The 144,179-nt window shown below is 42.1% G+C and overlaps 1 protein-coding gene across 1 annotated transcript; it reads left to right on the forward strand.

Annotated features, from left to right (window-relative positions):
* The first annotated feature begins 2,999 nt into the window (after nt 1-2,999).
* On the forward strand, nt 3,000-60,798 carry tbkbp1 (TBK1 binding protein 1). Its single transcript, XM_034194184.1, is given in 10 exon segments — nt 3,000-3,079; nt 3,081-3,234; nt 7,505-7,630; nt 20,472-20,576; nt 24,467-24,614; nt 31,987-32,189; nt 41,579-41,640; nt 57,282-57,397; nt 59,708-60,489; nt 60,593-60,798. Coding segments are annotated over 10 exon segments (1,905 nt in total). The 3' UTR covers nt 60,722-60,798.
* Nucleotides 60,799-144,179: the final 83,381 nt, after the last annotated feature.

Here is a 144,179-nt window from a genome sequence, read left to right on the forward strand (position 1 = left end):
TCTCGATTGTCTCCATAGGCATTTTGCGTCTGTGAACACTCCGCTGTTTTTCGACTGCATGTTAACAGACGTGTGTTTGTGGGTTGTGCATTTGGATTGCACCTGTGGACCAGCTCAGAATGGGAGCCTTAGTTTGACTGTGGCTTTATCCCCCTCTCCTTTGAAACACAAGAAAAATAGCACCGTGGAGGACGGGAGCAGATGAAAATAGCTCAGTTGGCAATAGCTGACTCACCAGGCGAGCTGGCAAGCCAGAAAGGCATCCATTCCTATGTACATCACTTCACCTAAGTGTGCAACTCCATCAGTATCCGTAAATCTTGCGGGTATTGTTATGCCGAGCCACGTCCAGTGTAAGTTCTCTGCATGCGTCCCCTTGGCGGCTGCATTAAAGGCCAGTGACATCATAGGTCCCATTTATCATTTGTGACAGAGTTGCCCAGAATCACTGGTGCGATCGAGGGAGGCCAAAGCCCCATAGTCAGCTAACTGCCAGCTCATTCATCACAACACTCAAGGACCATAAGCTGTCAGAGTTCATGTTTCTTTAAGTGCTGTCAAATGGGACATAAGAATGAACCAGGTTCATTTAAATGCATGTCAGTTTTGCATATGAGTGAGTGCGCATGCACTGAGCTCTCATGTGCCCCTAGGGCAAATTCATCAAAATATGTGAAGCTAATGTAACAGTATAAAGCTTTGAACTTGGAGAAAATGTGATTATTAAATCTTCATGTGACAGCAAGGGGTTACAGTGTGGCTCTCTGTGAATATTTTACAACATGGGCCAGACTCTGATGCTTTGCTGCTTGGAGTTTGCTTGTTTAGGGGTTTAAAGCTACAGTATGTGGGATTTAGGGGTGTTTATTGACAGAAAGGGAATATAGCGTATAGAGCCATCTGTTCATGAGCATATATCGCCTACAGCAAAGAAGCATTGTGTCTTCATGAGTTACAATGAGCTCTTCATATCTGCATGGGAGTGGGCCCTCCTCATGGAAGTCACCATGTTGCAACACCATGTTAATATAGTAGCCCAGAAGGAGCATACTTACTTTACCTTTTGCATTTTGCAGCACAGTCAGAAGACTGAAGAAAACAGAGGTGGAATCAGTGGTTGCTGGTACAGGCTAACAAGTTTGAGGACCCTGATTTTTGTATCATGGAGCATTACAACATTATTGCTTATCACTAGAAAAGGTGAGAGAGCATGAATCCTCATTTAGCGCAGCAGATAAGCAGAAAAATACTTCAGTTTGTTAAAGAATCATAAATTTGGTAGAATGCTCATTAAGACCCACTCTTTTGAAAAAGTTTGGATAGCCACACAAAATTTCAATATGGCCACCATTTTTCAAGATGGCCATCGATTGTACCAATTCAGTACAGTAACTAAATCTACCAACTACTTTCTACCAGCTAATTGATATGGGGCTATTAGACAGCATTTGGGGCACTAAAATAAGCTAAACTACACTAAAACTAGTACTATACTACCTATTGGAGTTAATAAAGTGAGAGTGAAACATTAATAAAGCAGGATTAGCTGACACTGAACCCCATTCTGAGTTTCACAGCAGTGAAGTCACCAGTGTGCCCTGGTTGTGCGCTGACATTCACTCCTTCAAAGTAAATATATCACTAAACACCACCATCTAAATTGTACATAGACATGAATTAGTAGCCACAAAGGTATGTGTTACAATGACTTACATAGAACATGCTCACATTTAACAAACTTTTATGAAAAAAGTATTTTTTGTTTTGACTGAAATATGAGAAACAACAAAGTATTTTGGCTGCCATATGGCTGCCATCTTTGTTATATATGCTAAATCAAATCTTTAGCAAAAATAAATAATACTCCTGTCCACTGACATTGCATAGGCTATATAAAACCAACAAAAATTCATAAACACATGAGCAGAAGCACATAACCTGTGTGATAAAAACTTGATTGGTCGCTTCTTGAAAAAGGCGGTCATCTTGAAATTTTGAGTGGCTATCCAGTAAATCTGTAGACGTAGCCTGAGGAGAAGATGTGCAAAGTATTTTCCTGATAAAATAGATTTATTTGCTGCAGTAATTGTCAAAGAGGAGGAAAATGTGAAGGGGAAACAATATCATGACTGGCAACAACATAATGCAATCTGTAACGTCACCACTAGATAGCAGCAGTGGTGGGCACAGTTCTACGAATCCGCTAACCACTAATTAGCGAATCTAACTCTTTTTTTTTTTTTAGCAGATTAGCTTTTCAGCTAACTTTAAAAACTATAAGCGGACCAATTAGCGTCCGCTAACTTTCAGTCTGCTAACATTTTCTTGCTAGTATAGTGAGTAAAGCTTAATGGTCAAAAACATTTTTAAACCCTAAAATCATACATGTTAGTTTCTGTCTGTCGCATGTTTTGCAACAGTCAGACACCTGTGAGGAGCTCAACCCTACCCCAGCAGAAAAAAGGGTCATTTACTTTCCACATGCAGTGACATAGATGTGTGGCAGGAGACATGAAAAACAAGGCACTTTTCACTCACGGTTTCATTTATAAACAAAACTAATTCTGGACAGTTTATCGACATTAGCCGCAACTCTGTCATTTTTATAAAGTGAAAATAGTGCACATATCTTTTAAAGTAATGAGCTAATTCTAAAGGTTTGAGCGTTAACAGACACACTTGCCAAAAGGAATTATGGGAAATGAGTCTCCTCTCAATCACTGGTTGGTTGGTTTATTTATTTGTAAAAACCAACACACAAGTTACTGTGTGTGTTGGTTTTTACAAATAAAGGTTATGGAAGCTAACTTTTTGGTGAGTTGTGCCCACCACTGGATGACAGTAAGTACATACTGTAGCTTTAAGCACTGTTGCATTTGTACTACTAACATTCTGAAATGTTAAATTTGGGTAGACATAGCTAATTTAATAGCAAATAAATAAATAAATAAATAAAATAATAGAGATGTGTCTTTGTCCTCAGGTTGAGCTTCATAGTGATGCAATCACTGTTTGGTGGTGGGGAGCTGGGGCTGCTCGGAGGTGACGCAGGGGGCCTGAAGGAAGAGGCTGTGGCAGCATGGCTGGCGCTCCTCGCCCCTGCCCCCTGATGATGTCTACTCAACCTCCCACTTTGCCCTTATCACCGCCTATCAGGACATCAAGACGAGGCTGGCCTGCCTCGAGAGAGAGAACACCAGTATCAAGAGGAAGCTCAAGATGTATGAGATCAAGGTAAAGGCTTTTCATAACCACTTTAACACTGATGTTCTCTTAAGTGTCAGGTCTCCAGTACCAACAAAGATTTGGGTGAGTCTTGTAAAGTACGACACTCGACGCAACTCAGAATCCAGTTTTCACACAGAAGATGTAAAGAATTACCCCAAAATACGAGGTCTGTCCAAAAAGTAACGGACGTTTTTATTTTTTTCAAAAACTATATGGATTTGAAACACGTGTGATTGCATCAGCCAAGCTTGAACCTTCTTGCGCATGCGTGAGTTTTTTCACGCCTGTCGGTTGTGTCATTCGCCTGTGGGCAGGCTTTGAGTGAGCACTGGTCCACCCCCCTCGTCGGATTTTCATTGTCAGGGAAATGGCTGAATGATTTGGAGCTTTGCTGCATCAAATTTTTCCAGAAACTGTGAGAGACAGCCAGGTGGACACCATTCGCTAAATTCAGATGGCTTTCAGGGACGATTTTATGGAGATCACACAGATTGAGGAGTGTTACAGCCGGTTTAAAGACCGCCCACAGTGGCTGAGAGTGCGCCGCGTTCCGAGCGGCGATCGACAGGCTCAAACGACCAGATCATTTCCAAACTGAACGCTGTGTTGATCTGGGATGTCGTCTGACTACCACAGAAATGGCAGAAGACGTGGACATCAAGACTTTTTCGGCACATTCCACTGTTACAGGAGTTTTTGTCATGAAAAGAGGAGCGGAAGAATGCGCCACCGTGCTGACTCCAACTTGGTCTGGAGTTTCATGGAGTTGTGTTGGTCCTGCTCTTGGAGCAGTTGGGAGTTCACCAAGTCCACTAAGGTCAAATCTGGTTGCATGCCCTGGTAGCACACATGTTGTACCCACCACACCACAGAACTGTCTTGGATCCTGAATGACAACCACCCAGGCAGGCAACCGGTCCATTTCCACCTCCAGAAATGAGCCCATCTGTCTTTTGCAGCCCGATGAATGGCGGGCATCACCTTGGCCTTTTTCACTTGCTGGAATCGTCGATTCTGAGGGACCTGTGTGCTGGATCGCGCCCAGAGAAATGCGCCACATGGCCAAAATGTCACAGCTGACATTCCCTCACAGGATAATGATCGCTGTACGCTTGCTGTTGGGAATCAATCATGCTTATTTGCAGTGGCTGACTCGCTGACGCAAAAAGCATCACCTAATAGCCCAAGAAAAAAACAGTATAAAAATAGAGCTATAGCTAATGGCTGGGAGTCAGAGAGTGTGAAAATGAGCTGTGGCAAAGTGAAGAGAATTGGGAAAAGAATGTAAAATTGGGCTTTAATAGGAAGAAGGCTGCAGTATAAGATGTAAAAATGGAGTCAAATTGAAGAATGATGCAAAGAAGGAGGGAGAAACACAAGCATGAGATTAAAAATGAGGGTCGGATTAGAGAGAAGGGGAGTTCATTTTATCTACTTTTACTTCAACAAGCTGTACTTTGACTAAAAGCGTACACAAGAGGCCAATGAAGACATTTTAGATGCAAGCTGTCACAGTGTTATGGTCTTAATAATGATACGCTTACCGGAGAAACTCTTTTGTTATAGAATGGAACGCCTACAAAAAAAAAAAAAAAAAAAGCTCTAGAAGCAAAATTCCTCTTTGATGCTGTGGGAATAACACCAAAATCTTCAAACATGTTTCCAATTAATGTTTCAGGGAAATAGAAATGTAGAAGCTGTTTTGTGGCATCCAGGTTTGCCTTTTGTCTCCTGACATGTGCCAGTCTTCCCCCGTTTTTGTTGCGAGCAGCTGTTTGTGACGGCTGCAGGCTGCTGCTGTGCCATCAGCTTCCTAGCGAGGAGCAGTTTGTTCAGAGCCCATTCCCAGAGTGACAGGTGTTGGTTTTGGCTGCACTAGTGCAGATGTTGGCTTTTCGAAACACGCCTGTGCTTACACAAATAAATACATCACAGACCCTTTTGTATGATTATCGAGCTATTCACACCGTTGCATCATTGAGTGCACAGTCTCATGAAGTGGAGGAACAAAATCATTAGATTATTCTTTATTTCTGACTTTAATATTCGTGCTGCTGCAGGCTGAAATGTCGGCGCCCAGCTGCTGCAAAGTCGCAGATGTTCCCTGCTGCTTTTGACTGCTTGCTGAACTGAGGTTGTTGCTGATGCTTGGCTTCGTGAGACTTTTTCGGGGCCCCCTAGAGGCGTCTACTAACATTTACTGTTAAACCGAGCAGAGAGAGGTGTTCGGCTAAATGGAAAAAGGTTGTTTTGTGTGGTATTGACTGGACCGAAAACCAAATGAAAGCCATTCTAAATGTAAATGTGTCCATTTAGGTTGGTTCTAATCAAGTTATATAACTGCTTTTGTGTGTGGCACATAATACAACATGCAAGCAATAACACTGCATCATTGTTATTCTGTTCTACTTTAGTCTCTATATAAAATAATGGTGTAATATAATAATATATAGGTGTGTGTGTGGGGGGGGGCAAGGGCTCTTGCACATATTAAACATGCAGTGCACTCGGAACATATTCACAGCACTTCACCTTTTTCACATTTTGTTATGTTACAGCCTTATTCCTCAAACTTCTACACACAATACCCCATAATGACAATGTGAAGGCTGGAACAAAGCAAAATGTGGAAAAAGTGAAGCACTGTGAATACTTTCTGGATGCACCATATCTCTTCTTTCAGTATTTCAAATCCAGTAACCATTTTTTGTGTTGTTTTTTTTTTTCTGTGTAGCTGGAGCTCTTGAAGGACTAAGTCCTTTGGACATTTTGATGATGCTGAGGTGTGCGTGAAGGGGAATATATTGTACATACAAGTATGACCCTAAATCAAAAAAACTTGGAATGGGAACTTGGAATCAGTAAAAAAAAAAAAAGTCCACATACATTGTGACCAGATTGGTCTTAAAACACAAAACATCCTTTTTTGAAAAGATAACATTGAACCAGTTTGAAGGTTATCTTGAATACATGTTGTGTGACATTGGATAATGTCAAGATTACATTCAAGGGACCCCTGGTCTATACCCACAAATTTAGAGTATGATTGTGCAGTGATGTGGAATGTAGGTACTGTTAGGTTCTTTTATCACGGTGAGATCTACAAAAGAATTGGACAGGAAACAGACTTCAAAGTTTAGATATGTATGTAAAGAGTTACAACCAATACAGAGTTGCATGCAACACCTGGAACAAAGAACCTCGACTTCCGCCTAAGCCACCCCCATATGGGCAGTCCTTAACCTGGCTTGAGTCAGTGTCTATGTGAGCTGGCTGCAAAGTGTAGTGAAAATGGCCGGATATCTGTTCGCGCTGCATTCATGGTTGTTATGTAAAATCTTATAGTGTGTTTATGTATGTAGTGTAATGTCACACAATAAAAACAGAGTGTTCCATCATGCTGTTTCTTTTTCCAAATATACGTGAATACTTTGGTTTTATCAATTAAACAATCAGATGGTTTTATCATTTAGACAGCTATAAACCTAATGGAGCGGTACCTCTGGAAGAAGGTACCGCTCCATTAGGTGTATGACGTCTCGTTATGCAAGGAGCTTTTTCCCACAAGCCTGATCAGCCTGAATAGTGCACTTTAAGCCTGACAGCGCCTTATTTAATTTAATTTAATTTATTTGATCTTAACTTTTTAACTTGATCTCTGTACCTTGTATTTCACAGTGTCAATGTGTCTTTATGTGATAATTTGTTCCATGTCTGTCTAATGTTGTTTTTTTGTGTGTGATGCACTGAGCTTTTTGCATAACCATTTCCTATGTGGTTTTTTAACTACAAATGGTAAATAAACTAATCTTGAATCTTGAATCTTGAAAAGGGTCTGATAGTTTTACCAAATACAAGGACATTTTGTGCGTCAGCCATTTTGAAAAGCAGTTAGGTTAAGATCAGATAGTTACAAAGACATTTTGGATGTGTGTCAGCCATTTTGTAATATGCATCATGGAACACTCTTACAGTTACCCCCCACCGCCCCAGTGTTTTTGCTAATGTTTAATTCATAGCAACTAAGGCTGTGTGACATCAGATAAAATCAATATTCCATCCAAAGGATCCTGTCATCTGGACAAACCAGTCCAGTCTATGGTGGTGCATAGGACAACAAACCATCTAGTATATACAACTTAAACGTGTTGGCCAAAATTAAGTAAAGAACTTGAAGCTCCCATGATGTTGCAAAAGGTGTCACGTCAAACCTTGAAGAAAACGTGTGATTTCATGTTTCTGATGTGTGTCGCTGAGCCTTTCTTTCTTCCTGCAGTTCCCCATGATCAGCGATTTTGGGGAGGACGGTAATTCTTACTGCTCCTTTGAGAGCAAGGAGACGGCACTGCTGCACTCGGAGAACGGCAGCCTGCACCAGAGAGTCAACGTCCTTACCCACGAGGTAAAAAGAAGGAGGGAACACGAGGAGGAGATGAAAGAAGGATGATGGGGGATTGGGAAAAAAGGGGCGTGCTGAGAAAAGGAGATTAATAGAAAATAGAAAGGTAAATAGATGGAAGTTGCATAAAAATGAAACTGAAGATAAAGAGAGAAATTAAAAAGCAGGTGAGCAAAGACTGGAATGAAGTTGGAATGCTGATGATTGCCGATTACCTTTATATATCATTTTTATCCCCCCCGATATGAAATACGAGGAGATATAGCGATATATGTTCACACATTTTTATTGCACATTTTGTTTTACTTGCACATTTTATTTGCACATTTTTACTGTGAATTATTCATTGTTTAGTGTATATTTATACATGCCCGTACATAGAGAGTGCAGCTCAAACCGAAGTCAAATTCCTTGTATTCTTGTAAATACTTGGCGAATAAAAGCTATTCTGATTCTGATCAGCATGTCCGCCCATCCATCCATCTGTCCGTTTTCAGTTGTTAGCACGATATCTTAAGAACCAGTTGACAAATTTAATTCATATTTAGCATAAGGGTGCATTTGGGTGACCCTCCAACACCAGTCTGTTATGGTGACTTTGACGTCAATTTCAAGGTCATAGAGAGATATTCAAGATATTATTAATGCCACCCTTGTTAGCACAATATCTCAAGAACCAATTGACCAATTTCATTCATAGTTAGCATAAGTGTGTATTTGGGTGACCCTCCAACACCAGTCGGTTATGGTGACTTTGACGTCAATTTTAAGGTCATAACGAGATATTCAAGATATTATTATTGCCACCCTTGTTCGCGTGACATTTCAAGAACCAATTGACCAATTTCATTCATAGTTAGCATAAGTATGTATTTTGGTGACCCTCCAACACCAGTCGGTTATGGTGACTTTGACGTCAATTCCAGTGTTATAGCGAGATATTCAAGATATTATTGCCACCCTTGTTTGCGTGACATCTCAAGAACCAGTTGACCAAATTCATTCATATTTAGCATGTGTGAATTTGGGTGACCCTCCAACACCAGTCGGTTATGGTGACTTGGAGGTCAATTTCAAGGTTTTAGAGAGATATTCAAGATATTATTAATGCCACCCTTGTTAGCATGATATCCCAAGAACCAGTTGACCAATTTCATTCCTATTTAGCATTAGTGTGTATTTGGGTGAGCCCCGACACTTTGTGGGAACTGGGGGGATGATTCATCTCCTGATGACTCTTCTTATTTCTTATCAGCAAGAGAGGACAATTTTTAATCACAGCGTTAAATTCTGTGTGAATTAATTAAATTTAATGTCCAATCCTGGCGAACAGACTGCACACTGAACGAGGTCCAGGTCTAATTAAAGCACAAACACTACATTCAGTGTGACTGGGCATTTTTATGAGACCGGAGTTTTTGGATGACCATGCTGCTGTTTATTTTTAGACAAACAGTAAAATCGTGACAAACCTGGCTAAGATGTTGTTAAATGTGCTTGCTTAAAAGAAAAACACTTCCATCACATTCTGCAGCATGTTCTTGGACAATGAATCATTAGACATATTAACACATATAATATGTTAATTAACAAGTGTAAAACAGTGACTTCAGTTTTTAATGTTTGGTCACTATGGTCTTAGTGTGCAGGACATTATGTCATCATATTTGTGTCAGTGTGTCTGTCTGTGAGTTCACAGTTTGATTTGTGAAAGTATCTAAAGTCCTTTGGAAGTGGATGAGGTGATTACATTTTGGGGACATTATGTGAACCAATTTACATAGTAATCACAGGAATATGATATTATAGAAGCCACTGTGGTAGAAAGGTCACATTTACAGCATGGGTACGTTATGTGGTGTACATGTTTCAACAAGAGTGCTGTTCTGACTTTTGCATAAATTTGCATATTATTGTGGGAACTTTAATTTTAGAGTCTTGGCTATATCTCAGTTAGCAGTGCAAAGTTCACATTCACATCATTGGTACCTCATGTGGAGTATATATTGCAGTGTGAGTGTTGCTATGATATTTGCCTTCTAGTGAGGGAACATTAAAAGGTTCTATGCAATAAATTAAAGTTTAAACATTTATATGGGAATCAACAACTGCTTCTTATGTAAACATTTAGTGGCAGAATGGTATTCTGTGTCTATTGGTATCTGAGCATTCTTTTCCCTCTTTTACACAGTGTGGGTCTTTAGAGCATGAGATTCCCGTTTGTGCACGTTTAGTGCATGTGAGTCCCACCTAATGAAACCAGTTCCACCCACCAACGTTTTAGTACTTGTTGCATTGCTTTTGCTTTCAAGATGGTGTACAGCAGCAGCTTTCCAGAAATTCCTACAAAAACCGCATTCAGAGGCTAAAAATGTCTAAAAATGACAAGAAAGAGGTCAGGCTAGAATCAGTGTATGGTTTTGTCCATGGAGTTGTCACCCTGGTAAAAGGCTACAACTGACATTCCTTCTACTTGGTGCAGAGTAGAGAGGGGGAGGGTTGGAAAAGAGTGGCCAAAATGGGAAGGCTTGTTTTGATCCTGTAAAAGTTTGAACTAGTGTGACATCTAGTGGCTAAAAAAGCATTTATGCTATCTTTATTTTATTATAAGCGGATGTGTCTGTCTCGCTCCCACAGGCTGTGGGGACATGTCATACAGAGTGACCACGGCTCAGTGGACATGTCTCAATGCAAAGACTAGTTCAGATTATGTTATTATGATATTGACATTTGCGGCAGCACGGTGGCTTAGTGGTTAGCACTGTTGCCTCACAGCAAGAAGGTCATGGGATCCATTCCCACCTGTGGCCTTTCTGTGTGGAGTTTTCATGTTCTCCCCATGTTTGCGTGGGTTCGACATGTTTGCGTGGGTGCGACCCTTAATTGGAGTAAGCGGTTGAAGAATTGGTGTTACTGTAATGTGATGCATTAATTTTGACCTTGTATATATCAAAGTTTTGTTTTTTTTCCTACAGTCGTGACATTTTGTGCACACCTGATTCTGTCAGCCCTCAGATGTTAAGCAGAATAAATTCTGATTAGTACTTAGCTGGGAGGACACAAGGACCACATTCATTCAAATTTATATATTGACATAGTTACGGTCAGATCTCAAATAGTCAAAGTTGAACCCCAAAATGCAGGCAGCTAACACACAGGAAATATGTGAATAAGACAAGGTGGTTTATTTCCACACAAAGTGTTATGTGGGCCGCTGAAGAGGAGGTACTGCTGGCCCACCACCACCAGAGGGCGCCCTGCTTGGAGTGCGGGCTCCAAGCACGAGAGGGCGCCAGACCCAGAAGAAGTGACAGCTGTCACTCATCGCACCAGCTGTCACTCATCTACACCACTATATAAGCCGGACTGCAACTCCACCTCCCCGCCGAGAAATCAACTACCGAAGAGGTAATTTCTCTGCTGTCTCAAACGTTGAGTAATAATCTGAACTTCTTTTGCAGGCGTTATCCTGTGGTGTTTGTCCTTATCTGTGGGATTGGCGTTTGGTGTGATCAGCGACGACTTCGCCTCACACCCCAAACCAGATAAGTGGTTAAGCAGGAGCTGCACGAGTGTGTGATTGGAGGTGGAGGTGCTCCCTCCTAACTGAGTGCAGACTGTGGATTACTGAGTGTGCGACTTCACACTCATCCATCCTGTCTTGTTTTCTGCCAGCAGTACCAGGGTCGACAGCCAAAGACAGAGGCCACCTGGGGACTCGGGACTTGGCGGCTCCGGTGTTCTTCAGACCGTTGGTGGTGGAAGCCGTGTGGGACGCGACTCATCTCTCGTCGGGGGTCTTCTATCTTCGAGCCTGCCCACACGTCACCTGGTGTTAATTGACTATATATATTTTGTGTGTTTAGTTGTGTGTTGTCACAACATTAAATTGTTACTTATTGGCTTATTCATTGTCCGTTCCTTTGCGCCCCCTGTTGTGGGTCCATGCTACGACACCTTCCCAACAGGATTTCTCGGCCATTCGTCATGGATTCCGAGGGGCATCAACCCGAGCTTGAATGGCCAATGGAAGAGCCAGGAGCGCAGGCGTCAGCAGGAGGCGTGTTGAGTGAGCTGCCGCAGATTTTAACCGCCTTCACGGCTCGGCTGGATTTGGTGACCGAGCAGAATGTTCTCCTTAACCGGAGGGTGGAGGCTCTCACCGCCAGGGTGGAAGCGCGCGATCAGGGCGCTGCTGCAGCCACTCCTCTTGCTGGTCCTGGGCCCGTAACAGACGTTCCACTGGTCGTTCAACGACCCCCCCACCGTCCCCTGAAGCATACATAAGCACTCCGGAACCGTACGGAGGCTGTGTTGAGACGTGCGCAGACTTCCTCATGCAGTGTTCGCTCGTCTTTTCACAGCGTCCTGTCATGTACGAGTCAGACGCCAGCCGGGTGGCTTATGTTATTAATCTGCTTCGAGGAGAGGCACGCGCCTGGGCTACGGCGCTTTGGGAGCAGAATTCACGACTCCTAACGTCTTATGCTGGGTTTGTACGGGAGTTCAAACAAGTTTTTGACCATCCCAACAGAGGCGAGACCACTTCGAGCGTACTGCTGTCAATGAGACAGGGGCGTCGCAGCGCAGCCGAGTATGCAGTCGACTTTCGCATCGCGGCAGCTCCGCGCTGCCTTCGTAAATGGACTGTCTCCGGTCCTGAAGGAGCACCTGCTGGCTAAGGAGGAACTGCGGGATTTTGACGGGCTTGTTGATTTGGTTATACGCTTAGACAACCATTTGAATGAGCATCGTCGGGAGCAGGCCGGGGGGCGTGACCGGGCACGAGCCGTCCCTCCCCCTTCCGGTTCCGAAAGGGTGACGTCGTCCCCACGCTTCACTGCCAGAGAGCTCCGTGTGGCTACAGCTCCCCCTGCTGAGGAGGCTATGGACACGAGCAGGGCCAAAGTAAAAACAAACGTCAGACAAAGGAGGCTGGCCCGCAGGGAGTGTTTTGTCTGCGGCTCTTGTGAGCATATGCAGAAGGACTGCCCCAAACGGTCAAAACTACAACGCCCGTCCTTAGAAACTGGGCTAAGGGTGGGTCATAACATGCACGCGGGGAAACCCCCCAAATCTGCACGAATCCCAGTAACGATCCTTTGTGGGGATCTAACCCTTCATGCCCCAGCACTGATAGACACGGGGTCGGAAGGGAATCTGCTGGATAGCAGATGGGCAAAGGAAGTAGGGCTCCCCCTGGTGGCTCTGCCGTCACCATTGCAGGTGCGAGCACTAGATGGCACTCTGCTTCCGTTAATCACACATCAGACACAGCCTGTGACCTTGGTTGTGTCTGGAAAGCACAGGGAGGAGATCATGTTCCATGTAACACCTTCTACCTCCCGAGTGATTTTGGGATTTCCATGGATGGTGAAGCACAATCCCCGGATAGATTGGCCGTCCAGGGTTGTGACGCAGTGGAGCGAAACCTGCCACCGGGAGTGTTTAGGATCCTCGGTTCCTCCCGGCATGACGACTAATGAGGAGGTTAAAGTCCCCCCCCAATCTATCGGCGGTGCCAAAGGAGTACCACGATCTCGCTGACGTCTTCAGCAAAGATCTGGCGCTCACTCTTCCCCCGCACCGACCGTACGATTGTGCCATCGATTTGGTCCCGGGCGCTGAGTACCCGTACAGTAGGTTGTACAACCTCTCACGTCCGGAACGCGAATCAATGGAGACCTACATCCGGGACTCTTTAGCTGCCGGGCTGATCCAGAACTCCACCTCCCCGATGGGTGCTGGTTTCTTTTTTGTGGGCAAAAAGGACGGCGGACTCCGTCCATGCATTGATTACAGAGGGCTGAACGAAATCACGGTTCGCAACCGATACCCGTTACCTCTGTTGGATTCAGTGTTCACGCCCCTGCATGGAGCCCAAATTTTCACAAAATTGGATCTTAGAAACGCGTACCACCTGGTTCGGATCCGGAAGGGAGACGAGTGGAAGACAGCATTTAACACCCCGTTAGGTCACTTTGAGTACCTGGTCATGCCGTTCGGCCTCACTAACGCCCCCGCGATGATCCAAGCTTTGGTAAATGACGTCTTGCGGGACTTCCTGCATCGGTTCGTCTTCGTATATCTGGACGATATACTCATCTTTTCCCCGGACCCTGAAACCCATGTCCAGCATGTACGTCAGGTCCTACAGCGGTTGTTGGAGAACCGGCTGTTTGTGATGGGCGAGAAGTGCGAGTTCCACCGCACTTCTTTGTCCTTCCTGGGGTTCATCATCTCCTCCAACTCCGTCGCCCCTGATCCGGCCAAGGTTGCGGTGGTGAGAGATTGGCCCCAACCAACAAGCCGCAGGAAACTACAGCAGTTCCTCGGCTTTGCAAATTTCTACAGGAGGTTCATTAAAGGCTACAGTCAGGTAGTTAGCCCCCTGACTGCCCTGACCTCCACCAAGGTCCCCTTCACCTGGTCGGATCGGTGCAAAGCCGCGTTCAAGGAATTGAAACGCCGGTTCTCGACTGCACCAATTCTGGTGCAGCCTGATCCTGATCGCCAGTACATAATGGAAGTGGACGCCTCTGACTCAGGGATAGGAGCCGTGCTGTCCCAGAGCATGGAGGCTGATAAGGTTCTCCATCCTTGTGCCTATTTTTCCCGCAGGTTGACCCCAGCTGAATGGAACTATGACGTCGGCAATCGGGAGCTCCTTGCGGTGAAGGAGGCTCTTGAAGAGTGGAGACACCTGCTGGAGGGGGCGTCATTGCCTTTCACGGTTTTCACGGACCATCGGAACCTGGAGTACATCCGGACCGCCAAGCGGCTGAACCCCAGGCAAGCCCGCTGGTCTCTGTTCTTCAGGCGCTTTGACTTCCAGATCACGTACCGCCCCGGGACCAAAAACCAAAAATCGGATGCGTTGTCCTGGGTGCACGAAGAAGAAGCCAAGGCGGGGCTGTCGAACCCCACCGAGAACATCATCCCCAAGTCCACTGTCGTGGCCTTCCTCACCTGGGACGTGGAGAAGACCGTCCGGGAGGCCCTGGCAAGGAGCCCGGACCCGGGGACAGGCCCCAAGAACAGAATGTACGTCCCACCAGAGGCCAGAGCTGCCCTATTGGACGTCTGTCACGGATCCAAGCTCTCCTGTCATCCCGGAGTGCGTAGGACCGTGGCAGTGGTCCAGCAGCGCTTCTGGTGGGCGTCACTGGAAACCGACGTTCGGGACTACGTCCAGGCCTGTACCATCTGCGCCAGGGGCAAGGCAGACCATAGGAAGACCTCGGGACTCCTCCAACCCCTGCCGGTGCCTCACCGCCCCTGGTCTCACATCGGCCTGGACTTCATCACGGGCCTCCCGCCGTCCCAGGGCAACACCATCATTCTCACGATAGTGGACCGGTTCTCCAAGGCGGCCCACTTCGTGGCCCTCCCGAAGCTCCCGACGGCCCAGGAGACGGCAGACCTCCTGGTCCACCACGTCATGCGGCTGCATGGGATACCATCGGACATCGTATCAGATCGTGGTCCCCAGTTCTCTTCGCAAGTTTGGAGGAGTTTCTGTAAGGAACTGGGGGCCACTGTGAGCCTCTTGTCCAGGTACCACCCCCAGACAAACGGCCAGGCAGAGCGGGCTAACCAGGAGTTGGAGCAGGCCCTTCGCTGCGTCACCTCCGCGCGCCCGGCGGACTGGAGTCACCATCTGGCCTGGATCGAGTATGCCCATAACAGCCAAGTCTCGTCTGCTACCGGCCTCTCCCCTTTTGAGGCATGTTTTTGGTACCAGCCCCCATTGTTCCCGCTGGTGGAGGGAGAGGTCGGTGTGCCCTTGGTCCAGGCCCACCTCAGGAGGTGCCGCCGGGTGTGGCGGACCGCCCGCTCTGCCCTGTTAAAGGCCCGGACGAGGGCCAAGACCCATGCGGACCGCCGGCATTTCCCGGCCCCCACATACCAGCCCGGGCAGGAGGTGTGGCTTTCGACAAAGGACATCCCTCTCTGTGTGAACTCCCCCAAGTTGAAAGACCGATACATTGGACCATTCAAAATCGTCAAAATCATCAACCCGGCCGCAGTGAAGCTCCAACTCCCAGCTTCACTGCGGATCCACCCTGTGTTCCATGTGTCCCACCTCAAGCCACACCACACCTCGCCCCTCTGTGCACCTGGACCTACGCCGCTTCCTGCCCGGCTCATCGACGGGGAGCCTGCCTGGACAGTCCGCAGGCTCCTGGACGTCCGTCGTAAGGGCCGGGGGTTCCAATATCTGGTGGACTGGGAGGGGTATGGACCTGAAGAACGCTCCTGGGTGAAGAGGAGCTTCATCCTGGACCCGGCCCTCCTGGCCGATTTCTACAAGAGACACCCGGACAAGCCAGGTCGGGCGCCAGGAGGCGCCCGTTGAGGGGGGGGTCCTGTTATGTGGGCCGCTGAAGAGGAGGTACTGCTGGCCCACCACCACCAGAGGGCGCCCTGCTTGGAGTGCGGGCTCCAAGCACGAGAGGGCGCCAGACCCAGAAGAAGTGACAGCTGTCACTCATCGCACCAGCTGTCACTCATCTACACCACTATATAAGCCGGACTGCAACTCCACCTCCCCGCCGAGAAATCAACTACCGAAGAGGTAATTTCTCTGCTGTCTCAAAACGTTGAGTAATAATCTGAACTTCTTTTGCAGGCGTTATCCTGTGGTGTTTGTCCTTATCTGTGGGATTGGCGTTTGGTGTGATCAGCGACGACTTCGCCTCACACCCCAAACCAGATAAGTGGTTAAGCAGGAGCTGCACGAGTGTGTGATTGGAGGTGGAGGTGCTCCCTCCTAACTGAGTGCAGACTGTGGATTACTGAGTGTGCGACTTCACACTCATCCATCCTGTCTTGTTTTCTGCCAGCAGTACCAGGGTCGACAGCCAAAGACAGAGGCCACCTGGGGACTCGGGACTTGGCGGCTCCGGTGTTCTTCAGACCGTTGGTGGTGGAAGCCGTGTGGGACGCGACTCATCTCTCGTCGGGGGTCTTCTATCTTCGAGCCTGCCCACACGTCACCTGGTGTTAATTGACTATATATATTTTGTGTGTTTAGTTGTGTGTTGTCACAACATTAAATTGTTACTTACTGGCTTATTCATTGTCCGTTCCTTTGCGCCCCCTGTTGTGGGTCCATGCTACGACACCTTCCCAACACAAAGAATCCAAAAGTGACAAAAACCACACAGTGAAAAAAATGGGGTGAAAGGAACAGAGTCCAAAAACAGAGTGATACGAAAAGAAAACCACAGACTGATTAAACAGGGGAGTAGGTAAACTGTCAGTCACAAGATACTCACAGAAAAACATACGCAGAAGCCACAATGATCACAGTGAATCAATCGGCAATAGAAACACAAACAAGTGAGGGTTTAAATACAAACGAACTAATCAGTGACAGGTGCGAACAACTCAGAAAAAGGATGAAGGATGAACACACGTGAATCTAACTGAACCTAAGGTGTCTGAAAACAAAACCTGAACTCCAGTGTTAAAACACAACGGTAGCAAAATACTGCAGAGGAAGCAACAAAAACAAACATTTAAATCCAAGTGCAAAACTACAAAAACTAACATGGACTTCAACCTGTGTAAAAGTGAAACCGAGACAGGACTAACAAGGACTAATTCAGGAAAGGATACTCACAGATAATACAACAGAAAAACAAAACAAAAACTGAAAACTAATTCCGGGAACATAAGTACGTAATCACGTAGAACAAAAGTGGGCACAGTGCTAACATGGGGAAAATAAAACATGATCACTACGGCAACACCACATAGGAACACTCGGACATGGAGGACTCAGGACAGGGAACGTACAGACCAGCACACACCAGGAGGCCACACACAGCTGGTAGACAGAGACATGGGGACATGACAATGAACCTTAGACAGAGGAAGGGTGACAGAGACAACGACATGAACTGAGACAAGCAGGAGAACGGACACAAACCACAAGACACAGCCATAGAACCATTACTGGGAGTGCACAAACACACACGCATAAACACATAAACAAACCTACACATACAAACACACACCCAACAGACATCTATCTGATTAATGATTTCCTATACGTTACAGCTCGACATAGCATTTAAAAAACTCATGGAAATCTGTGGCTGTGCTGAAGTTACACGCTGATGTGCATGTTTTAGCTCTTTGCAGCTGTCTGTCACCACGTACACACATCTGCAGTTGACATAAAATATCACAATGCTTTGGGACATATTTTTCATGGCACTTATTTCCGCCTTAAATTGAAAATGACTTTATAGTGACATAAATCCATGGAAACAGTGACCAGCAGTCATGTTGTGCTTGCACAAATCTGTTCTGTTGTGCATTCTGTTTATTTGTGTGCTCAAGAAATTGTGTTTTCAGTCCTTCACCGATACTGACAACAAACATCACTCTTACACATTTTACATTGCCAGCAATACACATATAAAGTACAGCATCTACTGTGGGAATCTGTATTTTGACAGTAGGCCACATGATATCCCGGTGCTAGGAAATTATTGATTTATTTATTATATCCAAAAAGGACATCATAAAATCATCAGTATTTATTAATAAATTTATTTGTCTGGCTGGCTGGCTGGCTGTTAGCAAGATTACGTCGAACCTACTGCACGGATATTGACAAACTTTTCACCACAGATAGATATTAGACCGAGGAACACTTCAATAAATTTTGGAGGTGATCTGGATCTGGATCAAGTTTCACTTTACATAGGCTTTGAAGGGTTACTGTTAGAAGGGTTATATTAAAATTACTACACGGATTTTGACAAAACTTTTAACACACATACATATTAGGCCATGAAAGACTGCATTAAATTGTGGAGGTGATCCGGCTCCGGATCCAGGTCCTTCTGGATCAAGTTTCACTTTGTATAGGCCTTGAAGGATTACGCCAAAACTACTTCACGGATTCTCACCACGGACTTATATTAGGCCATGAAAGACTCCATTAAATTGTGGAGGTGATCTGGCTCCGGATCCAGATCCTTCTGGATCAAGTTTCACTTTGTATAGGCCTTGAAGGATTACGCCAAAACTACTTCACGGATTCTCACCACGGACTTATATTAGGCCATGGAATACTCTAGTAAATTTTGGAAGTGATCCAGATCTGGATCCAGTTTCTGGATCAAGATTTCACTTTATATACGGTTTGAAGGATTACGTCAAAACTACTTCATGGATTCTCACCACATTTGCACCACAGATATATATTAGGGTATGGAAGACTGCACTGAATTTTGCAGGTTATCTGGATCTGGATCCAGATTCAGATTCTGGATCAAGATTTTCCATCATAAAGGCTTTGAAGGATTACTTCAAAACGACTTCACGGATTCTCACCAAATTTGCGCCACAGATAGATATTATGGCATGGAGAGTCCACTGAATTTTGGAGGTGATTGGGATCCAAATTCTGGATCAAGATTTCACTTATATGTTTTGAAAGATTACGTCAAAACTCCTTCATGGATTCTCACCAAATTTGCACCACAGATAGATATTAGGGCATGGAAGACTCCACTGAACCTTGGAGGTGATTGGGATCTGGATTCTGGATCAAGATTTCATTTATAGGTTTTAATGGATTATGTCAAAACTACTTCACGGATTCTCACCAAATTTGCACCACAGATAGATATTAGGGCATGGAAGACTCCACTGAATTTTAGAGGTGATTGGGATCTGGATTCTGGATTAAGATTTCACTTATTGGTTTTGATGGATTACGTCAAAACTACTTCATGGATTCTCACCAAATTTGTACCACAGATAGATATTAGGGCATGAAAGACTCCACTGAACTTTAGAGGTGATCTGGATCCAGATTGGTGGACATTAGAAATCTCTGATTGCTCTTCTTTAAATTGCAACCTTTGGTGGTTATGTAACCACACAAGGCCATATCAGGATTTCAATTGATATTCGATTAATTAAACAGGCCAAGCTTGGATGTGGATATAAGTCACAGAAGTTTAAAAGAAGGAACTTCATGCCTCAATTTTACTTAGAAGCAGTCAAATTTGCAAGATGGTTGTAAATCACTTTTGTACAGTATGAACCTGTTAAGTGTTTGCTGCATGGAGAAGGCCAGCACATTGATATTAAGCACTTACATATTAAAAATTAAAAACTAATTGGAGAAAGAAGAAGAAGAAAAAAGCAGGCTGCTTTTTAGACTCATGAATTTCACACAAATTCAAAGCAGTGAGAGAACTCCAGGTTCTGATAAATTTTTCTGTCCTCGGTAGTCACAATGTTGTTGACACGCTGTGCTCACGTTGGTTCGATTTCCAGCAACATATGTTACCATAGACACAGCTAACTTGCCTCCTCGCATCCAGGCACAACACTGATACCACTTTTTTTTTCTATTTTGGCTCCCACTTTTTTTTAACGCTCTCGCTCTCATTCTTTGCCATCTAAATGATCATATCCTTCACTCAGACCTCATTCTAAAGTCTGCATCGTCTCTACTTTGAAAACCTCCATTTATAAAGTTGCTGTGCTTCATTGCGCTCTGACAGCACGTGATTATAAAGTCCTATTATACCACGATGTGAGGACAGGCGACGACAGTCAGCATTATCATCATAGTGCTGAATATTGCTTTTAAAATTGTGCATTTATCACATTTGAGATACGCTGTTGTAGAGATGCTGATGTCCTATATTTGGGAGGTTATATAACACCATTATAAGAAACACATTTAATGACTCTCACATGTACATTTTTGTTGAGGCTTTTTTTTCTCCCTCTCTTTTTGTTGAAGCTTCAAAGACATCAAAAACTCATTATATACCTATGTTGCACCCCTCCCCTCTCATTTCAGCTCCAGAAGAGGAAGGAGAGGGAAGAGCAGATGGAAGATGTGATTCAAGCCTATGAGAAGATTCACATGGAGAAGAGTAACCTCCAGAGGGATCTGGACAAGATGGTCAGAGTCGTTATTCAGCTCGTTGCGCTCTACATTCTTTATTTTAAGGTAGTTTTACATTGGCCCAGAGATTCGCGAGCCATATGGCCCTTGATTAAATCTTATATGATCGGACAGTGCTGATGGGGGCCAAATATAGAATGTCAACCTGACACGGTTGGGCTCCTGCATAAACAGTGAATACAAAGAGTGCTCACCAATTATCCAGTCACTTGTTGTAGTCCATGAACTGAGCAGGTTTTTAGTACCACCTAAAGCGACTGAATATCATTTACAATTCAACCTCGGTATAGTAGAGTATACTCAAAAATATTTAATAGCTGTCCCAGAATGCCCAGACAGCAAATGGAGCTAGGCGGATGTAGTCCAACATCTGGTACCATTCCTGAAAACGTATCCGGTCCAGACAATTTTTGCACCCTGGCCCAGATCCGGCACGGCTCCACTTTACAGTTCTGGAACAGATCCGGACCAGATCTGAACTGGATCCACAAAAGACCAACCGTTTACAGCCCATATCTGGCATGGATCTGGGACAGATGTGGTCCGCATCACGGCACCGTGGCAGGAACATGAGGTGAGCATAACAATAAGCAATTTTATCTGCACTCAGCAGAAACTATTCATTAGTGGTAATAAACTCAAGCCTGTGAAAACTCAGCGAATCCGTGGGATGCGCGGATTTCATCATGGGGGGAGTGTTAGTGTGTTACTGAGGTTTTTTTTAAAAGCTTATCGCAAAGCAGTTTTTTTTCTTTATGACAAGCAAGCTTTACGAGGGTAAGTTCCGTGGATCTGAGGAAACTAATTTGTAACTGTAACACACAGATCAGTGTCCATGGACAAAAAAAAACGCTTTGCGATATGAGTTCATAACTGCTAATGGATAGTTTCTGCCAAGTGCAGGTAAAATGTCTTATCGTTTTGCTAACCCCATGTTCCTGCCACAGTACCGTGATGAGAACATCTGTCCCAGTTCCGTGTCAGATATGGGCTGTAAACGGTTGGTCTTTTCCAGAACTGTAAATTGGAGCCGTGCTGGATCTGGGCCAGGGTGCAAAAATTGTCTGGACCAGCTCCGTTTTCAGGAACGGTACCAGATGTTGGACTACATCAGGCCTGGATCCATTTGCTGTCTGGGATGGTATCTGGAGCCAGGTTGGGGTCAATGATGGATTACAAAGTTTGGACTGTATATTGTTTAATGTTATGGAATTACAGGGTAAAAAACAAAAATGGTGACAAAAGCCAACCTGTACCACTGTACACAGGTCAAAAAATTTAAGTTGCTCAAATTTTGGGAAAAAAGTGATGCAAAGTATTGGTTGAGATTCTATGACTTAAAAAAGGAATAGATTACCCTTTTTGTTATGCTAATTATCATGTTACATGGTAACATATGCCTATGTTAAAATGGACGTTGAACTGGTTTGCTTGTTACTTTGTAAACCAAAAATTCAGAACAGCCAAAATGATTAAATTTTTAGTCCTATTGCCTCAGCCAATAATTTGCATCACCTTTTACCAAAACAGGAGAAATTTATTTTTGACCCCTGTACAAACTGAAACATGCCTGTGTCTCCATTTTTTCACCCCATAACTCCATAATGGTTGGTCCAAGACCATCCAGTCGAAACTTTTTTTGTTATCTGTCTCAGAAAATTAAGATGGTATACTTTTCAACATAAATTATGACCCCTGCTTGGGTATTGCTATCATTTATTTGTGTGTTGCCATGGTATACCAAGGTTGTATTGTAAGTGCTGTGTAGTCTAGTTGATACAGATGCACTCACAATTGGTAATTGGATCATTAGTGAGCATACATTTCCTCACACATAGAGGATTTCAACATTACAACCTCTGGCAAAAATTATGTAATCACCGGCCGGAGGATGTTCATTCAGTTGTTTAATTTTGTAGAAAAAAAGCAGATCACAGACATGACACAAAACTAAAGTAATTTCAAATGGCAACTTTCTGGCTTTAAGAAACACTATAAGAAATCAAGAAAAAAAATTGTGGCAGTCAGTAACGGTTACTTTTTTTAGACCAAGCAGAGGGAAAAAAATATGGACTCACTCAATTCTGAGGAATAAATTATGGAATCACCCTGTAAATTTTCATCCCCAAAACTAACACCTGCATAAAATCAGATCTGCTCGTTAGTCTGCATCAAAAAGGACTGATCACACCTTGGAGAGCTGTTGCACCAAGTGGACTGACATGAATCATGGCTCCAACACGAGAGATGTCAGTTGAAACAAAGGAGAGGATTATCAAACTCTTAAAAGAGGGTAAATCATCACGCACTGTTGCAAAAGATGTTGGTTGTTCACAGTCAGCTGTGTCTAAACTCTGGACCAAATACAAACAACATGGGAAGGTTGTTAAAGGCAAACATACTGGTAGACCAAGGAAGACATCAAAGCGTCAAGACAGAAAACTTAAAGCAATATGTCTCAAAAATTGAAAATGCACAACAAAACAAATGAGGAACGAATGGGAGGAAACTGGAGTCAACGTCTGTGTCAACTGTCAACTGTAAGAAAATGCCTAAAGGAAATGGGATTTACATACAGAAAAGCTAAACGAAAGCCATCATTAACACCTAAACAGAAAAAAACAAGGTTACAATGGGCTAAGGAAAAGCAATCGTGGACTGTGGATGACTGGATGAAAGTCATATTCAGTGATGAATCTCGAATCTGCATTGGGCAAGGTGATGATGCTGGAACTTTTGTTTGGTGCCGTTCCAATGAGATTTATAAAGATGACTGCCTGAAGAGAACATGTAAATTTCCACAGTCATTGATGATATGGGGCTGCATGTCAGGTAAAGGCACTGGGGAGATGGCTGTCATTACATCATCAATAAATGCACAAGTTTACGTTGATATTTTGGACACTTTTCTTATCCCATCAATTGAAAGGATGTTTGGGGATGATGAAATTATTTTTCAAGATGATCATGCATCTTGCCATAGAGCAAAAACTGTGAAAACATTCCTTGCAAAAAGACACATAGGGTCAATGTCATGGCCTGCAAATAATCCGGATCTTAATCCAATTGAAAATCTTTGGTGGAAGTTGAAGAAAATGGTCCATGACAAGGCTCCAACCTGCAAAGCTGATCTGGCAACAGCAATCAGAGAAAATTGGAGCCAGATTGATGAAGAGTACTGTTTGTCACTCATTAAGTCCATGCCTCAGAGACTGCAAGCTGTTATAAAAGCCAGAGGTGGTGCAACAAAATACTAGTGATGTGTTGGAGCGTTCTTTTGTTTTTCATGATTCCATAATTTTTTCCTCAGAATTGAGTGATTCCATATTTTTTTCCCTCTGCTTAGTCTAAAAAAGTAACCGTTACTGACTGCCACAATTATTTTTCCTGATTTCTTATAGTGTTTCTTAAAGCCAGAAAGTTGCCATTTGAAATGACTTTAGTTTTGTGTCATGTCTGTGATCTGCTTTTTTTCTACAAAATTAAACAACTGAATGAACATCCTCCGAGGCCGGTGATTCCATAATTTTTGCCAGGGGTTGTACAAATACAAAGCTATCCCTATCCCTCTGTGACAGTAAACCATCTCGTCCTTCAAATGGATCTTGTGGAGCAGCCTTAGCGGCTTTGTATGGTCAGAGTGATTCATGGATGAGGCGCGCCAAAGACATTGGAAGTGCCACCTGCCAAGAACTAACACAGTATCAATGTCACCTCCAGTTATAGCTGTGATTGTTAATACAGTACAATCCACCAACTGTGCCTCGAGTGACCTTTGCCCTCTTCTTCTGGCACTTTCTATAATTATCTGCAGGGCGTGCCAAAACAAGCAGGACTGTGTTATTCTTTGTCTTTTCATGAGATCATCTGTTTGGGTTTGATTTCAGACGAGCCTGGTGGAGAAGCATGTCGAGCGCATCCTGAGCTTGGAGTCTGCTCTGAGGCAGCGGGACAGCTCTTTGCAGAAACTCAACATACAGCTGCACAGCAAAGACATGCAGTATCTGCAGCTCCACGCCGGGCCAGAATCACACAGTAAGTGACACTATCCTAAAAACCTAGTATGATTATAAGGTAAAACGAGAGCAATCCTAGATGCCCGCCAAGGGTTGACGAGGACTCAAAATAAAAGATATGTGATTCACACCGTGACCCGGACTTTACCTGGATCCGGATTCCACAACACATTGCAATAATTGCATACTGATCCAGACGGGTCTGACTGACCAAGATGTTGCAATCTGATATTTCATTCACAAGCTGAAACAAAATAGTGTCTTCCTGATCTTGGTTTTATATTGTGATGTCATATCCGTGAAGTAGTTTTGACGTAATCCTTAAAAGTGTACAAAGTAAAATCCTGATCCAGAATCCGAATCCAGATCACCTCCAAAATTTAATAGTCTTCCAAGGCCTAACACCAATGTTAGGTGAAAATTTGATCAAAATCCATAAGTAGTTTTGATGTAATCCTCAAAATCAGACAAAGTGAAGCGTACAAATTGAAATCCTGATCCAGAATCTGGATCCGGATCACGTTCAAAATTCAGTAGAGTCTTCCATGCCCTAGTATGTATGTGTGGTGCAAATTTGGTGAGAATCCATGAAATATTTTTTTAACGTAATACTTCAAGGCCTATACGAGTATAATGATAAATGGACTGCATTTATATAGCGCTTTTCCATCTGCATCAGACGCTCAAAGCGCTTTACAGTAATGCCTCACATTCACCCCGATGTGAGGCTGCTGCCATGTAAGGCGCTCACTACACACTGGGAGCAACTAGGGGATTAAGGACCTTGCCCAAGGGCCCCAACGCTTAACCACTAGACCATCACCTATATAAAGTTCATCCCTGATACAGAATCCAGATCACCTCCAAAATTTTATGGTCTTCCATGGGCTAATAAAATTTCATCAAAATCCATGCAGTAGTTTGGACATAATCTTGCTAACAGGCAGACAAACAGTCAGTCACATAAACACCGATGATTTTATTTCATCCTTGGCAGACATAATAAAAGCTTTTTTGTGTAGGTTAGTTGACTTTGATTCCATACCAAAAAGGTGATGACCAAGTGTTCAAATAATAAAAAAAAATTAAAAAAAATCAGCTCTCACACCTGGCCAAGTTCTGTGCAGAGTTTTCCCAAGCAGTGCCTCAGCACAGCTCATGTCTGTCCTTGGAGAATGACAGCATGCTGCTGCATGCAGGCAGTTTTGAAAGTTCTGATAAACTCATACAGGATTTAAACATATTCAGATTTTCGGGTGCTCACCAGGACTCTTGGGATGTGTCGGCCCCCTCGTGCTTGAGTGACACAGAGCAGGCTTGATGCAGCTTGTCCAATTTGCACAGCAAACATGGAACAAACTACTGTAAAAATATCAATCAATCAGGACAGAGGGAACACCAAGTTTGCCCAGAGTTGCACTGAGTTTTGCTGTGCCTGGCCCGATGTTGCACACTATCTCAGCGACAGATATCTGAAGCTTTAGTACAACAGTCATTTCAACATAAATTCAGCAAATCATAAAAAAACAGCAGAAGCGAGGTTTTACCTTCATCATCTGATGGTTAATAGTCCCATTAATCCATTTGATTGCTTTGGGTGAAGAGACTCCGTCTCAGATGTGCTGCTGTGGTCCGAAATGACGCATGCATAGTTGCAAAAGTCCGACCGATTTTTAGGGGCTGACCGTTTGGTCTGCGACACGGGTCTTCCTGAGCCAAATGTAAGCAGGGCCATGGTAGCTGAGTCCACCAAGCTGTGAAAACCAAAAAAAGCCGAATTGTGTGCCTGGTCATGAGAACTTGGCACCAAATGCTGCCAGGCAAGAGTTCAGTCAGTTGTGTGCTTTATCATTTGTCTAAACAATGTAGTGATTCATCCCAGTAATAGGGCAGCGCAGTCTCACTTGAACCCTGTGCGATATCGCGAGATTTGACCACTTATGGGGACAGCCACTCGCGTTATGCAATATGTACACAGCATGACCTCACACGGGAAAATGGTGTACTGTTTTGTTTTTTCGGCTGCAGTCACCAAAGCAGTTGCAAAAAGTGCAGTTTTTTCGGTTCCCAGTGAAGAAGGAAAGACGAGACAAATGTGAGACATTGTGTCGACAATTGTTAGCCTACACGGCTAACCAGAGTAGCTGTGTTCTTTCGCCTGTACAACCACCACGACACGTTTGAGCTCTGGGTCATAAACAAACCACAACACATGTTCACTTTCCACCACATTGTCACTTTTTCTTTGCATTTTCACTTTGTTTTGCGTTTTTGCCGTGTTTCTGTCCACGGAAGTAGAAAAATTCTGTCATAAGTACCTACATCTTATGTAGTTATCTTCATTAGAAAACATTCTGTACATGTCAAATGCAGAATGTAAAAATAATTTATTAAGTGGCTAGATTCTGTCATGTAATTGAAAAAAAGAAGAAGCCAAGTGTTATAGTCATAGGACAGACAAAAAAGGTTCAGTCTTTAGTCAAGATTTGTCAGTGTTTTTCTAAGTGATGCATGATTGTTGTAAAATTACCAAACTTGTGCTGTGCCTGAATAGTGTTAAAATATTTATTAGGAGTTTACATTTTATTTTTTTTTATTTTGTGGTTTCACGTTCTGTATTGTATTGACTTAGAATAACTAATGCCATGATTCTACACACTCCAATACAGTAGGTGGCGGCATGTACCTCTAAAGCTATTTTGCGATCTGCCAATCACCACAAATAATAATAATGTCTTATTTTTATTTATTGTAAAATTTTTAAGTGTCTTTTCAGACTGTGGCTGAAAACCTGATCAAGATGCACACAGAAAGCCACTATGCTGAGAGTGTCACCTTCACTGCAGACACTGTCATACACACATGCATGTAAGGCATTTATATTATTGTTATAAAAAAAGTAAGTGCCTTTGACTTCTCTCTTTTTCATTTGCAAATCCGATATGGATCTGTTTGTTTATTTGGCACAGGTTTTACGCTAGATGGCTTTCCTGACGCAATTCCACATGATCTGGAGAGTGGGCAGGGGTGGCCTTGAACAAAACAATGGCTACAAGTGCACTCTATACACAATAATAACATGATTATTATTATTAGATTATTATTGAAAGACTGTTCTAAGCTTGATTGCTGTAAAACTGCATACAGAGAGTTCTCCTAAATTCCAAAATTTTAATAAAATCTGACAAAAAAAAAAAAATCTACAATCTGTGTGGATGTTGAAATTAACACTTCATGATTAACATTAAAAAACATTTCCAGCTTGTACATTTTAATATTTGTCTGTAATATTTGTCTGTCTTTAATATTAGTCTTTTTCACCCTATTGCTCCCATCTGTAGTGCTGAATGAGCCCTATTGTCATTATGTATCACCAAATGCTGATAAACCCGTGAGCTCATCTGACACATTCCAAGCAAATGTATTCCCCTGATGTAAACGTGGGGATTCAAAGATGTCCACCTTTAAGAAAGGAAAGCATTGACAGCACTTCACTTTCTTGAAGTGTCCTTGGGGAGACTTTGCTCAGACTCTTAAATCTCAGGACACATGACCCGTACATGAACGTGAGAAAAAGGTGAGAGAGAAGTTTCACGAGGACAATTGTTTCTTATAATTTGCTGCCTATGTGACTGGCAAATGGCTTTTTCAGACTTGACCCAACCTTTTTGGAAACTTTTGCAAAAATGTGTTTGTACATACAATGACATATCCTGCCAGTACTTTTCAGAGTCCTGGCTCCACCTCTTTATTTAGATCCGCCCAAAATATTTCACTGGTTTTATTCAATGACAGCATAATTATATGACAACTAGTTGTGTTGATATGATGTGCAGTGCCAGAAAACATGTTCAACCCCTTGTAATTTAAATTTTTTTTGTGACATAAAAAAAAAAAATCAACATTGCTTAGTCAAAATTTAAATGATATCTTTAGTCTGAAGTGAACATAATACCCTACACGATTATCTGAATTTGAATTTAATTGAATTTGAATTTATTAGACACTCATGCATACAGTGGTGGGCACAGATAACCAAAAAATTAACTTCGATAACAGATAATAAGATAACTGAAAAGTTATCTTTGATAAAGATAAACCGATAAACCACCCAAAAATGTATCAGAAGTTACAGATAATCGATAACCGATAAATTCCGGTGTTGTCTATGGAACATTTGCAGTTACTAAAGAACTGAAATTGATTTTTAACACGATCGCTTTTGAAAGCATCAAAAGTGGTAAAAGACCTAAAGAATAAGCAAAAATGTTTGACCATGCTGCCCTTTGCAGGAAACAGCACAGACAAATCCTGAGAGCACCCACAAAATCAACTCTTTACTAATCATAATCAACATTCTGCTTCTGCTAGAAGCTCTTATTTACAATAACACTCCCACCACAGAAGCACACCAAGAACAGCCATAAAGCCAACTCCCTATCAATTTCAACACTCCGGTCAGGCGGAGGTCTTGAAAAATCATCAAAAGTCATACTAACTTATGGTTTTTTGAAAATACTGATAGAATAACTCCATTAATGTCAATTCTGTCATTTGTACAAAGTTAAAATATAACATATATCTTTTAATGTTGAATAAGGCACTAATTTTGAGGTTTTGTAACAAACACAGACCGCAAAGCATTCTGGGTAAAAGTGCTAAACAGTGATTGGTTCAGTAATCCATTATGTAAACCAACACGTTAATGTGATGTGTGTTGTGTGTTGGTTTAAAGATAAATGTGCTTTTGTAAACTATTCCATTTTTATTTGTAAAAACAGGCATTTTTACGGAGCCCTGGAAGTGTCATCGCAATTGCATGTTTTAAAACTTTTATGATGTTGTAAAACGTGCACTCAATATTAGTAAGTAAGTAAATTTATTTATATAGTGCCTTTCACAGACATAAGGCCATGTACACACGTTGTCGGGTATTTGTAAAACCGAATATCTTACCCTTTCAGTTTGGGGAAAAAACTTCATCCACACTACGTTGTTTAAAAAAAAATCCATCCACATCGAACCGTATAAATGTGTTGTAATTAGTCTGCCAAACCTTTGGGTGGCGGTACTGATTAAAATTCTATCCAATCAGGAGGCTTATTCTCTTGTCGTCACTTCCACAAAAACTAAAAACATGGCGCCAACCTCATTCATGTAGACCGATAAGGAGTCGGAATTACTTCTAACCGTAGTTTTAGAAACAAAGTTAACAAATATATGCACACAAAAAGCGCCTGGACAATGGACAATACCAACACTTTGAGAGCAGCCATGTACCCAGACATTTAATACTGCCATGAACACTCCTGGCCAGTAGATGGCAGTAGCGTCCTTGAAAAAATGTCAAACAAAATTCCAGATAATCCGTGTCTGCTACATTTAAGATGCGTGGAATTTAACAAACGCAAATACACTAACGTCTATAAACCCAGAGAATATATTCACGAGAGTTTTAGGCACTAGAGGTTAATGCTGTTATCTGTGGACCCTGAACAGAGTGTCTGACAGACGATAGAGTGGTTTCTGTTTGCAGAGGGTAGAACAACATGTCTATTAGGAAACTTTTAACAGGTAGGTCTGAACAGCTTTAACAGTTTTAAAAATGTTTTTCACTGTTCAACTTAGTTTAGTACGTTATCGGTCTAAAAGTTATCAGACGGTAACTCATCGGAAGATAATTAGTCCGCTGATGGTTTTTAAATTTATCTAAAAAGATAATCCGATAATGAAACATTATCTTCGATAATTATCTGTTATCGGATTATCCAAAGTGTGCCCACCACTGCATGCATAACAGAAATTTGCTCGTATACAAACAACCAAACTCATAACATTATAGTCAAAGGTGAAACGAAATATAAGAATATCTGCATTAAATAAAAATGTGAAGTTTTTATTTTTAATCACATTTTCCTGAAAATGTCAAACTGTCAAATACAAGTTCAGACCTGAAATGCCCCCCTTCATTTTTATGTATTTATTGGATGATGAATCATGAACTAGGTCTCTCCTCTGCACATGGTTTGAACATGTGCAGAGGAGGGACTCAGAGTATATAGGGAGAAGGATGCTGAGGATGGAGCCACCAGGCAGGAGGAGACGAGGGAGGCCAAAGAGGAGGTTTATGGATGTGCTGAGGGAGGACATGCAGGTGGTTGGTGTAACAGAGGATGATACAAAGGATAGGGTGAGATGGAAACAACTGATCTGCTGTGGCGACCCTAGAAGATTGGATGATGAACCAGCCAGCCAACAAACAGCCAAGAGAGAACATCAATGTCACACCCACATTTCATTTTATTTGCCATTTAAAGAAAACGTTACATATATGGGCTTTTAATCAACCATGTGACAATAAAATATCTACACTCCTTTTCACAAAATTAGCCATTTTCCTGTGTATTGACATGAGGACAGACAGTTTACCTCAACCTCGGAACTTGATCGTTGACAGATCACAACCAAACTCGAATCATTTCCTCCCAATGTACATGCACTAAACAAGTTAGGTGTTCTTCAGCTAACTTGTTAACGTTCTTGCAGACAATATTACAGAGAGATCAAGGTGATCATAAGAGCGCAGACGTCCGGCTTACAAGCAGCAGATGCAGGCAAAAACACAACCACACTATCGGAGGCAGTAGGTTGCTTCAGGATTTTCATTGCAGTGTGTAGCCTGGAAAAGAGTGTTGAATAAAATTACAGACAAGCCCTGTTGGTTTATAAAACCATGCCACCAAATCAGGAAATTACTCCATTTGGAGGCTGCACCGCCGCTCTTAATCTCTGTTACAGCCAGCAGATAACCTTTGACCTCTCCTAGGATGGGTTTCGGTTGGAAAACTCATTCTAAGAAATGCGACATCACCACCTCGGGGGCGGGGTAGAGGTTTGCAAAGGCAACAAAGTCTTTAAAAATTGAATGCGTCAACTGAATTCAATTCATTGTTGAGTAATCCAATTGAATACGTCAGCAATGTATTGTGAATTTGTGAATCAGAGCGAAGTCAACATACCGATGTCCTGTGCTGATAAAAGGGAAAGAATGCACGTGAGTGTTCATGTGTGCAGATATGAGCATGTTGGTGAGGAGGCAGGAGCTTCTGGGATAAAGGCTTATACAGCTATGGTAATACAGAGCCTCTTGGCTCAAGGACTGAAGATATGTGAGCGGAGCTGAGTCACTTGCATGCCCACGCAGATCACATCACCAAGGTACAAAGTGAAAGATGCTGCCCTTGGAAATAACGTCGGCACTAATGCGCTTTCATCCATATCTGTTGAACAATAACCACGGAGAGAATACAGCAAAGACAAAACACCCATCAGGAGAACAGCAGTGAAAACGTCCGTTCACTCCTTTCTCCCCACGCGTTCTCTCCTCTTAGTGCTGGACTGTCCCGGTTTGACCCTCCAGACCTCCCGTAGTTTGGACGCCCTGTCAGATCTGAAGTTGCAGCAGCTGGAGGCGGAGCTAGAGGGGGCACGGCATGAGGTGCAGGGGGCATGCCAGCGTGAAGAGGAGCTGAAGGCTGAATGTGAAAGACTTAAAGAGGAGATGCGGGAGTTGCAGAACAGCCAAATGGAGAGGGTGAGTGACTTTAACCATGAGCATGACACATTATAGTTTGAGTCCATATCTGCACCATCTATAATATGTCAGGAACACTTAACCACAGGTGAGTCACAGTTCCAGTCATGCAGAAATAGACAACATTTTCCTCCTGGAAAAGGATCATGACTTATTAGTTACCTGTAAATCTACTTTGTGAAGGATTTATTGTCATCTAGTGGTGAGGTTGCAGATTGCATTATGTCGTTGCCAGTCACAATTTTGTTTCCCTTCAGGTCTTCACTTCATTGGCCACAGGGATTCATCCCTTGACTTCTCATGTGATCAGCAATACGTATGGTCCTCTATTTCACAAAAATGATAGTTCTCAACCTTGTTAGCCTGCATTAGCAAACAAACAGCTAATACACACTCTATCTTTAAAGTTGTGTAGATTAGACTAGATAGAACTTTACCGATCCCTTGGGAAGACTCCCCCAGGGAAACTGAAGTTCCAGCACCACACAGGGTAAGAAGCACACAGAGTATCAAAAGTGAAAGTAAAAAAGAAAAACAGTTTGCAAATATAAATCCACAATATAAATACCAGACATACTGATCAATACTGGTTTACTGGCTACTACTGTTCCTCTCATTCCCGTCCTCTGTCTTCCTGTTACTCCTCCTCCCCCTGAGTGAGGAGTTGTACAGGCTGATGCCCTGGGGGACAAAGAAGCTTTTCAGTCTGTTGGTCCTACACTTGGGAAGGAGCAGTCTATGGCTTAAGAGGCTCCTCTGGTTGCTGATGACGGTGTGCAGAGGGTGACTGGCATCGTCCATAATGTCAATAAGTGATGTGGTTGTTGTGACATTAAAATGGACAGAAGAACCATTCGGCAGCATGAATCAAAAAGCTGCATGATGGACCTGCTGTTGCACAAAGAGTGAATGTATAGGAGGTGGGAAAGTCGGGTCTGTAGGTTTAAGACAACCCAATATTTTTCAATCGTATTACCAAGAAGAAAACACTCCAATATTCAGGCTGTGCTCTTGCCAAGCACCACCATCAAGAACAATAAAATTAAAAATCTCTGAACTGATTTTCTGCATACAGTGGTACTTCCTGTCCAAAAGTTAGTTTTCATTTAAAAAGAGGGTCTGGATTGATTTTGTGACCTGAACTTTGGAGAGTGAATGACCGAGAGCTTGTATGTCATAACTGGGACCGGTTTGTCAAATAAATAGAGTGAATTTGGAGGAGGAAATTACTTAGTGTCTTGATAAAGCAACACTCCGCTACTGCCGTAGGGGCGCACTGTTTTTGCCTGAATTTTCTGGCTGACTAACACATTTCCAGCTCTGGCTCCTTTGTAACCAGTGGTATATTAAGAAAAAACAAAAAACAAAACATCAAATACATCTAAATAAGATGGGATAACCAGAAACAAAGTAGTAATAAATACATACCCTGAAACACAGCTGCATCCCTCTCATTGTACTTCTGTGTTAGCACTCAGCAGCCATATAGAGTATCGTTGTGCTGTCTGGCGCTGTTCTGTTTTCACATAGTTTCATATGTAAACAAAGTTGATATCTCCCTCAGTATTTCCAAGTTCTACAAGTTCCACAGTAATTTCAATTTATTTGATTTATACAGCATCAAATCACGACAAAGCTGCCTCCAGGCGCTTCACACAAGTAAGGTCTAACCTTACCAACCCCTAGAGCAAAGCACACAGGTGACAGTGGTAAGGAAACACTCCCTCTGATGATATTGAGGAAGAAACCTCAAGCAGACCAGACTCAAAGGGGTGACCCACAGCTTAGGCCATTCTAAGCATTCCGATGGCCATCATCACGTCTGATCGTCATGCTTGATTCCTTCATTTGTCCATCAACAGTCAATAAGCAGGTGCCATCGTTAACACGAATGGCCAGTAACTGTTTCAAGTCCCATGTCCACGTCACAGTTCTGCTGTTGAGAACGCAAACACATGCAGCATAGGGAGAGAGAGGACAGTTCCCAGCTGTTAGCCAAGGTCAGACTTAACTGAAGAAAAGGTCTGGGTGTCAGAGTGCACCGGTGGATTCTGTTGGCGAGAAGGCATCACAGAGAAAGAAGATTTTTTGCTGTCCTTGCTGTTGCAGCCGCGCTGAATGACAGCACAGTGAGAAGAACGTAGTGAGGAAATATGACGTCATGCTCCCGGAGCTAGCCTGATTCAAGCCACATTTGTGTTCAAACCTCAATGATTCCCGCTCAAATCCAGCTCCTCCCGAGCACGCATATATTTCTTGAAACCGAGAAAATCGTTCTGCTGCATGCAGCTGTTTGTGTTACCTGTGAAAATGTGACATCATGTGTCAATCAGAGCCCCAAATCCACCAGAGACTGACAGATTGAGTGATATTTACCACTGGACAAATTATTTCAATCTGTTACTAATCAGTTTACTCAGTCTGTCACAGTGTGACAACATCTTAATTCAGGTAGAAAGAAGAAAACCCTCTTTTTATTGGTGATATTCATGAAGGAAAATAGATGTGGGCATGTTTCCTCTCAAAAACTGTGAGGATTGTGACTCAGCTAAGCCCAGTACCTTCATGTGAGCCACTTCTATGAATTGTCCTGATGGATTTCAAAGCGATTAAGAAATCAGTAGGTGGATATTTGCAGTAGTGGTCATTACATAAGAGAATCTATAGCAAACGATGGAGTTTTATTCAGTGATTCACAGCACCACAGGGAGGAACAGAGTTTGAGAATGACTTTCCCCAGCGGGAAACAAACCTAACCCAGCTAGTTAATGTCAAGCTGGTAGCTTTCAGCTGCACAGCAAGGACAAGAAATGCCAGGATTGAAAAGACATGAAACAAAACGATACATTAAAGAGCCGATCAACATATCTTTTTGATTTGTCAAGCCATCTTTCTTAGTGACTTGAAAAACAACAGAAGAGTTCATTTGTAAAAAAGTTTTACAAATGATGATGGTAATGGTGGCTAAGAGAAAACTACATTTTAATGGAGAGGAGCTGACATACTTAATTCAGAACTGGATGAAATAATTAATCGACACGAAAAGAAGCTGTGAAAGATTTCTTTTCACTCTTAAAGTTTGACGTATTTTGAAGTATACCGATGCCTTTAAGGCAAAGACAGACTTCAGTTTCTCTTCAGTTTTTCCTGATGTGCACCTTTGTCGCTGTAGAGCTGCAAGGTAGAAATAATTTTGAAGAAAATTCAGTTTTTTGAATAGAGGAAGATTTTCTTAAAAAGATGATAAGAAACTTGAGCTGTAGTTTGTCAAATGGCACACGAAAGCCTAGATTTGATCTGTTTTCTTCTAACGGTCCTTTTCTTTTAAACTCCCCTGTGAAGTTGGTGGTATAATAAAAGTTGTGTTACGCAGCCTCTAAACTCAGAGCCAAATAAGCTTGTAACTCCTTCATGTTGTGTTGTTTGTCTTGGTGGCTTCCCTCACTAGTCTTCTTCACATGGTACCATACTGTTTGTACTTCTTAATAAGTGATGTAAATCAAGTCGAAGTTATACAACCCCTGGCAAAAATTATGGAATCACCGGCCTCAGAGGACGTTCATTCAGTTGTTTAATTTTGTAGAAAAAAAGCAGATCACAGACATGACACAAAACTAAAGTCATTTCAAATGGCAACTTTCTGGCTTTAAGAAACACTATAAGAAATCAGGAAAAAAATTGTGGCAGTCAGTAACGGTTACTTTTTTAGACCAAGCAGAGGGAAAAAAATATGGAATCACTCAATTCTGAGGAATAAATTATGGAATCATGAAAAACAAAAGAATGCTCCAACACATCACTTGTATTTTGTTGCACCACCTCTGGCTTTTATAACAGCTTGCAGTCTCTGAGGCATGGACTTAATGAGTGACAAACAGTACTCTTCATCAATCTGGCTCCAACTTTCTCTGATTGCTGTTGCCAGATCAGCTTTGCAGGTTGGAGCCTTGTCATGGACCATTTTCTTCAACTTCCACCAAAGATTTTCAATTGGATTAAGATCCGGACTATTTGCAGGCCATGACATTGACCCTATGTGTCTTTTTGCAAGGAATGTTTTCACAGTTTTTGCTCTATGGCAAGATGCATTATCATCTTGAAAAATGATTTCATCATCCCCAAACATTCTTTCAATTGATGGGATAAGAAAAGTGTCCAAAATATCAACGTAAACTTGTGCATTTATTGATGATGTAATGACAGCCATCTCCCCAGTGTCTTTACCTGACATGCAGCCCCATATCATCAATGACTGTGGAAATTTACATGTTCTCTTCAGGCAGTCATCTTTATAAATCTCATTGGAACGGCACCAAACAAAAGTTCCAGCATCATCACCTTGCCCAATGCAGATTTGAGATTCATCACTGAATATGACTTTCATCCAGTCATCCACAATCAATCAATCAATTTTTTTATATAGCGCCAAATCACAACAAACAGTTGCCCCAAGGCGCTTTATATTGTAAGGCAAGGTCATACAATAATTATGTAAAACCCCAACAGTCAAAAACGACCCCCTGTGAGCAAGCACTTGGCTACAGTGGGAAGGAAAAACTCCCTTTTAACAGGAAGAAACCTCCAGCAGAACCAGGCTCAGGGAGGGGCAGTCTTCTGCTGGGACTGGTTGGGGCTGAGGGAGAGAACCAGGAAAAAGACATGCTGTGGAGGGGAGCAGAGATCGATCACTAATGATTAAATGCAGAGTGGTGCATACAGAGCAAAAAGAGAAAGAAACAGTGCATTATGGGAACCCCCCAGCAGTCTACGTCTATAGCAGCATAACTAAGGGATGGTTCAGGGTCACCTGATCCAGCCCTAACTATAAGCTTTAGCAAAAAGGAAAGTTTTAAGCCTAATCTTAAAAGTAGAGAGGGTGTCTGTCTCCCTGATCTGAATTGGGAGCTGGTTCCACAGGAGAGGAGCCTGAAAGCTGAAGGCTCTGCCTCCCATTCTACTCTTACAAACCCTAGGAACTACAAGTAAGCCTGCAGTCTGAGAGCGAAGCGCTCTATTGGGGTGATATGGTACTACGAGGTCCCTAAGATAAGATGGGACCTGATTATTCAAAACCTTATAAGTAAGAAGAAGAATTTTAAATTCTATTCTAGAATTAACAGGAAGCCAATGAAGAGAGGCTGATATGGGTGAGATATGCTCTCTCCTTCTAGTCCCCGTCAGTACTCTAGCTGCAGCATTTTGAATTAACTGAAGGCTTTTTAGGGAACTTTTAGGACAACCTGATAATAATGAATTATTATTCCACGATTGCTTTTCCTTAGCCCATTGTAACCTTGTTTTTTTCTCTTTAGGTGTTAATGATGGCTTTCGTTTAGCTTTTCTGTATGTAAATCCCATTTCCTTTAGGCAGTTTCTTACAGTTCGGTCACAGACGTTGACTCCAGTTTCCTCCCATTCGTTCCTCATTTGTTTTGTTGTGCATTTTCGATTTTTGAGACATATTGCTTTAAGTTTTCTGTCTTGACTCTTTGATGTCTTCCTTGGTCTACCAGTATGTTTGCCTTTAACAACCTTCCCATGTTGTTTGTATTTGGTCCAGAGTTAATACACAGCTGACTGTGAACAACCAACATCTTTTGCAACATTGCGTGATGATTTACCCTCTTTTAAGAGTTTGATAATCCTCTCCTTTGTTTCAATTGACATGTCTCGTGTTGGAGCCATGATTCATGTCAGTCCATTTGGTGCAACAGCTCTCCAAGGTGTGATCAGTCCTTTTTAGATGCAGACTAACGAGCAGATCTGATTTGATGCAGGTGTTAGTTTTGGGGATGAAAATTTACAGGGTGATTCCATAATTTTTTCCTCAGAATTGAGTGATTCCATATTTTTTTCCCTCTGCTTGGTCTAAAAAAGTAACCGTTACTGACTGCCACAATTTTTTTTCTTGATTTCTTATAGTGTTTCTTAAAGCCAGAAAGTTGCCATTTGAAATGACTTTAGTTTTGTGTCATGTCTGTGATCTGCTTTTTTTCTACAAAATTAAACAACTGAATGAACATCCTCCGAGGCCGGTGATTCCATAATTTTTGCCAGGAGTTGTATTCAGTGACTTGGAAATGTTTGTGTGTCCATCCCCTGACTGATAGAGCACTGCTGTGAACGTGATTATTTAGCTGTGTTGTGCTCAAGGTTGCCATCACTTATACAGTAAGTTATTTTGGCTTTGATATTTTTATTATATCATGTTGTACAGATTTGTTTTCTGCGAGTTTAAAGTGAATAATTTTCAGAATTTTGATAAAGAGAAGGCAGTATATATTTTTAAAATTGCACAAAGAAATGAAAATGTGCAAAATCCTTAGGTGTTGTAGACTTTATCCACTGTATATAGACTAACATGATTCTTCTCACCTGCTTAACATCACTTGTATCACATCATGTTTTTATTTCAACTTCACACAGTTGTCACATTATCCAAAAACACACCTGTGCCAGGAAAGGTGTTTGACATTTTCGCTTGTTGAATTAGAGGAATTAACAGTAAATGCGCTCGTGTGGACATGCAAAATAAAGACCAACAAGATGAAAACAAAGCTCCTTACAGTCAAGAACAGACTGAAAACTTTGTTACAAACAAGAAAGCTAAAAACACGATTAGAACATCCAAGTCGGACATGAACATGCATATGAACATCCATAAATATCTATTAAATGTTATTCTAATCCAATTACATTTTTTTCCATGAGTCTGATTGGTTAATCATGTGAGATTTCAGGCCGTATAATATTGGGGTAACAGTGGCAAAATACCATTTCACATTTGGATTTATTACTCCGCTCCCTGACCGGTGTTCTGACGAGATGTCATTCCTGTCAAATGTCATTCCTGTCCTCCGTGCAAATGCAGGACACTGAACTGTCGATTTATGCGACGAGGTGCACAATTTGACTGAACACTGGCTGTGTGCTGCTAGCTATTAGTGCTGTTAGCTGAGAGCTAGAGAAAGTCGTGTACCAATGCCGCCATCGAAATAGGTGAATTTAAGCTACCATACAAAAGTATTGATGTGGATTCTGATACAGAATTACTGTTTCACATTTGATGGATTTTTATGTTTGATGGATTACTCTGCGCTCTGACTGCTGTTGGAGCGACGCTGCCTCGGCTCGGCGGTAAGCCTCGCCAACTGAATTACCTACAGAAAAATAAACCATGCAAACAATGGAATTGAATTAGAATGGGAATAACCCTCTTGTGTCTGATGATTTGTGGACATTCATGCTGTTATACGGTCGCAAATAGCCGTTTCACAGCTCTGCTAACGTGTCCCCAATAAAGCTCAATTTGTGACCGTATAACCAGCATAAACGTCCCCAAATCTTCAGACACAACAGGGTTATTCCCAAATTGACGCAGCTGAAAAACAGCCATATAATAAACAATTTTTTAACCATTGCACTCTGTTAATAATCCGTTTATATATATATATATATATATATATATATATATATATATATATATATATATATATATATATATATATATAATGACATATATATATATGACATATACGAGGTCTATTAGAAAAGTATCCGACCTTATTTAAAAAAAAACATATGGATTTGAATCACGTGTGCTTGCGTGAGCCAACCTTGAACCTTCATGCGCATGCGTGATTTTTTTCACGCCTGTCGGTTGCATCATTCGCCTGTGAGCAGGCTTTGAGTGAGGAGTGGTCCACTCCCTCGGCGGATTTTCATTGTCAGGGAAATGGCTGAGAGACTGCTCCAGCTGCCATCGACAGGCTGAACGACCATTTCATTTCTAAACGGATTGCTCTGTGGATCCGTGACCATCGTTTGCACTTTCTCTGGCTATCACAAGAGCTGGACATCACGCATTTTCCTGCAGATTTCACTTTTAACAAGAGATTTTGTCGTGGAAAGCCGAGCGGACGCTTCGCGCGTCATGATGGATTCGCTGCTGGACCATTCGGGACGTCGTCTGGACTAGCACAGGAATTGTGAAAAGACGTGGACATCAGCACTTTTTCGGCAAATTGAGACAGACGTGCGGAGGAATTCCGGTGCCGCGACGCGCAAAGCAACGCCGTGATGAAACGTCACAAAACATGTTCTGGCATGTCCAGGCACATCCACAATTTCTTGGATAATCACTCAACTGAAAAACCACCGACAGCTGTCTGAATGCCATCTCAAAGCCGTCCTGTGACACCAAAACGGAGGTGGTTTTGTGTCGGTCCAGCAGCGAATCCATCATGACGCGCTTGTGATAACCAGAGAAAGTGCACACGATTGTCACGGATCCACAGAGTGATCCGTTTAGAAATGAAATGGTCGTTCAGCCTGTCAATGGCAGCTGGAGCGCGGCGCGCCCCACAGCTGCTGAGAGCGTCCTTAAAGCAACAGTAACATCCCTTAATGTCTTTGAAGCCCATAAAATTTTCACCAAAAACCACCTGAATTTCTCGAATGGTGTCCACATGGATGTGCCTCACAGTTTCTAAAAAAAATTTGATCAAGCAAAGCAGCAGTCTCTCAGCCATTTCCCTGACAATGAAAATCCGCCGAGGGGGGTGGACCACTCCTCACTCAAAGCCTGCTCACAGGTGAATGACGCAACCGACAGGCGTGAAAAAAATCACGCATGCGCATGAAGGTTCAAGGTTGGCTCACGCAAGCACACGTGATTCAAACCCATGTTTTTTTTTTTTAAATAAGGTCGGATACTTTTCTAATAGACCTCGTATATATATATATATATATATATATATATATATATATATATATATATATAGGGGGTTGCAAAAGGCTGTATGTATTATGGTTTGTGAGTATTTAGCAGTACAATTGTGTTTATACTGCCCCCACAGTTGATATTGGTATTGCAACTAAAGACCATGTTGCATTAATTTTGAAGGAAGTAAACAAAGATTAGAAACAAATGCCGCAGGATGTGTGGCATCGCACATGCACTTAGTCTCATATTTAAAAGACAGTGTTTCTTAATGATAAATTTACCAAAATAATAAGGAAATAAAACACACCTGTGTGTGAAAAACTCAGCCGGTCTCATTTAGTTTTGGTCCACGACACAAATACTCTGGATCCCTTTATTGTGCACTCTGTTTGGATGTGCTTGCCCTTAAATTAAAGTTGCACTATACTCTCAAATTTGCTTTTAACTCTGTTATGTTGAGTGATAAGCAACTACAGTATCAACAAACTCTCAAGGTCCAAGTATTTTCGTACCCAGGTGCACTGCTTCAATAACAACAGATATGGCTTTTTCTCTGTGATGTCACCTGGTAATATATTGTTGCGGTGGGCTCTTGCTATCACATTTTGGTCAATATTCATGCAGCATCTGCATGCTAATCTAATTTCACGCTCTACTTCTGCAGGAAATAACTTCACCATGCAAGCAGTGCGATGTGGAGTGGATAAAGAAGGTGGGAGATGAACAGTAAGTGACCACAGTGGACTGCTGGGTTGTGTGTGTGTGTGTGTGTGTGGGGGGGGGGGGGGGGGCACTGAGAGTAAGAGATGGTGAAGGAAGGGAAGGAAGGAGGGAGGAAAGGATGAGAGAAGCAGAAATGATGCACCGGCGTCCTCTGCTGATCTGTGTCTGTATCCTGCTGGCTCGCCCAACCATCGCCCCGGATTGAATCCATCCCTGAATTGGGCTGGATACTGGCCTCCATTTTTGCGTGAGATTTCCCACTCCTAAATGACCAATAGGAGAGCAGCACTGGAATTCCCTCTCATAAAGGACCACAAGGCCAGTATCTGGCCCAATTCAGGGACAATTGTCGGGCTACCTGCTGGCTACCACAGTGGTGTCCTCAACTTGACCTCCAGAGGGCCTAATTAGAAAATATCTGTATTCTTTACAGTGTTCACTAAATTAAATGAATTATATATACATATATATATATATGAGGTCTATTAGAAAAATATCCGACTTTATTATTTTTTTCAAAAACCATATGGATTTGAATCACGTGTGATTGCGTCAGACAAGCTTGAACCCTGATGCGCATGCGTGAGTTTTTCCACGCCTGTCGGTTGCGTCATTCGCCTGTGAGCAGGCTTTGAGTGAGGAGTGGTCCAGCCCCCCGGCGGATTTTCATTGTCAGGAAATGGCGGAATGATTTGGGCTTTTTTTCCATCAGAATTTTTTCAGAAACTGTTAGAGACTGGCAGCTGGAAACCATTAGAAAAATTTATCTGGCTTTCGGTGAAAATGTTACGGGCTTGGTAGAGAATAAGGAGTGTTACTGTCGCTTTAAGGACGGCCCCCAGCGGCTGTGGGACGCTGCGCTCCGAAGCCGCCATCGACAGGCTGAACGACCATTTCATTTCTAAATGGATGGCTGTCTGGATCCGTGACCATTGTGTGCCATTTCTCTGGTTATCACAAGAGCTGGACATCAACCATTTTCCAGCAGATTTCACTTTTAACAAGAGATTTTGTCATGGAAAGCCGAGCGGAGGCTTTGTGCGTCACGATGGATTCACTACTGGAGCGAGACAAAACCACCTCCATTTGGTCTCACAGGACGGCTTTGAGATGGCGTTCAGACAGCTGTCGGTGGTTTTTCCATCAAGTGATTATCCAAGAAATTGTGGATGTGCCTGGACATGCCAGAACATGTCCCGTGAGGCTTCATCAAGGCGTTGCTGTGCGCCATGCGGCACCGCCGCGACGCGCGAAGCCTCCGCTCCTCTTTCCATGACAAAAACTCCTGTAACAGTGGAATGTGCCGCTCATTTCCAAACTGGACACTGTGTTTTATCCGGGGACGTCGTCTGACTAGCACAGGAATTGTGAAAAGACGTGGACATCAGCACTTTTTCGGCACGAGACAGTCGCGGCGGTGCCGCATGGCGCACAGCAACGCCGTGATGAAGCCTCACGGGACATGTTCTGGCATGTCCAGGCACATCCACAATTTCTCGGATAATCACTCGATGGAAAAACCACCGACAGCTGTCTGAACACCATCTCAAAGCCGTCCTGTGTGTTGTGAAAGTGTAGTGACACGGACCCACAACAGGGGGCGCAAATGAACGGCCAATAGATGAGCCAAAAAGTAACAATTTAATATTGTGAAATGTGCACAACGAATATACAGACAATCTCAAAATATAATTACAGTCAATCACAAAGGTGACGTGTGGGCAGGCTCGAGGATAGAAGACGTCCGTCCTGAGAAGAGCCGGAACCACACGATTTCCGCCACCACAGAACCTGGTGAATACTGGAGCCGCCAAGTCCCGAATTCCCAGGTGATCACTGTCCCCGACTGTCGGATCTGGTACTGCTGGCGAGAACAAAGACAGTCAAGTGTGGGTGTGTGTACACCCAGTAACAACAGCGGTGGGAATGCCACCTCCACCTCTCACTCAATAACTTGCAGAGTACTGAAGATTCCTCAGGGAAAAGAGTGCCTTCTAGCGCTCTCTCAGCTTCCACTGACAGCGGTACCGGTACTCACAATATACAAACAATATTGTAAAACGGCTGAGGATATTACCTCCAATGAAGTATGATATCTCGGCAACGAGGTGGAGATGACGTCTGGTCTTTATGGAGTGAGACGATGTTGAGTTGATGGGTGACAGCTGTCAAGAGGTAATGAGTGACAGCTGTCACCCCCGGCTGTGTCCATGGCGGCAGCGCCCTCTCGTGCCTGAAGCCCGCACTTCAGGCAGGGCGCCCACTGGTGGTGGGCCAGCAGTACCTCCTCTTCTGGCGGCCCACACACAACACTGTGAGACCAAAACAGAGGTGGTTTTGTCTCGCTCCAGTAGTGAATCCATCATGACGCGCGAAGCCTCCGCTCGGCTTTCCATGACAAAATCTCTTGTTAAAAGTGAAATCTGCCGGAAAATGGTTGATGTCCAGCTCTTGTGATAACCAGAGAAATGGCACACGATGGTCACGGATCCAGACAGCCATCCGTTTAGAAATGAAATGTTCGTTCAGCCTGTCGATGGCTGATTCGGAGCGCGGCGTGCCCCACAGCCGCTGGGGGCCGTCCTTAAAGCAACAGTAACACTCCTTATTCTCTACCAAGCCCATAACATTTTCACCGAAAGCCAGATAAATTTTTCTAATGGTTTCCAGCTGCCAGTCTCTAGCAGTTTCTGAAAAAAATTCTGATGGAAAAAAAAGCCCAAATCATTCCGCCATTTCCTGACAATGAAAATCCGCAGAGGGGGTGGACCACTCCTCACTCAAAGCCTGCTCACAGGCGAGTGACGCAACTGACAGGCGTGGAAAAACTCACGCATACGCACGAGGGTTCAAGCTTGTCTGATGCAATCACACGTGATTCAAATCCACATGGTTGTTCAAAAAAATAATAAGGTCAGATACTTTTAATAGACCTCGTATATACAGTAGTGTTCAGAGTAATACTAGTGCTATGTGACTAAAAAGATTAATCCAGGTTTTGAGTATATTTCTTATTGTTACATGGGAAACAAGGTACCAGTAGATTCAGTAGATTCTCACAAATCCAACAAGACCAAGCATTCATGATATGCACACTCTTAAGGCTATGAAATTGGGCTATTAGTAAAAAAAAAGCAGAAAAGGGGGTGTTCACAATAATAGTAGCATCTGCTGTTGACGCTACAAACTCAAAACTATTATGTTCAAGCTGCTTTTTTAGCAATCCTGCGAATCACTAAACTAGTATTTAGTTGTATAACCACAATTTTTCATGATTTCTTCACATCTGCGATGCATTAATTTTGTTGGTTTGGAACCAAGATTTTGCTCCTTTACTAGTGTGCTTGGGGTCATTGTCTTGTTGAAACACCCATTTCAAGGGCATGTCCTCTTCAGCATAAGGCAACATGACCTCTTCCAAGTATTTTGACATATCCAAACTGATCCATGATACCTGGTATGTGATATATAGGCCCAACATCATAGTAGGAGAAACATGCCCATATCATGATGCTTGCACCACCATGCTTCACTGTCTTCACTGTGAACTGTGGCTTGAATTCTCTCATCAGTCCACAAAATATTCCTCCATTTCTCTTTAGGCCAGTTGATGTGTTCTTTGGCAAATTGTAACCTCTTCTGCACGTCTTTTATTTAACAGTGGGACTTTGCGGGGGATTCTTGCAAATAAATTCGCTTCACACAGGCGTCTTCTGTCACAGCACTTACACGTAACTCCAGACTGTCTTTGATCATCCTGGAGCTGATCAGTGGGTGAGCCTTTGCCATTCTGGTTATTCTTCTAACCATTTTGATGGTTGTTTTCCGTTTTCTTCCACGCATCTCTGGTTTTTTTGTCCATTTTAAAGCATTGGAGATCTTTGTAGATGAACAGCCTATAATGTTTTGCACCTGTGTATAGGTTTTCCCCTCTCTAATCAACTTTTTAATCAAACTATGTTGTTCTTCTGAACAATGTCTTGAACGTCCCATTTTCCTCAGGCTTTCAAAGAGAAAAGCATGTTCAACAGGTGCTGGCTTCATCCTTAAATAGGGGACACCTGATTCACACCTGTTTGTTCCACAAAATTGACAAACTCACTGACTGAATGCCTCACTACTATTATTGTGAACACCCCCTTTTCTACTTTTTTTTTACTAATAGCCCAATTTCATAGCCTTAAGAGTGTGCATATCATGAATGCTTAGTCTTGTTGGATTTGTGAGAATCTCCTGAATCTACTGCAGTGGTGTCCAAACTATTCCAGAAAGGGCCGAGAGGGTGCAGGTTTTCTTTGCAGCCACTGATTCCAGCAGGTGATTTCACTGATGAACTCATCCCACCTGTTCAAAGGGATGTTAATCAATGAAATCACCTGCTGGAGTCAGTGGCTGCAAAGAAAACCTGCACCCTCTCGGCCCTTTCTGGAATAGTTTGGACACCACTGATCTACTGGTACCTGGTTTCCCATGTAACAATAAGAAATGTACTCAAAACCTGGATTAATCTTTTTAGTCACATAGCACTACTATTATTCTGAACACTACTGTATATATATATCTATATATATAGATATATATATATAGATATATAGATAGATAGATGGATAGATAATTTTTTTTCATAAAAGCAGTATTTACTGGAGAGGTCATTATTACCAGTAGGGGGCACTGTGCACACATTTTAAGATGCCCCTTTCTTCTCCTGACTGTTTATGTTTATAATTCTTCTATTTCCTTCCATGTATTCTTGTCATTCATCATGACTAAGTGACAGAAAAATGTTTGCGAACTTCTGAGAGGAAATAAAGTTGGGTCTTTTCTACTAAATGCTCCATAATTGTGTTTTCAAGGTGTGGTGGTTTAAAAAAAAAAGTTAATCACAAGTTGGGCATTTTACTTCCACTCAGTGAAACCCCAGAAGTGTTTTGATGGGGAGAAAACTGAAAGTAAACAGTAAGCAGTCAGCAGAGGATTTGACATAGCGTGCGGTGGCAGCCTGCTGGTTTTTCCACACCGTGGTCAACTTTGGTTTTTACTCAGCAATACCACTTACTCCCACTGACAAAACCTACAACACTTGTGCTTTCATTCATGGTGCTTTTTCTTGTAATTGGGCTGGTTTAGTGTAAACTGCACAAATTGATGCAGGATATTTTTCGCGCGTTCTGTAAAATCACCTTTGGCTTAATTATCATCAGTGTGGTTCTGAAGGAGGAAATGCAGGGGAAACTGTTGCATGCAAGGCTCAAGGTTTTTCTGTTGATTGCACTGTTTCACTGGCAAATGTTATTTGTGCTTCTTGATTATGTCATAATCAGCATTGCTGCAAAACTATTCTCAGAAATAAACAACAAAAATCTCTATTGTACTCTACACCCCTCCTCTTCCCAGTTTGTAGGAGCTACTGCAGCTTTTTGGTCAATTGTAGGACATCCCACTGCAATCAAACTCAACCTCAGTCATCCTGATCAAGGCATTTTTGATTGATCATATCAGATAAGTTAAACCCGAGTTCCCTCTGCTTTGCTTTATAAGTGCAGAACCAGCGGACCACACAAGTCATGGCTGCTGCTGCTTCACCTGGTGCACGTTTTTCAAGTATGCTAACTCTACTTTGCTTTAAGTCTTTATTCACACAGATCAGTGCACGGTAGTCTCACTCTGTTTCATAAGTGTGGAGCAATAATTGACAGCGCTCAGGGCTGCCACGCTGCCCGTTTAAAGAGAATATTTGACTCTTCTTTGCTTCATATATATGCACAAGTCTGTTTCTGATGGACGGTGCATGTGATATACCCTTCTTACCGGCCAGTCAGGTAGCAATTTCCACAAAACATAAATGATTTTTACCTTCATAGCAATTTCCACAAAACATAAATGATTTTTACCTTCATCTACAAAGTTGGAGGAGGTTATGTTTTCACCCGTTTGTTTGTTTGTTTGTATCTGACCAGCCTGGAGCCCACAATTTTTCAAATATCATTATGACATTTATACTGAAGATTCATATCCTGATAGGCAAGAACTGCTTTAATTATCAAGGTCATAGGGTCAAAGGTCAAAGTCAGGAAAAATCTTGGAAAAATCCCTGAATTTAACATTAAATGAATTTTCAAAAATTCACAACTGTCCAAAAAAAAAAAAGGATCAAATTTCTTTCATATTTGAGAGTATTATGTAGGATGGTATCCTTTATCGGCTGATAAAGTTTATCCGGATCTGATCCAGATTGTGGATTTTGTGGACATTTGAATTTAATATTGAAAAGCCCATTTGGTGTACATTTTGCATTATATCAGAAGTGCCTCAATCATTCTCATTTTTCTCTTATGGATTTACCTAAACCATCAAAATTGGATGGAGGTTCCAATTTTATTCCTGTTTGTCTATCTTCCAGTTATCAGTCAGAACCAAGAACCAAGTGACAAAAAACAATGACAAATTGTGCATAGCAGAGATAACCAATGTTCTGTGAAAATGATCTGAAAAAGAATTCAGAAACTGAAAAAGTTGAAAAAAAAGACCAAAAACCAAAAAACATAACACCACAAAAAACTTAGATTCAAGTGCATGGACTAAATACATACTCCTCACATTTGATCACATCTAATTTTGCTTATGAAAAGCCCCTTCTAACAGAACTTTGACCTTGAAAATTTTTTCCAAGGTAAAATTTTGTGGAATTGGAAACAAGTGTTGCTGGGGGTTTGCGGTGTTCTAGTCTCATTGTTGTGTCTGTTTTTCTCCTGTTTACAGAGAAAGTACAGGCGTGTAACCAGAGGGGTTGAAAGGGCCCTTCCAAGTTTTTATGAGAGTAAAAGCTCACGTTTTAAAGATTTTACAAATCTCCAAATCTCAATATAAGTCACTCCAAGGAGCGCCACAAGAGCGAGGTCTAACCTTACCCACCTCCTGAGCACATTGGCAGCAGTGGTCAGGAAAACCTCCCTCTGGTGTTTCTGAATACAGGAAGAAACCTCACACAGACCAGGCTCAGGGGGTAGCCATGTGCCTCGGCCACACTAGTAAGACCCTTCGGCTGCTCCCTCCCCACTTGTGGTCACCACAGCAGATCCAAGGTGGAGCTGCATGTTTATTTGGCACAAATTTTACACCAGATGCCCTTCCTGACACAACTCCATGTTACATGGAGAAATGTGGCAGGGGTGGGGTTTGAACCTAGTCACAATGACTGTTGTCTCAAAAAACATCCAAATGGTGAAGAGCACACTCTCAGAAAATGGAATATATTTGGCGCCAGCTCAGTCACAGAACATTCTCCAGAATTCATCAAAAAGATGCTTCCAGAAGTCCTTATTATGCTCTGGATTTTCACAATTCCCTGTAGATCAGGCATGCCCCAGTCCTGGAAGGATCTCAGAGGGTCATCTGCATGGAGGCCGATGGATGAACAGAAGAACGTATGAAGCCCAACCAGCGCTGGCAGTGTCCAGGTCCTCGTCCCTGGACACAAAGCAGAAATCAATCAGCCAGAGTGAACAGTTAACAGTAGAACCATCTCACAACAGCAAACTAACAGACAAACAACTAACATCGCTGCCATTAAGACATGAGATCGCAGAGAGGCATAAATGAAGATTTTAATGTGACTAATCACGCAGGCCTCATGACTGTGGAGTAAAATACAAAAACAAAATATTACTTTTGTGTCTCACTGTTTTGTTTGCCTTTTTTTTTTACACATTAAAGAAGGCCCTGGTGCATAATATTGGATTATTTTATTCATGCTCTGTGCAGTTTGTAGCGTATTGTGTTTAACTGCCTGGTCGGTGCATCAGTTTGTCAAGATATTGTGTTGTTAACGTGCACAGATGAAGACTTCCATTTTGACTGATTATTACATAATGCTCCATGTTTATTAGTAAGTACGTACATTTAATTCATAAAGGACATTTCAACACAGATTCCGCTGACCAAAGTGCCGTACAAAAAGTAGATAAAATAGTAAAACAACTAAAAACATAAAATGGATCATAAACAAAACGAACAACAAAAACAAACACAAAAATCACACAATGCATAAAAAGATTCAAAGATTCAAGATTCAAAGAAATTTATTGTCATATGCACAGTACAGAAGAACATCTTCCCTGCACAATGAAATGTGGCTACTGCATTTAACCCAATCCTATTTGCCAGTAGGAGCAGAAGTCGCCATAAGGCGCCCGGGGACCTGCTCCAGATGTACATCCCTGCCTTGGTCAACAGCAGGGCTGAGCAAACCAACACCGACCCATAACAAACAACACACACACAACACACAACACATAGGCCGGCCCGGTACATAAAACATATATATGAAAGCAAAACACGAGGGGAAAAAGGAGAAGAAAGAAAAAAAAAAAAAAAAAAACCCTCATAGCTGCTGCATTACACAGCGGCAATGAGGGAAAAAAAAAATCCCCATCAGCACAGAAAACAATAATCACAGAGACAAACACAAGGACACAGGACGACAACCGAGATTTGAGAGGTCCAGTTTATCAGAACACTCCAGAGGCAGCCTGTTCGGCGCCGTCAACGGCCTTGTCCGACCTGTAGGGGGGAGGGTACAGCCCTGCGCTGAGCAGTCCTAGACAGTTCTAACACAGTTAACAGAGCTGGAGAAGCTGAGGGGAGGGGGGAAGACCAGGGAGCGAGGCTTAAGTGTTGATCTTCTGAGGAGGTTTTTTTTATCACAGCGACCTTGGAGTGCAGCTGTATTTGGGGAAGCCAAATGAATAGCCAGATTAGCAGACGCCTGAAAGATTCCACAGTTCTGGAGTGGCTCTCAATGCATCTGAATGTAGAATGTGGTCTTCACAGACGGTCATAGCGGGTTTCCAGGGCTGCAATCTTGCTCAAGATGTTATCCAACGCGCGGTTAGCCCCCGCTGACTGCGCAGCCACTGCCTTCCCAATCGAATCAATCATATAGGGCAGCCGGGAAGGACCAATCAAAGCTGCTTCCACTTTCTTGATTTTCCGGTAAACCAGCAGAGTGCCCGCACCACACATCAGAAAGCCGGTCACCACCAAGCCGAATATGTACACATCCAAGTATGAATTCAAAATTTGAAACAAGCAAACAGCAATAATAAAATTGTGTGTGGTGCACTATTATCTCCATGTGCCATCTGTCTGCTTCTGTTTCTAGGGATGTTATACCATTTTCTTAAGGATTGCAAAATCCTAGGCTTATACACTATAAAATGCACTGACTAAATGATTCCATCTCCTACAGATTGTTAACACAATAACTAAAAATCAGTAAGTGCTATCATCTTTTAACCCTTCAAATTAAATAGGCATATAATGACAATAAACTGATTAGATGTTGGTTAACTTTTATTCACCAGAACAATAAAAAATGCAACTTTGTTTTGTTTTTAGAATACTCGGTTGGCATGTCTGACAAATACTGTACGCTGCCATCTGCTGGGCATGTCTGGATTTGCTGCAGGGAATAATCTTATCACATGCATAATGGAAATTAGGAGCAGGTGTGGTTTTAAAGTTGTATGTTATACTGAAATCAACTTGTTCCTTTCATTTTCAAAGCCTAGGTCTGGTGGCCACAGAGGGCACCGCTGCATGTCTCAAGAATTTTAATGTCAAATTTTTCTTTCATTCATTCATTCTTGTAGCAAAAAAAAAGAGCTCTAATAAAATACTTTTGGGGGGAAAAAAAGACTTTGTGTTATCATGGTGACAGACAGCATTAACAACTGATAGTAGGAGTTTAAATTACTCACAGGTCCCCATATTGGCGTTTGAGCAAACTGCACATTTTCCCTAAAATTACAAACCGGTAACTGTATTAGTGTTTGGTACGAGGAGCGTTTGACACTTTTGTTTGCCTGAAAGTGCATCATATACAAACGCTGTGACAGTGCCTGAATTACAGAGTGTGAAAAGCACCGAGTGCAATGTCACGCCCATTTCACACTCATCCCCTGTCAGCTCTGAGACAGGCGGCGGCGGCGTTCCAAAACTATCTGTTATGTTAAATTAGGGTGAACATCGAGAATTTCTTATTGCTGAATCTTAGCTGACTCAGAGAAGCCTGACCTCAGATTTAGCTGTCTGAAATGTCTACAGGCCAGAGGTCACATTTCGGCCCACGTTCTCTTCACTCACGCGCACACGTGGAGTTCCACCTTATCATGCACGAATGGTTCTGCACTGGCAGCCTCACCATCCCTCCCACGAGCTGTATGTACAGTACGTGTGCATGCAGTTTTAAACTAAGACGAAACTGAAATATGGACCAGCAGATGCACGTTGGCAAACATGCAAAGTATTTTTAGATATGTAGAGACAAAAGCAAACCCTGTTTCACAGCCTTTGTCTTCAGCCTGTGCCTCTGCCTGTCTACAGGTGCTGTTTCTCACTTTGTCCCTGCAAAGCACAAGAGGTGTTACTGCACCAGTTTGACCTTTGACATATATTGTCATAAAACAGAAGGGGAAAATGCCAACTGAGTAACAGTGTGAAAAGAGAGTGGTGCACTCATCTAAAGTGTCAATAAATATATCTGTTCATCTCAAAAGAATGAAAGCAGCATCAGATCAGATGTGCAGCGAGAGATGGGAGAGGATAGATTTGTTGGCATTTAATGGGCTTTTTTTTTTTTTTTACATTTTTACTTTAGATGTTCCACCATGCAGTAAGTACGTTGCATGACTGTTCTTTTCCTCATGATGCGCTGAGTGTTACATGTGTATGCTGGAGGCCACACACAGAAGCCGTGAGTTCATTTATTTTTAGTATGGATAGCACAGAATCATTCAGGCAGTGTGCCACTAAGACTGCTGAAGGTGAGTCGGGTTTGATATCCCACTCTGTCTGACTCATAACAGTTCGCTGGAAAACAAAGTGGGCCTGATACGGCACCAACCAGTGGAAATTATGACTTTTCAGTTTTATTTTTTAAATATAAACTTTCCCTGAAATAGCCTGTGTCTTGTAATGATAATAACAGAACTCTGGTACAATAGTTGTGCTATTGTTTGCTGGAGTGTATGTGTGTATTACCTTTAAAAAGTCTTTAAATTATACCATAGTGAATTTTCTATTGACTTTTTACATGATTTTGAAATAAGGTTTTTATGAATATTATTATTATGAGTGGTTAATACTGCAATTATTATTATTAATACTGTCCCGTGACCCAATCTTAGATAAGCGGTCGAATATGTGTGTGTGTGTATGTGTGTATTACTACTGTCATAGTTGTTGTTGTATTTGTTATTATATCATCACCACCACCACCATTATTGTTATTAGTGTTGTAGTAGTAGTTGTTATGAAACTGAATATGCTATTTTGATGAGCATGGCATAGATTTATTACTACTGCTGATGCTGCTACTGTTGCCACTACTTATGCTACTATTATTGGTATTATTGCTGTCATAGTCTTGTTTTATTTGTTATCATCATTACCACCATTACTGTTATGGTTATTCTTGTAGTAGTTGTTGTTGTTGTTGCTGCTGCTTTTATGAAATTGAATACTGCTATGATGATGAGCATGGCATAGATTTATTACTACTAGTACTGCTGCTGCTACTACTATTATTGTGCAATGGTTAACGTTCTTGGCTCAGAGTAAGAAGGTCCAGAGTTCAAGGCCATCCGTGCACTATTTGCCTTGTATTTCTGCAGTTGGGTCCTTGAAGGACATCTTGGGTACTTTGTCAGGTCGGGGTCAGCAGTGATCCTGCTACTGGTAACATTGTAACCCAGTACAAGCTGCCACATGGACGGGTAGTCAGTGTCTAAACCAGCTCCCCCATTAGAGCTTGTGCTGGTGAGGAAGGTAACATGATACCCAGCAGGACGAAAAACAAGACCTGTCAAAGGGCGGATGAACTCCCTCGGTGTCAACAGCCATCACGCTTTTATGTTGTTCGTTCTTGCAAGCATGCTGCAACATGTCTTGTGTTCAAGCTGCACGAAATGTTGGTAGTTGTTGATCCTTGATCCTCAACTGTAGGGTTTTGTCCACCAAGTGGGTGAAGTCTGGTTTTCGGTGGACAGCGTGGAGGAAGCTACTCTTAGTGGTTCAACGAGCGGAAAGGCTGACCCAGCTATGCTTTGTGGAGCGCATAATGCATAACAGGACATGTAGGATGTCGCGACCATCTGCTGCATCCATCTGTGTGTCCAGTTGTCTTGACTTGTCTTGCCACTGGATCTAGATAGTCTCGGACGAGAGAGTGAGGTAGATGTTGTGCAACACTTCCCATCCCATCCCTTTCAAATGCTACGATGAACAGATGGTCATCATCATGTCAACGGACAACGAGAGGAGGAGGGGACAACTTGTGCCAAATCAAGATACAGTTCCACATGGGATCCACTGCAAGAAAAAAAAAATTATATATATATATATATATATATATATATATATATATATATATATATATATATATATATATTACAGATAGCTGTAAAATGCTAAGATGTGCAATAATATGCTGTATTATTCTAATACTATCAATCTAGGAATTTGGGGTTATGGGGAACGTTATGTCATATTTGACAGTGCTTATTTAATTTGCTGTGTAGGCAAAGTGAAATAATTTATTTATTTTGGTTGTTTTTAATTGTCTGTGCTGAAGTAACGGTTGATAAATTCCTGTTGATGCAGCATAAATCCACTGGGTATCTACAGTGTAAGTGGATTTTCTATCTGCCACGATCTCCACACAGTACTGTTTGAGTTAAATGCTCATCAGTCAACAGATTAAACAGGTTATCAGGTGTACTTTATCAGATCAGAACCAGGCAACAATTTAGTCATCATACACAACAACATGTTCTATGCGTCTCTGGCTTCCTGTCGTTGTCAGCGTTGGCTGTTGAAGCGTTTGACCTTATAAGATGGTAATTTAAATATTGCATGCAGCAGTGCTGTTGGCCGCTGCACACTTTTGATTGTATTATAAAAATAAATGTTTTTTTAAAATCTGTGATTACTGAAGCAGTTAGTGAAGCTGGCACAGAAAGGTGATTATCTTAAGAGTCTTATTTCCATCATTTTTATTTGATGCTTTAATCTACCACGATCAGTTACAGCATGAGCCGATTTCAGATCAAGACTGAGGAATGTATAAGAACTGGTTCCACACATGAGATAAGCTGTTCTTTATCAGATTTCAGGGTTTAGACACGTAATCTATATGCCTCTGCAAAGCTGCACAAATGCCACCATATATGAAGCTGGGCTGCTGCTCAGTCCCACTGCCTTAAATTCACTCAACACCATTAAGACGATTCCGCCTAGAGTTGTTATTGCCACTTTTAATGGAAATTCAGCAGTGACCATCATTTCCTGCTACTTTCCCACAAACATGACTAATGAAGCAGATGTCTCTGTGTTCTATCAAGAGCTGTACCAAACATAGCATTCTTATTGTAGATGGCAATATGAACATCCAGAGAATCCACTGTGAAGCACCCAAATACACATTTCATTCATCAACACACTGAAACTGCCAATATCTTTAAGACTTCGTCCTTAAAAATCAGCTTGTGTGTTGCCCATTGACCACTAGGTTACCCTTAATTAGAATAATGAGGCCTAGAAATTGGCTTTGACCGGAGTCATAACATCCAAAATATGCCACAGTTACCCACCTTTCTGCCATATGATTGGACTGTCCTAACTTCCCACACTGATAAAAAGAGAATACCAATTTTAAAAAAGCATTACAATTAGTAAAACCTGAATGAGTTAAGTTGTACGAACTTAAGTTTGTAAATTAGATCTAACTTTCAAATTTAAGTTCAAACAAATTAATGCATTCAGATTTTACCAATTGTAATGTTTTTTTAAGTTACTTCTTTTTTCATTGCATATTGTTGCAGTCAGAACACAATTTGAGGCACTACAAGCAGAATCTGAAACAAACTGTTCTGTCCCATAGCAATTTTGTAATTTTTTTACAACAAGGCAGCAGAAGACATCATTACCCTTAAACCTAAAATTAGGCATCATACCCCCTAGGACTTGCAAGAACTCACAATTAAGTGACTCAGGTCTTTTAGTATATGTCACGAGTAGACAATAAGTTGAGACCTCAACGCAGAGAAAAGACAGGCTGGTGTAAGAAACAGTTTTATTTGCCAGAACCAGGGATGGAGCATAGGTCGGTACACGGGAAAGCAATCAGTAAGGAGCAACAGTGTCCAATAAGTGGCAGGCAATCTCAAAAATACACAATGGGGAAAACAGGTTCGGTAACAAGAAATCAAATGCAAGAAAAATGCTAGAAATCTCAGGGCAAGACATGGACAAAGCATACAAAATTCAAGCCATGCACGAGAGGAACACAGGGTTATAAATACACACTGAGGGTAAGTAGACAAATGAGGCACAGGTGAGGGTAAACACTAACTGACCACAGCTGGGGATGAGACACATGAAGAAAGCTAACAAAATAAAATGCACAAGGAAACTGGTAGAGTGAAAATAAAACAGGAAGTGGGTCAAAGACACTGGGAGTAAATAAATACATAAATGCAAAGCAAACAAGCAGTGGAACGGGCACAGGGCAATCATTTATAAATTACACACAGGAGGGAAGAAAACAGCAATAACTACTAAAACCAAAGAGAGAGAGAAACAGAGGACAAAGACAGACACAGACATGAAAACCCACAGGGAACTGCAAATAATAAACACACCAAGAACAGTCACTCTGAATGCACTGGCTTGTTGAGCCTGAGATCTACCAAAATTTACAGTGGACTCCCTTCCTGCTTCTACTCTCCTTATTTACCCAATGACGGCAACTAAACGGCCCACCCCCCTAAAAATGGGTCCACCCTGCATTCACTGCACATGTGTCATTTCAGGGTGTCAGCGATTCACCAAATATCACCTTGTTTCTGCTTAAAACTGTGCTCCAGTCATCATCTATCTCAGCGACAGATATCTGAAGCTTTTGTACAACAATCATTTACATATAAATTCATCATTACGTCTGACTCTCTGAGTCTGACTCTCTACACCTAAAGAGATCTAAGGGAATAAAGTGATTATTAACCATCTGATGACAAAGTAAAACCTCTTAAATCATTCTAAAGTCAGTTTTAAGCAGAAACGAGGTGATAACTGGTGAATCGCTGCTGACACTCCAAAATGACACGTGCGCACTGAAGGCGCAGTGAAGGCAGGGTGGACCGATTTATGGGGGGGGGGGGGGGGGGGCTTCGAATTATGTGATCATTTATTCTTATTTGACATTTAACAGGACTAATCTATATTGTGAGCTTGTTCTAAACAGATGGTTCACATCTCTTTTAGGTCTAAATTGTCTTAAAGCAGTTTGCTGTCAGTTACTGAGTCTTAAGCGATCAGGCCTCGTGCACACACCTGCTCTGCCAGTACGGCCCCTGAGAGACACACAGCACCTCTTGCATTAATAGCGTGATTTTATTCGCTTGAATTATGTGTTATAGCGTGCACTCTAAAAATATAAGAAAATCAGCCATTAGTGGGCCTGATTTGTGGAAGCTGTGCAGGAAAGATTCAGCTCAGTGCGGCTCTGTGGTGCAGCTAAGCTGTAGTTTGAGATAAACAGTGATGACGATGATCATATCTCAACCTCCCTTCGTCTTTTCCTCCAGGGTGAACCTGGCTCTGGCCTACACGGAGTTAACGGAGGAGCTGGGACGTCTCCAAGCTCTCAGCTCCAAACAGACGGAGATCCTGAGGAAAGCCTCACAGGAGCCAGCTAGCCCAGGTTAGCATCTGCTGCTGTAACTCTTCACCGTGTGGACGACAGTCGCCCCGTTTCACACTGAAAACTGGCAGTAACGCAACAGAAATCTAGTATACACTAGAAGAGCACTTACTGGAGAGTATGTGACCACTAAAGCCCGATTGTCCCATGTCTGTTTTAAAAGGGGTCATATTGTAGACTTTTTCAGAAAATAAATTTAAATGAATTCATTATATTTTATTGCCTGTAAATGAGGAAATGCATAAGTAAGACCAAATAGAACACAGTGAGCTATAAACAAAGCTCAAAAATGCTTTAAGGCGCTCGGCCCTGAGGATCATTACTCAGCAAAAGCTGGCAAACACTCTATAAAACCATCATTTGAAAGTATTTAGATTTTCCTCTGACTAGATTGTGCATAAACATCATACAAAATCTATATTGTATATTGTAGGACATCAGGTATCTTGAAATGCTTGAAGTTAAAAATACTAAGAAATTACACAAACACCATGTACATCCGGTGTCTAATAAAATACCTATTTCTCTGCTTGATTTTTTTTTTTTGGTAACTGACCTTTTGTAAAACCAACATGTGTGTATTTTTTCATTAATATACAATTTCAAATAAATGTGGAATAAATCAAATAAAGGAGAATGGTGGAAAGGAGAAGAATAATACAAATGAACAATAAAAATCTACAATAGAAACATATGTACTTACCGTCCATCTTTAAATATTAAATTTACCATAAGCTCCATTTACCATAAGCTTGCTCGTGACTCTATTAACCTACCTACTTGACTTTACTTGACTTTTCTCAACCTCGTAGGCTGAGACGAGTGTCACTGCAGACATAAGTCAGTCTCTGTTTTGTGTGTGTGTGTGCTTTGAATGTGTGCTCCAGATGGAAAAGCGCTATAGAAATACAATATAAAAAATTTTAACAGTTGAGTTTGTGTGTTTCACTTGAGTTATATTTAAAAATAACACATTGCTGCCTGTGTCTCACTGTATATTTAAACTGCTAAACAGCAACAGCACCTACTACTAACAACTACCAAAAAAAAAAAAACGTCATTAACAAACAGACTGTACAAAAATTAAATTCTAGGGTTTCTTTTCATTATTCTGATAAAATAATAAGAAATCCCAGAGGTTGTGTCGTGTCTTTACTCTAATTAATTACAATTCATTCCGATTGCCTCTAGAATATCTTTAATAACAGTACAAATAGTATTTTCTGGCTCTTTGAAGTCATCAAGGATGCAGGGATTTGTAAGAAGCCATAAAAATACTCCTGGGTGTTTTACTGCATTAGTAAGCATGAAATGAATCATCTCATTTGACTGTTTTACCTCATCTGGAGGCTCACCGAGCGCTTAAGTGCATAAATGCCCCTCCTTTTTAACACCTAGGCCATGCAGCCATGAATGATACTTCCTCTTTTATATGAGAGGTGAAGTTTTGACTAAATAAGTGACTGACTCATCTTGTGATTCCAGGAAACTCTACAACTGTACATGTTTGCCTCTGCATATTTCTATGAGCTTCATGCACATTTCTATTAAGGAAACATCCTGTTGCAGCATCTGTGTAGAGTGATCCTGATGGCAATTACAAGAACAATTATACAATATTATATGTATAACTAGAAGGGCACTTGGTAGAGCGCATTCCTCCGCCATGCCACATATCAATATCGAAGGATGTGGATTCACAAAAGGCCAAACTAATACATTATGATATATTTTCCAGAGTTTAATCCGGATTATCACCAAATTTTAATTGATTGATCCTGGACATATTTCCCATCATTCCACCAAATTTGGTTCGATGCGTTCAAAATTTTTTGGGTTACCCTGTTAACAGACAAACAGAAAGACAATCGCCGGTGAAAACATAACCTTGGTGGAGGTAATAAAAAGACGTCTGTTTCCCCTGGAATTTTCTTACAACACTTAAAACACTAATTAAAACGAACTGTATCATAAAAATGTTGATGTAATGATACTTAGAATGCAGTAGGAAAGCCCCCCCCAACCCTTCCAAAATCTTCCTAAACCCCTGGAAATCAGTGAAATTTAAAGTGCCTTATTTTAAAGTGATTAGTGAAAGATATTATGACTAGAATGGGACAAATAATTACAAAACTTATCAAAATAAATAAAGCAAGGAAAGAAATCAGAAACATAAATAAAAAAAATGTTATGTTACTACAATTAAAAGGTTTTAAATCAGAGATTTTAGTACCTATAGGCTAATCTACAGATATATTTATGTAAGCCGTTAATGTAACAAATGTTTTTTCCATCTGTTGTTTTTCCCAGTCCAGCTTCACTCTCCCATACACCACCAGCGCCACTCTCCAGTGTCTCAGCGCCATTCACCCATCTCACAGCGCCATTCTCCAGTCCCTCCTCCATCGCATCACTCCCCAATTCAGCAGAGACGCTCCCCAGTGCTGCAGCGCCTTTCCCCAGACATGCACCGCCGCTCACCCATGCTGGACGTCAGCGATGGCCCAGCCTCGTACTCCTGCCGGCCGCCAAGCCAGCATCTGCGTGCTAGCTTCCAGGGCCGTCGCAGTTATTCCGAGGTAGCCGACCCGTCTGCCTACCAGTGCCCGGTGCGCTTCTCTCTGGACCCCGTCTCCACCTTGCCTAAACCTCGGCCCTACGTTGAGGGCTACTCCAAACAGCAGCCCCAGCATGTGGGCTCTCCGCTCAGTGGACTGCAACACCGAAGCTCCCCGTCTCCTCTTCAAGGTGGTGCGGCAGCAGAGGGGGGGCTCGCTGAGACCTCCATGCGTCACTCCAGAGAAATGCCATTCCCGCTATCAGAGGTAGCCCACCTGCATTTTGACCCCCCTCCCCCTTCCACACCAGCGCCCCACCCACCGCAGTCATCTGAGGATGAGGAGGAGTGGACACACCCCATAAGCCCACCGCGGACTCTGGGTGTGCTCTCCGGGCCTATACCACCTGCTGCAATGAGAGGCCCGGCGTCCTGCTCGGCCTTCCCCATCCCTCAGCGGTCCAACACCCTCAGCTGTCACCTGCCACAAGGGTACGTGACAGCAGAACACGCCCAATCCTGGCCTTCCATCAACGTGAGTAGTGGTCTAAATATTAATGTGAAACATTTAGAGCAGTGACATGGAGTCATGTGACCAAGCCTCGCACGTGTGTGTGTGTGTGTGTGTTGCTCTGCAGCTGTGGATGGAGACAGAAGAGAGCGACATGCGGAGCTGCCCTCTCTGCCAGCTAATATTCCCCGTCGGTTACCCTGACGATGCGCTCATCAAGCACATTGACTCCCACCTGGAGAACAGCAAGATCTGATTGTCATGGCAACGGGTCTGCACACATCTGTGCTGTCGTCTTCAAGATTATGTAAGAGACCGGCAGCCAAAAGGGGGAAGTCGAATGTAGAAGCTCTGTAGAACCATTTGCCGGTATGCACACGACGTCGAGACGTAAAATGCCAGTTTTGATTTTTGAATCCAACTCGTCGTGTACTTAGCGAGGCTTGTGTACTGTCTAGTAAATTATTGTTGATGGTTTTGGACAATTTGTTGTTTGGCTTGGCAGGGCAGCACCCTTTGATTTAGCCGGGTGGGCCGGAGCAAAGGTGGGCTCAGTGTGGTCACTCTGCTCCTCAGGGAGGCATCTTTGAATAGGTCTGTTTGAGTAGACTGTCCTCACCACTTAGCTTTAAACACACCTGCTTTCACATTTTCGATTTCACACACTCATTATAGTTTCTGTATGAGCCTCTGCTGCCAGCACCAGAGGCAGCTGGTGCAAGAACAGCGCTGTCTGTTGATCAGGGTTTGATGCTCTTTTGACGTTAGTCGGTGCACAAAGTTTTGCGTTAGCCGACTACAGTTTTTAGCCTGCTACAGAGGAGGCTAATCTTTAGTTGACAAAACTTTGTTGTCTCACCTCAAAAATGGTGGCTATCATGTACCACCACTTGAAACAATTTCCTTCAGGATTAATAAAGTTCTTTTTTATTCTTATGCTTATTGATGGAGCAGGAAGGAAGGAGAGCCTCGCGGGACTGGAATAATCCATTGGAGATGTTTATGGACACGAGGATGTGAGCGCTTCTCCTCAGGGGCTGGTTCCGGCCATGGTTGTAGTGGACAACCAACCCAGAAGTAAACAATTCTCCCATGCATTAGAGGCATTTCTTGGCAATGGCACTCGCGAGGCCGCTATGTCCGCGAAAACCATTGACTAACGTTAGACGGCTGATCTTCAAGTTTAACTGTCAATGTGAAATGGAGATTAGATGGCTAATGTTGGGGTGACTAATGCCAGTCGACTAAATAAGCTTAGTAGACTAAAAGATTAGACCGTGTTATGAAACCGGGCCCAAATGTACCAGCTGGATGTGACCGCTGTTTCACACAAGAGCAGGTTTGTTTATGCCCTGCAGGGCGGGGCCACTCCACGCGTGGAGGAATATATTTTAGTCAGATTATATACCTTTATGCTTGCAGCCTGTTCAAAGAATCTAAGTATCTCAGCACTTTAAGTTCGCGTAGGCTATACAATGCATCTGTTCGCAGCCCTCGTGTAATTTCCACATATAATTTGCTAGTTTTGTGTAATTATAAGAGCAAAAAATATGAAGATATATTTTTACAAATGATGATGCAACACGTATCATGTTGATGTTATGAGTCCATGGGATGAGATCCTTTTTTTCCTGTATAAATCTAAAAAACAACAAGTGGGATTCTCCTTGATCTTCCTGGAGATCTGACCTATAAAACAGCGTGATGTCATAAAAGCCCAGACCTTCCCAAAAAAAAAGAAGAAAAAAAAAATCAATTGCATGATATCAAGACCTTTTGAGGTATTTTTACTGTACCATATTTCCCTTGTGGAGATGTAACCACAGAAGCACGTCCAATCTTCAAAGTTTGCATAAAGCCACAGTGTGCAGGATTTCGGAGTGTTTATTAACAGTAATGGAATATAGCTTTCATATCATGACCTGAAATAGCAAATCAGTGTTAGCCTGTCATATTTAGGAGAAAGCGGGCTGCTCATGGAGGCCGCCATGTTGATACAGTAGCCCAATTGGGACATAATTAATGTTGCTGAATAGGCAGAAAATTGAAGAAAAAAATAAGAATCTGTTTGCTCTCCTATACACTGTCTACTGGTTGCTACGGCAGAGTAACAAGTCTGACAACCATCATTTGTATGACATAGACTCTATGTCATAGAGGATTAGATATTACTTAAGGGAGCACAAATCCTGGTTGCCAAAGAATCAAAAACATGAAGGGAAACAAAATTGTGATCAGCAACAGCATAATGCAATCTGCAACCTCACCACTAGATGACACTAAATCCTACACACTGTAGCTTTAATCAGTGACAAACCCTTGTTTGTGATACATGGGTTTAATTTTTAGTCACAGTCAGTTCTTATCTGGGGTTTTTTTTCTGAACAAGGTTACACTGATGTCAGCTTGTTGTTTTATTTTTTAATGTGCAGTTTTATTGTGAACTTGTCCCTAGGCACTTACCCATGCAATGAACTGGTTTGAAGTAACAGAGAAGATAAAATGTAGTAGACTGCGGCAGAGTGGTTTTTCAACACCTTGTACCAGCTAAATTTCCACTGTACTGAAGTGCCATTGAGCAAAACAGTGAATCCCTTCTATGCCCCAGACTGTGATCAAGGTTAGAATTTTGAAGGACCATCATTCTATCATGACTCCCACTTATTCTAAACTTTGGGGGGTTTTTCTTTGGGAAAAAAATTATAATGAATATTTAAATCAGTGTACAGACAGATACTTTGCAAGTATGTAATACATTGTGTACTATATTCAGCAACTTCAAATTGGAGCAACTGTAAATCATTATAATCCTACCCAACACTACTCTTAAGTATAAATGATATGCAAGTTATGTACTAGTACTACGATACCCCAAAGTTATCTTCTCCTAATCACTGTATAGTAAATTCTCTATCCAACTACAGTCGCAACCTTCTGAATAAAATCAGCACTGCAAGTTGAGGGTGATTTGGTTCAACATAACGAGCTCGATCATCCAGCCGTCCCAAACCGGCACACAATGCAATACAAGAGTCATTGTTAGTTTCCACCTGATACAGATGTAATTTTTATAGCCATCACCTGCATCTTGTAAATCGAGATATCACTTGCTCTCATGAAGGTGTCTGAAGTCCAGCACTGTGTATTTCTTTATTTAAAGGTCACGACACTCACACTCGCCTTACATAAGTGGGTTCACAACACATATACATCCTGTTTACATGCACATATCTTTACCAGTCACCTGCAACAGTGTGAACAAAGGTGAGAAACAAATGTGCTGTCAGCAAAAATTTAAGGCTGAAATGGTTCCTTTTAGGCTTTTGTGACATATGTCACTGAATTCCTTATCCGGTGTTTGTGCTCTAAAAATCACCCACCGAGCCTGAATTAATATGCATGTAGAAATATAATGTTTTATTTCCCTCAAATACAGTAACCATCATCTTTGTGGTTCTTATACGTCCACTTCAGTGCTTCTTTATTAGCTATACTACTGTATAATGGCAAAGATACCAACATTCCATATGTGGCTTTCATGGTTAGTATGGTAATAAAGCTAAAATACTAATTATAACAACGAATTGAGATTTTCTTATGAACATACAAAAAGGAAATAATTGACTAGGTACCAGCTGATCATAAACCCTATACAATTTCAGGAAAATTAGTTGGCATTTAGACATTCTCAGATTTAACAAGAATGGAAAAAATACAACTATTAAGTCAAACAGAGGACATTATTTCAAGTTATACATTTTTCAAAACTGATATTTCAGGAACACAAGAAGCCAGCTCCTCAGATTAACTTTTGCAGTGTTGGTATATAAACATGTACACTCAGAATTTTGTAAGAAACTCATTAATAAATGTGTTGACCATGTTTTGGCACAAAACTGACATAGCCTGTTTCAGGTCAAGTGTATATTAAAACCATTTCCCATATATTATTATATTAAAAAACAAACAAACAAAAACAGCTTTCTTAGTCATTAGCTTCAACTGTTTTGTTCTTTACAGCCGTTTGTCCAATGGAGAGACCCATTATTTGCCACAGTTTATCCAACGGAAACCACCCTTGATGTCATGACTAAAAAAATTAGCTGAATGGGCCACTGAGCCATCATTGCAGTCCTGTGCTAATTTATTGTCCTATTACAGTGAAGGAGCTTAGCAGCGTGTATCCAAGTGGTTAGTGTGCTTGCTTTGAAGTCAGAATGCTCTCAGTTTAAGACTCCGTGTTCCCATGTAACGTGGAATTGTATCAGGAAGGGTGTCTGGTGTAAAGGTTGTGACAAATCAACATGCAGATCCATATTGGGTTTTCTGTGGCAAATGGGAGAAGCTGAAAGAACTTACTTTCCAGTGAAGGACTTTAAAATTTAAGCCCTGAAAGATGTGCTGTCATTGGGAAGTGGGAGAATTATTTTTTTTTTTTTTAGTTTTGTATTTCAGATTTTAATCAGGAATACGGACGTGGAAGGGTTTATTTTGTTCCAGAGGAGATACGTTTACTGTTGATGTTGCCATTTTCTTCAGAAGTACATGTCTTGAATGCAGCGTAGAAAATGCATTGGCCCCAACATGAGCACACTCCAGGTTTTAGAGGTCAAAGCTCCCAGGTCACAAATAAGTTAGTTTTAAGATCCATCACTTCAAGCTTTATGGAACTTTTTTCATTCTACATTTAATAACCAATTTAAGACACCTTGCAACTTACATTTGTTGCCAAAAAGGTGAATAAAACGATCCCTTTCATGTGATTCTCAAATAAAAATTTTCAAACACAATTTGACTCAGTGCCACTGCACAGAATCTTATTGTTGGCTGGGAATACCTTTTTTTTATACTGAAATCATATTTTCAACTGCTTTCTTTTTTTTTGCCAATTTGAAGATTTGTTCCTTATTCTTAGACACAAATGTTTCCTGTACTTTGGAAAAACAGAATGTTTTGACTGTTTGATGTCCACATGGGAAAATCCTACACCGTGGTTAACAATGTTAACCACAACTTGTTGGTGAGCAGCAACTGCAATGCAGAGCGGTCATTTCAACGCACAAGCTACAGTACGGTTGAAGAAGACTCCCACAAACACAAGAGTGGGGCAGATATGTGCATATGTTGTTCAGATTGTCAGACAACTATGACATTGGGTCGACACATCAACAAGGAAGAAATGTTAGTCATGTTAAAATTCAAAATTTGTGTTATTCTGGATTTTTTTGTTGTTGTTGCATCTTTTGACACAGTTATCACATTGAGCTTCACATGTCCAGATTTGTTTAACTTACTACACAGATATAACAGGAGTGTTGCGCTCCATTACATTAGAATATATTATTTTACTATATGATACAAAGCTAGAATTGTCATTTAAACATGTACTACAAACACAGTTATTATCCATTTCTGTAAATATTGCACATAGGCACGTTTTGTATTTGTTACTTTGAAATTGTAGAAACTCATTTTTTTGTAAGTACTCTAAATATTGTAGTTACTTACTTGTGGGGGGGGGGGATATATATTCACAAATGTTGCAAAAATGTGTATTTCTTTAAATGAAATGGGTTCCCGAATCAATAACAGTAATTTAGAACACACAGAGGTAGTGTGAGCAGGATTTTAACCGTACACCAACACATTGGCAGGCTAGCTCCTTATTCACTGAGCTACTTACACTACAATGCACAAAATCTATAACAAAATTAAAGCAAAGAAAGAAGCAGGATACACAATTTTAAAACAAAAATAAATGATACAAATAGACAGAGCATATCATATAAAAATGAAAATAATACATTTAAAAGATTGCAGTATTTAACTGTAGACTCTTAATTAAAAATCTAAAATAAATCAAATGTACAATTGGTGTAATTAACTGTGGGTAAGAAAGAATGAATGTGTTTTATGTGAAGATTAAAAATATTATTTGGGAAGTAACTCTCTAAAGTCAGTAGACAATTTTATTTATTTATTTACTCTTAAGGAGAGCAGATAAAAATTCCCGCAGCCTGCTGACTTCTTTTTCACCTTTGCAACTCAGTTAATGTTGCAGTGATACGATCAAATGTTCCAAGTTTTGGTTAAAACGTCAACCGCCATGCCTTGAACCATTAGAAGATCCATTCATGTGCAGTTGACCTAAAGATAAAACATAATAATCAATTCTTGATTACAAAAACATATAAATTAATGTCTCTGCATCAGCCAAAGATTAGAAAAACATCAGAAAGTGGTGAGTAGCTATGTTCAGTTTTGTTAATAGTTAACTTTTTTATGAATTAATACACCAAGGCGGACACACGTGGAAATGTTAGTGCTTGTTTGGCAATTTGAACAATTCCCTTGGTGTACTTGCGCTTATCTGCCCCACTATAATGGTGGCTACGTTCAAGCTGCATAATCATCCTGGGTTTCTTTGTTTTGTTTTGTTTTGGGGGGGGGGGTTTCGGGGAAAGGGGGTGGATGTTGTACTGATCATGAGTCTGTAAGCAAGAGCAGTTCAGGCAGCCAACTTGGTTTCTACGTGTCAAGTGTCAGCTGATAAATATTCTTCCTACTTCCTAATCACTCGTTGCTGTTGCAAATTGCTGCTTCACCGCCATCTTTGGGTTCAAATAGCCCCCCCACCCCAAACGGTTTACCCAGGAGCTTAACACAAAGATAAGAAACTATCAAAGATCAAAGAATCCTTGGACTTAACATGCAAAAAACCACGGCCGTGGTTTGTACGCTGTTGCTCCCCTGGGTAATATGAAGCTCACACAGACCTCAGCGCTAACCAACATTATTTGACACTAATGAGAAATCTACTGTCTGAGGCATTTGTGTGGTGGTGGCGGAATAACTCTGCCTGCATTCAACAGCATAACACATTTGAAAGATTTGGAGTCTTTTCTCTCTCTCTCTCTTGCTGTCTGTAAATATTCTTATAAATAAACTAGAACCTGCACAGAATTCTGACTGCAGTTGGCTTGTTTTAAACCACAAATGATGAAGTCATCATCTGCACTGTGTTTCACATCCTCCTTCCTGACTGACATATATATTAAAGGTTATATTAAGAGCTTCTGATGCACAAAAATCTTTAGACTGTGGATACTATGTGCAAAAATAATTAAAAAATGCACATCTGGATGCCAAATTAGAAAAATATTTTGATACATTTCAACTTCTTAAAACATGTTTATTCATTTGAGCACATTTACAGTAGAAGCATAGATTTTGTATCAACAAAATCCATCCTTTTGTAATGAAATATGTACTTTATTAGTATTGTTTTGTGATGCACTTAACAGTGAACATGTTTTCATTTTGTGCTGCATCCACAGTTGTCATTCACACAAAACGTGACCAATTTGGGCAAGTTTTTTTGCCCAAATGGTGCACAACATATTGCAGTTTGACCCACAGTATAATTTTGAACATCTGTCATCAAACGCTTATACTCCCATCACACAGAGCCAAAATCATGCAGAATGGCGTCAGGATGTAGATTTGGCCCACATTCGAAAAGTGTTGGGTTTTAGTTCCAAAACCTTCTGACAGCCATCTGCAAGAGTCCACACAGTTGGTCAAAATCGGCCAGCCCTTCCAGTTTGACGAGCGATGGAGTAGGTTGCAGGTCGGAAGAGCTCCGTCACCATTCTACATTTCTTTGATATCCATTACACTATTTGTCTATTTAGACCGTGGCGAACCTGTTTTAGAAGCTTGCTTTTAAGTATATGTCGACAGTATAAAGTTAAACATGGTCAAGACGTCCAAATATAAAAAACCCGAACACGAGAACGAAAGCAGACAAGATGGCGACTTAGCCGCTGAGCTACCAGCTAGCAATGACCTCGCACAAGAAGACAACGACAACCCGAAGACGGCTTCTTTGGCTGACATCCAGAAACTACTCGCTGGCATGGAGGAGTATTATTACAAGCCTGACTGCACAAATTTCAGCGAACCACGCCGCATTGCCAAACACAACCAGACAATTCAGGCCATTGAAATCTCAATGAACGATCTCCACGGCAGGCTCACTTCACTGGAAACTGCAGTCGGAAAATTTAAGAAAGAAAATGAGCAGCTGCAATTTAAATTGGAGGACCTCGAGAACAGATCCAGGAGATGTAACATCCGTATAACAGGCATACCTGAAGGAGCTGAAGCTAAGCAACCGACCTCTTTCATTGAATCATGCCTGGGTGAGATCTTCGGTCCTGATGCCTTCCCCCATCCTGTGATCGTGGACAGAGCAGCACACCGGTTGGCCTTCCAGAGAAGACAAGATGGCGCCCCCGGGCCTTCATAGTCTGCATCCACCGCTTCCAGACGAAACAACATATCATGCAGCTGGCTTCGGGTGAACTCCGATGGATCCAGGTACGAGTTCAGCACTTTGGCTGAAATTGCTGCATTCTTGGAGGACAGACGGCCCTCTGAAAACACTGGAGTCACTGCACTTTTCTAGCTCAGCTTTGATGGATTTACCGGTGAGTGAATAACGGTGCCGATTCAAACAATGGAGGACTGATTATCATCCTATATCCTAGTAATCTTTGAGAATAAGAGACCACGCAGCGGCATTTATTTTTGTGTACCGCGCCAATGGACAGATAAAGACACATCTTATATAACCTACAACAGATACATGTGACGGTTGAATACACTTAATTCGTTGTTTTTGTTTTTTCGCGCTGGATATAGCCAGAGGTTTATTTTGGCTATAAGTTGTCGTCTACACTCAGTGGCTATGATCCGAGCGCTTTTCTGTTTACATATTTTCAGACACTTGTGTCGCAGCACATTGTTTTTTCTACTGTTCGAAGTTCTAAAAGCAACTTAAAAGGTTAAAAAAATTCATATTCATAGACTTGTTATGGTTATGCTCTCATGTCTTAATGACACCTGATAATACACTCCCACTTTTGTTATTGCTGGTTAATTGCTGTTTTCATCCTGTCAGCGGTGTTAATATTGTGATACTATAGGTTGGATACTTGCATGGTAATGGTTCATCACGGTCCAACTCATTTTTTTCAGTATTTCAAGAGAACATTTACAAAATGACAGCGTTTAAAGTGCCAGAAAGTTATGCACAAAGTGGGTAGAGGCACATGCCTAGAGAGGTTTCATGGGCTTATGTGCAAATGGTTGGAGCATTACTTTTTGTCATTTAAGTTATTGTTATCATTAATTTTTCTTCTTTTTGTTTTCTCCTTTTTTCCCCTTTTCTTCCCCCTCTTTATTTCGTTACTACACATCACTCAGACAGACACCCTTTTTCCGTCAAACTATCCTGCTTTACCATGGGTCTGCTCTCTTGAACTGGTAGGAGTAGTCATCATAAAAAGGTAACTGATAATCCCACCAAGTTCATATCCTAGAATGTTAAAGGGGTCAATAACCCAGTTAAAAGACAAAAAGTCATGTCTTATTGGCAGCAGCTGAATGTAGATGTAGCCTTTTTACAAGAAACCCACCTATGTAATGCAAATGTTGCCAGTCTCAAACGAAACTGGATCGGTCGAGTATTCCATTCAAAATTTAATTCAAAGGCAAGAGGGACAGCTATATTAAGAAAGAAAAATATTTCCTTTCACTCTCATGAAGTTATTAGCGATCCTAATGGGCGATATGTTATTCTGGCTGGACAGCTCTTTGCCAATCCTGTAATCTTAGTGAATTTATATGCACCAAACTGTGATGACAGTAATTTTTTTGAAAAACTATTTTTGATGATACCCAAGATTAATAATGGTTATCTTATAATAGGAAAGGATTTCAATCTTGTATTGGATGTCACCTTGGATAGGTCATCAGCAGTTGTTATGTGTCAGTGTGGCCTTTCAGATGTTTGGAGATTTAAATTTCATAACACTAGAACTTGTTCTTTTTTCTCAAATGTACATCACACCTACACCCGCATAGATTATTTTTTATTGGATAATAGGCTTTTGCCTAAGGTCAAAACTCGTTCATACGCCAGTATTTTTATATCAGATCACAGTGTTTTACAGCTTAACTTGGATCTTCCAAACCGCCCCACCCATAACAGAATCTCGAGATTTAACCCTCTTATTCTATCAGACGAGAAATTCATAGAGTTTATCTCATCCCAAATTAAATTTTTCCTAGAGACAAATAACTTCCCTGAGGTTTCATTTGCCATACTTTGGGAGACTCTTAAAGCATACATTTGTGGACAAATCATATCTTACTCCTCTGCACTTAAAAGAGAAAAGCATTCAAAATTGCATGAAATCTCCCAACAAATACTAGATATTGATATGAAATATGCTCAAAGCCCGAATCCAGTTCTTTACAAAGACCGCTTGCAATTACAACCTGAATTCGACCTACTAACCACTGATGAGGCAACACACCTAATTATGAAAGCCAGGCATAATGTCTATGAATTGGGAGACAAATCAAATAGACTATTAGCTCTGCAAGCCCGTCAGGCAGTAGCTGCTCGCTCGATCACAAAGATCCAGTCACATATAGGTGAGATAATGACAGATCATGATGACATAAATAAAGCTTTCTCTCAGTTCTACTCTGAGCTTTATACATCAGAATGCAGTGGTGAAACTGTCCTTGCTCACAACTTCTTCAAAAACCTGACAATCCCTAGCGTGTCAGAGGTGCAAAATACTAAACTGAATGCAGACATTTCCGTTTCAGAAATTGTTGCAGCTATTAATTCCATGCAAAATAACAAGTCACCTGGCCCTGACGGGTATACGTGTGAATTCAACAAAAATTTCGCCCACCTACTACACCAATTCTTCAATCTACTGTAGCGGGATGAAGGTCCCGGGTCCTGATTGAAAAGACGTTCCTGCTAGCTTGGCTAACGGGGAATTCCCCTTTGGCTGACCTGGTAGAGGAACGGTCTTTAGTGCGACCCATCCGGATTTGATCCCACCGCCGTCCCGGCCACAAAGGTCCTGCGGTCACAATCTGGCATCACAAACAGGATGTGGGTAGTCACAGAACATGCTTAAATGCACCTGTGACTTCAGGACAAAGTCAAAAATGGTGGGGAGATATGTAGCAGGATGAAGGTCCCGGGTCCTGATTGAAAAGACATTCCTGCTAGCTTGGCTAACAGGGAATTCCCCTTTGGCTGACCTGGTAGAGGAACGGTCTTTAGTGCGAGTCATCCGGGTTCGATCCCACCACTATCCCAGCCACAAAGGCCCTGCAGTCACACTATGTTCAGTGAAGCACTCTCTCTAGGTACCCTTCCAGTGACACTGAGACAGGCCTTAATTTCTCTATTGGCAAAGAAAGATAAAGATCCACTCTTCTGTACGTCATATCGTCCAATTTCTTTGTTAAATGTTGATTTTAAAATATTATCCAAAGTGTTGGCCAAGCGCCTAGAGAGTGTGATCCCCGATATTATTTGACCTGATCAGACTGGATTTCTACAAGGCCGACACTCTTACTCCAATTTGAGAAAGTTATTCAATATCATACACTCGACCCAGTCAACATGCCCCGAGGTAGTAATTTCGCTCGATGCTGAAAAGGCCTTTGACCGGGTCGAATGGGAACATTTATTTTTTACTCTTCAAAAGTTTGGCTTTAAAGAGGAGTTCATAGCCTGGATCAGGTTGCTTTACTCTTCCCCGCTGGCGTCGGTGATCTCTAATAATACTCAATCTGGTTACTTTCCTCTCAAACGGGGGACAAGACAGGGTTGTTCTCTGTCCCCTCTCCTTTTTGCATTGGCCATTGAGCCCTTGGTGATGGCACTGCGACACTGTAAGGACTTTAAAAGGTATACAGCAGGAGGGCTTAGAGTTTAAAACTTCTCTTTATGCAGATGATCTGTTCCTGTACGTTTCCGACCCAATCTCATCTACCCCCTGCATTTTAGATATTTTGAAACAGTTTGAAAAGATCTCCGGATACAAACTGAATTTGCAAAAGAGCAAACTCCTCCCCCTGAACTCCAAGGCAGATGAAATTGCCTCTAATCTTTTCTCCTTTAAAAGGGTTCAAAGTGACCTTAAATACCTGGGAATTGAGGTCACTCGCTCCTTCTCTGCTACCTTTAAGAAAAACTTTATTGTTGTTGTTAATAAATGTAATCAGGATATGAATCGATGGGCCTCTTTACCATTGTCAAAAACAGGACGTGTTAACCTTATTAAAATGATAGTCTTGCCAAAATTTTTATATCTTTTCCAAAACATCCCAATTTCAATTAAAAAATCTTTCTTTAAAACACTTGAAAAAACCATTGTCTCTTTCATATGGGCAAACAAACCTAGCCATATTAGTAAGACTCACCTCCAAGGATCAAAGTGTTCTGGAGGACTGGCGTTGCCGAATTTGATCTCTTATTATTGGGCATGCAACATCCAGAAATTAATTCATTGGTTGGAAAATGACCCGGCCGCAGAGAGAGAGGACTGGGCACAATTGGAGCTTTTATCATGCCAATATCACCTAGGCTCAGTCATCTGTGCGGCCTTGCCCCTTATAAGCAATACTCTGAGCTCAAATGCAATAGTTAATCAATCCATAAGAATCTGGGTGCAATTTAGAAGACATTTTTGGCTTCAGGGGCCTTCTCCCCCTTCTCCTGTCAGGTCAAATCACATGTTCATCCCCTCTTGCACTGATCCAGCATTCAATCTGTGGTTTAACAAAGGGATCAAGTCAATTTTTCTCTCAACTACCCCAAACCTATGATTTACCTAAGAGCCATTTTTTCCCTTACTTAAAGATAAGGAGCTTCATATAAAAGACATTTAATTCATTTCAACATAAGCCCCCCCCCCCCCAAAAAAAAAATCACACATCGAATACATTCTGGAACTGAAATCAGATCGGAGAGGGCTTGTAACGCAGATCTATGATCTCATCCAGAACATTAACCCACACTCCACTGAAAATTTAAGGAAGGCTTGGGATTCTGATCTTGGAATAGTTTTAGGGCCGATCAATGGGACTTCATCTTAAAACTAATACACACATCATCTACATCTGCTAAACACAGTTTAATCCAACTGAAGGTGGTGCATAGAGCTCACTTTACCAAGGCCAGGCTGGCAAAGATCTATCCGAACGCCAATCCATTATGCCCTCGGTGCAGAGCTCAACCAGCAGACCTAATACACATGTTCTGGCTGTGCCCGAACCTCTCCAACTTTTGGTTAAGCATTTTTAAAGCCTTTAGTGAGATGTTTGGAACCCAGTTAGATCCTGATCCAATCTGTGCCCTTTTTTGGTCTAACTCCAGAGGCATCTCGGGCTGTCTTACCCGCTAAAGCACATGTAGTTGTAGCCTTTACCACTCTCCTGGTGAGCCGCTTAATCCTTTTCAGGTGGAAACAACAAGCCCCTCCATCTTTCTCTCGTTGGGTTAAGGATAGTATGTATTTCTTAAAACTAGAAAAAATAAAATATACACTTAAAGGCTCCTCTCAATCCTTTCTTAAAACATGGAGGCCTTTTTTAGACTTTTACAACTCGTTGCAGGAACCCCTTGACAATGAGGCGGAACTGATACATGATCGATTGTAGCAGTGACCCCCCCCCCCCCCCCATTTAATTATTCATTTAATTATTGATTCTTATTCTAACTTATTTATTTCTTATTTTAGGTTTTTATTTACGTTATTGTATTATTTCATTAATTTTTTTTCTATTTTTAATCTAATTTATATGTATGTATGTTGGTTTCTTGCTGGCCAAGTGTACATCATATCCTATGAACCTGTGGGTGCGTAGGTGGGTTGGAGGAGATGGGAATAGGGGTTCCAATATGTCAATGTCTTTGCTGATAATTTCTGCAGTGTGGAGATGAGTGTACGTATAAATTGAAGCGATATGCATATGTTCTGTATCTGTTACCTTTGTGGGACAATAATTGTAAGAAAAGACAATAAAACAGAGTTCCAAAAAAAAACCCATATACTTTATAAGCAGCAATATATAAACTGAAACATCAGATGCGAGAGTAAATGTTTCCCTGACATATGTAGCGGCAGTGTTTAATGATTAGTGTTCACTCAGGTTATTTTCTGACTTGATATTTTGTGGCCACAGAATTTGCTCACTGGGATTTAAACTGAACAGCTCTCAGCTTTTTCATTCCATAAAAATTTTTAACATGCCTCTGTGCTTCTCCTCCTCCAAGGCCATTATGATTATCTCTGTTGGTGCTGTGCTTTGCAATCACTGTCACGCTACACAAAAATTAATGAAACTATTTTCATAAAAATTGATGAAAAGGTTTTTGGTCTGGAATGGAGGTCATTCAATTTTGGTGCTGCATCTGAAAAAAGGTTGTGCTGGTAAATATTAAAAGACATTTTTAAATATTAAAAAAATAAATAAAATCGGCCGGTGGCCCTGAGTGTGATGCACATGTTCATGCCGTCGAGATGGGACACCTATCCGACGGCTGTCCATGTGCAGTCTGAGCACCATCTGACCGCAATTTACATATTCCAATGGCATCAAAACAGTATTCGAAACGATTTGAGCGCGTATGAGGGAACCTTGAGATGGATCTGGCATAGCAAAGCCTGATGGTATGACCTGCACATGCCACGTATAATAATGTCCACCACCCAGACCCCCGGAGCGCAAAGGAACTGTTTACCTGTATGTGGCACACTTCATCATGATAATAATCATGAACTATTATCAAGTACAGTGAATGTGAACAGCAGCTATCAAACTGAAAGCACCGTGTGCTACTATGCACACGCCGCCGCAAATCTGAACAGGCTGTTATATACATAATAGACCTTACAGTACAGATATGTGTCCATTCCTTCCCATGGGTGACATAAATAATGTGAACTATTGTCTCCATCAAATCTCTATCTACCACAGGCAGCTGCGCCTCTCTGTGGTCTCATGCGCAGTAACGCATCAATGCACGCGTCAGCCTCGGAGCTGAACGGATCTGACCGCTGTAATATATGATCGCCTTCTAACTATGTAGGAGATATGACATGGAACTGTTGTGCCAGGTCGTGACAGCATTAATAAACATGAATCTCATCTCCAACAGCGGTCCAGGAGTGTTTCACACTGCGGACGTGGACGTGGAGCTGGACTGCAGCCTATGATTAAAATCCTCTCACCCGGCTGCTGTCTGCTGGAATCAACCATGCAAAAATAAATCCCATGTGATAATCCAACCATTGTGGTGTCCAGAGTTGTGTTGTGTTCCTGAAGTGAGCAAAAAATAAAAAATAAATTAAAGTTCACTGGAAAGGCTTCATCTGATGCATAGGATTGCTTGGCCTACTGACAGCAAACGTTCACCAAGCTGTCTAGTGGCACGCATGCACCCGCCCCATACTCATGCAGCGTTATGCATACACACACACACGGCTGAGTGATAATTTCAGCCCCACGCGTGTGCTCGGGGCGCACATGCACCACGCTCACATGTGCTGCGCACTCACGCGTGAGGAAGACGGCGCTCCCTCCCACTCTGGTCCCGTGTTTGCCATCCAGACATTTGGACATCGGGCAGTCTTCCGCACCTTTTATGGCCATTTGACAGCAGTCTGTGTCATCTACCTGTTGTCGACATGCAATCTGGATGCCATCATGCAGTGTAGACGAGGTAACCTGGATGCGTTCTGACACTGCTGACCACGCCTCTATTCTCTCCGACTGCGTCGGATTGTGGCAATATTTGCCGTGTTGGGCTGCTTCCTGCACATTCTTGCTATATGTGACGAGGGTTTTAGTATTATGTACACTGGTGACTCCAGAGGATTTTTTTTTCTTGTGGAACAAGTTTGGTTTGTGATTACTTAGTGGTGAGATAACTGAATATTTTCAGTATATGCAAATATACATTTTAAAGTACAATTCCACTGCCAACTAGATGTATATTGTTAATTCACACACACACACACACACACACACACACACACACACACACACACACACACACACACACACAAATGCAAAATTGTTAAATTTGGGCAAACATGGGCAGAACTACATAAAACTACACAAGTACACAGTCAGAAAAGACACTGCTCTCCTTTCAGTGTTTTTTTTTTTTTTTTTTTCACTCTTATTAACCAGGCATTCAATGACTTCCTGGACTCAGCCATCAGAAATGTGTCTGCATGAGATGAAAGTGTTGAATATTCTCTTATGTCTCTGGGTCATCGGCCTTTGAGATCTGCGAAAACCTGTCTGATGAGCTGGAGCTCACATATGGGTGATGCCGATACCTTTGCAGGAAAATGTAGTTCCATGACTTTCTGGTCCCGGTGCTTCCTCTCTGGTTGTGAGACTTGGATCCTTGGTTATCATTGGAATTATTCTTTTTCTATAACTGTTTGCTCCAATTAAGGTTCACAGGGGGCTGGAACCTCTCCCATAAGTCACTGGGTGAAAGGCAGTGTCCATCTTGGTCAGGATGCCAATCTGTCGCAGAGTTGACAAACTCATTTGCGCACACGCACACACAGACCTGTCTTTAGAAACATGTCTTTAGATCACCTGGAGGGAACCCACATGAATGCGAGGAGAAGATGCAAACGCCACACAAAAAGGACCTGGTGGGAAGCGATACCACAACCTTCTTGCTGTGAGGTAACAGTGCTAACCACTGTCACCATCACACTCTTTTTCACAGAAATAAATAAATAAATATTGAGTTGTGTAAACATAATAGTGTGTTTTACATTACTAATTTAGAATTTTGCCCTTATCCCACAGAAGTGATTGAAAATTTTATGTCCTGGTAACTGAAATCAAATGGTCCACGTAGCACCGACTCCACATATTTAACCTCTGAAAAATTGACTTTTAAGTTAACAGGTTACTTTTTTGTTGCTGTTGTTTTTTAGTTTTGTTACCTTGTTTGGGTTTAAAGTGCGTAGCTAATTCAGAGTTGTCACAGTGTCTTGGTGTCACTTTCATTATTATTCTCCTTGTTACACCATACAAAATCTGTTTCTGAATGATTGATGTAAATGAAGACCTATTTATGTTGTAAATGTACATGTAGCCCCCCAAAAAAAAAGCTGGCTGTAAAGCTTAGGATTTGGTTAACTAAAGATTTGTGTAGATATTTATTACATTACTTTGGTGTTGTTTTTGAGTTTTAAAAGGCATAATTTCTCAACTTTTTATATATAGAAACCTGCTTTTCAAAAATCTGTAATTTTTAAAAACAAAACTAAAATTTGCATATGCCACAGTACAGTAAATGTTAAAATAGTTTTGTTTTGTTTTTTTAAGATGTGGCATATCATAAGATTTCTATTTTTTTTACAGTGAGCTTTTCTAATGAGTTGGTCTCCGTGTTTGCCAGCGGACAGGTTTACATTTAAATTAGGTTTCACAGCAAAATTCAAAAAAGTGCTGTGCCATGTTGCGGTTGCAGACTGTAAAGGAACAAAGAACACGTCACGCTGCTGCTCAACTCAGCATGAAAATGCCCGACAGGCTTCAGAAGGTCTCACCAGCACGCTGTCATTATTACATCAAAAGTTCACTCTGACAACAAACCAGATTACAGCAACTTTCAAGTACTGCTTTTAAATGAGCTGAATAATATTCACAAACAACAACAAGGACAATATATTGTTTAAATTCTATCTAATTTTCAGGTTGTGAGTTACAACTTGTTAATTAAATGTAAGAAATGGAAAATCTAAAATCAATCATTTTTCAAATAGAAGATTGTGTTATTTTCAGAACTTACTGCATATTACTGTATTAATACACAGCAGTATGATCATTGTTTAGGCACCCCGACAACCCCCGTTTTTGATTCAAATGTAGTGTTTGATACCTCCCCCTCTGTCCGTTCCTCCCTTTTATTTAATCATCAGTACAAGTACAAGCCGAGTGGTGCCACATTTAATTTATTTCTGTGGTATTTTACAAAATTATATATTGCAAAATGACCTCTAAAGTTATTGCTGTGAAAGTATTTTGGGGAAATTCTCAGTCACGTCATATGAGCCATGGCATCTGTCTGATGTATTTTAGCTCACATGGGTCAAAACCCTGAATTATTTCCAGACAAGGTCGATTTTTAATCAGATTAGTGATGTAACATTGTTAATCCTTTATTTTAATAGTAAGAAACAAAATGAAGGCAGCACGCTGGCTTAGTGGTTAGCACTGTTGCCTCACAGCAAAAAGGTCATGGGATCGATTCCCACCTGTGGACTTTCTGTGTGGAGTTTGCATGTTCTCCCCATGTTTGTGTGGGTTCCCTCCAGGTGCTCTGGCTTCCTCCCACCTCCAAAGACACGCAGGTTTGGTGGTTTTGGAAACTTGAGATTATCTGTAGGTGTGCGTGAGGGTGTGTGTATATGTTTGTTTGTCTGTATGGCGTCCTGTCCAGGGTGTAACCCCGCCTCATGCCCCATGTCTGCTGGGATAGGCTCCAGCCCCCTGTGACCCTTAACTGGAGTAAGTGGTTGAAGATGAATGAGTTAAATTATACAAAAAAAAAAAAAAAATGGAACGGGACTATACCTTTAAATGTGACTCAATTTTCGAATAAATTACAGAAGACAACCTAAAAGAAATAATGTGCTTTTTTCACTGAAAATTTTTAAGCGTGTCCTCCACACACTAAATGTGCCTTTAAACCTCTGCACAGCTTTGCACGTAATAACAAAACATTACGACATCACAGCTTTATGTCGTAGACTATTTGAGCCATCGTCACTCTGTACAGTTACAACTGCAGATCAAAAAGCTCATTTATCGTTTTTTTTAAACAGAATAATGTCTATGTAGCAATGTTTAATTTGTTTGCCTTATTTTGTTGAGTACATATCATATTGCTCATAACCTGAAAACTATTATTTTCCTAATTATGATGTGATGTGTATGATATTATTAGTATGACTGTGTTTTAGGCTCCAGCCTCTTGTGGCCCGTAACTGGGGGTTCAGAAATTGGATAGATGTCTTTATATTATTATTGATATTGTTGCTTATTTGTTACAACATTCAAGAATTTGTTACCAAATTCAAACATTTCTCAATATTGAAGACTTACTGACTGATCAATGAGAAATCCAATAATAATAAATGAATTAGTAAAATGTGAAGCAAAAGGCATTTTGTTTACTGCTTTCCTTCAGCCATGAGCTTTTCATCAGATGTGTTTCCTCCGTGTTCTGCCCTGTGTCACAAACTACAAAGCATAGATTGTCAGGAAAACATAAAATGCACCCACCCATCCGGGCCGCAAAACCACAAACCCCGGTAAACGTACATAAGCATCTCTACATGCATGCAGGGAGAGTTTAGAGAGAAAAACCACACGCTCCCAGTCAATAAGTGATGAAAAACACACCTTTCTGCTCTGTGATCAAAAACACCAACTCCTCTTTCCTCACACACACACACACACACAAAACCTCTCAAACATGCACATGTACAACCACTCTCAGACACTTCTTAGAAACCTGTGGCTTTTTGGGTAATTAAATTACTTCCAATAATTCTAGCTACTTTGTTTCTTGTATTTCGGTGTCATCTGTTGCTGCGAGTTATGAGAAAACGCACTGATTCAAGGTCAAAAGGTCAAATTGAAGTTTTTCTCTTCAAAAATAATTAGGAGTTAACAGCCTTTTTGTGGGTGTAGGTGGGAACAAACGTGGTGAACATTGATGTGTTTTCTTTCTGTGTTGTGGTGTTTCTACTACTGACAGCTTTTACTAATAAGAGACTATACGACAGATAATTTGATTTTTCCTGGAGGTACGATGACAAGTGATGTGTTTGGATTTTTCACCGCATTAACTTTTTTTCAAATCTAAAGGGAATCTGAGAAAAATCACACCACTACAGGTAAACTTTAAAGGTGTTTCCCCCCCTTTTCCTCAATAAGGAATTTTATTCTTTGAGGAATTCACTTTAAAGGAGTTATCTTGTGCAAAATAATTTTTTTCTTCCTTTTACATTTCACTGTGGTCAGGGTTTTATATTAAGTGTCCTCGCCTTCTAAAACTTCTAAGCATTTGCACGTAAAATTCTCCTACGTTAAACAAAAATTAGACCTGAAATGGCTTGTTTTGCATATCTGTGACCTATGTCAAAGAGGCCCATATATGGTCTCCTGCTTGCTCTGTGAGACACATTCACACACTGCAATCAGTCAATAATCAAAAATAGGGGGGAGAGTGATAAAATTTAAACTAAACAAAAATCTCTGCCAACAGAACAAGTACATTTGACTTAGCAAGATTCCTTGAAACAAGTAAAAACAAAGCTCTTGACAGGCATATGTGCCTTATTTGTTAGTATCTGTCACACTAGAATTTTAGGATTTATCATTGCAATCTGTGGAGGAATATAAAGAATAGGGGCGGGGCAAACAGCAGCACCTTTTCATTTAAAGTGACAAGCACAGAGATAAAGTGATTCTTCAAGATCTGAAAATGCATCACTGCAGCATTTTTCATTTTTTGGGTATTTTTTCTCCCTCCAACCTGAAGAGGTGCCTGAAATGGTGTACGATGTGATCCGATTTAAATATAGACTTACACTACTCAGTGCAACTCAGTGAGTAGTGTAAGTCTTGTAGTGTAAATGAGTAGCTTCATGTATGCACCTAATTATATTTTTGTAAACCTGGCAGGCTTTTTCAAAAACTAAAGCCATAAATATGAACAGGAATTATACGTAGTTGGTCAAATGTCTTTGCAGAAAATAGTGTTTTGTTTTTGTTGTTTTTTTAAATTCAAACTAGAGCACCGCGCTTGTAGGCTGCAAACGTCTGCCAACACTAGTTTCCAATTCCACAATTTTTTACCTTGGAAATTTTCAAGGTCAAAGTCCTGTTAGAAGTGGCTTTTCATAAGATAAAATACAATACAAAATATAGATCAAAATAACGGAGCAGATAGCTGTGCCACCTGTTCATTTCAGGAAACAAGCACCAAAATTGGCACATGTTCTCCTCAGACGTTACTCTTTTGAAAAAAACGATTGACACACTTGAATCTTCAATAGGCAATCAGGGTCAAAATTAAAAGATGCTTTAATCATATTGAAAACTATACCACATTATTTGTCTGATCACAAAGATTCCAAAAAGGTATAGAGATTCCAAAAAGATATAGTTTGGACTATCTGTGACTGAATGTTATGGAGTTATGGGGTAAAAACAGCAAGAATGGTGACAAAGGTTAATTTCAGTTTGCAACGGGGTCAAAGGTTAAAGGTGCTCCAATTTTTGTTAAAAGTGATGCAAACTGTTTATCTTTGTTGGTGGAAGTAATTATGTGTCAGTGTGGGAAGTATTTCACCAGCCCACTAGATGGCCACATAAACCACACATCACGATTGACTTCAGGCCACCACTCCAGTCTTCGGTCATCTTTCAGAGTCTTATTCTGAGTTGTTGCAGCACAGACTTCTACCACAGAGGACTGTGAAATCAGTCAGTATGTCAGTGCTGTGCCACATTTCTGCACGTGATGCAGCAGCTAAAGAAACTGGCTGGTTTGCATCACTGTTCAACACTCGAAAGCAAACATTTGCAACTCTTCGCCACCCGAGGATGAACTGCGCAACGGCTCCGATAAAAGTTCTGTGAAAATTGAAGGATCAAACAGCTTGATCACTACTGTCATATTGATTGCTGCCTGACATTTATGTGCAGCGATGCAGCTAATCTGACACAAATCCAATGCCTGCTGTTTGGAGGAGTGAGTGTGTGTGTGTCTCACACACCCCAGTGAGAATGTGCTCATTCAGTCGGCTGGCAGAGGGCCCAGCATGCAGATCGAAACCCTCTGTGTAAGCCAGACAACATACAGCGTGGTTGCACATGGATATGTGAGATGGATAGATGGTGAGGTGACACAGAGAGTGGGACTAATGTCATTAAAACAATGGCCTGCATGTCTGAGAAGGTGGAGAGGTTAATATGCCAAGGTGTTGTGGTAAAAAAAATTGACAGTGAGCGAAAGATACATACAAACACAATACTGGAAAATAGCTTTTGTCCTTTACGACTTCCTCAATTTTTGCTATTTGTTTCATAGTTTCATGCTAAATTTCATTTTTCAATGTTTAAATGAGTATTTTATTTATTTATTTAGGGCAAAACACCTTATCCAAAACAAACTTGCCACGGGCATAACTAGGAGGAGGTACGATTGGGTTATAACCCCACCCCACAAAAAAAAAAAAAAAAGAGAAAATCATCGTGTTTCTAGCATTAGTAACATTTTGAACCAAATAAACAGATTACTTCAGAAAACGATTATGTTTTTCATCATTAAAAAAATGTAAATTTCATTGCTGTACATTGTTTCGAAACTCTGAAGCACAGAATAAAACAAATATTACATTAGTGAATCATTGTGTTTGTAAAGCTAAAACAATGAAATAAAAAATTGTTTCAGGGAATAATTTGCCCTTTCAAAAAGCTAAAAATGCTAAATCACTTATTTGTTTAATAATTATTTGCTGTTTTGAAGTTCTTGAAACATCACATAAAATAACTACTTTAGAAAGTAATTCGGTGTTTCTAAACACTAAAAAACTGAATAAAACAATTATTTTAGAAAATAGTGTGCTGCTTTGAAACTGCTGAATCAATGACTGAACCAATTACTTTGCAAAATATTTCAGTTTCTAAATATTCAAAATATTAAACGAAACAGCCGCTTCATAAAATGCACTATTGTTTCAAAATGTTCAAAATGAAAAAAAAAGCACTCGGTTCAGAAAATGTTTCACTGTTTCAAAACACTGAAAGCAATAACTTAAATACCTGCTTTAGAATGTGATTCATTATTTCAAAATCCTTTAACTGCTTCTTGCATGCAAATTGGTGGTACAGATTTGTTAATTTTTTTCAGTGATTCAGTTTCAAAATGGTAATAACTAAATAAATAAAACAATTTTTCACATGATGATTTACTGTTTCAAACAACTTGCAAAACCAAATGAAACAATCGCATCAAAAAGATTCAGTTTCAAAGAAAACTCAAAACACAAATTGGAAAAAAAAATTCAGAAAATGATTTTAAACACTGAATTACGTAAGCACTTTGGAAAATGATTCAGTGTTTTGAAATGTTTGAAACACTATTGATGGTGACATGTTGGAGATACTAAGGTTGTTATCACAAAGAAAAAATGTGAATCAGCTGCAAATCGTGAATTATCCACAAACCGTTAATTGCAAAACGTGAATACTGAAAAAATCTCTCAAAATGTGAACGCGCGTCTCGCAAAACTGGAATATCATTCATAATATGTATATGTTTTTTTTTCAGTTTAAGTAGTTTATGGATTTCAGTTTACGGATTACTGCAGGAAATCTTGATCGTAAACCTGATCACCACAAAAATTCCAGAGACAGTGTGATCAGGGGAGGATTTTGACTGAGACGGTCCACCTGTCAAACTCACAGAGGAACCTCCCCCTCTGGTAAATGGCGCAATAATCTGAAGAGAAATGTAGAAAAACAAACGACACTAGTTTCTAACATCAGGAACCTTATTTATATCCATATGAGCCATCCTCTGATCTGGAAAATAACAATCTGAGGCGGAAAAATGGAAGTGTAGGTACCGTCTACAAAGTGGTAAAACAAGACACCACAAAAAAATATTCTATAAATTCAGGTGTGGTGTCACCAAATTCACTGAACACATCAGTGATCTGCTGGTTTTACTACAGCACTCAGTTTGGAAGTGTCTGTAAGTGGGTACCAGCCTTGACTGGGGGAGTCACCTGCAATGGACTGGCGTCCCATCTAGTAACTCTTATACTCTCATTTACAGTATTTGGGGCGGGGCAGCAGCCCACTGGGCCTCACGGACTGTATACTACTAAATGTCAAAAAAAAGAATAGTACTTTTGCATTTCTCATAAATGTGGCTTCATGTATTGCGCCACAACTGTTTACAGCATGAATTAGCACCTTTTTTTGTTGTGCACCAACACGTTTAAGAAAATGAAGAAGTAAACCAGGCTCAGATCTCTCGTTCTGATATTCAAACAGAGGTTGGCATGGTGGCCTTTCTGGAACACTAACAGTTGAACAGTTTAACAGTCCACGTCAGTTCTGGTAAGACGTGTGACAAACGTGTCGGGTCAAACGGCTCGCTTCTTCTCCGAGTGTTGATCTCATTTCAACATGAGGAACTTTACAGTTTGTTATATTATTGGAGGTGAGTACAGGGCCGTATATAGCAATGTGAAAAGGGGGGTTCAAATCCTTGAGTTGGGGGTCCAGTGGGCTGCAGGGCCCCCGGTGGGGTCGAGGGGCAACGCCCTCGTGGGGAGCTAAGGGGGGCGAAGCCCCCTGAAGCAGAAGCTTTTTGAGGATTTCGAGGGGTAAAAAGCTACATAAATTTCATTTGAAACCCAAAATGTATCATTTTAGGAAATACATTTTTATATACAAATAGTCCTTGCTTGGGATTGGATCAGTTGCCATAAGAACCACCCAGGAAGAACCAAGATAACATTAATGCAAACTTTATACCTGCCTGTCGGTTGCGAATGACTCAGCAGACAGGCGTGAAAAAACTCACGCATGCGCACAAAGGTTCAAGCTTGGCTGATGCAAGCGCACATGATTCAAATCCATATAGTTTTTGCAAAAAATAAAAAAGTCGGATAGTTTTCTAACAGAACTCGTATTTAGCGGTATTAATATTTGCGTTTACATTATGAATATGTATGTATATGTACGTTATGTATTAAAATAGCGGTATTTAATTTGGTGACCTTGTTTAACTCGCGAAATTTGCATAATAAATCCCACGCGAATATTTGCACCTTTACAGTATTTGCAACAGGAAGGAGAAGCTCCCTTTATTTCTCAGCTTATACATACAAACATGTTTTTACAAACCAGACAAGTGTAATTGTATGTCTACATGGGTATTTACAAGCCTACTAATCTGTGTGATATCAGAGGAGGATAGGGACCAGAAAGCAAAAATTCTCAACCGCCATGGGAAAAGTTTATCTAGCAGTTTCCCCTTTCATCACTTAAGGGATTACTCTGGCAGAGGAAATTGAAACTTGAGGGTGTGTGATAATAGCTGTGTAACAGTTAGTGCTTGTTGCTTATTATCAATGAAAAGAAAATACATAACGTTGATATCCAGATCAGAAAAAAATCAGAATTCTCGGGGGGGGGGGGGGGGGTGTCGGTTGAACCCCCTCTATATACGGGCATGGAGTATTTGCGAGTGTATCAGTCCAACACCACAGAGAGAGAGAGAGAGAGAGACAGGGACGTCTCTCTGGGAAGGTCTCAGCTCGGAAACTGGTAGGCGTATTGCTCATCTCAGATTCATCATTAACCTCCGCTGTCTGGCAAACGAGTGGCATGGCCCTTTTTTTGCCCCCCTCTTACAGGCAGCAGTATCACAGCTCTGATCTGTCACCCTTCACTTGCCTTAATGTGTGAAAGCAAGACGTGTTGCGCCTATTAGCACTTCTTGGCAAGGCTGGCATGCTGATCCCTCATCCCCGGGGAGCCCGGCAATATGGTGCCGCATGGTGACCGCCCGCCAGCCCCGGCTTCCGCTGTCACAACACATCACGCGTCCCCAACAACCACAGACGCCGCCGCCTCTTCCGCCACACCTTCATCGCCGAGGTTGGATGAGTGACAGAAGCACCCAGCAGCCATCACCTAGAGTTCCTGGAAGCAAAGCAAAAACTTTTAGATGACAGCAGCGGTTTAAGTGGCCTCTTTAGTTCAATGGCGGCAGAATGCTCCAAGTAAACTATAAATTGGACTCCGTTGGTGATGTTGGATAATAAATACACTGTAGAGCCTAAGTGCTTTGTGCTGATATGATTTAGCAAGAAATACAGCCTCAACAATAGGATAGATACAGTGAGGCAAATAAGTATTTGATCCACTGTCGTTTTGCAAGTTTTCCCGCCTACAAAGAATGGAGAGGTGTGTAATATTTATTGTAGGTACACTTCAACTGTGAGAGACAGAATCTAAAAAAAACAAACAAACAAAGAAAATCACATTGTATTAGGGAGGGGTGTTATTTCAAAAAATTTGAAAATCTATAAATGTTTGTATGAGCCAGTGAAGATATCGGGGTCTAAAATTGCCTAAAATATCGATGAAAATGTCATATCTTGAGAACTGCTGCACCTAGAGACTTGAAATTTGGCTCCAAATGTTGCTCGACCCCAAGTTTATATTCAACTTCTAAAGTAACAATAAGCCTATCTGGTGTTTTTTAAGAGTAAATGACAAAAAACCTAATTTCAGTACCTATGTTACGATCAATTGTAACAAACAAAATCTATGTAGTTTTTATTTCAGGAACATCAGTTGAGTATAATCATCACATGTAAAGAATGACATGGCCACAATGAATTATTTATAAGCAACAGAGTGGTTTTCTACGTCAACAGCACATATACGACACACGTGTTACTTGAAATTTTCAAACGCTCCGTCCATATGGGTTTTTGGAACCAAATGACCCAAAATTATCCTGCTATGGTTTATTCCGTGTATATTTCCATATACCATGCAAACATGTATAGATTTCCAATTTTTTTGAAATAACACCCCTCCCTAATTGTATGATTTTTAAATAATTTGCATTTTATTGCATGAAATAAGTATTTGATCACCTACCAACCAACAACAATTTTGGCTTTTTAAGATTTCTTTACGAAGCCCTCCTATTCTGCACTCTTTTCCTGTATTAATTGTTTGAACTTGTTACCTGTATAAAAGCCACCTGTCCACACAATCACACTCCAGCTTATCCACCATGGCCAAGACCAAAGAGCTGTCTAAGGACACCAGGGACTAAAACTGTAGACCTGCACAAGGCTGGGATGGACTACAGGACAATAGGCAAGCAGCTTGGTAGAAGACAACTGTTATGATTATTTATTAGAAAGTGGAAGAAACACAAGATGACTGTCAATCTTCCTCGTTCTGGGGCTCCATGCAAGCTCTCACCTTATGGGGTAAGGATGATTCTGAGAAAGTCCAGAACTACATGAGATGACCTGGTCAATGACCTGGGACCACAGCCAAAGATTACATTGGTAACACACAATGCCGTCATGGTTTAAAATCCTGCAGGGCAGCAAGGTTCCCCTGCTCAAGCCAGCACATGTCCAGGCCTGTTTGAAGTTCACCAGTGACCATCTGGATGATCCAGAGGAGGCATGGGAGAAGGTCATGTGGTCAGATGAGACCAAAATAGAGCTTTTTAGTATCAACTCCACTCGCCATGGTTAGAGGATGAGAACAACCCCAAGAAAACCATCCCAACCATGAAGGAAGGGGGTGGAAACCTCATACTCTAGGGGTGCTCTTCTGCAAAGGGGACAGGATGACTGCACCGTATTGAAGGGAGGAAGGATGGGGTCATGTTTCTTGAGATTTTGGCAAACAACCTCCTTCCCTCAATAAGAGCATTGAAGATGGGTCATGGCTGGGTCTTCCAGCATGACAATGACCCCAAACACACAGCCAGGGCAACTAAGGAGGGGCTCCGTAAGAAGCATTTCAAGGTCTTGGAGTGGCCGAGGCTCCAGACCTGAACTCAATAGAAAATCTTTGTTGGGAGCTGAAACTTGAAACCTGAAAGATCTGGAGAAGCGGACCAAAATCCTTGCTGCAGTGTGCAAACTTGGTCAAGAACTTCAGGAAACGTCTGACCTCAGTAATTGCAAACAAAGGTTTCTGTACCAACTATTAAGGTCTGTTTTTCTATTGTATCAAATACTTATTTCATACAGTAAAATGCAAATTCATTATTTAAAAATCATACAATGTGATTTTTTGCTTTTTTCTTTTTTTAGATTCTATCTCTCACAGTTGAAGTGTACCTACGATAAAAATTACAGACCTCTAAATTCTTTGTAGGTGGGAAAACTTGCAAAAACGACAGTGGATCAAATACTTATTTGCCTCACTGTAGGTGTGAAAGTGTTTATATGTGTTGGCCCTGCGATGGACTGGAGGCCTGTCCAGGGTGTACCCAACCTCTTGCCCAATGCCCACTAGGATAGGCACCAGCCCCCCACTGTGTCCCTTAACTGGAATAAGTGAGTATATAAAATGAATAAACGAGAATTAATGTGAGTGAGTGAGGGAGAGAGAGTTATGTCTGTAAATTACCGCACATTGGAATTATGCAGTCACTGCAGGAAGTTAAAAATAAGTACATGCAAACTTTCCATTCAGCCATTCTGAATTCATAACAACCCACATATTAAACAGATAAGTGCTGCAGAGTGGATAGACGTGCTGCGTGGATCTAATGATGACTGCTCGTTGGCCTCAAGTAAAGATAATGTGACTCAAAAGGCTTCCACTGAATAACTTTGAGGTTCATTGATATGTACACATGTGTGGGATCCACCCACGACGTCTGTGTCTTTGTGGTAGATTTATCACTTGCAGAGGAAATAAAGAGGAGGAATGCGGAAATGAAAGTATATTTAACACAGGTGACTTGTCATTCTTCAAGTTGTCCTACGCTGGACACATCAGCAGTTCATGAATAAGTCTACGATTGGCATCTGATCTATTTTCTATATTTTAAGCCTTTCCTCCCACGTTTTTGCACTACAGACAGGGTTAAAAGTCTCAGCTACAGTCACCCACTGTGGTGGTGGTGGTCGGGGGGGTGGGGGGGGGGCTGTATTTTTTTTTTTTTTTTTGAAGAGCGGAAATAGTTTGCAGTTGAACCCTTACCAAGAGACGTTTCGCTGCAAATGACATCACGCCGATGATTTGAAGCCAAGGCTAGTAAACAACTACAATCTTTACCGTGGACATAGCCGACTGAAGCTCAGTCCAAGACTTGGAGCATGTGGTGATGATGAGTGTTGCAGCATCCACACATCACAGAACTGCCTTGGGTCTTGGATGGAAACCACTCAGACAGACAACTGGTCCATCCCCACAGCCTGGTGAAACACACGCATTCACTTGGACTTCTTTAGCCGTTGCAGACCTCAATCATGGGTCACCTATGTGTTGGCTCATGCTCCAAGAAACACACCACATGGTCAAAATGACATAGCTAACGTTCCCTCAAAATGCAAGTGGCATTTCTCATCTGAGTCTCCCTAATTAACATTCGTTTGAAACTAATTCTAGCAGTATACCCTAGTATCTTCCAAACAGACCTAGTATTCAAGACATCTATCTATTCATCACCTTAGGTCACTGGTTCACATTCATATTCAAGTTTCACAACCACACAGTAAGACAGGAAGCACCAAGATCCTAAAGACTTGGACTTTCCTTGTCTTCCAAGGATATCAGCATGACCAAACACATCTGTCCAGGGACCTCATGGCCCCATAAGATCTTTCCAGGCATCTCTTGATCTCAAAGGCCAAGTACCCAGAGGCATGAATGTCACCACTGAGATAAGTGAATGTCTCTACAAGTTCAACACTATGACTGAGTTCAGGAAGTCATTAAAACCGTGGATCTTAGGTCTGATCCACACGGAGACAGGTTCATGTGTATCTGCAAAAGTTTTGTAGTGTATTAATGTTTTGTCCAAGTGGAGCCGACATTTTCAGAGCCCAAAAATGCTAGAGATCCAATCCAATCCACTTTATTTATATAGCACATTTAAACAACAGAACAGTTTCCAAGGTGCTGCACATAAAAATGATTAAACAACTATACAAAACAATAAACCCACTCAGATACTAATAAATAAATAAACAATAAAACAATAAATAAATAAAAAAAACACTGGGCCAAAGACAACAGAGGACCATACAACTCATGCAGAGCTAAAAGCCAGAGAATAAAAGTGGGTCTTCAGACGAGACTTAAAACACTCCACTGCGGGGGCTGTTCGAACGTGGAGAGGCAGAGCGTTCCAGAGTCTGGGCCCAGCCACAGAGAAGGCCCTGTTCCCCCTGGTCTTAAGTCTCATCCTAGGCACCACAAGCTGGAGCTGGCCCTCAGACCTCAGAGCACACGCTGGGGAGTAAATTTGGAGGAGGTCTACAATATATTGTGGGGCCAGTCCATTTAAAGCTTTAAAAACAAATAAAAAAATTTTTAAATCAATTCTAAAATTAACAGGGAGCCAGTGCAAAGACGCAAGAATGGGTGTAATATGTTCATGTTTTTTGCTCCCAGTTAAGAGGCGTGCAGCAGCGTTCTGGACTAACTGCAATCTGTGAAGTGTACTATGATTAATTCCAAAAAAAAAGTGAATTGCAGTAGTCCAGGCGTGAAGAAATAAAAGCATGCATGACGCGCTCCAAGTCAGAAAAGGATAAAATTAATTTAATTTTGGTTAAAAGACGAAGCTGATAAAAGCTGGATTTAACAACTGCCTTGACCTGCCTGTCCAGTTTAAGATCAGAGTCCATAATGACGCCAAGGTTGGTGGCTGTGGGCTTCATGTGTTGACTGAGAGGGCCCTGACAAATCTGAAAACATACAATTCAGCAATATGGAGCTTTTCTGAAATGATGATGTCATAGCCTCACCTCTCTATATTCAGCAGCTCATAATGAATGAGATGTTAACATGTAATTTAACATACTTTTCTGGTTGTTGTTTTGTGGAATTTTGTGGAACCTGTTTGTGGAATGATCTCCCTGCATCAATAAAACAGTCAGATTCTGTAGACGTTCAAGTCCAGACTTAAGACGCATTTACTGTCCCTCTCGTATGGATAGTATGTTACTATGCTTCCTATCCCTTTAAAGTCCTTTTATTTGCAATAGAACAGGTCTCTGCCTCAACTTTATATAAACTCTCTTCCTGTTAGTGAAGCTTAGGCCTAGCTTAGCTAGGCTGGTGATCACCTTAGTAATTTCTATGTTTTTTCTGTCGACTTACTGCTGATGAATTATACCTTAGGTGTAGTTTTTTCCATTCGATCGATTCTGCTGTTTTTCCTCTCTGTCCGAGGTACGGATGACGTCACACAGGACTGCAGGATTGATGGATCAAAACCGCAAGGGGCCGGACTGATAACGAGATACAAGGCTTGAAGCAGGTGCTGCATGCTGCAGTCTGCATTTGAAAGTGACCCTGTCGTGGTAACAGGCCCACTGACACCATGAGGAATGCCTAAATGGACTTCTCATCTTCTTTATATTATTATGTTTGATTTCCCATTTTCCATTTCTTCAGGTTTGTGAAACTTTGCACAGCCTTGTATTGTTAGAATGGCCTAAGCAGTGGGTCACCCCTCTGAGTCTGGTCTGTTTGAGGTTTCTTCCTCAATATCATCAAAGGGCATTTTTCCTTACCACTGTTGCCTGTGTGCTTGCTCCAGGGGTTGGTAAGGTTAGACCTTACTTGTGTGAAGCGCCTTGAGGCACCTTTGTTGTGATTTGCCGCTGTATAAATGAAATAAATTTAATTTCATTTTGTTTTTGTGGACCCTTAATGGGGTTTATTTTCATCACTAGCAGAATGCTGAAGAGACTAATGATGGCTGTGGTGAACACTGATCATGAATAAATGGAGCGCTGTAAATAATAAAGTAATTACAGAAAGGACTTTCAGCTTTTAAAATGTTATTTTTTCTTGTTGGTGGTTGGATAAAGTGCCAACATCCTCTGGCTCAGGCTAAGAAACTGACATGGTGCAAACACCAAGGGACTTCTTTAAAAACCTGTTATTCACAGGCAATTTCCACGATAAGGAATTAAAGGTTTTCAGATGTTACCTTCCAAAACAAGGGTGCCTTTTGTGGACAATAGTTTTCTCAGGCTGAGATGATGAATCCACACAACGTGTTAGATTAAAAGACTTTATATTTACTCTGCGTACCAATTTGTAAAGTTATAGCTTCTGCTGCTACACTGATTAGCTCTTTACACCGATTGTGTGCATGCTCCATGTCTTCTTCTCTGTCTTTTGTTGTTGTTGTTTTTTGTGGAAGCATTACAGCACCACATACAGGTCTGTCATATGTAGTACACATTTTTCAAGCAGTTTCAATGGATCCGTGTGGACACAGGTATTTCTGGAAACAGTGCCATGTTCAGTGTGGGCACAGATAACCAAAAAATTAACTTCGATAACAGATAAGATAACTGAAAAGTTATCTTTGATAAAGATAAACTGATAAACCACCCAAAAATGTATCAGACGTTACAGATAATCGATAACCGATAAATTCCGGTGTTGTCTATGGAACATTTGCAGTTACTAAAGAGCTGAAATTGATTTTTAACACGATCACTTTTGAAAGCATCAAAAGCGGTAAAAGACCTAAAGAATAAGCAAAAATGTTTGACCATGCTGCCCCTTGCAGGAAACAGCACAGAAAAATCCTGAGAGCACCCACAAAATCAACTCTTTACTAATCATAATCATTTTCTTTTAACATTCTGCTTCTGCTGGAAGCTCTTATTTACAATAACCCTCCCACCACAGAAGCACACCAAGAACAGCCATACAGCCAACTCCCTATCAATTTCAACACTCCGGTCAGGCGGAGGTCTTGAAAAATAAAGTCATACTAATGACTTATGCTAAGTCATACTATGACTTATGGTTTTTTGAAAATACTGATATAATAACTCCATTAATGTCAATTCTGTCATTTGTACAAAGTTAAAATATAACATATATCTTTTAATATTGAATAAGGCACTAATTCTGAGGTTTTGTAACAAACACAGACCGCAAAGCATTCTGGGTAAAAGTGCTAAACAGTGATTGGTTCAGTAATCCATTATGTAAACCAACATGTTAATGTGACGTGTGTCGTGTGTTGGTTTAAAGATAAATGTGCTTTTGTAAACTATTCCATTTTTATTTGTAAAAACAGGCATTTTTACGGAGCCCTGGAAGTGTCATCGCAATTGCATGTTTTAAAACTTTTATGATGTTGTAAAACGTGCACTCAATATTAGTAAGTAAGTAAGTAAATTTATTTATATAGTGCCTTTCACAGACATAAGGCCATGTACACATGTTGTCGGGTATTTGTAAAACCGAATATCTTACCCTTTCAGTTTGGGGAAAAAACTTCATCCACACTACGTCGTTTAAAAAAAAAAATCCATCCACATCGAACCGTATAAATGTGTTGTAATTAGTCTGCCAAACCTTTGGGTGGCGGTACTGATTAAAATTCTATCCAATCAGGAGCCTTATTCTCTTGTCGTCACTTCCACAAAAACTAAAAACATGGCGCCAACCTCGTTCGTGTGGACCGATAAGGAGTCGTAATTACTTCTAACCGTAGTTTTACAAACAAAGTTAACAAATATATGCACACAAAAAGCGCCCGGACAATGGACAATAACAAAAACTTTGAGAGCAGCCATGTACCCAGACGTTTAATACTGCCATGAACACTCCTGGCCAGTAAATGGCAGTAGCGTCCTTGAAAAAATGTCAAACAAAATTCCAGATAATCCGTGTCTGCTACATTTAAGATGCGTGGAATTTAACGCAAATACACTAACGTCTATAAACCCAGAGAATATATTCACGAGAGTTTTAGGCACTAGAGGTTAATGCTGTTATCTGTGGACCCTGAACAGAGTGTCTGAAATGCATTTGTCCTGTCGTGAACGTCTGAGATTACCTTATGCTACCCATAATGCATTGCTGCCTGGCACAGCATGTGCTCACAAAACCTTAAAAATTAGCACATTACTTTAAAACGAAAACATATATCTGATATTTTCACTTTATAAACCTCAGACATGACAATAATTTTAAATAACTTGTCTAAAATGAGTGGTTAAAATTTGAACCATAAGTTAAACATGTATGCCTCTGGATGACTTGGTGACATTGTGATTATATTAGTATGGTGTTAAAGGAAATTACTTTTTTTTTTTGGTTACCAGTTCTCCTTTGCTTACAGACGATAGAGTGGTTTCTGTTTGCAGAGGGTAGAACAACATGTTTATTAGGAAACTTTTAACAGGTAGGTCTGAACAGCTTTAACAGTTTTAAAAATGTTTTTCACTGTTCAACTTAGTTTAGTACGTTATCAGTCTAAAACTTATCGGACGGTAATTCATTGGAAGATAATTAGTCCGATGATGGTTTTTAAATTTATCTAAAAAGATAATCCGATAATGAAAACATTATCTTCAATAATTATCTGTTATCGGATTATCGGAAGTGTGCCCACCACTGGCCATGTTTAAGGAACACTTTTTGAAAATGACAATGTAAAGGATTGTATTGGGAAAGCTCAGTTTCCCTGTGTAAAAGGCTTTAGTCTTGATTCAGGACAATAGCAAACACAGACACTCTGATTTCTCATTTGGCTTCTTAAGTCCTATAATCAGGGCTTCCACTGTTTCCGCTAAGATCCAAGCAGAGCCTGCAAAGTTAAGGTCAATCAATCTTTCCTTGTCAACAAAGGCATCTAAGCTGCTGGTTTCCACAACCCTACAAACACCCAACGCAAGCACTGAACAGTGTCAGAGCCTGAACACATCCTGAACAAATGCAAGTTTTTACTGGGAAAAATTCAGAGATTCTGTCTCCACCCTGTACAGCACTCTCAGTCCTTCTGTACAGGCCAGCTATGATGTCCAGCAACTTTGTGAAGATCCCACAAATTTGACCATTGTAGAGGAGATGTTTGATTCTTCTTGATTGTTCATGCTGAGTCACCAAATTTAACTCACGGACCTATGATGTCACCAATATTTGAGGAACTTTGAGGTAGGTTAGCTGATTGCTGTTTCTTCTACATGTGCAAAAGTCAAATTCCTTCAGGTTGTGAAAAGGGGGCTCTAAGTAACCACCTAATCAGCACAGCAAGTACACAAAAAATAAAAACACAAAGCACTAACATGGAGTTGAATGCATTGGACTGTTATTGGCAGGGGTGCCGAAAAGGGGAGAATAAGGAGAAGGATTCTAGGGGCCCATGACTGACAGGGGCCCAGAGAGACCCCTTATACAATTGTAATACTGACAAAATAATATGGGGGGTGGACTAGTAAGATTTCTTGTCATGGGGCCCAAAGTCCCTGGTGGTGCCCCTGGTCATTGGCAAACTGTGTAGTAGTCTATTTCATTAACTTGGTTCTTAATTTTGTGGCTTGTGTGCATGTCATTAAGAAGCATGACTTTCTACAGCATAGCCTGTGTTTCCAGAAGGTGTACTTATAAAGGAACAAAAATAGCCCACATTCATCATCTGACACATTGCTAGAATCATCATTATCACCTCTAAGAGGCAGCTGATTTACACAAAGAAATTCAACACTGTCAGCTGTGCTGGATGGGTAGCAGTGGTTTCCTCTAAGCTGATAAGAGTTAACAAGAATAGATATATCTATACCTCTCTGTATCTGGCACTCTGTTCATCCAAAAAGCCATTCATAAAATTTATTTTCCCTTCCAGCTTGACATCCAAGTCCTTTATCCATTACTAGAAATACTTAAATCTCAATTAAACATTGTGTCTGTGGCAGTCAAACGTTTTCAGTACATTATACAAGGGTAGCAGATTAAGGCATCAATGGACTCTTCAGTATTCAAGACAAGATCTCACAGATTATAAAGGTAAAATGAAAAGTAGTCAAAAACGGCCAATTATACCCTGGAATCCAGAGGGTTAAAAGGGTAGAAAGCATAGTAACATACACTCAACAAAAATATAAAAGCAACACTTTTGGTTTTGCTCCCATTTTGTATGAGATTAACTCAACGATCTAAAACTTTTTCCACATACACAATATCACCATTTCCCTCAAATATTGTTCACAAACCAGTCTAAATCTGTGATAGTGAGCACTTCTCCTTTGCTGAAATAATCCATCCCACCTCACAGGTGTGCCATATCAAGATGCTGATTAGACACCATGATTAGTGCACAGGTGTGCCTTAGACTGTCCACAATAAAAGGCCACTCTGAAAGGTGCAGTTTTATCACACAGCACAATGCCACAGATGTCACAAGATTTGAGGGAGCGTGCAATTGGCATGCTGACAGCAGGAATGTCAACCAGAGCTGTTGCTCGTGTATTGAATGTTCATTTCTCTACCATAAGCCGTCTCCAAAGGCATTTCAGAGAATTTGGCAGTACATCCAACCAGCCTCACAACCGCAGACCACGTGCAACCACACCAGCCGAGGACCTCCACATCCAGCATGTTCACCTCCAAGATCGTCTGAGACCAGCCACTCGGACAGCTGCTGAAACAATCAGTTTGCATAACCAAAGAATTTCTGCACACACTGTCAGAAACCATCTCAGGGAAGCTCATCTGCATGCTCGTCGTCCTCATTGGGGTCTCGACCTGACTCCAGTTCGTCGTCGTAACTGACTTGAGTGGGCAAATGCTCACATTCGCTGGTGTTTGGCACGTTGGAGAGGTGTTCTCTTCACGGATGAATCCTGGTTCACACTGTCCAGGGCAGATGGCAGATAGCGTGTGTGGCGTCGTGTGGGTGAGCGGTTTTCTGATGTCAATGTTGTGGATCGAGTGGCCCATGGTGGCGGTGGGGTTATGGTATGGGCAGGCGTCTGTTATGGACGAAGAACACAGGTGCATTTTATTGATGGCATTCTGAATGCAAAGAGATGCCGTGACGAGATCCTGAGGCCCATTGTTGTGCCATACATCCAAGAACATCACCTCATGTTGCAACAGGATAATGCACGGCCCCATGTTGCAAGGATCTGTACACAATTCTTGAAAGCTGAAAATGTCCCAGTTCTTGCATGGCCGGCATACTCACCGGACATGTCACCCATTGAGCATGTTTGGGATGCTCTGGACTGGCGTATACGACAGCGTGTACCAGTTCCTGCCAATATCCAGCAACTTCGCACAGCCATTGAAGAGGAGTGGACCAACATTCCACAGGCCACAATTGACAACCTGATCAACTCTATGCGAAGGAGATGTGTTGCACTGCATGAGGCAAATGGTGGTCACACCAGATACTGACTGGTATCCCCCCCCAATAAAACAAAACTGCACCTTTCAGAGTGGCCTTTTATTGTGGACAGTCTAAGGCACACCTGTGCACTAATCATGGTGTCTAATCAGCATCTTGATATGGCACACCTGTGAGGTGGGATGGATTATCTCAGCAAAGGAGAAGTGCTCACTATCACACATTTGAGGGAAATGGTGATATTGTGTATGTGGAAAAAGTTTTAGATCTTTGAGTTCATCTCATACAAAATGGGGGCAAAACCAAAAGTGTTGCGTTCATATTTTTGTTGAATGTACTATGCCAGTATGCTAGCTAGGGATGGGTATTGATAAGGTTTTATCGATATCGATGCCATTATTGATTCTGCTTATCGATCCGATTCCTTATCGATTCCCTTATCGATACCTCGTGAATTTTGTACTAAAAGTAGGCTTTACAGGTTTTCTATGTATTTCCTTGAGTCTTAAAGTAAATAAATATGAAATTAGTCATTGTATCCTTGATCTCTGGACATAAATAAAAATAAACAAAACTGTGTTTTGTTTTGAAGTTATTAATTCAGACTGAATTCTATCATTCTATCTTGACTTGTCAGAGAGCCGCGCAACGTTTGGAGCTGTGTGAACAGAACGGAGGATGATTCTCGTTTCTTTCTCGCAACAAGACAGCAGTCCCAGTTAGTAACTTTAATCCGCACAAAAGTGAATCACAACTCATATTCAGGGATGAAAGTGGTGAAAAACAAAAAAAAAAGATAAAACCCAAAATTACCCCCCACCACCACCTGCACGAAAATGTTTGAATTCTAGAAGCTCTGAAATGCAATCTGGGACTATTCCAGACAATAAACTGGAGTGAGTGCTGAAAAAAATTACAACTTTCCTTATTCAAATTCATTCCAGTAGTATTCTGCTCTTACTAGGATGCAGCAGTTTTCTAGTTTGGCAGATAGTTGTGGAGGAAATCACTGAAGAAATTAACAAACTGAAAATATGGTTTGACCGAAACAGTCATTAAACTTAAGACAGGGATGAAATGAAAGTGTGAGAGTCACTAGGTGTTCACAGGAAACATTTATTTCTGTATGTATTTATTTATTTATGTTAGCTGATATTATGTTTTCTGTTGTGTTTCTATTCAGGTTATTTTTGTCTCTTTCTCTAAAATTGTATATAATAATCATTAGATTATTCATATATAAGCAAAAATAAATTTAAGGAATATTACAATTTGAAAACAAATGCACCCGAACGTGATGACGGCTGCAATTGCTAAATGCTAACTTTTAACATTGAAAATGCCATAGACACGCTAACGCGTTAGCATCGCTCCCGTTTTTAAGTTATAAAATACATCTGTCAACTGTTTCAGAAGACCATAACAGGTCGGTTTAACATAGAAAAGGTAAATAATACTCACAGACGTATGCTCTTTAGGGTTTTAGCGGGGGGAAATTAAGCGAAAGAAAGAAATAAACGAAGCAATCGACCGCTTCAATCTGCGAACCACGCTTCGATTGGTTCAAGGTTCAAAGCAAAGCCGCGCTGCAGAAAAGTTGATTAAGGACCCGCTGCAGGGTCTGTAATCAATGTAGAGAAATGATCATTTTCCTGACAAACACCCGCCAAAACAACGGCCACTCTGAAGGACCGATAACAGAATCGTTAAGCACAAAGCTTATTGATGTCGGTGGATCGAATCATTTCTTAACGATACCCGAAAGGAACCGGTTCTCGATACCCATCCCTAATGCTAGCCATACAAAAAGGGAAAATAAGTGCGTCTTAAGTCTGCACCTGAAAGTCTCTACGGAATCTGACTGTTTTATTGACGCAGGGAGATCATTCAAACAGGTTCCACAAAATTCCACAAAACAAAAAAAAAGTATGTTAACATGTTTTATTGATGCAGGGAGATCATTCCACAGAACAGGGCCACGATGAGAGAAAGCTCTATGACCTGCAGACTTTTTATTCACACTAGGGACGCAAAGTAGTCCTGCACCCAGAGGACGCAGAGCCTGGGCCAGTACGTATGGTTTAATTAGGTCATCTAAGTAGGTGCCAGTCTGTGAATAATTTTATAGGTTAGTAACAGAACGTTAAAAAATCTGATCCCACAGGGACAGGAAGCCAGTGAAGAGACATTGTGGGTGTAATGTGGTCAAACTTTCTGTTTTGTGTCAAACATCTGGCAGCAGCATTTTGAACCACTTGGAGACCCCTAATTAGACAACAGACTGTTGCTGTCACTGTTTGTTCATGTGTGGTTGTTTGTCCTGGTAGGTTGTATGGTTGAGGCTCCGTCTCCTCAGTGTCTCACGTCACAGTTATTGTCTTCACCACTTGTCGTTCGTTCTTGTCTGTCTTTGTGTTGTTTTGGTAGTTAGCCCTTCCTGATAGAAGCTGTCGGTTGGCTTTGAGTAGGATGTTGAAGGCTGATCGGGAAGGGTGGATGGGGGTCACACACACACACACACACACACACCACGTTCACTCACGCACTACATACCTTCTATCTTGCAAGAATAAATTGCATATATGTGTATTAATGTTCATAAATGGTTCTGCCAGTGTGGCATTTACCATTACTATATATGTAGACGGGGGGGAGGGAGGATGGGACGAATCTTCGCTATATTTCGCAGGTGGAAGAAAGCAGTCCTTGTACACTCAACAAAAATATAAACGCAACACTTTTGGTTTTGCTCCCATTTTGTAGGAGATGAACTCAAAGATCTAAAACTTTTTCCACATACACAATATCACCATTTCCCTCAAATATTGTTCACAAACCAGTCTAAATCTGTGATAGTGAGCACTTCTCCTTTGCTGAAATAATCCATCCCACCTCACAGGTGTGCCATACCAAGATGCTGATTAGACACCATGATTAGTGCACAGGTGTGCCTTAGACTGCCCACAATAAAAGGCCACTCTGAAAGGTGCAGTTTTGTTTTATTGGGGGGGGATACCAGTCAGTATCTGGTGTGACCACCATTTGCCTCATGCAGTGCAACACATCTCCTTCGCATAGAGTTGATCAGGTTGTCAATTGTGCCTGTGGAATGTTGGTCCACTCCTCTTCAATGGCTGTGCGAAGTTGCTGCATATTGGCAGGAACTGGTACACGCTGTCGTATACGCCGGTCCAGACCATCTCAAACATGCTCAATGGGTGACATGTCCGGGGAGTATGCCGGCCATGCAAGAACTGGGACATTTTCAGCTTCCAAGAATTGTGTACAGATCCTTGCAACATGGGGCCGTGCATTATCCTGTTGCAACATGAGGTGATGTTCTTGGATGTATGGCACAACAATGGGCCTCAGGATCTTGTCACGGTATCTCTGTGCATTCAAAATGCCATCAATAAAATGCACCTGTGTTCTTCGTCCATAACAGACACCTGCCCATACCATAACCCCACCGCCACCATGGGCCACTCGATCCACAACATTGACATCAGAAAACCGCTCACCCACACGACGCCACACACGCTGTCTGCCATCTGCCCTGAACAGTGTGAACCGGGATTCATCCGTGAAGAGAACACCTCTCCAACGTGCCAAACGCCAGCAAATGTGAGCATTTGCCCACTCAAGTCAGTTACGAAGACGAACTGGAGTCAGGTCGAGACCCCGATGAGGACGACGAGCATGCAGATGAGCTTCCCTGAGACGGTTTCTGACAGTTTGTGCAGAAATTCTTTGGCTATGCAAACCGATTGTTTCAGCAGCTGTTCGAGTGGCTGGTCTCAGACGATCTTGGAGGTGAACATGCTGGATGTGGAGGTCCTGGGCTGGTGTGGTTACACGTGGTCTGCGGTTGTGAGGCTGGTTGGATGTACTGCCAAATTCTCTGAAACGCCTTTGGAGGCGGCTTATGGTAGAGAAATGAACATTCTATACACCAGCAACAGCTCTGGTTGACATTCCTGCTGTCAGCATGCCAATTGCACGCTCCCTCAAATCTTGCGACATCTGTGGCATTGTGCGGTGTGATAAAACTGCACCTTTCAGAGTGGCCTTTTTGTTGTGGACAGTCTAAGGCACACCTGTGCACTAATCATGGTGTCTAATCAGCATCTTGATATGGCACACCTGTGAGGTGGGATGGATTATCTCAGCAAGGGAGAAGTGCTCACTATTACAGATTTAGACTGGTTTCTGAACAATATTTGAGGGAAATGGTGATATTGTGTATGTGGAAAAAGTTTTAGATCTTTGAGTTCATCTCATACAAAATGGGAGCAAAACCAAAAGTGTTACGTTTATATTTTTGTTGAGTGTAATATCTGTAATGTGGAAAAGTGAAAAAAATCAGAAAAGAATGTGTTGGATAATCATTTATGCCATCAAAAATAACAAAAGAAAGTTTTATTGTTTTGGCCGTAATGTATGGCTGTCAGGGCTGACAGAGGGCTTACTTAGTTACCAATTGCTTAGTGACATTTTATTTTATTTTTCTTAGTGGGAGATTGAAAATTTTGAGTCGACAGTTTCCATCACACTGGATACTTTTTCTAAACCTGTTGGCATAGTTTTTCAGAACCTTGGTCAACTGGGCGTCCTTTCTTGTCTGGGACAATAGCGCTAAAATGAACAATAGTACTTCTAGTTGGCGGTATTCCAGTTCTAATCCTAGTAACATTTATATTTGGCCAAGCGGAGTTAGCTCCAAAAGTCGTTTTTTTCAGATGTGATTTTTTATCAGCAATTTTTTACAACTATTATGTTTCCCAATTTTGGAACATTAATGCACAAAGTGCAGCATCCTCCTTATGCTAACAAGGTGACGCACATCATGACATTACCACCGACAAGTAAAAACAGAAACAGTTTAGTCATAACACCAGTAACCGCAGATGTTGTTCTGGAAAGGTGAAGTCAGATCATAGTGTGGCACCACGTGTTGCCATATTTACCACACTATGAACCCGCCCAGGCAGTCAATCGATTCATGATCATTAGCTGAAAGTAATCATCTATCTGCCCATCCAGGTGTGGGCGTTGCCTCAACCTTCTCCAGCTGCTGAGGTCCTCAAACACTGAGGTATCTACATGCTGGATCATACATAGAGAAAAGCGTTACATGTCTGAAAAGTCTAAGTTGACTCTCCCTCACAATGCAGTTGATGCTTCTCATCTCACCTGAATGACCCACTCATTCCAGCAATCCCCCAAGAATTCTCTGAAGAGATCCCCTACTAAAGACATCCGGCCGTCACCTTAGGTCACTGGTTAGTATCCAAGTCTCACGAAGGTGGAGACCCAACATCGTGCAAAAATGGGCAAAAAGGCGCTAACTTTCTCATTTGGAATCTTTTATTTTTTTGGTTTGTTCAAAAATCAAGCGACATGTGAGCCCCGCCCTGTGACTAAGGTGAGGGGATGGTGAACGGCTGCGAACCTCGAATTTCCTCATGGATGCTGTTCACAGGCTGTCGTAGCCCAGTGAGATACTAGCTTAAGACAGGAAGCACCACCACCCTAAAAACTACAAAGAAATGGCCGTTGCCAAGCACCTCTGTCTGACAACCTCATGACTCCATCAGCTCTTCTCAGGCAGCTGTTGATGCCAAAGGCCGACGACCCAGAATGTCACTGCCGAGATGAGCGAATGCCTCTACAGGTTCAATACGCACTTGTGACGGCTGAGTCCAAGGAGTTGTTGAAAGCCTGGATCTTAGTCTTGATCCAGGATGATAATACGTGTAGTTCCACAGGTAAAACAAAAGCTTCAAAGGGCTGTATTGATGCTACGGTCTCCACAGGCGCCTGTAGGGTGCCGTGTTATCTGCAGCTATCACCACTGAGCCCCTCTGTCACCTGCCAGGACCCACTGGGCAGGATCTGACCTGAAATAAAATAAAAATTCCACATGCCAGGGGTGATGCCCGGACAGGAAATGATATTTAATCCCTGTGCTCGGTGGAGAGGTGAGCGAGGGGAGGGAGAAGTGGGCGGGGCGCCACGGGTTCCTCTGTTGATCTGTCGCAGCTCCACGCCTGGCTGGCCACACTCGCATTAACACTGACGAGACAAAGAGGTGACACATCACGGCCTGCAGGGGATGGTGCAGATTTATATGAACACAATCGTGCATGTGCTGACTTTTACTCTCGTGTGCACAAATGCGTTATTTATCTCAACGTGCAGAGGGAAGTGCATGAAAACAGAACGCTGATACTGAAACGGATTCATCTTTTTGATCGACCATGCATGTTGAAAACGTATGCACGTGCGCGGACCACGTATGAGACACACAGTATATCAGGGCACACAAACAGTTTTGGCTGATGAATGGGGGTTGGCAGGAAGCGATGCCAAAACAGATTGAACCGTAAGACATGTCTGCTTTGGACAGCTTCAACAAGCAGAGGGCACGCGCCGGTCACCGGGGGCAAAGCCGCGGTCAGAGGGAGCTGGCACAACATCCCGAGGAAGAGAGGGGAGGTCAGGATGATTTGGATGTGTTTGGGGGGGATAGGGCTGGGGCACACAAGGCGTTTGCGGTGTCACCGTAATGTCAGCCCGTGTCAACTGCAATCATCGTTAATCGTAATTTTCTGAGCAATTAGAGAGCTTATATTGAGAACGCTCGCCAGCTGACAAACAGGGAGTCGCTGAAGGAGTTCCTCACAGCTATGTTGGACACGCACACCTGCTAGCAAGAATGGCCACATGCAGTGAGTCACAAAAGCCAACACACACAAGTTTACATGCATACATGAGCGGAAACTTTACCTTTTGTGTTCAGTGGTCTAGTATTTGCATGCTAATGATATACAAGTGCATGTTAAAGTGCATAGGTTTTATAGTGTACTGAAATAGATCACCAACATACAGCTCTTTTAAATGTTGCATCTTGATATTTAAAATGAGTTTTATCAACTGTTTGCAGTAAGACGATTGGAATTTGGACTTGGAGGTCTCATTAGTCTGAAGCAACTATTAGTAATTATCAAGTGTTTCAGTTGTTTCAAAGACTTTTCCTTTTTCTTGTAGCAGCTACCTCACTGATATAAGGAGTTGAGTTACCAATATGTAGACCTGGATCTAATTCCTGCTCATACTACCTGACTGCGTTCTTGCACAAGACATTTAATCTCCATGGTCCCAGTCTACCCAGCTGTAAACTGGCACCAGCCCTGGCTGGGAAAGTAGCCTGCACCGGTACGTCACAGGTCCAGTCCATGAGAGCAAGTCCAGGGAGAGTCGTAGACTGTTCTCCACTTCACACTGATGGGTGCTGCCCCTGTCCAGGCAACACTTCAAATCTATAGCCTTCAGGCTGCTTCTGTAAACTTTAGGCCACCAATTCACACTGTCTGACATAATAGAGAGTTGTATACGACAATTTTTAATTTGTTTTTTTTTTCCATTTTTACCCGAGGCCATCAAATATGGCCTTCGAGTATTGCGTCCGTCTGTCCCAGCAGTCACAGCATGAGGCGGGGTACACCCTGGACAGGACGCCAGTCTGTCGCAGGGCCGCATATAGACAAACAAACACATTCACACCCGCACGCACACCTACGGACCGGAAGCGATCACCAATCCACCTAACCTGCATGTCTTTGGATGTGTACCCGGAGGAAACCCATGCAAACAAGGGGAGAACATACATACTCCACACAGAAAGGCCACAGGTGGGAACTGAACCCAGCAAACATCCTATGAAGTTAAATTTGTCTCATTAATGACTGCAAATGCACAGAGGGTGATCTATAAATATTCCGTGATTTGCACAACATGAACAAATGATTTGATTTGTACATGTACAAATTGTACGTAAGACAATATAGGCTCAATAATTAATTAAACAACTGCAAATTATGAAGAACACAATGCTCATATGGCCGATGGTATTTTAGCATTGCATTCATTTGTCTCTATTCCATAAAATTTGAAATTCAGATTATTATGATCTGCATGTTGATTTGGGATGACATGGATTAGTGGTAAGCACTGTTGCCTCACAGCAAGAAGGTCATGGGATCGTATCCCACCTGGGGCCTTTCTGTGTAGAGTTTGCATGTTCTCCCCATGTTTGCGTGGGTTCCCTCTGGGTGCTCCTGCTTCCATATACATGCAGGTTGGGCAACTTGTAAACTTTAAACTGACCGGAGGTGCATGGCCACAATTTGGTGGGGGATAGGGGGAACATGTCCCCCCCTCCACCTTTTCAACCAGGGGGGACAGAATATGGTATGTCCCCCCACCTTCTGACATATATGTGAATTGAAACATGCTATGCCAGTCTTATGTGCAAACCATGTCAGTCTTATGTGCAAAACCATGTCAGAATAGTATCTTTGTTTCTGCAAGTTTGTATTTTTAGCAGCATTGACTTACACCTGTTTCTTGTTTGTCACATTTGGAATTTTCTGGGACTGCATTTGCCCAGATTTGAAACCAAAAATAGTTGCCTCTAGGGACTAGTGTCTACACATAAGTATCAATGGACCATATGCTAATTTACTAAATTCTGAAAGTTAGAAAAGGAAATCAGAAAAGCTATCTGGGACCTCAGAAAGCCCATCTGCAATTATTGCTTGATCTCCAAAATCAGTCTATGCAAGCGAAATTATGTTCAGTATGAGTGTTGTCATTAGTGCAACTTCGAAAATTAAATTCATGATAAGTAATTTATCCTAAACTTATCATCTGTTGTTTATTCAAACTTATGCAAAAACAAATCTTGAGAAAAAAAATACAGTATGCGATAGTTAATAATTATTAAGAGCCTGTTCTTTCATATTTATGAATACATTTTACCACATTGCAGTTGTTTTTTTTTTAATGAAAACTCAACCTATCATTCTTTTTGAGTTCTACACATGTGGTGATACCTTATTTACACCAGGATGTTAATAAAATCAAGGCTGGCTATTTTCAGAATAAAGTACTTATATCCACAGTTTCAAATTGTGTAAGTCAAATGGTGTCCACTTTATGGTCTTCTCAAAACATTAAAATTACTGTTCAGGATGCTCAGAATGCATCTGAGCTTATCTAGAAACCGTTCGCTTCTGGGGGCCTGAAGCAGCCCCCAGACCCCCCGCCTATGGGCTTCGGCCCTGCGGGCCTCGCACTTTGTCCCCCCCAATTTCTAGTTCTAAATTGCGCCCTTGTGGAGGTGTAAATGAATTTGTCTGTCTATATGTGGCCCTGTGATAGACCAGAATACTGTTCAGGGTGTACCTTGCCTCATGCCCCATGACTGCTGGGATAGGCTTCAGCAACCCCCCCCCCCCCCCCCCCCCCCCCCACACACACACACACACCCTCCCTACACAAGTCCAGATCTACAATGTTTAAGAACCTTCATTAGGTGCATTGATAATGAGAGGAAAGGAAAATATAAGGGAACTGGACAGTAATGGGATTGAACCCAGAACCTTGTTCCTGTGAGGCAAGAGTGCTAATTGCTGCAGTGACTTATTTTCTGAGAGTAAAAAATAAAATTCAACAACAAAAACTTATGTTTTCATTTACTAATTTTTAATCACAGTAAAAACATAATAACACATTTTAGCCATCACAGGCTTTCTTCAGAGCAAACATATGTGAGTTATTTCAAAAATAAAATAAAAAAATAGCTTTTCCCTACTCATGTAGATAAAATTATAATGAAAAATTTGTTGGAATCTTCTACTTACGCCATGTTTCACTTGTGTGATCTTGTTAGCACACAAATAGGTAGACGGATGCACATAAATAATAGTGGCGTGAATAAAGAAGGAAGACTGTAAATTATTGTATTTGGCAAATATTTCCTACATTGTAATGCACAGACTGACACCATAAAAAGGGAAGAATCATCATACTGATCCAGTGCACGTGTTTTTTAAAAGTTTTTTAAGACTTTCAGAAAGCTTTGCCTTCTCCAGGCACGTGGGTGTCTCCCCGTGTCACCTGCTGTCATAGTGACACATATCAATCCGGGAAGAGCCCCGTCCATGTCCTGTCTGCTCCTGTTGGCTGGTTCCCTTGTCACCAGCAGTCGAGGCACTGGATCGTCAGTGTGTGTTTACAGCTTATCTGGAAAGTATTCATGGCGCTTCACTTTTTCCACATTTTGTTATCTTACAGCCTTATTCCAGAATTGAGTAAATTAATTTTTTCCCTCAAAATTCTACACACAGAACCCCATAATGACAACATGAAAATTTATCTTGGCAAATTTATTAAAAAGACTTAAAAAAAATCACACGTGTACAGTGCATTTTTCCGGTTGCACTGTACACCAACTCCAGTTTGGTTGGAGGATCAAGATATGACACCAGGATGCAGGTTCACCAACTCTGACAAATGCCTGCATCTCAGCTGGAACTGTGACGCAGAGAGTCAGTGCAGTGAATGCTGTGAGAAAGCACGTATACAGTACACTAACAAAATTAATTACCTTCAATAATAATTTCCCAAATTCAATTCAGGAAGAGAAGAACAGGTGTAGATCACAAGTTATCACTCAGCATATTATGAATGTTAAGTGTATCTAATGCATTATTTCAATAGAACCAACTGTCTGAACCAGTGGCGGCACTAGAGTGGTTTTTCTTAGGGGGCTTGGTGGTAGCATTATGATTTTGTGGAGTGGTGAAAAAAACTTTAGTCAATGTGCAAATGTGTACTTAAGCTAATTGTAAAATTCCATTTATACATTAAAACATTAAAATTTTCTATGATACCGTCATGAAAAGCATCACATTTTTGTGACGTTATCAAGTTTCAGTCGCTACTTTTAACCTTAATCCCGAATTTCGTGATACCATCACAAAATATTTTGTGATACTGTCATAAAAATGTGATGCCTTTTGTGACGATATCATGAACTAATAATTTAAATCACTTTTTGTGATGCCATCATGGACTGGCTGGAGATTGAGTTGTGCAATACGCATTATTTGCTAACAAAGGCAAATGCTATTCAAACTTTAACCCTCTGGGGCCGACGTCGTCATATATAACGGCTAAGAGCAAGCTTTACTAAATTATAAATAACTTTTTAATGATATGAGATGATAACTTACTCTTTTTTTTGCTGAAAAGTTAACTCTGCAGACTTTAGAGCCAGCCATCGGCCATCTTTGTACTCCTCATAGAAGCTGTGTGATAATGTGCGCCATGTGACTGTCCAATCAGAATTGGTTCACCGTCACATGGTTTTCCAAAATCCAATTGTAGGGCAGATTCACCTCACGTGAAAAGCCAAAGATTGTTTTCAGGAATGATATGTTACTAGTTGGCCCGTTTTAATAGCCCCCTGGGTGCTCCAATGAGTACATACTGTTGGGCTCAAAATGCGCCCTGCGCCATTACGCACAGCAATCACTGAAAGCAGACGGAGCAGACGGAGAGCCTCTGATGACAATCTCGTGTGCTCAAAGAAAGAGTGTGTTGCTCCACTAGTTTGCATGTGAATGTTACTGGATAACTCTGTTGCTTTTACCATGAAGACAAAAAAAAAAAAATTGCATAGACCATTTTGTATATTTTGTTCAAAATGTGCATTTGTGTTTATTGTTTGAACCTTTTTATTGCACAGTCTTTCACACAAGACCTCAAATTACCTTTATAAAGTAAACAGTTGTTTATTATAGTTTGCTGTGTGCTTTGAATAAATGTGTGTGGAAAATTATTTTCCGCTTTACTTTTTCTTTCCTTATTTTTGATTGTAAACCTTTATTACACTTATAAAACACATCAAAAACATATATATTCTGAAAGCACAGGTTGTCCTGAAAAAAAAAAGAAACATAAAACTTGATTGTGGGATGCAGGGAGAACTGTTAACAGCAATAATAAAACATTTATGCCAGGCAAGTGAACTGTCCAAAAAATGCCCTCAGACCCCAGAGGGTTAAAGCAAACACCCTTATGACATAACACATGTATGAATACTTAAGAAAATGTACAGACAGGAAAATAGAAAAACTACACAGATAATAACAAACAAGACTGTCAAGATAGAGGCTGTTCTCTTTTAGGTGGGGCTTTTGGAAAATATTTTTCTTTTTGCCATGATCCCATTTTCGTCAGGTTCAAGTTACCTGAGGGAACAAAAATCCATTTTTAGTCAATCTAGCACAACACTTAAAACAAGGAAAATGTTAGGAATAATGTGAAAAAAGAAGATGCAATTTTGAATCACTTTTTGAAATTTGTGGGAAGGGCGTCTTTCTCCAAATTTAACTGCCTTGACCCAGTATTCCGACAAATTTTGTTGTTTTTCTTTTTAATTTGTGATTAAAATTTTTCAGAAATTTTCACACTTTGTCTCTTTATCTGAAGTTGCTCCACAATTGTGTCAGGTCAAGCACTCGTACAAAGTGTTATTAAAATATCACATTGTGCAATTGTAAAAATTTCTGGCTCGATCTCTTAACACTCTCCAGCCATTTTATTAGGGACACTTTGCTAGTACCAGGTGGGGCCCCCTTTTGCCTTCAGTACTGCCTTAATTCTTCATGGCATAGATTCAACAAGGTGTTGGAAACATTCCTCAGAGATGTTGGTCCATATTGACATGATAGCATCGACCAGTCACCCATTCTCCTCTGACATTAACAAGGCGTTTTCGTCCGCACAGCTGCCACTCACTGGACATCTTCTCTTTGTTGGACCATTCTCTGTAAACCCTAGAGATGGTTTTGTGTGGAAATCCCAGTAGATCAGCAGTTTCTGAATTACTCAGACCAGCCCATGTGGCACCAACAACCATGCCACATTCAAACTCACTTAAATCCCCTTTCTTCCCCATTCTTATGCTCAGTTTGGACTCCAGCAAGTCGTCGTCACCACGTCTGAGCAAACTCTTATACAAACTTTTGTGGAATTGCTGAATTAGTGTTAAAGTAATTTTCCATGCAAATGAGGACAAAATACAACATTTGTGGTGTAATTAATGAATCATATTTTTAAACATGAACAATTTTCCCCTTTTCCTGTTTAAGTCTGGGTGTTCGTACGTCTGTTTTACTTACTGCGGCTCATTTTGTACGTGGCAGTGGGATGTGAGCAGAGAGGGGGACAGAGACATGGGACAAACAGAGAGAGATTCAGCTCCTCTCCTGTCCTCCTCCCCGTCCATCATGTGGAGGGAGGTACCGGGTATATAAAAATACCCCACTTCCCTCCAGGGCCAAGTCAACTCAGCAGGAGCCTCCATGCCTTCCTGCTCCGACCTCTCCTCTGTTCTCCTTGTCCAGCTCCCTCTTACCCCCACCCCCACCCCCACTCACCTCCTTCTAACATCATCTAATTAGGATCTTGGGCCTTGTTAGGGCCAGCAGCCCAGGGGGCCCGCTGATACAAAAGCTGATTCTATCTGACATAACAAGTCAATGCCAAGGGGACAGATGCTAATTTTAATTAATTAAATGGAAGGGTCAGCTCGCGACAAACAAGGGCCATAGGGAGGGTCAGTCTCCATTGTAGCCCCCTTCCTCTGCAGGCACAGACCAGCCCGTTTGTTATTTTGGTAACATACAAGCCAGCGTCCCCAGATGAGAACTTCACAGGCATATCATGGCTGGTAGGCAGAAGGTGATTCAAGGTGGAATGAAAGAATTTGGCATCCAAACTCATTAGCTCCAGTTATATAATCCAAAACACTTGTTTGGTAAGGGAAACATTTGAGAAAATAATGTTCAACTCCCTATACTTTAACTAATGTAATGTATGAAATTAGAAATGAATGTGCCGTATCACACGATTGTCAAATGATTCACAAACCTTTGTTGCACTAAGATTCTCTTTTCAGGTTGTTTGTTTTGTTTTTTTTTCTCAATATACCATAGTCTTTCTGAAGCATTTAATTTGTATTGATCATAAGAGGAAACGTACTTGTGAACTTAGGCATGATGCAGCGACTAAAAATGGCAATAAATTGGGTCATTAGCAAACTGGAGTCCATTTAACACTGTCACAATAAGAGTTTGTTCTTGTTTGGACGTGAGGTAAAAACCACAGGTACCAGACCAACACAGCCAACCAATATCAAACAATATCATATCAATATCAAGTGTCATCTCTGTCGGTTTATATAACTGGTGAAAGCAGAGCAGAGTTGCTCCAACTTTGAGTGGCTGTAAATGCTGCTTTTATCTATTTTGGTGAAAGTATTGAACAATAAGCTCAATTAAAAAAGAAATTTAAAAAAATTCTTAAGAATCCTCTCTCCCTTCTCTCCCCCTCTCTCTCTTTCCCTTGACCTAGTTTTGGCATTTGATCCTGACTGGAAGATCAACCCCTAGAGGGTGCACGTTGTCAGCCTTGTACCATGTCAATTCCAGCACAAAGGGCACCATTTGTCACTTCATATTTTCAAGGCAACAAAACCCTGGCTTTTTCATTGGTCCTCTTGTGGCTGGGGTTGTTTCGTGGTTGTAGCCCTGCCTCCCCACTGATCTACCCTGTGGTGCACCTGCTGCCATTGCTGACCCTTATACAAGCACACACAATGGGAATTCGACCATCTCAGTTCACAAATTATAGATATGTGCTTCATCTGCCACATTGCAATAGTCTTACATTTGCAGAACCAAGTATTCCATGAAATATATTTTACAATGAATCAATGAAAAAATATGTATAACCCCCCGTATCAAACTGCAAACCTTGATCTAGGTATTGTGGCATCAAAGCCAGCGAGCGACATATTACACTATGTTTGTTTTAAGTCGCTAAACTAGAAAGTGTGACTATGCACAAAGTTGGAGCCGAAGCCACACCATCTTTTAAGTCGACACTGAAAAAAGGACCCACTTAATTTGTTTCAATTGGTAACACTTGAATGAATCAAGTTCTTTGAAACTCAGTAAGTTCGTCTAACTTACTGAGTTTTAAAGAACTTAATTCATTCAGGTATTACCAATTGAAACAATTCTATTAAGTTGGTTCAACTATTGTCTTTTTTCAGTGAATTAAGTTCTTTGGAATTAATTTAGTAAGTTAGTCTAACTTACTAACTTAATATTAAAGAACTTAATTCATTCAGGTGTTACCTATTGAAACAATTCAGTTAAGCTGGTTCCACTATTGTCTTTTTTCAGTGAATCAAGTTCTTTGGAATTAAGTTAGTAAGTTTGTCTAACTTACTAACTTAGTTTTAAAGAACTTAATTCATTCAGGTATTACCAATTGAAACAATTCTATTAAGTTGGTTCAACTATTGTCTTTTTTCAGTGTACTTTTAATTCTTTCTTGAAAGTTCCAAAACGTTTTGGTCAGAATACTTCCTCCCATCATGCTTCTAGATGGGCTGTGACTTAGAGACATTTTGCAAGCATGTCCTTGATGAAGCCTCACACACAAATTACCCAAAGTGCCGTCCATGCTGCCGCCGTTTACTATTTGACAGCAGGAGAGTGAGCGCTGCTCCTGGCAGGACGTCAGTCCAGAACCTGGTATAACTTGCGCCCACACCGGCCGACCGGTCACGGCTGATGCTCTGCCGGCGGTAAGCAGCCATCACGCACCGTGGCCTAATGCAGCTGATGAGAAAGAGCCCGCCTCGCAGGCCTGCACGGCCCCGAGGTGTGGCCACTCAGTGTCAGGTTAACTTGAGCTGACAGATCATCCACCACCGTGCGCTTACACAGGCGTACACAACACGCACCGTCTCACAAAGAAACACACACACATACACACGAGTTAATAAAAATACACAGGACGTCCTCGTTTTACACAAAAGCACAAAGCACGCATACGATGCACACGTTGTCCCTTCAGCTGCTCCCTTGTTTTCACTCGGACTGCCAGAGCAGATCCAAGGTGGACCTGCATGTTGATTTGGCACAAGTTTTACACCGGATGCTCTTCCTGACACAAATCCACGTTACATGGAGAAATGTGGCGGGTGGGATTTGAACCAAGAACCTTCTGCACTGAAACCAATCACACAAACCACTTGGACACCACCTCTGCTTGAATATAACACACATTAAGAGAGTTCTAAGTGTGTGTGTGTGTGTGTGTGTGTGTGTGTGTGTGTGTGTGTGTGTGTGTGTGTGTGTGTGTGTGTGTGTGTGTGTGTTCAGAAATCAGCAAAGTAAAAGACTAAGAACTGGTTTGTGTGTATCTTGGACTGAATAGTTGTACTAGATAATGTTCCACATGGGCATGAAGACAGTGAGGCCTCAGCAATCTGACATTCAAATCAGTGACCTTGGCCTCCACCCAAATGATTGACCTTGAGCTGACTTTGCCAGGGCAATGCTGGAAATCATCAAAACTACCTACGTTACTGTGTACTGCATTTTGGTCCAAATCAGGTTGAGAATAAAATTCCTCGGCCAGCTGAATTTTTAAGGGCAATTTCAGGATCAGCGTTATTTGACACAAGTTTGGTAAAAATGAGCAAAAGGACCTGGGAGGAGTTGACCAACAGACAGGCAGACGTGACCTTGGACCCAGTCACTGTCATTCTGAAAATTTGACCTTGCTTGTATTGACCTGTAGAAGTCTAGACCCTGAAAATAAGACAATCCAATTTTTTCAGATATTGTTGGGGGGGGGATTTTTTTTCTCTCCTTCAAATAAAAATTTAAAAGAAATCTGTGCTGCTTCTGGGGGTAGACTGAGGTGCACATGAGCTAGACGTGAAAGGAAACACCATGGTGTTGATCTCCTGGAATGCAGAATGCCAGAAGGTTGGTTTGACTGGCACCAAACCAGATGCCTGTGCCCCCCACCACCACCACCCCCCACCCCTGACCACCACCACAACACTCCTCTCTCCAGCTTTTCCTCTCACTCTTGAGCATCGTGATCCCAGTCCTGCTCCCCCTCTGTCCTCTCCTCCACAACCCGTGAAACAGGAGAAGGACTGTCTTCGCTTCCTCCAAAAGGTTCAGCGATCATTCCCGATAGACGGCATTCCTCCCCCTCGCTACTGCTGCTGTTGCTGGCCGGCTGTCGCAGCAGGCGTCAAGAATAGATTTCTGACGTCTGCCGGGTTACTAGAAAACGTCAACATGCCAAGAATCAATCGAGAACAGAGCTTATACATGCACAGACTGGATGACAAGCATGATCAATGAGTCATTAAGCAACAAATTAAACGGTTAGTATTGTACACCTTATTGACAAGGCGACATAGGTCACCAGGTGCTGCTGGCCACACCCTTCTTCTTTAAATAGGGTTTGTATCTCTACCCCGGTCCCACAGGGCATTTGGGTATTGCACACAATGCACAGTGGGCGTGTCACAGAGCACACAGGAACTCCGATATGGACTTCTGTGACATATGTCACAGAACACTAAGAAGAAGCATTTAAGGCCTAAGTTTTGCTTGTAAAATGGAGTTTCTACAAACAGGCACCAAGTTGAAGGACTTTCAGGGTGTTTCACTTGACACCCAAGCTATATTTAAATGGTACAGTGGCGATAAAAAAAAAAAAAAAAAGATTTTGGACAATGTGACCCCTTTAAGCACTAAAAATAATACGATCAAAAGTGTTCAGAGAGCATAGTGAAGCCACACCCACATTTTAAAGTATCAGGCATGTACAGAAAATTTGACACATGCTTTTAAACAGTGACATTCAATAACAATAAAACTAAACTTAGCATGTAGTTATTAAAGAAATCCTGCATAGGCCCTAAGGGCCCGTTGGGGTTGGCGTGGTGCTGATCTCTGGTTTCCGTAGCATGAAGTGGATGAAAGTCTATGAATCTCGCTGAATGGGACACCAGTCCAACACAGGTTACTTCCCCAGGCTAGATCAGTTCCCATTTACAGGTGGCTGGACTGAGACAATGTAGACTGAGACTCTTAAGGCAGATATCAGAAGCGGGATTCAAACCCAGAAATACATATGAGCAGGCCAGCTCCTTATCCATTGAGCTTCCTACGCTACTACATAAGTATAAGGCTGGGAATTTGACCTCGACCCCTGACCTTAATCACTGACCAATCTTAACTAAAATCAAATCCCTTCTTCTCATCAATAGAATGAATTAATCTGCCAAATTTGATCTTAATCTGATTAGTAATTTTGAGATATCTTGTTAACAGAAATACAAACATATTTACAAAGAGACCAAGACAATCCCAAAAGTATCCTCCTCCAGCGGCAGCGCTAACTATGGCAGTATACAACATTATCCATCAAAGAAGAAGAACAGGGTTGATTTTTTTTGTTCAAATCTGTGTGAGATTCAACAGGACGACTTTAGAAGCTTTCAGCTCATCTTCACAAAACTTGGTGGAATGAGTCTCATCAAGAGGAAGAACCTGTTGAAATGTGTTGTAGATTGAGATGCAGAGAATGTTTTAAATATCTTTTACATAAAGAAATGCTGCTTTTTTTCTTTTTTTTTGCATTTGTGTCAATTTGCTAAAACTCTTAGCCCAGTCTGACATCTCATAACAGATTTTGTAAAGTCAAATTTCTACCACATTGAAACAAACACCCAAATCTGATTATACAATGACATTTACTGCCAAATTATGAATCTACAGGTAAAATTGTAGAATGAAACATTTTGTGAGTGCTTCACTAATTCAATTTCAATTAAATTTATTCAAATTTATATAGTGTGAAATCACAACAACGCTGACTCAAAGTGCTTCACATGAGTAATTAAAAATAAAAATAATGCAAAGTTTTACACACATGGTACAACCACATGAAATTAAACAATTCAATAGATGTCATGAAATAATGTACATCTAAGATTTTGACATGTGGGGAACCATGGTTTCTATATGTGGTACTATATACTATATACTATATATGGAGGACAGCTGACTTTTGGGGGAAATCTGCTTCGAGTTATGCCATGTTTTTTCAAGTATTGACATAGAAAAATTTCTTGGCTTTGATGAAAGTCTTTATTGAAGGTTTAATATGTTTTCAGTTGTCTTGAACTTTCTAAAATGAATTTTTGTTGTCAATATGCTTTTCTGAAGCTGCTTAACCAGAATAATATTCCATGTAAAGAAATTATGAATAATTGAAGTTTTATATTTTCACTGGCAGTGTTTACATTAGATCAGATTTGCCCCCCCACACACACCTTTTTTGGGGGGGCTTGCGTGAGACACTGTTGAGCAGGGGTGTAGAAAAGGGCAGAATAAGGAGACGGATTCTTTGGGCCCATGATTGACAGGGGCCCAGAGAGGCCCCTAATAAAATTATAATACTGACAAAATAATATGGGAGGCGGGGCAGTAAGATTTCTTTTCATGGGGCCCAAAATCCCTGGCGGCACCCCTGCTGTTGAGACACAATTCTGCTGTTTTATCCTGAGTGTGAACATGTTAAATCTGTGTTTGTGTTCACATGCACACAGAAAATGTCCAGATTTCAATTTGCTGTCTGGGATGTTAGAGGATGGACAGACTGATGAATTCTGTTAAGTCTGCAGCAACCTCACAGACTTTTACTTTGAAATACAGGCACTTATTGGGGAAGTACGTATAGTTCCAATCACCTTGCGGTTCTTACAACTTGAATCCTCGTGAAAAAAAATACACAAGTACGCCAAAGGATGAAAGTCAGCTCTTTCTGGATTTCAGTTGATGCTCCGGATACACAAACACACAGAGGCCACTTCTCTTTTATGACATGGATGTGGTCTTCATTACCAAACAAATTAGAAAGGAATTTAAAATAGAATATGTCTACTCTCACACGAAAGACATTTTTTTTCTGATCATGCTGTTCAAAATGCTGTTGATCATAATCACAATATTAATTTGTACATCAACTGTGCATAATCACATCAGTACAAAAGTCCACTTATGACTCACGTTAACATTTGTTGTGTTCATGAGTAAACTTTTACAAGTCTGATGGAAAGAAGGAGGGGTTTGTGGGCATGTCATGGTTGTCATTTTGGCTGTCATCCTTTCATTGTAATTCATGTTGACTGAAGCCCTGCGTTTGTCAGGGGAGGTGTCTGCAGTAAAAGTGCCACAGCCCTCCAGATTGACACTCATTAGTGAGGCGCTCCCAGGCAGAGGGGCCTGCAGGGGGCAAGAGGGCAGGGACGAGGGTGAGAGGCCACATCCCACTAAAAATAAATGATTTCTAATGATTGATAGAGATCACAGTGGACTGATAGGGCTGCATGAATCAGAGGGCTTAAGTGCTAGTCTTAGGCAAGACCTCTGGTTGGCAAGCTGTTGTCAGTTGAAACCCCGCTTAGAGCCAACGAGCGCAACTAAGCAAGTTGGAACATACACACACTTGCTGTGTTTGACCACCCTTAGCACTGCCCGTCTGCTCCTGCCAATCACGCCATATACGCAAATACAATACAAATTTGGCACACAAATGCTAGTGCACACCCAGAAGCGACTAAAACAAAAAAGGGGGGGCTGCTAAACAGCATTTTGTTACGTACACGTATTTGATTTAAACCTCTCGAGCTGAAACCCCTAAACGCTGTCTATCATCGTGTTTGTGCGATCAATCCAGACCGCAGGTCATTCATCGCACATGTCTCAAGCTGCCAATCATTCAATCAATCCAGGCTTCATTACAGTGATTGTAATATCGAGGCTCCCAGCGCTATCTTGCAGCCTGTTAAGGAGCAAAGGGGAAGGATTATTTTAACACAGCATTCACATCTGATTTCCTTCAAAAGTAATTTTCTCCTGCACTTTCTAGGGCAGAGTTACGAGTCATGTTGGAGTTAGTCCTTGATTAATGGGAGGGTTATCAAATGAGGTAAGTTTCAAGCAGAATTACAACATTAGTGAGCCTGTTCAATTTCTGTTTTGACAAATCAGAAACGTCTTCGCAACTGAGTTCTGAGTGGCAACCAACAGTAGAAAGTACCAATATCTCCGGAAAGTACCAATCTGTCCGCTGCAGCAAGGTGATACCTGGGTGATACCTTGGCCTTTTCCAGCTGCTGGTGTCCTCAGCGCTGAGGTATCTGCATACTTCATCATGCTCTGGAAAATGTCTGACTTGACCATAGTATCATAAATGACATTCCCTCACAATGCGAAAAGTATGCCTCGGAGTCTCACTATGTATCTGTTAATTTGAAACAAATTCATTCCAATGGTACCCAGGAATTCTCTAGAAACACCTGGTACCAAAGAGACCCAGTTGTCATTGTAGCTCACTTTCCAAATTTGAAAACTATACAATAAGACTGACAGACTGGAAAAGCTTGGACCTTCGTCTTCCTACAAAAATATAGGCATTGCCATGCACTTCCATCCATTGACCTCATGACTAGATTTGGGATGGAGATGAAAGAGCCATTCCTCACAGTACATCATATTACATGACGATACTGGCAGACTGGTGTGGGTATTGTTTCTGTTATGAGAGGGCTGGGAACTGAAACGGACTCAAATGCAATGAGGCAGGAAACAATAAAGAGCAGATTATTGTAATGGTGCTTATTTTTCTGTGAAGGCTCCCAGTTGTCCAGGTGGTTTCCATAGTAGAGAAGCTTGAATCTTCGAGTGGACTGGGTTGCTTGACGCGAGGACGTCAAGCAACCCAGTCCAGTCGAAGATTCAAGCTTCTCTACAATGGTGCTGATGATATAATGTGGTGGAGACCAGGAGGTGAAGGCACTGGAGGACAGGTTGCAGGTGCGGGAAGTCAGGTGAGCCAGTGGAGCTGGTGGTGGCTACGGACTGCACAAAAATTAGAATAACCAAATAAATCCAAACAGGGAAAACACAGACAAGGACCAAGAAGGTTAAACGTGACTAAACCTGAGGCCAGTATTACCACTCTGAAGACAGAAAGATCTGGCGGCATCCTCCTGTTCAGCTGAGGCTTAAACAGGATGCCGCCGCTGCAGGTGTGCCACAACCACAAGTGTAGATGATGATCAGCTCCAATGGCAAAGAAAACACTGGAAGGAGGGGGAAACAACAAAAAGGAGCCAGATGAAATCTCCAGACCACAACTGTCTCAACATTTTGATCTAGTTGCACTGTTATTGTTATCTGATCTTTATCTGTCGATTAAAGTTCAAGAGGGGGTGTAATGTGAAGACCAAAGGAACTGGCCACCACTCCTCATCATGCCATGGCCCAAAATGTCTTTTCCTTGAACTTTTGCATCCCAAAAGCTCAGGAATGAACTTATTTTACTTTAAAGTTCAAGAGGGGTCTGAAAAAAGTGCTAAGGATCCTGATGGCAAAACACACTTGGCCAGTCGAAACATGAGACTGTTGCCTCATCAGTGTGTCAGAATCAGAAAGTAATTGAGTGTGGTGCCCCTTCTTCCATTTTTGCAATTAAATGAAGGCTTTGGAGTATTTTTGACATTCTGAACAGGCTGTCAGATTAACAAAGCTGGCATGATTGTCTTGAAAACAATAGCTCCACAATAGCTCCACCTCTTGGGGGTCACCAAACGTACGCCTTACACCAGGGGATGAGTCTGCCTACAGACAGGAGATTGATCACCTGGTGTAAACAGAACAATCTGGAGCTCAGTGCTCTCAAGACAGTGGAGATGGTTGTCGACTTCAGAAAAAACCCAGTCCCAGCCGCCCCATCACCTTGTGTGACTCCCAAGTCGCCACTGTGGAGTCCTTCCGTTACCTGGGGATCACCATCACCCAGGACCTCAAGTGGGAGCTGAACGTCAACTCTCTTATCAAGAGAGCACAACAGTGGATGTACTTTCTGTGGCAGCTAAGGAAGTTGAACATGCCAAAAAAAATGATGGTGAACTTCTACACTGCCATCACTGAGTCCTTCATCTCCTCCTCCATCAGTCTGGTACGTTGCTGCCACTGTTAAGGACAGGAGCAGACTGCAGCGTATCATCCATGCAGCAGAGAAGGTGATCGACTGAAATCTGCCATCCCTACAGGACCTGTACACCTCCACGGCCCTGAGGCGAGCAAGGACACAAACGTTTTGTCACCCTCCCCTCTGGCAGACAGTTGAGGTCCATCAGGACTAAAACCTTAAGGCATAAAAACAGCTTCTTTCCATCCACAGCTAGACTTATAAATAAGGAAAATTTACTCTGCCCCCCCTTTACTCTGCCCCCCCCCCCCCCACTCCCACAACTTACAGATTGATCATCCCTGCATTGAAAGGTACTGTACACCTGCATGCTTTGCACAGCCCCATTCCACGATGTGATATTTTTTTGACAGTGAACATAGTTTTGCCCATTTGTCTATTTGACTCATTCACTTTTTACAGAAGTACTTTTTACTTTTATTTTTATTATTGTTTATGCACCAATGACAACAGATCAAACTCCTTGTATGTGAGAACTTACTTGCCAATAAATTTGACTCTGATTCTGAACAGAAATAATTCAAGTCCTGTCTTAGGCTCAGGTTCTCTGTCAGTGTTTCTAGGCACTCATGAATTATTGTGTCTAAGAACTCAGCTTATATATGCAAATGTTGCCAATGTGCTTGCTCAGGTGGTTGGTAAGGTTAGCCATTACTTTGGGAAATACCTTGGGGCAGCAGTCTATGTTGCGATTTGGTGCTTACAAGTTACCAGGTTTTGCTCCATTTGAAAACTCACCTGTGATTGTGACCCAAGCCTACACTCAACTCTCCCACAAGAAGAGACAAAAAATGTGTAAGGGAGAATATAAAAGAACAAATGCATCATTGCATGAGTTCTATTATGTTTTTTTCAGTCGAGCACCCCATTGAGGAATGCCATTTACCTCCAAGGAGCTTCTCCAACAACAGCACCTAAATATAAAAAGATCTTGAAATAAGTGCATGACTCATATGTGGATTGTGAGACAGCATGCTGAGGCAAGGACAGGTAGCCAAGTGGGTCAGCATGACTTTAACCGCAGCAGGTCAGCTAAATAGAGAATCTGAAGCTATAAATTCAAAAATCCTATGTAACCAACCTCATATTGTCCCAAGTGTGGCAATAGTTTTGATTTTGTTTGTTTGTTTGTTTTATTCATACAGATGACTACAAATGCAAACCAATTATTTATTACAGGAATGGTGTAAAGCGCAAATTATTTCATAGTTACACTTGGAAAATACAATATGCCTGCTTTTTTCTGTGATACGCCTTGCAAAGGAGTTACATCATTAAACATTTGAGAGTGTTAATGTAGCTCACCAGGCATCTCAGAAGCATATATTAAATTGTGTAGCCAAGAACACTCAATGGTCCACACATGGACATTTGTGAACTATGTGGCAGAAGTAAAAACAGCCATTTCTAAACCTATATCTTGCTTTTACAAGGGTAGTTTGTGCAAATACAGTGTGAGAATTGCACAACTTTCAGTGCATTTTAATTTGAATCCACAGCTGTCTTTATCTATAATAATAATAATAATAATAGGTGTGTCAACTCTAAGTTAGCACAAAATGACCCCTTTAAATTTCCCCAGACTCAGTATGGTAACCGAATCTCAAGTATACTTAAGAGTAACTGAAGCACTCGGAGAGCGGAAACCTCCGCCAAGGCCATAGGGTCACCGACGTCACATGGAATAAATACCCTTTGGCAAAGAGACTTATTCCACATCGTTTCACGCATCTACTGTCATGTTTCAGATTCAGTGGTTAAACCCTTAGATCTTCAGCAAATGTATTTATAGAGAAACTGCATGAACTACACAAGTTTTTTTATTTTGTAATAAGTTTATTCAGTGAGGAGAAACAAATGCTAAATTTTTGATGTGTCGTAACTTAATTTTTGTTCAGCCTTTGTGACCCGTCTTCATGAAGTTAGATGCAAAAATGTTGAAATTGGCCCTATCCTGCAATGATAAAGAATCCTTAAAAAAATTACTGGATCCGGATCGTGTTCCGGATCATTACCAGAATTTAACGACTTCTAAGTTAGGCCAAGATACACCCCTGGTAAAAATTTCATTGAAATCCGTTGAGGATTTTTTGAGTAATCCTGCTAACAAACAAACCAACCAACCAACCAACAAACAAACGGACACGACCAAAAACATAACCTCCTTGGCGGAGGTAATTAAGTCACTTCTCATATGTGGAAGCAATGCTGTGATAAACTAGAGCACTAATTCTGTAATGTATTATTAAATGAAGGGACAGATGACACAGATCCACCTGACACCTCATCCAGCAGGATTTATGGCCTGATAATTAGAACAAAGAGCCGCATTGACAGGTGCCACCTGAGATAAACAATTGCAACATAGACAATCAGGACAATAAACACACTGACCTTATAGATAGATAGATAGATAGATAGATAGATAGATAGATAGATAGATAGATAGATAGATAGATAGATAGATAGATAGATAGAGTACAGAAAATTTAAACATCATGAATCGGCCGAGTTAACCTTTTATCACTCCTACATCCATGCCTTTAAACTCTAAGAAAAGTTTAAAGGTCGGTGCAAGACTCTCACAAGACACACAGGAATGTCCACATTGCTCCAATTACTAGTTACATTGCTATACAAATACAATAGTGCAGCGGATAAGAGAATATTTAGAGGGGAATCCTGCAAATATTGATAAAAGCATCAAATTCGGCAGAAATACTCCTCAGACAATCCTCTTTTGAAAAAAAACGATTGGCCACTTGAATTTTCAGTTGGTGGTCAGGTAGGGGTTAATTGGAGAATCGTACAGAGGTCAAAATTAAAACATGCTCCAATCATATTGAAAAATATTCCACATTATTTGCCTGATCATAAAGATTCCAAAAAGGTATAGTTTGGACTATCTGTGACTGAATTCCATGAAGTTACGGAATAAAAAGAGCAAGAATGGTGACAAAGTTCAGTTTCATTTTGTACAGAGGTCAAAAGTTAAAGTTGCTCCAATTTTGGTAAAACGTGATGCAAATTAGTAGTTGAGTTAACACGGTTCTAAAAAGGAATAGTTTGGACCATGTATCATCCTTACTTATCACGTTACGGGGTAACATATGTCACATGTCATAGAATCCAATAGACATAGACCTTGTTTGACCTTTACTTTGGAGACCAAGCATTCAACACTGTCAACACTATTCCATTTATTAATCCTATTGCCTCAACCAATAATTTGCATCACTTTTTACTAAAATTGGAGCAACTTTAACTTTTGACCCCTGTACAAAATGACACTGACCTTTGTCACTATTCTTGCTGTTTTTATCCCGTGACTCCATAGAATTCAGTCACAGATAGTCCAAACTATACCTTTTTGGAATCTTTATGATCAGGCAAATAATGTGGAATGTTTTTCAATATGATTGGAGCATCTTTTAATTTTGACGTCTGTGTAATTCTTCAGTTGACCCCTACCTGACCACCGATTGAAAAGTCAAGTGGCCAATCATTTTTTTCAAAAGAGGAGTGTCTAAGGAGTATTTCTGATGAATTTGATGCTTTTATCACCATTTGCATGATTGTTTCACTTATCTGCTGCACTACAAATACTAGCAGTAACCAAATATCCTGGACCAGCTCTGACAGCAGCATGTATAGCGGAGTCAGCTTTGACCTGACAAGAGTGATCATTTCTTAATGTAGGCAGGAGGCACACACAGGGAGGGGAGCGAAGTCTAACGGTGGCGGCGTTGGACCATAGGGTGCCTGTAAGGGAAGCTCTGCTATGTTTTGGGGCGTTGGTGAGGGAGGGGTGTTTGGCCAGTTTGCGTTAACGGAGTGGGCTGGAGGAATGTGTGGAAGCATACAGCTGCCCGGTTTTGTCATAGCTGTGCACTGTGCTGTCTGTCTTAGTAATATAAAGCCACCAGTGTTGTGTGTTCTTGTACCAGACCTCCCAGGGCCCTGCGGGCCTGAGATGCACAACACAGCATGAACGAACCTACATGGGCACTGACTAGGACTGAGAAAAGCAAGGTTTAAAGTAACACTGGACGGCCAGTTTATTTTAGTTGGGGGTCATCAATCTCTCACATCTATTATCTACTTACAGTGAGTGAACTGTGTGCGTCTGTTATCTGTCCACCTCTCTGAGTACACAGCATTGATCAGCTATACGAGGTCTCTTAGATAATAAACCGACCCTTTTATTTTTTTTTAACTATATGGATTTGATTGACATGCGATTACACCAATCATGCTTGAACCCTCGTGCGCATGCGTGAGTTTTTTCACGCGTGTCGGTGACGTCATTTCCCTGTGGGCAGGCCTTGAGTGAGATGTGGTCCCGCCCTCTCGGCTGAATTCCTTTGTTTCACACACTGCTCGAGACGGCGCGCGTTGCTTTATCCAAATTTTTTGTGGACCTGTGAGGAATATCCGAGTGGACGCTATTCGAGAAATTAAGCTGGTTTTCTGTGAAAAGTTTAACGGCTGATGAGAGATTATGGGGTGTTTCTGTCGGTGTAAGGACTTCCCACGGAGCGGGACGTCCTGCAGCGCTTCCAGGCGCTGTCGTCGGCCTGTTTCGAGCTGAAAACATCCTAATTTAAGGCTTAATTCACCCAGGACATCGTGAGAGAACAGAGAAGATTCAGAAGAGGCCGGCATGAGGAATTTATGCGGACATTCCACTGTTTAAGGACATTTTTTAATGAAAGACGTACGCGCAAATTCGCCGAGTCGTTTCCGTGACGACTCGGCAAATCTGTGTGCGCCGCGACAGGAAAAACACCTCCGTGTTGAAAACCATTTGTAGAATTCAGGCGGCTTTTAATGGCTTTCAACAAGTGAGTAACTGAGAAATTGTTTAACAGCTTGGGCATGTTCCAACTTGCCCGTTAAGATATCCAACGGAGGTGTTTTTCCTGCCGCGACCCCCTGCGGTCGGGTCCAGCCCGACATGCGACTCTGCCCGCACGTTCTTTCATTACAAAATGACCGTTAACAATGGAATGTCCGAATAAACTCCTCATGCCGACTTCTTCTGAAAGTTCTCTGTTCTCTGACGACTTACTGCGTCAACAGAGCCTGAAATGTGGAAGTTTTCAACTTGAAACGGCGAGACGCTGCCGCCTCGAAGCGCAGATCGCCGTCAGGCGCCGTGGACCGTCCTTAAAGCGACACTACCAGACCAAAATCTCTCATCAGCCGTTAAAATTTTTACCGAAAACCAGCTGAATTTATTGAATGGTGTCCACTCAGTTGTGCCTTACAGTTTTGAAAAAATTTTTATCAAACAAAGCAACAGTCTCTGAGCCATTCCTAAACAATGAAAAACATCGACGAGCGGGTGGACGACTCCTCACTCAAAGACTGCCCACAGGCGAATGACGTAACCGACAGGCGTGAAAAAACTCTCGCATGCCCACGAGGGTTCAAGCATGTCTGATGTAATCACACGTGATTCAAATCCATATGGTTTTTGAAAAAAATTATAAGGTCGGATACTTTTCTAATAGACCTCGTATATTTGTAATCAATTAATTGAACTTGGACATTTAGTATATGTGACACTGCACTTTTGCATTGTCATTTTGTGTGTGTGAGAATTTCAAACCCTATTATAATCTAAAAATTTTATGAATAGTGGCAAATTAAAAATTCTCAGAAGCAGCATTCTCAGTAACTTTAAGTTGTTTTTGTTGTTGTTGTTGCTTTTGTTTTGTTTTGTTTTTTTATTTTTATGTTTGACCATACAAATACCTCATATGTGAGAAGAAGCCCATTGTCAGGTACGGCCCTAAACATCATATTAAATACATATATGTTATTAAAACTGCAGGCAGCAATACCACCTGGGGTTATTTTGTCTGTCCTATGTGTCCCTCTGTATATATATATATCCTATGTGTCCCTCTGTATATATATATATATATATATATATATATATATATATATATGAGGAAAATAAGTATTTGAACACCTTGCGATTTTGCAAGTTCTCCCACTTAGAAATCATGGAGGGGTCTGAAATTTTAATCTTAGGTGCATGTCCACTGTGAGAGACATAATCTAAAAAAAAAAAAAACGGAAATCACAATGTATGATTTTTTTTAATAATTTATTTGTATGTTACTGCTGCAAATAAGTATTTGAACACCTACCAACCAGCAAGAATTCTGGCTCACACAGACCTGTTCATTTTTCTTATTTTCTTATTCTGCACTCTTTACCTGTATTGATTGCACCTGTTTGAACTTGTTACCTGTATAAAAGACACCTGTTCACACACTCAATCAATCACACTCCAACCTGTCCACCATACCAAGACCAAAGAGCTGTCTAAGGACACCAGGGACAAAAATGTAGACCTGCACAAGGCTGGGATGGACTACAGGACATCAGGCAAGCTGCTTGGTAGAAGACAACAACTGTTATGATTATTTATTAGAAAGTGGAAGAAACACAAGATGACTGTCAATCTCCCTCGGTCTGGGATTCCATGCAAGATCTCACTTTGTGGGGTAAGGATGATTCTGAGAAAGCTCAGAACTACACAGGAGGACCTGGTCAATGACCTGAAGAGAGCTGGGCCCACAGTCACAAAGATTACATTAGTAACACATGATGCTGTCACGGTTTAAAATCCTGCAGGGCAGCAAGGTCCCCCTGCTCAAGCCAGCACATGTCCAGGCCCGTTTGAAGTTCACCAGTGACCATCTGGATGATCCAGAGGAGGCATGGGAGAAGGTCATGTGTTCAGATGAGACCAGAATAGAGCTTTTTGGAATCAACTCCACTTACCATGTTTAGAGGATGAGAACAACTCCAAGAAAACCATCCCACCGTGAAGCATGGGGGTGGAAACATCATACTCTGGGGGTGCTCTTCTGCAAAGGGGACAGGGCGACTGCATCGTATTGAAGGGAGGATGGATGGGGTCATGTATTGCGAGATTTTGGCAACAACCTCCTTCCCTCAGTAAGAGCATTGAAGATGGGTCATGGCTGGGTCTTCCAGCATGACAATGACCCCAAACAAAGCCAGGGCAACTAAGGAGGGGCTCCATAAGAAGCATTTCAAGGTCCTGGAGTGGCCTGGCCAGTCTCCAGACCTGAACTCAATAGAAAATCTTTGGAGGGAGCTGAAACTCCAAACCTGAAAGATTTGGAGAAGATCTGTGTGGAGGAGTGGACCAAAATCCCTGCTGCAGTGTGTGAAAACCTGGTGAAAAACTACAGGAAGTTTGACCTCTGTAATTGCAAACAAAGGCTACTGTACCAAATATTAACATTGATTTTCACAGGTGTCCAAATACTTATTTGCAGCAGTAACATACAAATAGATTATTAAAAAAATCATACATTGTGATTTCCGGATTTTTTGTTTTTAGATTATGTCTCTCACAGTGGACATGCACCTAAGATGAAAATTTCAGACCCCTCCATGATTTCTAAATGGGAGAACTTGCAAAATCGCAAGGTGTTCAAATACTTATTTTCCTCACTGCATATATAAACACACCTGAATAGATCCTTGTTATTTGATTGGTGGTTTGCATGTCACATGATATAGATCATTTGGCCCATTTGCCATTGTGCTCCATTGACTATGCAAATTTGGTTCCATCTACTGACAAGTTTGGTTCCATATGTTTTGTTCCATTGCACAGCGCCACCCTGCATGCACTCACACTAGCAGCAATGGCGCCTAGCTTAAAAACAAATATGGGGGGTTTGTTTTATTAACGGTGCTCATTCTTGTAACACTAATAAAAATAAATAAATTGAGTACGCCATAAGTTGTCTGGAGGCATTGGCAGTATCCGCTGGGATGTCTCTACCTGAAGTACAAGTGCTGTCGGATTAAGAGTTCAACAAATTTCAACAATTTCAGTCCAGCAAGCAGACGGCAATCTGTAAACGAAGAAGTCATTACACGGCAACAGGTACGAACTACATCATCATGATTGTTAGGCACTACATAAAACAAACAATGAATATTTTTTCATTCATGCAATGGAAAGAATCTTTAATTCAGTGAAAGGTGGAATGTTCCATTCAAAGACCATATCTTTGCACTCATAAACATTAATTATTTGCATTATATACACACACACACACATATATATATATATATATATACGAGGTCTATTAGAAAAGTATCCTACCTTATTATTTTTTTCAAAAACCATATGGATTTGAATCACGTGTGATTGCATCAGCCAAGCTTGAACCTTCGTGCGCATGCGTGAGTTTTTTTACGCCTGTCGGTTGCGTCATTCACCTGTGAGCAGGCTTTGAGTGAGGAGTGGTCCACCCCTCTCGTCGTTTTTTTCATTGTTTAGGAATGGCTCAGAGACTGCCGCTTTGCTTGATCAAAATTTTTTCAGAAACTGTGAGGGACATCAAAGTGGACACCATTCGAGAAATTCAGATGGTTTTTGGTGAAAATTTTATGGGCTTCAAAGAGATTACGGAGTGTTACTGTCGCTTTAAGGATGGCCCGGAGCGACTGGTGGTGTGCCGCGCTCCGAAGCCGACATCGACAGGCTGAGCGACCATTTCATTTCTAAACGGATGGCTGTCTGGATCCGTGACCATCGTGTGCAATTTCTCTGGTTATCACAAGAGCTGGACATCAACCATTTTCCAGCAGATTTCACTTTTAACAAGAGATTTTGTCATGGAAATCCGAGCAGAGGCTTTGCGCGTCACGATGGATTCGCTACTGGAACGAGACAAAACCACCTCCGTTTTGGTCTCACAGGACGGCTTTGAGATGGCATTCAGACAGCTGTCGGTGGTTTTTCCATCGAGTGATTATCCAAGAAATTGTGGATGTGCCTGGACATGCCAGAACATGTCCCGTGAGGCTTCATCACGGCGTTGCTGTGCGCCATGCGGCACCGCCGCGACGCGCGGAATTCCTCTGCACGTCTGTCTCGTGCCGAAAAAGTGCTGATGTCCACGTCTTTTCACAATTCCTGTGCTAGTCAGACGACGTCCCCGGATAAAACACAGTGTCCAGTTTGGAAATGAACGGCACATTCCACTGTTACAGGAGTTTTTGTCATGGAAAGAGGAGCGGAGGCTTCGCGCGTCGCGGCGGTGCCGCATGGCGCAAAACAACGCCGTGATGAAGCCTCACAGGACATGTTCTGGCATGTCCAGGCACATCCACAATTTCTCGGATAATCACTCGATGGAAAAACCACCGACAGCTGTCTGAACGCCATCTCAAAGCCGTCCTGTGAGACCAAAATGGAGATGGTTTTGTCTCGCCCCAGTAGCGAATCCATTGTGACGCGTGAAGCCTCCGCTCGGCTTTCCATGATAAAATCTCTTGTTAAAAGTGAAATCTGCCGGAAAATGGTTGATGTCCAGCTCTTGTGATAACCAGAGAAATTGCACACGATGGTCACGGATCCAGACAGCCATCCGTTTAGAAATGAAATGGTCGCTCAGCCTGTCGATGGCGGCTTCGGAGCGCGGTGCACCACCAGTCGCTCTGGGCCATCCTTAAAGCGACTGTTGTGTGGGCCGCCAGAAGAGGAGGTACTGCTGGCCCACCACCAGAGGGCGCCCTGCCTGAAGTGCGGGCTTCAGGCACAAGAGGGCGCTGCCACCACGGACACAGCCGGGGGTGACAGCTGTCACTCATTATCTCATGCCAGCTGTCATCCATCTTCACTACATCATTCCACTCCATAAAAACCGGACGTCATCTCCACCTCGTTGCCGAGATATCATCTACCAGTGAAGGTAATATTCTCTGCCGTAATCTGAACTGTGTCTTAGTCTGAACTCTTTTTGCAGCCGCTTTCCTGGGGTGTGCCTTATCTGTGAGATTGGCGTTTGGTGTATTCAGCGACGGCTTCGCTTCACACCCCAACCAGATAAGTGGTTAGACAGGAGCTGCACGAGTGTGTGTTAGAGGTGGAGGTGGAATCTCCACCATTGTTGTTTCTGGGTGTGCACGCACCCACGTCTTACTGTTTTTGCTCCTCGCCAGCAGTACCAGATCCGACATTCGGAGACGGTGGCCACCTGGGGACTCGGGACTTGGCGGCTCCAGTATTCTCCAGGTTCGGTGGCGGAGGAAATCGTGTGGTTCCGGTTCTTCTCAGGACAGACGTCTTCTATCCTCGAGCCTGCCCACGTGTCACCTTTGTGGATTGACTGTTTTCATAAATTCTGTATTCCTCTGTGTTTTGGTTGTGCCCTTTCACAACAGTAAAGTGTTCATATTCGACTCTTTCATTGTCCGTTCATTTACGCCTCCTGTTGTGGGTCCGTGTCACTACACTTTCCCAACTGGATATCTCGGCCAGCATCATGGATCCCGAGGGGCGTCAACCATCTGTTGGACAACCAATGGAAGAGCAGGGTGCACAGGCATCTGCAGGAGGCGTGATTGGTGAGTTGCAGCAAATCCTCACCGCCTTTACCGCTCGGTTGGAACTGATGACCGAGCAAAACATCATCCTTAATCGCAGGATGGAGGCTCTCACCGCGCAGGTGGAAGCGTGCGCTCAGGGCGCTGCTGCAGCTCCTCCTCCTGCCGACCCGGTGCAGAATATAGACGTTCCAATGGTCGTTCAACGGCCCCCCCCCCACCATCTCCTGAAGCATATATAAGTCCCCCAGAGCCGTACGGAGGTTGTGTGGAGACGTGCGCGGACTTTCTTATGCAGTGTTTGCTCGTCTTTGCACAACGTCCCGTAATGTACGCGTCTGATGCCAGTAAGGTGGTTTATGTAATTAACTTGCTTCGTGGTGAGGCACGCGCTTGGGCTACGGCGCTTTGGGAGCAAAATTCACGTCTCCTTACCACTTATACTGGGTTTGTGGGGGAGTTCAAAATGGTTTTTGATCACCCTAACAGAGGAGAGACTGCTTCAACCGTGCTGCTGTCAATGAGACAGGGGCGCCGGAGCACAGCCGAATATGCAGTCGACTTCCGCATCGCGGCTGCGAGGTCCAGCTGGAATAACGTTGCGCTCCGCGCCGCCTTCATAAACGGACTGTCGTCGGTCCTGAAGGAGCACCTGGTAGCCAAGGAAGAACCGCGGGATTTAGATGGGCTTATTGATCTCGTTATACGGTTAGACAATCGGTTGGAGGAACGCCGTCGGGAGCGAAACGAAAGACGTGGCCGGGCACGCGCCGTCCCTCTCCCTTCCGGGTCTGAAAAGGTTCCGCCCTCCCCATGCTCCACAGCCTCAGCGCTCCATGTGGCTACAGCTCCCCCTGCTGACGAAGCTATGGACATGAGCAGGGCTACATTTAGACCACCTAACAGACAGAGGAGGCTGCCCGCGGGGAGTGCTTTGTCTGCGGCTCGAGTGAGCATCAGTTAAGAGACTGCCCCAATCGGTTAAACACCAACGCCCGCCCTTAGAAACTGGGCTTAGGGTGGGCCAAGACATTCACGTGGGACATACACATATTTCCACACAACTCCCAGTTACAATCCTGAGCGGGGATTTAACCCTTCAAGCCCCAGCACTGGTGGACACGGGGTCAGAAGGGAATCTGCTGGACAGCAGATGGGCAAGGGAGGTAGGGCTCCCTCTGGTGGTGCTCCCTTCACCATTGCAGGTGCGGGCACTAGATGGCACCCTTCTCCCTTTAATCACGCACAAGACACAACCTGTAACTCTGGTGGTGTCTGGAAATCATCGGGAGGAGATCAAGTTTTTTGTGACTCCTTCTACCTCCCGCATGATTTTGGGCTTCCCGTGGATGTTGAAACACAGTCCCCGGATTGATTGGCCATCTGGGGTGGTGGTTCAGTGGAGCGAAACCTGCCATCGGGTGTGTTTAGGATCCTCGGTTCCTCCCGGTTTACATGCTAAGGAGGAGGTCCAAGTCCCTCCCAATCTGACGGCGGTGCCGGTTGAGTACCTCGATCTTGCTGATGTCTTCAGCAAGGATCTGGCACTCACCCTTCCCCCGCACCATCCGTACGATTGTGCCATTGATTTGATTCCAGGCATTGAGTTCCCGTCCAGCAGGCTGTACAACCTCTCACGACCTGAGCGCGAATCAATGAAGACCTACACCCGGGACTCATTAGCTGCCGGGCAGATCCGGAATTCCACCTCCCCGATGGGTGCAGGGTTCTTTTTTGTGGGCAAAAAGGACGGCGGACTCCGTCCATGCATTGATTACAGGGGGCTGAATGAGATTACGGTTCGCAATCGATACCCGTTGCCCCTGTTAGATTCAGTATTCACACCCCTGCATGGAGCCAAAATCTTCACCAAGTTGGATCTTAGGAATGCATACCACCTGGTTCAGGTCCGGAAGGGAGACGAGTGGAAGACAGCATTTAACACCCCGTTAGGTGACTTTGAGTACCTGGATATGCCGTTCAGCATCACTAACGCCCCCGCGACGTTCCAAGCTTTGGTTAATGACATCTTGCGGGACTTCCTGCACCGATTCGTCTTCGTATATCTGGACAATATACTCATCTTTTCTCCGGACCCTGAGACTCATGTCCACCATGTACTTCAGGTCCTGCAGCGGTTGTTGGAGAACCGGCTGTTTGTGAAGGGCGAGAAGTGTGAGTTTCACCGCACCTCTTTGTCCTTCCTGGGGTTTATCATCTCCTCCAACTCCGTCGCCCCTGATCCGGCCAAGGTTGCGGCAGTGAGAGATTGGCCCCAACCAACAAGCCGTAGGAAGCTGCAACAGTTCCTCGGCTTTGCAAATTTCTACAGGAGGTTCATTAAGGGCTACAGTCAGGTAGTTAGCCCCCTGACTGCCCTGACCTCTCCAAAAGTCCCCTTCACCTGGTCGGATCGGTGCGAAGCCGCGTTCAAGGAGTTGAAACGACGGTTCTTGACTGCACCAGTTCTGGTGCAGCCCAACCCTGGCCGCCAGTTTGTGGTTGAAGTGGATGCCTCTGACTCAGGGATAGGAGCCGTGCTATCCCAGAGTGGAGAGACCAATAAGGTTCTTCACCCGTGTGCCTATTTTTCTCGCAGGTTGACCCCGGCCGAACGGAACTATGACGTCGGCAACCGAGAACTCCTTGCGGTGAAAGAGGCTCTTGAGGAGTGGAGACACCTGTTGGAGGGAGTGTCTGTGCCGTTCACGGTTTTCACTGACCATCGGAACCTGGAGTATATCAGGACCGCCAAGTGGCTGAACCCCAGGCAAGCCCGCTGGTCACTGTTCTTCGGGCGTTTTGACTTCCGGATCACCTATTGCCCCGGGACCAAGAACCAAAGATCAGATGCCTTGTCCCGGGTACACAAAGACAAAGTCAAAACAGAGCTGTTGGATCCACCGGAGCCCATCGTTCCGGAGTCCACTATCGTGGCTACCCTCACCTGGGACGTGGAGAAGACCGTCCGAGAGGCCCTGGCATGGAGCCTGGACCCCGGAACTGGGCCGAAGAATCGTCTGTACGTCCCACCAGAAGCCAGAGCTGCAGTCTTGGATTTCTGTCACGGTTCCAAGCTCTCCTGTCATCCAGGGGTTCGAAGGACCGTGGCAGTTGTCCGGCAGCGCTTCTGGTGGGCATCCATGGAAGCTGACGTCCGGGAGTATATCCAGGCCTGCACCACCTGTGCCAGGGGCAAGGCAGACCACAAGAGGACCCAAGGACTTCTCCAACCGCTTCCGGTACCTCATCGCCCCTGGTCCCATATCGGCCTGGATTTCGTCACGGGCCTCCCGCCGTCCCAGGGCATGATGACCATCCTCATGATAGTGGACCGGTTCTCCAAGGCGGCCCACTTCGTGGCCCTCCCGAAGCTCCCAACGGCCCAGGAGACTGCAGACCTCCTGGTCTGCCACGTCATCCGTCTGCATGGGATACCAACTGACGTGGTCTCGGATCGTGGTCCCCAGTTTTCCTGTCAGGTCTGGAGGAGTTTCTGCAGAGAACTGGGGGCCACCGTGAGCCTCTCGTCCGGGTACCACCCACAGACGAACGGACAGGCAGAACGGGCCAACCAAGAGTTGGAACAGACCCTCCGCTGTGTGATATCCGCGCACCCGACGGTCTGGAGTGACCATCTGGCCTGGATCGAGTTTGCTCATAACAGCCAGGTGTCTTCTGCCACCGGCCTCTCCCCGTTTGAGGTGTGTCTGCGGTACCAGCCCCCATTGTTTCCAGTGGTGGAGGGAGAGGTCGGTGTGCCCTCGGTCCAGGCCCACCTGCGGAGGTGAAGTCGGGTGTGGTGCACCGCCCGTTCTGCCTTGTTGAAGGCCTGGACGAGGGCTAAGACCCATGCAGACCGCCGGCGGTCCCCGGCCCCTGCATACCAGCCCGGGCAGGAGGTGTGGTTATCAACCAAGGACATTCCCCTGCAGGTGGACTCCCCCAAACTGATGGATAGGTTCATTGGACCGTTCAAGATCGTCAAAATCCTCAGTCCTGCTGCAGTGAAGCTCCAGTGCCCGGCTTCACTGGGGATCCACCCTGTTTTTCATGTCTCCCGGATTAAACCGCACCTCACCTCACCCCTCTGTGCTCCCGGTCCGGCACCGCCTCCTGCCCGCATCGTTAACGGGGAGCCGGCTTGGACTGTGCGCCGGCTCCTGGACGTCCGTCGGATGGGCCGGGGGTTTCAGTATCTGGTGGACTGGGAGGGGTATGGACCCGAAGAACGCTCCTGGGTGAAGAGGAGCTTCATCCTGGATCCGGCCCTCCTGGCCGATTTCTACCGCCGCCACCCGGACAAGCCTGGTCGGGCGCCAGGAGGCACCCGTTGAGGGGGGGGGGTCCTGTTGTGTGGGCCTCCAGAAGAGGAGGTACTGCTGGCCCACCACCAGAGGGCGGAGGGCGCCCTGCCTGAAGTGCGGGCTTCAGGGACGAGAGGGCGCTGCCGCCACGGACACAGCTGGGGATGACAGCTGTCACTCATTATCTCATGCCAGCTGTCATCCATCTTCACTACATCATTCCACTCCATAAAAACCGGACGTCATCTCCACCTCATTGCCGAGATATCATCTACCAGTGAAGGTAATATTCTCTGCTGTAATCTGAACTGTGTCTTAGTCTGAACTCTTTTTGCAGCCGCTTTCCTGGGGTGTGCCTTATCTGTGAGATTGGCGTTTGGTGTATTCAGCGACGGCTTCGCTTCACACCCCAACCAGATAAGTGGTTAGACAGGAGCTGCACGAGTGTGTGTTAGAGGTGGAGGTGGAATCTCCACCATTGTTGTTTCTGGGTGTGCACGCACCCACGTCTTAATGTTTTTGCTTCTCACCAGCAGGACCAGATCCGACATTCGGAGATGGTGGCCACCTGGGGACTCGGGACTTGGCGGCTCCAGTATTCTCCAGGTTCGGTGGCGGAGGAAATCGTGTTGTTCCGGTTCTTCTCAGGACAGACGTCTTCTATCCTTGAGCCTGCCCACATGTCACCTTTGTGGATTGACTGTTTTCATAAATTCTGTATTCCTCTGTGTTTTGGTTGTGCCCTTTCACAACAGTAAAGTGTTCATATTCGACTCTTTCATTGTCCATTCATTTACTCCCCCTGTTGTGGGTCTGTGTCACTACACTTTCCCAACAGCGACAGTAACACTCCGTAATCTCTTTGAAGCCCATAAAATTTTCACCAAAAACCATCTAAATTTCTCGAATGGTGTCCACTTGGATGTCCCTCACAGTTTCTGAAAAAATTTTGATCAAGCAAAGCGGCAGTCTCTGAGCCATTCCTAAACAATGAAAAAAACGACGAGAGGGGTGGACCACTCCTCACTCAAAGCCTGCTCACAGCAAATGACGCAACCGACAGGCGTGAAAAAACTCACGCATGCGCACGAAGGTTCAAGCTTGGCTGACGCAATCACACATGATTCAAATCCATATGGCTTTTGAAAAAAATAATAAGGTAGGATACTTTTCTAATAGACCTCGTATATATATGTTGTGGATGTTGTGAGAGAACAGAGAAGTTTTAGACAAAGTCGGTTTCAGCATTTTATCCAGATATTCCACTGTTAAAGGAGATTTTTTTAATGAAAGACGTGCGGACGGGTCCGCGCGTCGGGATGCAGCCGGCGCGGTGCGGCGGCACAGGAAAAACACCTCCGTGTTGATAACTATTTGTAAAATCCAGGCGGCTTTTGATGGCTTTCAGTGGAGTGAGTATATAAGAAATTGTTTAACAGCTGGACATGTTCCAACTTGTCCTTAAGGCTTCCAACGGAGGTGTTTTTCCTGTGGCGGAGCGTCGCAGCAGCTGCGAGCCGACGCTGCAATCCGCCCGCACGTCTTTCATTAAAAAAATCTCCTTTAACAGTGGAATATCCGGATAAAATGCTGAAACCGACTTCTTCTGAAACTTCTCTGTTCTCTCACGACGTCCTGGATCAATAGAGCCTGAAATGTGGAGGTTTTCAGCTTGAAACAGGCTGACGACAGCGCCTGAGAGCGCTGCACGACGTCTCGCACCGTAGGAAGTCCTTAAAGCGACAGTATCACCTCAAAATCTCTCATCAGCCGTTAAAATCTTCACCGAAAACCAGCTTAATTTTTCAAACCGTGTCCACTTCGATGTGTCTCACAGGTTTAGAAAAAATTTTGATCAAACAAAGCGCCAGTCTCTCAGCAACTTCTCAGACAAAGGAATTCCGACAAGGGGCTGGACGACTCCTCCCACAAGGAGTGCTCACAGGCGAATGACGTCACCGACAGGCGTGGAAAAACTCACGCATGCGCACGAGGGTTCAAGCATGTCTGACATAAAAACATATGAATGAAATCCATATAGTTTTTGAAAAAAATAAAAAGGACCTATACTTTATGGACAGACCTCGTATATGTATATATATATATATAGTGGATCCGGAAAGTTTCAGTGCTTCAATTTTTCACATTTTGTTTTGTTACAGCCTTATTCCAAAATGTAGAAAATCATTTTTTTTTTCCTCAAAATTCTACACACAATACCCCATAATGACAACATGAAAAAGTTTTTTCATTAAAAAGAAAAAACTAAGAAATCACGTGTACATAAGTATTCACAGCCTTTGTTATGAAGCTCAAAATTAAGCTCTGGTGCACCTTGTTTCTACTGATCATCCTTGAGATGTTTATGCAGCTTACCTGGAGTCCACCTGAGGTAAATTCAGTTGATTGGACATGATTTGCAAAGGCACACGCCTGTCTGCATATGAGGTCCCACAGTTGGCAGTGCATGTCAGAGAACAAACCAAGCATGAAGTCAAAGGATTTGCCTGTAGACGTCCGAGACAGGATTGTCTCGAGGCACAAATCTGGGGAAGGGTACAGAAACATTTCTGCTGTTTTGAAGGTCCCAGTGAGCAGAGTGGCCTCCATCATGTGTAAATGGAAAAAGTTCAGATCCACCAGGACTCTTCCTAGAGCTGGCTGCGCATCTGAACGAAGCAATCGGGGGAGAAGGGCCTTTGTCAGGGAGGTGATCAAGAATCTGATGGTCACCCTGTCAGAGCTCATTTCTCTGTGTAGAGAGGAGAACCTTCCAGAAGGACAACTGTCTCTGCAGCAATGCACCAATCAGGCCTGTATGGTAGAGTGGCCAGACAAAAGCCACTCCTTAGTAAAAGGCACATGGCATCCCACCTGGACTCTCAGACCATGGAGAACCAAAGTTCTCTGGTCTGATGAGACAAAGATTGAACTCTTTGGCGTGAATGTCAGGAGTTATGTTTGGAGGAAACCAGGCACCATCCCTACAGTGAAGCATGTTGGTGGCAGCATCATGCTGTGGAGATGTTTTTCAGTGGCAAGAACTGGGAAACTAGTCAGGATTGAGAGAAAGGTAAATGCAGAAATGTACAGAGACTTCCTGGATGAAAACCTGCTCCAGAGCGCTGTTGACCTTATACTGGGGCAACGGTTCACCTTTCAAAAAGGACAATGACCCTAAGCACACAGCCAACATATCAAAGTAGTGGCTTCAGGACAACTCTGTGAATGTGCTTGAGTGGACCAGCCAGAGCCCAGACCTGAATCTGATTGAACATCTCTGGAGAGATCTGAAAATGGCTATGCGCCCCCATCCAACCTGATGGAGCTTGAGAGGTGCTGCAAAGAGTAATGAGCATAACTACCTAAAGATAGGTGCGCCAAGGTTGTGGCGTCATATTTAAGAAGACTCGAGGCTGTAATTGCTGCCAAAAGGTGCTTCACCAAAGTATTGAGAAAAGGGTGTGAATACTTATGCATGAGTGATTTCATATTTTTTTTATTTTTAATAAATTAGGAAAAAAAAACATTTTTCATGTTGTCATTATGGGGTGTTGTGAGTAGAATTTTGTCAAAATTCTTCAAATGTCTCAGCCACACAGAACCATATAATATGGATATGTCTCGGACATGAACAAGCACAGCTCTTCACCATCTCATTTAGGTCCTTCAGACTTTTTTTTCCAGTTAATGTTTTGGAGAGCATAAGCATGGCTAAAACCCTTCATGCAATTTACACACTAAATAATCACTGACTGACCTCGTGCTGTCAAGGCGGGAGCAATGTCTTCCGCTTTAACATTCCCGGATTCAATGCTGACTCAGCATTTAGCATTTCCTGTTTCAATGTCGACTGAATTCCCGCAAGATCTCTTCTATTCATGTGAGAGCTCCTCTCTCTTTTTTTTATTTTCTTTTTTTTTTTAATTGAGACTAACAAAAAGTTACACAAAAACCTTACAGCGGATAAACATAGCAGTGCAAAAACAACATAAAGAAAAATGGGTTAATATCTTCTGCTGTAGCTCCAGGAAGTGTTAAACATTTGACATTTCCTGTTTCACTGTGGGCTCAAAATTTGGCACTTCCTGTTTCAGTGTCAACTTGCTACTGAATTCCCGCGAGATCTCACCTATTATCAATCCAGGAAGTGTTCAGCATTTGACATTTCCTGTTTCACTGTGGACTCAAAATTTGGTACTTCCTGTTTGTGCCACAGTGGACCATGAGTGAGCTTCGCACGTATGATGTCACTGGATCACAAAGGATTAATTTGCAAAGTAATTGCCACCTAAGGGGTGTGTGACAGAAGACATTTGGGAACCATTGGGTAAGATGTTGAGGGAGTTAAGACTTTCAAGAAATGTTGAAGGAATCAATTTATTGAATTCTTTATTGAATCCAATAAAGCTGGGCCAATAAAAATACCAATAAATGGTGGTGTTGCATTTTTAGGTAAGAGCCAAACCTCATCTGCTGCTAATTATGTGAAACCAGAAGAGTGTGTGTTGGCTTAAGAAAACTCAAACTATATGATTTGGCACAGGTTTTTTAATAGTTGTTTGTGTGAGTGAGGTGCTTGATGCCTTAAAATTTCTTTTACACTCTGTATATATGTGGAGGTTAGCAAGGGTTCAGAGGCCAACCACAGTGTGAACTTTGTCATCAGTCTTCCTCATCTTAAATGAGCTCTTGGAGAAAGTGACACATGTTTTAGGGAGGCGACACTTTGTCATGTCCCAATGGAGATGTCAATAAGGAGACTCTTAAGTTTTCTACAGGAATAAAAATCAAGTTTTATTCACTCTGCCCTCACTTTTTTGCATTTTTTTTCTGGCAGTACTGGCAACACTTTCCAAAAACATGCTTAAAGCTCTTGATGTCAGATTGTCATGTGAAACCGGAGGGTACAGCTGCAGGTCTAGTGTTGCCCCATCCTGGCTATGGACGTCTGACAGGACAGAAACCCACCCAGTATTGATTACTTTCTAAATATAGGCTGAGGAAGTGGCAGCTTGTTTGTTTCGGAGGTTGCTGAGGAATACATTTGCACTTCACCAAGAGTTCATGAGCTATCGAGTGCAAATTCCACTGAACTCCGAGTGCGATCTTCTCAGTCTCGCTCTATCGAGAGCTGGCGGGGTCATCTCTGTTCCCACTTTCCTCACTTAATTCTGCCACCCTCTGTTTTCACAGCCTCTGTGGGTGGTGCCTCCTGAAGCCCTCTTTCACACCCCGTGTGGAGATTTGAATAAGCATATGTTGCATTAATTATGAATCAGTGCCACGGTGCGCCTCAGACAAGAAGACATTCTTCAGAAGGCACTTTGGAGCTTCTGAGCTTCAGCCAAGTAGGCTTATTTACCAACACTTACACTGTGATGGTCTCACTCACTGCTCCCAAACACCTGCTTCCAAAAGGCAACATACACTCAAACACTGATAAAGATTTTGAGAGTTTCGAGACAATGAATCTTTGCCTGAAGCAGTTGATTCATTCAGTGTTTTGAGTGTCTCAAAATTAACCATTTACTGGGACGCAATTAAAATCAAAACATTTGAAACATTAACTGTTGTGTGCCACTCAGTTTAGGTTCATAAGCTTGAAAAAACAAATCGCAATATGTCAGTAATGCAAATAAACAACCTTCTGTCTACTTCTGCGACTGGCTGCACTGTCCTCACAGCCTTTTACATGGCCCAGCGCCCCTGCAGGAAACCTTTGTTACTGCAGTCATAGAAAGTTCCAGGGCTGTGGCTATTCGCACGGCGGCCGTGTCCATAACTCTCATTTGGCTATTCGCACGGCAAGTCTCTGGTGCCAAAACTTGGAACTACTTGTATAAACAAACATACTGCATTCAAGATGTCATAACTCCTTGAATGTTTTTCGATTTTGATTTTTTTTTTTTATTCGGCCACATCCATAACTCTCATTTCAGTATTCGCACGGCAAGACTCTGGTGGCAAAAGGCCGACCATTTTCGAACGGTGGCCGTGTCCATAACTCTCATTTAATACAGTATGTTTGTGTGACCGCAAGACCTTCGTGGCTGGGACGGCGGTGGGATCGAACCCAGACGGCTCGCACTAAAGACCATTCCTCTACCAGGTCAGCCAAAGGGGAATTCCCCATTAGCCAAGCTAGCTGGAACGTCTTTTCAATCAGGACCCGGGACCTTCATCCTGCTACATTTGTTTATACAAGTAGTTCCAAGTTTTACCACCAGAGTCTTGCCGTGCGAATAGCCAAATGAGAGTTATGGACACAGCAGCCATGCGAATAGCCACGGCCAAATTCCAGATACTACAAGAGTTTCAGTCAATGGTTCAAAATGGTGTTTCACTTAATATTTCAAATGTTTTGATATTATTTGTGTCCAGGGATACTGGGTTATTTACTTTGCTGAGTGCTCAAAACACTATGTTTTAAACAAAGAATCTTTAAATATTTTGAAACAGAATAATTATTTATAGAAACAGCCAAAAATAATGACAAGGCACTCTCATAACAAAGTTGAAAAGCCTTTCTTATTATGGCTAAGTAATGATGAACTTACAAAAAATAAAAATAAATAATAAACCTATTCGTTTCAAGGTTACACCTTCTCAGGGAGTCAAACATTTCACACAGGGAAGGGGAGGTTCCAGTAGTCCACCAATCAGAAGCCTCCACCTGGCAAGTGTGGGCTTCTGGTTTCCAATGTAAAAACACATAAAATCAAACACTTATATACAAAAGGTTTCCTGTTGGTGGACAATTACATCAATGGAAAACTTTTTGGATTTATAACTTGCATGCGACAAAATATCTAGGCCTAAATGAGGTCCTATTTTAAGTGTTTTATACAGGGGTTTGATTTGGGGTTTTCACACTGTTCTTTAAATGTGATTGTGATTGGATGTTTGTGTCAACTGAGTGGATAGGGTGACGTCTGTTGGATTTTATATCAATCAATCAATGAATCAATTTTTTATATAGCGCCAAATCACAACAAACAGTTGCCCCAAGGCGCTTTATATTGTAAGGCAAGGCCATACAATAATTATGTAAAACCCCAACGGTCAAAACGACCCCTTGTGAGCAAGCACTTGGCTACAGTGGGAAGGAAAAACTCCCTTTTAACAGGAAGAAACCTCCAGCAGAACCAGGCTCAGGGAGGGGCAGTCTTCTGCTGGGACTGGTTGGGGCTGAGGGAGAGAACCAGGAAAAAGACATGCTGTGGAGGGGAGCAGAGATCGATCACTAATGATTAAATGCAGAGTGGTGCATACAGAGCAAAAAGAGAAAGAAACAGTGCATCATGGGAACCCCCCAGCAGTCTACGTCTATAGCAGCATAACTAAGGGATGGTTCAGGGTCACCCGATCCAGCCCTAACTATAAGCTTTAGCAAAAAGGAAAGTTTTAAGCCTAATCTTAAAAGTAGAGAGGGTGTCTGTCTCCCTGATCTGAATTGGGAGCTGGTTCCACAGGAGAGGAGCCTGAAAGCTGAAGGCTCTGCCTCCCATTCTACTCTTACAAACCCTAGGAACTACAAGTAAGCCTGCAGTCTGAGAGCGAAGCGCTCTATTGGGGTGATATGGTACTACGAGGTCCCTAAGATAAGATGGGACCTGATTATTCAAAACCTTATAAGTAAGAAGAAGAATTTTAAATTCTATTCTAGAATTAACAGGAAGCCAATGAAGAGAGGCCAATATGGGTGAGATGCATTTACATCTGAAACCATAATCCCACGCTTGCCAGGTGGAGGCTTCTGATTGGTGGACTGCTGTCATAAGATCCTCCCCTTCCCTATGAGAAATCTTTGATTCTCTGATGAAAATATAATGCAGAAACTTGTAGATTTTTTTTAAGTTCATGATGACTTAGCCAGTTTTAGCTTTTTCTTATGAGAATGCCTTATTAGTTATTTTTGGTTGTTCCTATGAGTATCCCATCCAAAGAGCACCTTAAACAATTTTTTGAGTCCAGGAAGCTCTCCTCAACAGATATTTTGGAAAATAATTGTTTCATTTGAATCTTCTGAAATCATGAATCTTTTGTAAAACAACTGTTTCAGTCAGTATTGCAAGTGTCTCAAAACAATGAGCCATTTTCAGGAGTTATTGTTTCATTTAGTGTTTGAAATGTACTGAAACAAATCAGTTTTCTTTTTAAAGTGTGTCAAGCATTTTCGACCAATGTAAATTTTCTGAAGAAATTGGATCAGCAAACATTTTGAATTTTTTGAGACAGTGAACCATTTTCTGAAACAATTCATTAGAGGTGCTGATGGGAACTTGGTTACTTATATTCCATCCACCTTTCTGAGTATCTCAAAGCAATAAACTTTTTTTTGGGGGGGGGGCAACTGTTTCATTTCGTGTTAGAAATTTTGAAAGAAATCATTTTTTGAAGTAGATTCCTTTAGTTTGTTGTGTGTTAGAATCACTGACTTATATTTTAAACAATGAATCCAGATTTGGTTGGACCGTCTACTCAGTGCTACCATTGTAGTGTTTCAATCATTTTGAAACTGTCTTTTTACAAAGCACATCCTACACAGTATTATGGTCATTCCCAAACAAAATCATTTTCTAAAGCAATTGTTTTTATTTAGTTTGTCGTGCATTTTCAACAAAGATGTGTTTTCTGATATTTGTTTATTTAGCATTTTTGGGCCTTTTGAAACAAAATCTCATTTTGAAGCAATTATTTCACATATTCTGTGCAAAATTTTGAGTGTCTGAAAACAAAAACAAAAAATTCTGGGGATACGGTTCAATTTGGTATTTTGAATGTTTTGAGACAAAGCATTATTTCTGGGGGAAAAATTATTTGGTTGAACATATTAATCTCATTACTGCTATCAATACATGTGGATTCTTATTTTATACCAGGAGGAGATTAGATCTGAAATCCACCTTCTTGTATGATTATGTTCATGCCCACCCACAGTGACTTACTGTCAGGACAAAGATATTTATGGCAGAGGATCGTACACCCAAAAGGACTACATAAAACTGTAGCAAGTTGGATAACATTAAAATTACAAAATAATGATTATTTTAGAGCTATAAAACCTGTTCCATTTTAAGTCCTTATAATGCAGTATACAGAAACTACATATTAACTTTGAAGCATGCATGAATTTGACATAGTGAACATTGTGATCAGGAGTTAAAGCAATATGTAGTCTGCTCAGGTTTCACATGGGGGTTGGAGAGAACTTGGTGCCTTCTATTCTGTTCAGGTTCAGTTCGAATAAACTTTAAACTAACCTGCAAAGTTGACCTGCATGTTGGCCACTGATGTTCAGCGTTATTTTCTCACCAACTCATTATTTGATTGTGCAGCTGACACAAGTGCATTTTTATATGCAC

Source organism: Thalassophryne amazonica, chromosome 18, assembly GCF_902500255.1.
Source record: "Thalassophryne amazonica chromosome 18, fThaAma1.1, whole genome shotgun sequence".
Classification (NCBI taxonomy): Eukaryota; Metazoa; Chordata; class Actinopteri; order Batrachoidiformes; family Batrachoididae; genus Thalassophryne; species Thalassophryne amazonica.